Genomic DNA, 144,179 nt, shown 5'->3' with positions numbered 1-144,179 from the left:
AAAACTGTTTATTGCAGAAATGAGTGCCCCCGTCACTGATTAGTACTCTGGGGTTGCCAAATCTACTGAAAATATGTTTCTGGAGGAATTTCAGTACGGTCTTAGTATCATTAGTGGGTGTGGCAATTGCTTCTACCCATTTAGATACATAGTCTACTGCCACCAGAATGTAAGTGTTTGAGTATGATGGTGGGAAGGGACCCATGAAGTCAATACCCCATACATCAAATAACTCAATCTCTAAGATCCCTTGTTGAGGCATGGCATAACCATGTGGCAAGTTGCCAGCTCTTTGGCAACTGTCACAGTTACGCACAAACTCTCGGGCATCCCTATAGAGAGTAGGCCAGTAGAAGCCACATTGGAGGACCTTAGTGGCTGTTCGCTCACCTCCGAAATGTCCTCCATACTGTGATCCGTGGCAGTGCCATAGGATCTTTTGTGCCTCTTCTCTGGGTACGCATCTGCGGATCATTCCGTCTGCACATCTCTTAAAGAGATATGGTTCATCCCATAAGTAGTACTTTGTATCGGAAATTAGTTTTCTCGTCTGCACCCTGCTGTACTCTTTGGGTACGAACCTCACAGCTTTATAATTCGCAATGTCTGCAAACCATGGTGCTTCCTAAATGGCGAAGAGTTGCTCATCCAGAAAGGTTTCAGAGATCTCAGTAGGAGGGAGGGATACCCCTGCTACTGGTTCTATCCGGGACAGGTGATCAGCTACCTGGTTCTCTGTCCCTTTTCTGTCTCTTATTTCTATATCAAACTCTTGCAGAAGCAACACCCATCTTATGAGCCTGGGTTTTGAATCCTACTTTGTGAGTAGGTATTTAAGAGCAGCATGGTCAGTATACACAATCATTTTTGAACCTACTAAATAGGATCTAAACTTGTCAATGGCATAAACCACTGCAAGTAACTCTTTTTCTGTGGTTGTGTAATTCTTCTGTGCATCATTTAAAATACGGCTAGCATAATAAATGACGTGCAAAAGTTTGTTATGCCTCTGTCCCAACACTGCACCAATGGCATGGTCACTGGCATCACACATGAGTTCGAATGGTAATGTCCAGTCTGGTGCAGAGATGACTGGTGCTGTGACCAGCTTAGCTTTCAGGGTTTCAAACGCTTGCCGACACTCTGTGTCAAACACAAATGGCGTGTCAGAAGCTAGTAGATTGCTCAGAGGTTTTGCAATTTTTGAAAAATTCTTTATAAACCTCCTGTAGAATCCAGCATGTCCCAGAAAGCTTCTGATTGCCTTTACATTAGCAGGTGGTGGTAATTTTTTAATTACCTCTACCTTAGCTTGATCCACCTCTATTCCTTTGTTCAAAATTTTATGCCCAAGAACAATTCCTTCAGTCACCATAAAGTGACATTTTTCCCAGTTTAAAACCAGGTTAGTCTCTTGGCACCTTTTCAGAACAAGTGCTAAATGATCAAGACAGGAGCTGAATGAGTCTCCAAATATTGAGAAGTCATCCATGAAGACTTCCAGAAATTTTTCCACCATATCAGAGAAAATAGAGAGCATGCATCTCTGAAAGGTTGCAGGTGCATTGCACAGACCAAAAGGCATCCTTCTGTATGCAAATACTCCAGATGGACATGTGAATGCTGTTTTCTCTTGATCCTGAGGATCTACTGCAATTTGGTTGTAGCCTGAATAGCCATCCAAAAAGCAGTAATAGTCATGACCTGCTAGTCTCTCTAGCATTTGGTCTATGAATGGTAAAGGAAAATGATCATTTCTGGTGGCTGTATTGAGCCTTCTGTAGTCAATACACATACGCCACCCTGTAACTTTTTTTGTAGGAACCAGTTCATTCTTTTCATTGTGAACTACTGTCATGCCTCCCTTTTTGGGTAAAACTTGGACAGGGCTTACCCAGGGGCTATCAGAAATAGGATAAATAATTCCAGCCTCTAGTAACTTAGTGACCTCTTTCTGCACCACCTCCTTCATGGCTGGATTTAGCCGCCTCTGTGGTTGAACCATTGGCTTAGCACCATCCTCTAATAGGATCTTGTGCATGCATCTTGCTGGGCTAATGCCCTTAAGATCCCATATGGACCACCCAAGAGCTGTCTTGTGTGTCCTTAGCACTTGAATTAGTACTTTCTCTTCCTGTGGATTTAAAGCAGAGTTTATGATCACTGGAAAAGTGTCACCTTCTCCCATAAATGCATATTTCAGGGATAGTGGTAGTGCTTTGAGCTCGGGTTTAGGAGGTTTCTCCTCTTCCTGAGGGATTTTCAGAGGTTCTTTTATTTCCTCTGATTCCTCCAGATCAGGCTAAACATTTTTAAAGATGTCCTCTAGCTCTGATTCGAGACTTTCAGTCATATTGATCTCTTCCACCAAAGAGTCAATGATATCAGCACTCATGCAGTCATTTGATGTGTCTGGATGCTGCATAGCTTTGACAGCATTTAACTTGAACTCATCCTCATTGACTCTCAAGGTCACTTCCCCTTTTTGTACATCAATAAGAGTTCGCCCAGTTGCTAGGAAAGGTCTTCCTAGAATGAGAGTTACACTCTTGTGCTCCTCCATCTCCAGCACTACAAAGTCAGTGGGAAAGGCAAATGGCCTAACCTTGCAATCATGTCCTCAATTATGCCTGATGGATATCTAATGGAGCTATCAGCAAGTTGAAGATATATCTGGGTTGGTTTGACTTCTTTAGTCTAGCCAAGCTTTCTGATAGTAGATGCAGGGATTAGATTGATACTTGCCCCAAGGTCACATAGAGCAGTCTTGGTACAAGCACTTTCTAATGTGCATGGTATCATAAAACTTCCTGGATCTTGAAGCTTCTCTGGTATGCTTTTCAGAATGGCTGCACTGCATTCTTCAGTGAGAAACACCTTTTCAGTTTCTCTCCAATCCTTCTTATGACTTAAGATCTCTTTCATGAACTTAGAATAAGAGCGTATTTGCTCAAGTGCCTCTGCAAACAGGATTTTTATCTCAAGAGTCCTGAGATAGTCTGCAAAGCTGGCAAATTGTTTATCCTGTTCCGCTTGGCGAAGTTTCTGAGGATAAGGCATCTTGGCTTTATATTCTTCAACCTTAGTTACTACAGGTTTATTCCCTACAGAGGTGGTTGGAGAAGCCTTCTTAGAGGGGTTACTATCAGCACTTGTAGGTGTCTGATCCCTCATTGGCGTTTTGAATGCCAAGATTGGGTGCCGGATGGGAGTTTAACGCCAGCTTCCCACCCTTTTCTGGCGTTTGAATGCCAGAACTGGGCAAGGAATGGGCGTTCAACGCCAACTTTTCTCCCTTTTCTGGCGTTTGAACGCCAGAAGTGGGCATCCATTGGGCGTTTGACGCCAATTTTTCACCCTTTTCTGGCGTTTGAATGCCAGAATTATTCCTCTCTGAGCTCTTGCTGTCCTCATAGGGATTTTGGCCAGTGGTTTGGTCATCCTCTGTGAGTTGTTCCTTTCTTGGCTTTCTGCTACTTTGAGCTGATTTATTCAATGTCTTCCCGCTCCTTAGTTGAACAGCTTGGCATTCTTCTATTATCTGTTTAGATAGCTATTGTCTTGTCTGATTCAATTGTGCTTCCATATTCTTGTTAGCATTTTTAGTGTCTTGGAGCATCTCTTTAAATTCTTCTAATTGTTTTGTCATAAGGAGTAATTGTTGATTAAGCTCAATAATCTGTTCTTGAGGATTAGGGTCAGTTGTTACTGCCCTAGCTTCTTCCTTTATGGAGGACTCACTGCTAGAGTACAAATGTTGATTTCTAGCAACGGTATCTATAAATTCTTGAGTCTCTTCAATCGTCTTCCACATGTGTATAGATCCACCAGGTGAGTGGTCTAGAGACATCTGAGCTTTTTCTGTAAGCTCATAGTAGAAGATGTCTAACTGTACCCACTCTGAAAAGATTTCAGAGGGGCATTTCCTTAGCATCCCTCTGTACCTCTCCCAGACATTATAAAGGGATTCATGATCCTCTTGTTTAAAGCCTTGGATGTCTAGCCTCAGCTGTGTCATCCTTTTTGGAGGGTAAAATTGATTTAGGAATTTGTCTGATAGCTGTCTCCATGTTTTTATGCTTGCTGTGGGTTGGTTATTTAACCACCTTTTAGCTTGATCTTTCACAGCAAATAGAAACAGTAATAATCTGTAGACATCCTGATCTACTTCTTTATCACGTACTGTGTCAGTAATTTGTAGGAACTGTGCCAGAAACTCAGTAGGTTCTTCCCGTGGAAGACCGGAATACTGGCAATTTTGCTGCACCATGATAATGAGCTGAGAATTTAGCTCAAAACTGCTTGCTTTGATGGGAGGTATACAGATGCTACTCTTATATGCAGCTGTAATGGGGTTAGCATATGACCCCAGAGTCCTTCTGGACTATTCATTTCTACTTATATCCATGATGGAGAAAAAAGAATTGATATGAATTGCAATTAAATTATATTTTTAATTTTTTTTATTTTATTTAATTAAAAGTAACCGAAAAAATAAAACAAAATAAGTGGAAGGTAAAATAAAACTTTCGAAAATTAGAAGAAAATGAAATAAAAGCAAATTGAAAACTAAATTAATTAATTAATTAAAAATATTTTGAAAGAAAATCCTTAGTTAATTTCGAAATATGAAAGAGGAAAGTAGTTAAGTGATTTTTTTGAAAAAGATTTTGAAATTAGCAATAAAAAAGATATGATTGAAAATTATTTTGAAAAATATATGATTGAAAATATATGATTGCAATTTATAAAAAAAAAGATATGATTGACAAGATATGATTGAAGAAATTAAAAAGATTTGATTTTTGGAAAAGATTTGAAAAGATCAATTTTTGAAATTAGAATTTTGACTTGACTAAAAAAAGATATGATTTTGAAAATCTTTGACTAATTTAATGCAAAATTTCGAAATTTATGAGTAAAATAAGGAAAAGATATTTTTTTAATTTTTGAATTTTAATGAGAAAAGAGAAAAACAACAAAATGACACTAAACTTAGTAATTTCAGATCAAAACAAAGAGAACAAACAATAAAACTTTGAATGTCAAGATGAACACCAAGAACACTTTGAAGATCAAGATGAACACCAAGAACAAATTTTTGAAAAAATTTTTTAAGTAAATAAAAGCACAAAACACACCAAACTTAAAATTTTTAGAAAATCAAACACAAATTTTCGAAATTTTAAAGGAAAACACAAAGAAGACACCAAACTTAGAAGTTTTAAAGATCAAGAAAGAACTAGGAACATGCAAATTCGAAAAATTAAAAGAAAATAAAAGCATGCAATTGACACCAAACTTAAAATATGAAACTAACTCAAATAAAGGACTCAAATTTAGTAACTCTAAACCAACAAAAATAAATTATTCCTAATCTAAGCAACAAGATAAACTGTCAGTTGTCCAAACTCGAACAATCCCTAGCAAAGGCGCCAAAAACTTGGTGCACAAAGTTACAATCACACTTTTGCAACTCCGCACAACTAACCAGCAAGTGCACTCGATCGTCCAAGTAATACCTTACGTGAGTAAGGGTCGATCCCACGGAGATTGTCGGCTTGAAGCAAGCTATGGTTATCTTGTAACTCTTAGTCAGGATATCAATAATTCTCATATTTAATTGTAAAAGTAAAAGAACATGAAATAAATACTTGTTTTGCAGTAATGGAGAACAGGTTGAGGTTTTGGAGATGCTCTATCTTCTGAATCTCTGCTTTCCTACTGTCTTCTTCTTCATGCACGCAAGGCTCCTTCCATGGCAAGCTGTATGTTGGTGGATCATCGTTGTCAATGGCTACCATCCGTCCTCTCAATGAAAATGGTCCAAATGCGCTGTCACCGCACGGCTAATCATCTGTCGGTTCTCACTCATGCTGGAATAGGATCCATTGATTCTTTTGCGTCTGTCACTACGCACAGCACTTGCGAGTTTGAAGCTCGTCACAGTCATCCCTTCCCAGATCCTACTCGGAATACCACAGACAAGGTTTAGACTTTCCGAATCTCAAGAATGGCTGCCAATAATTCTAGCTTATACCACGAAGACTCTTATCTGAATCAGGAGGCTAAGAGATATGCACTCAGTCTAAGGTAGAACGGACGTGGTTGTCAAGCACGCGTTCATAGGTGAGAATGATGATGAGTGTCACAGATCATCACATTCATCAGGTTGAAGTGCGAGTGAATATCTTAGAATAGAAAAAAGCGTGATAGAATGGAAAACAGTAGTAATTGCATTAATTCATCGAGACACAGCAGAGCTCCTCACCCCCAACCATGTGGTTAAGAGACTCAGGCCGTCAGAAATACAATATGAAATGTGTAAAGTGTCATGAGATACAAGATGAATCACTAAAAGTAGTTTTTATAATAAAACTAGTGACCTAGGTTTACAGAAAATGAGTAAGCTAGAATAGTTAGTGTAAAAATCTACTTCTGGGGCCCACTTGGTGTGTGATTGGGCTGAGGATTGAAGCTTTCACGTGTAGAGACCTTTCTTGGAGTTAAACGCCGGCTTTTGTGCTAGTTTGGGCGTTTAACTCCAGCTTTCATGCCAGTTTTGGCGTTTTGACGCCAGAATTTCTATGCTGACTTGGAACGCCAGTTTGGGCCATCAAATCTCGGGCAAAGTATGGACTATTATACATTGCTGGAAAGCCCAGGATGTCGACTTTTCAACGCATTTGATAGCGCACCAATTGGACTTCTGTAGCTCCAGAAAAGCCACTTTGAGCGCAGGGAGGTCAGAATCTAACAGCATCTACAGTCTTTTTTCATCCTCTGAATCAGATTTTTGCTCAGGTCCCTCAATTTCAGCCAGAAAATACCTGAAATCACAGAAAAATACACAAACTCATAGTAAAGTCCAGAAATATGATTTTTATTTAAAAACTAATAAAAACTAACTAAAATATACTAAAAACATACTAAAAACAATGCCAAAAAGCGTATAAATTATCCGCTCATCAATGCCACAGGCACTTATCTGGGTGAACCCGATTGGATTGTGATTCGGCTTTGCTAGAATCCCCAGACAGTGGTACCCAGAGTTCTTAGGCACACTCTTGCTTTTGGAATTATGACTTTAACTGCTCAGTCTCAAATTTTTTACTTGACACCTTCACACCACAAGCATTTAGTTAAGGGAAGCAGTTCATTTGAACTTTTTAGGCCAAGATTTTGTTTATTTAGATCCTCCTAACCACTAATACTCAAAGCCTTGGACCCCTTGCTCTTGCCTTTTGGTTTTAAGAGCTATTGACTTTTCCTTTTTTTCTCTTTTTTCTCTCTTTTTATTTCGCAATTCTTTCTCTTTTTCTTTCTTTTCTTTTTGCTGCTTTTTCTTGCTTCAAAAATCAATATTTGGATTCTTCAGATTACCAATAATACTTCACCTTTTCCATCATTCTTTCAAGAGCCAATACACTTAAATTCAACATCAAATATGCACTGTTAATTCATACATTCAGAAGGTAAAAGTAATGCCAGCACATTACATAATTGGACTATTCTTATTATATAACTCGAGTTCATGCATCTTACTTCTCTTTTTTAAATAAATTTTTTCTTTAAAGTATGGTGGGACATACATAGAATATTTCATAGCTTTAAGACATAAACAAAGATGATCATGCACTAGAAATAGGAAATAGAAAATGAAATACAAAGGAAAACAGAAAAATAACATAAAAATATCATAAGCAAGGGGGTAATGGAACGTGACACCTTAGTGACGGCGGCTACTGCTTCCTCTAGTGGATCCAATGGAGCGTTTAAGCTCCTCTATGTCTTGTCCTTGCCTCTGTTGCTCCTCCCTCATAGCTCTCTGATCTTCTCTTATTTCATGGAAGATGGTGGACTGTTCCTGGTGCTCCATCCTCAACTGATCTATGTTGGAGCTGAATTCTTCTAGAGAAGTATTCAGTTGATCCCAATAATTTTGGAGAGAAAAATGCATCTCTTGAGGCATCTCAGGGATTTCTAGAGGTGGCTATATAGGCTCTTGTGTAGGCTATCTTACATGCTCCATCCTTCTTTTAGTGATGGGCTTGTCCACCTCAATGGGGATGTCACTTTCTATGATAATTTCAGCTGAATTGCATAAGTGACAGATAAGATGTGGAAATGCCAACCTCACTTGGGTGGAGGGGTTTTCTGCCACCTTGTACAGCTCTTGAGGTATCACCTCATGTACCTCCACCTCATTCCCAAGCATGATGTAATGAATCATGATGGCTCGGTCAATAGTCACTTCGGACCTGTTACTAGTAGGGATGATAGAACGTTGGATGAATTCTAATCATCCTCTAGCTACGGGCTTGAGGTCAAGCCTTCTTGGTTGGATAGGCTTGCCTTGGGCATCCCACTTCCACTGAGCTCCTTCCACACAGATGTCTGAAAGGACTTGGTCCAGCCTCTGATCGAAATTGACACTTCTAGTGTAAGGGTGTAGGTATCCTTGCATTAATGGTAGTTGGAGCACCAACCTTACACTTTTCAGGTTGAAATCTAAGAGATGCTCTTGGACCATTGATGAACGAAAATTGTGTCGGTAAGGAATTTCTCTTATAGAAAGAAGAATTTCGTTGTAAGCATAGCTCCAAACCAACAAATAACTCTAACATCAAATTAAAATATGGTTTTGTCACATGTACAAACCCCAAATAAGAATTAACCGAAGTATTTAGACTCTGGGTTGCCTCACAAGGAATTGCAATGAAATGCTCAATTATTGGCTATGAAGGGGTAAAGGGGGGTTTGGTTGATAATTGGGCAATAAAATATAAAGGGGCAAGAATTTAAATGACAAGAAGAGTAAATCAAGCAAGTAAATAAGAGAAAGCAAGTAATAAGAGAGACATTCATGGCAAGTGTTGAGATCATAGGCTTTCTATCCTAGTCATGCAATGATTAATTCATCTTATTTAGTTAACTCCAACAAATAGGGAGAAAGTCAAACAAGATTAATCAATCATACCACAATAATAACAAGAATTTATCTTATTACGTCATCTCCAACATTGGAAGAAGGTATCATATTATCTTCCATGAGAGAAAGTCTAACAAGACTAGCTAATCTCAATCCAAAAGTCCTAATCAACTTATTGATTGAATTAGCAAAAGATTAGCGTCAATGGAAACAATATTAGCTAACAACTCTAGGTCACCAACATAGGTTGGGTTTTCATGACTCAAGATTGCCTAATTACTCTTTCCAAGCCAAGAATGCTCAAAATCTACTCTAACATCCAACTAAGCATTTTATCAAACACTTGGAAGGCATAAAAGGAAAGCATAATAAATGACAAGAAATAGTAAAATATAATAACTACCAATCGCAAGAAAAGTAAATCAACAATCCAAATCATCAATTAAAAGAACATCAACATTAAATTTCATTAAATGTAAACAAGATCCAACAAGTGTTCATCAACATTAAAGAGAGCAAAATAAGAAAATGACTAGAGAAAATAAGAAGATTAAGACAATAGAACACTAAAATATAAAGAGAATCGAAATCAAAACAAGAATTAAAAGAGAAATTTGAGAGTGATTAACCTAACTCTACCCTAATTTCTATCCTAAATCTAGAGAGAGGAGAGAGCCTCTCTCTCTAGAATTCTAGCCTAAAACATGATGAAAACTAAACTATGACTACTTGGTTCATTCCTCCTTCAATCCTTGGATTCAAAAGCATCAGAAATGGGTTAGATTGGGTCCAAAATACTGCAAAATCGCTGGGGGCGATTTTATTAAAGTGGACCCACGGGCAGAATTGGCGCGCACGTGTACATGGCGCGTGCGTGTCCCTGAGCGCAAAGTAACATATGGAAAATTTTATATCATTTCGAAGCCCCGGATGTTAGCTTTCCAACGCAACTTGAACCGCCTCATTTGGACCTCTGTAACTCATGTTATGATCGATTGAGTGCGAAGAGCTCAGGCTTGACAGCTTTACGGTTCCTTCATTTTTTTATGAGTTCTCCCACTTTGCATGCTTTTCTCCTCACTTCTTCCATCCAATACTTACCTTATGAACATGAAATCACTCAACAAACATATCAAGGCATCGAATGGAATTAAAGTGAATTAAAATCACCAATTTTAGGGCCTAAAAAGCATGTTTTCACATTTAAGCACAAATCAAGGGAGAATTGCAAAACCATGCTATTTCATTGAATAAATGTGAGAAAATTTGATAAAACCACCCAAATTAAGCACAAGATAAACCACAAAATCGGGGTTTATCAAATCTCTCCACACTTAAACCAAGCATGTCCTCATGCTAAGAATAAAGAAGGACAAGAAAAGGGGTATGAACATTTATTCAATGCAAAGAAACTATATAAACCTATCTACATGCATGCAACTAAATGCAAAATGCTTCTACCTACTTGGTCAAAAGCAAATCAATCTCCAAGAATATATATCAAGTAGGGCTATGTAGTATGAAGATTCTTGAATCCCACCAATTCAAATATCAAAATGAAGTTCAAATAGACTTGCAAGAAGAAAAACTCATGAAAGCCGGGAACAAGGAATTGAGTATCGAACCCTCACCGAAAGTGTATCCGCTCTAGTCGCTCTAGTGTATAGGGTCGATCACTCAATTCTCTTCTAATCATGCTTTCCATGATTTGTTTTTCATCTAACAATCAACAATTATTCAATGCATGCATACATTCATCATGAGGACTTATTCATAGGTTGTAATGGGGCTAAGGTCAAGGTAGGGATTTATTTGGTCAAGTGAGCTTAAAATTTGCATCTTTGATTAGCCTAAGCTCTCACCAAACACATATAACAACCTATAAAATTCTAATACATAACCTAGCTACCCATGATTCCCACTTTTTCACATACTCATGCATTCTTTTTAATCCACATCCCATATGCATTGATTTTTTTTTTTGAACTTTACTTTGGGGCATTTTTGTCCCTTTTGTATTTTTCTCTTTTTTTTCTTTTATATATATATATATATATATATATATATATATATATATATATATATATATATGTTTTTTTTCTTTGTCATTTTTTTTCTAAAGTATATACAAATGTATCAATGCATATGGTTTTACATATAGTGCATGAATATGTACCCAATTCCCAATATTTTCAACAAAAATAAAAATTACACTTTTACCTCAACCAATGTCCCAAGTTTCCCATACCCAAATGATACACACCCTCACTAGCCTAAGCTAATCAAAGATCCAGATTAAGGGATATTTATTGTTTTTCACTTAGGGGTAGTGATGTGCTAACATTAAGAACAAAAGGGATTAAATAGGCTCAAAGTTGGCTAACAATGGTTGATGAAGGGTAGGCTATTTGGGTAAGTGAGCTAAATGAAATAATGGCCTCAATCATATAAATGCATGTATACATGGAACAATGGACATAAAGAATCAAACAAATCAAAGATTACAATCATAGAAAAAGAATAATGCACACAAGAATGAAAATAAGTGGTTATAAGATGTAACCACACAATTGGGCTCAAAACACACATGCTTGTGTTCTTAACTCAAAAACCATGTTCCAAAATACATTCTTCAAGCAAGTTTGTCACAAAAATTTTTTCAAATTGGTAGGGTACCCTAAAAATAATTTTTCTTGGAAAGAAGTCATCACCCTAACCAAGTAGTCTTAACATTAAAAGAAATGGTGAAATATGATTAAATTCTATCTAACATGCAACCTATTATACAATACAACAACTAACTAACAAAGACAAAAATTAAAAACTGGTGTTGAAAAAGGAACTTGTTACCCATGGAGATCGGTCGGACGACCTCCCCACACTTAGAAATTTGCACCGTCCTCGGTGCATGCAAAGAAGAGCAAGTTGGACGGGTTGCTACAATTGATGAGCTCCTTCAAAAGATTGTGCGGAAGAACTTGTTTGTTGCCCCATTTAGAAGCTTTCTCATTTCTTTTCTTTCTTGGTGGCCAACCTAAAAGGAAAGAAAAAGAAAGAAAATTATGCCTACAACAAAGATATCAAAGCAAATAGAACATAGGCGGGGGCTAATGCCAAATAAGAGTAAGGTTCTCACTACATGTTAGCTACGCATCTAAGTGAGAAAGCAATTCAAGCAAAGGCATATTAACTAATACTTGATGCAAGAGGAAAGTCAAAGCATAAGCAAATGACATGAAGAGCATGTTGCATCAAGCTCAAACAAGAAAGAGTGGGTCATGAAAGATATGTAAGCTCATATCAATGCACAAAGGGTACAAGGATCATCAAAGGTTAAGCATTGAATTAGAAATTTCATTACCCATCAATATCAAACAAGTCAAGAAGCACCAAAATTAACCAAGAAATTCTCAACAATTGAGTAAGAGAATTCAACACCATTATTAAAATAAGAAACTTAGAAAAGAAAATAAGAATAAGCTATAAAAACAAAATTAAAATGCAATGAATGGAAATAGGCAAATGCAATAAAAGAAAATGGAAGAAAAGAAATTTTTTTTACCAGCGCGGACGCGTCATGCACGCTTCCGCGCTGATGCACAGTTTGGCTAAAGGACGCGTGCGCGCCAGGTGCGCGCACGCGTGAGTTGCAGGCACAAAATAGGCACAAACTGGGCATAACTCTCTGGAACAAGTACCAGGAGGGCAGGTGACGCTATCGGCGCGCTCGCGCACAGCGTGCATACGCGCGCATTGTGCAATTAGCTTCAAGGACACGTACGCGCCAGGTGCGCGCACACGCGGGTGGTTTGTGCTTCAGGCATGGTGCTGGCGCAGTATAGGTGCAACTCTCGGGTCAATGTATGAAGGGGTGAGATTTTTCAATCCACGCGTCCGCGCACATGGCGCGCCCGTGTGGATGGTCGAAAATGCTTGAGGCGCGCGTACGCGCCAGGTGCGCGCACGCGCGGGTTGATGCTCTGTTTTTCAAAATTTTTCCAAGTTCTTGCACCAAACCAAGCATTCCAAACCTCCAAATAGCTACCCAAAACACCTTAAAACCTTATTTAACATATCAAACTACCAATTATACTCAACAAACTCAACAAAACATGAAATTAAGCTAATTACCAATATGTACAAAAGGGAAAAATGAAAAGAATTTACCATGGTGGGGTGTCTCCCACCTAGCACTTTTGTTTATTGTCCTTAAGTTAGACTTATGGGGAGCTCCTCTTAAGGTGGCTTGTGCTTGAAGCTATCCTTGAACATCCACCAATGCTTGAGTCTCCAATAAGCTCCATTCTTCAATTTTAATATCTTCAAGTTTTGGTGGAGTTCTTCACAAACCATGAGCTCCCAAATTTGATTCTCCTTGTGCAATCCGGGATCCCACACTTTGTTTTGACACCCATCTTCAAATTGATCATCACAATTCCAATTGGGTGAGAAGTGATTCGAATTCTCATGTAAGCATCCAAACATTCTCCCAGACCCATGCAATTTGGTTCTACACCAACCATTGCTATTTAACTTTGAGCATGTAACCATCATGAACTTAGAGTGATGTGTCCAACCACTACACAACTCTCTCCTACTCTTAACTCCACAAAGAGCTCTAAGTTGCCCATCCGTCTCAAGCAAACCATATTCAAGTGAGAAATTAAAGCTTAAGGATAAGAATTTTACCCACTTGAATGTTGTATTGGATGGTGACTTAGGAAGGGGTGGTCCTAATGATCTTGCAAGTTCCACTCCCTTGTGCTCTTCTTTGACTACCTCCACCTCTTCACAAGCTTCTTCAAATTCAACCTCTTCCTCTTGGTAGCTCTCTTCCAATTCATTACTTACCAAGGGCATGGGAGGTTGTGCATCTTCTTCTTTGATCTCAATTTCAAGCCCAATGGGAGAGGATTCAATTGTAGATAGGAACTCCTCAATGATTGAATCCATCTCTTGATCAACCTCTTCAAAGTCTTCAATATGCTTTGGAGGTTGTACACCCTCCTCAACATCAACATCAAGCTTCTTGAAAGAGGATTCTATGATTCTACATTCCCATGGACTTCCAACATCTCCTAGGTCTTTAACCACTCCTTCCGGCTCAATTGTCTCATCTTCCTCCCCTAGTGGCAATTCTTTCTTCAACTCTTCATCTTCATCTTGAAGCTCTAAACTCACTCCCTCACTATGCTCCTTGGTTTCTTCTCCACATTCGTCAATGGGAGTGCCTTGGTCGCTTAGGCTTAGTCGGGAGGAGGCCATATTGCTAACGGCTTCCACTAAGATAGCCATCTTGGCTCCTAGCTCTTTAAACTTCTTTTCATCCTCCTCTTGTCGCCTTAAGATATGAGATTTAAGATCTCTCAATTCATGCGTGGGGGCTTCATCGGGAGGTGATGGTGAAAGAGAAGGTTCATTGTTTGGGAGGAAGGTATCATGTTTGGAAGTTGGTTCATCTTGGTAAGGGTATGGAGTTGGTGTATATGGAGGTGGTTCTTGAGAGTAGTTGTGTTGGGATTGTGGTGGTTCTATGTATGGTTCATAAGGTGGTTGATATGGTGGATAAGGATTAGGGTCATATGGGGGTGTTTGGTGGTATGGGGCTTGTGAGTAAGGTGATTCAAAGTCATGTTGAGGGGGTGGTTCATAGGCATATGGTGGTGGTTGTTGACAATCACAATAAGGGTCACCACATCTATTAGATTGATATGCATTAGGATGAGAGTTATACCCATAAGAATCCGGAGGTTGTGGTTGCCAAGAAGGGTGATCAATCCCTTGAGGCTCCTCCCATCTTTGATTGTTCCATCCTTGATGCATATTGTCATTGTAGCTCCCATTTCCTACAACATAATTTGAGCCAAACTCATAGCCAAAGTGATGAGAATTCATAATAGCAAATAAAAATAAAAGCTACAAAAATAAGCAATAAAGTACTAAGGCTAACAAAAACTAACAAATAAGCAAAAGGCAAACATATTCACAATATTCACAATAGCCAATAACATAACACCATTGCAACTCCCCGGCAACGGTGCCATTAATTTGATGAACGAAAATTGTGTCGGTAAGGAATTTCTCTTATAGAAAGAAGAATTTCGTTGTAAGCATAGCTCCAAACCAACAAACAACTCTCATATCAAATTAAAATATGGTTTTGTCACATGTACAAACCCCAAATAAGAATTAACCGAAGTATTTAGACTCCGGGTCGTCTCACAAGAAATTACAATGAAATGCTCAATTATTGGCTATGAAGGGGTAAAGGGGGGTTTGGTTGATAATTGGGCAATAAAATATAAAGGGGTAAGAATTTAAATGACAAGAAGAGTAAATCAAGCAAGTAAATAAGAGAAAGCAAGTAATAAGAGAGACATTCATGGCAAGTGTTGAGATCATAGGCTTTCTATCCTAGTCATGCAATGATTAATTCATCTTATTTAGTTAACTCCAACAAATAGGGAGAAAGTCAAACAAGATTAATCAATCATACCACAATAATAACAAGAATTTATCTTATTACGTCATCTCCAACATTGGAAGAAGGTATCATATTATCTTCCATGAGAGAAAGTCTAACAAGACTAGCTAATCTCAATCTAAAAGTCCTAATCAACTTACTAATTGAATTAGCAAAAGATTAGCGTCAATGGAAACAATATTAGCTAACAACTCTAGGTCACCAACATAGGTTGGGTTTTCATGACTCAAGATTGCCTAATTACTCTTTCTAAGCCAAAAATGCTCAAAATCTACTCTAACATCCAACTAAGCATTTTATCAAACACTTGGAAGGCATAAAAGGAAAGCATAATAAATGACAAGAAATAGTAAAATCTAACAACTACCAATTGCAAGAAAATTAAATCAACAATCCAAATCATCAATTTAAAGAACATCAACATTAAATTTCATTAAATGTAAACAAGATCCAACAAGTGTTCATCTACATTAAAGAGAGCAAAATAAGAAAATGACTAGAGAAAATAAGAAGATTAAGATAATAGAACACTAAAATATTAAGAAAATTGAAATCAAAACAAGAATTAAAAGAGAAATTTGAGAGTGATTAACCTAACTCTACCCTAATTTCTATCCTAAATCTAGAGAGAGGAGAGAGCCTCTCTCTCTAGAATTCTAGCCTAAAACATTATGAAAACTAAACTATGTGGTTCATTCCTCCCTTCAATCCTTGGGTTCAATAGCATCAGAAATAGGTTGGATTGGGCCCAAAATGCTGCAAAATCGCTGGGGGCGATTTCATTAAAGTGGACCCACGGGCAGAATCGGCGCACACGCGTACATGGCGCGTGCGCGCCCCTGAGCGCGAAGTAACATATGACAAATTTTATATCATTTCGAAGCCCCGGATGTTAGCTTTCCAACGCAACTTGAACCGCCTCATTTGGACCTCTGTAGCTCAAGTTATGGTCAATTGAGTGTGAAGAGGTCAGGCTTGACAGCTTTACGGTTCCTTCATTTCTTTATGAGTTCTCCCACTTTGCATGCTTTTCTCCTCACTTCTTCCATCCAATACTTGCCTTATGAACATGAAATCACTCAACAAACATATCAAGGCATCGAATGGAATTAAAGTGAATTAAAATCACCAATTTTAGGGCCTAAAAAGCATGTTTTCACATTTAAGCACAAATCAAGGGAGAATTGCAAAACCATGCTATTTCATTGAATAAATATGAGAAAAGTTGATAAAACCACCCAAATTAAGCACAAGATAAACCACAAAATCGGGGTTTATCAACCATGGTGCGCCAGTTTTTGGGATGTGGGATGACACCAGTGTCATGCTTTTTGGTGACCCAAGCATTGGCATAAAACTCTTGTACCATTAAGATCCCCACATCCGAGATTAGGTTGGTCAGAACTTCCTAACCTCTTTCTTGAGGTTTCACCAGACTTTGGTGCCATACTTAGGGATGATAGAAGTCAAAAATCAAAGCTTTTGCAACACCAAACTTAAGAACTTTTCTTGTTGATGAGTCATTTTTTCCGATATATTTTGGCTTGATTTGAATGGATTCTATCACATGAACTCACACTTAAACACCAAAATAGCATACTTTTGTGTTTGATCCCTAATTTGAACCTAAATGTGAAAACATGCATTTTTAATGCTTAGATTAGTAATTTTTAATTCCAATTTTATGCCATTCGATGTCGTGATATGTTTGTTGAGTGATTTCAGGTCATTTAGGAAAGAATGGATGGCCAAAAGTTGAAGGAAGCATGTACAAGGGAGAAAACATGAAGAAAACATGGAAAAGCACACACAGAGAAGTGTGTGTGCGCATAACCCCGCGTGCGCGCGCACAAGAATGAATTTTCTTGTGTGCGTACACACAAGCACCTGTGCGTCTGCACAGGTCCCTGCACGTGAGTGCATTAATGAAACACGTGCTTCATGATTTCTGAGGCCTCTTGGCCCATTTTGGAAGGTTGAAATGCTATTTTGGAGTGCTATATGAAGGAGAATTCAACACTTATCAAGAGGAAACATTTTGGAGACACATTGGGAGCTCACTTAGGATAGTTTTTCATAGTAATTAGGAGTAGGAGTAGTTTAGAGTAGTGATGAGTCCATATTTGATAATGTATTTTAGCTTGAATTGGCTGGATTTCATCATATAAACTCACACTTATTCACTAGAATAGCATACTTTTGTGTTCTCTCCCTTAATTGAGCCTAAATGTGAAAACATACTATTTTGTGCTTATTTTATTGATCACTTTTATCCCACTTTATGCCATTCGATGCCATGACATGTTTGTTGAGTGATCTTAGGTCCTAGAGGAAAATTTGGCAAGGCAAAAGTGGAAGAAAGTATGTACAAAGGGAGAAAGCATGAAGAAAACAAAGGAGAAGCACACATTGGAGTGTGCGTGCGCACAACCTAGTGTGCGTACGCACAAAAGCCACAAAATCAGCATGTGTGCGTACGCATCGCATCCTATGCGTCCGCACACATCCCAGCACGTGACTCACTTAATGGAAATCGCTGGGGGTGATTTCTTGGCCTCCAGAGGCCAGTTTTTGGACCTTCTGAAGCTGATTCTTCCTATATTAGACAAGGCCTCACTCCATGTAAAGGGGGGCAATTAGGTTTAGTTTTTATGATATTTTCTCTTGGTTTCTAGAGAGAGAAGCTCCCCCCCTCTATCCAGAATTAGGGTTAGTTAGTTTAATTTCTTGTAATTTCTACTTTTAATTCTTGTTTCTATTTACTTTTTCTTGTCATTTATTGTTATTACTTCTTTGTTCATCTTTATTTCTCTTGTATTTCCTTTATTTTACCACTTTCATGTTATGAACACTTTTGTTATTTTAATTCTAATTAATGCAAATTTATGTTTCTATGTCCTTTATTTCTTTCTTTAGTTGTTATTGTTATTTTCTTGCTTTGGTAGTTTTAGAATTTATTTTGTTGCATTTTAATATTATTTTATTTTCATAAACACCAAGTGTTTGATAAAATACTTGGCTTAGTCTTTACTTAGTTTTTCTCCACTCTTGGCTTGAAATTGTTGTCTTTGGTGATCCTTGAGTCATTGATATCCATTCTTGTTTGATATATTAGAGTGAGTTAGTTGATTTGGTTTCCCTTGACTCTATGTGACCCCTTAGTGTTGACATAGGACATGGGGATTGAAATTGACTATACCTATTTGACTTATCTTCGATGTAAGGTTGACTAAGTAGGATTAACTCTTCATAATCATCATATGTTTGTGGTTAATGACTAGGATACGTAGCCTTAGTCCTCAATTACTTGCCAAGAGGTTTCTTGCATTTTAAGTTTCCTTCCTTTGCACCTAATTACTTTGACTTTTATTGTTTTGATGTTTAAATTCATGCATGTTTAATTTTCACAATCTTGGTTGAGAAATTGGATGTTTAGGTGAAATTGAGTTGTGGATGTCCATTCTGCATTGTGTGAGAATGGTTAATTGATTTGGTTTCCATTGACGCTAGTCTTTCACTAAGTAATTAGTAAGTTGACTAGGACTTATGGATTGAGATCAATTATACCTTTTGACTAATTCTCAAGGAGGATTGACTAGTTTGTATTGCTTCCACACAATTGCCATGTTTGTGATCCACAACTAGGATAGGAAGCCTAGATTATCCAATTCTTGCCAAGAGTTGCCATTTACATTCCTTGCATGATTCATTTACTCTCTTGCTATTTACATTTCTTGCTCTCTTGCATTCACAACTCACAATCCCCATGCTCTCATGCTCTCTCATAGCCAATAATTGTATACTTAATTGCAACTCCTAGGGAGAACGACCCGAGGTTGAATTACTCTCGATCTCGGTTTATATTTGGTTTGAATTGTGATAACATTTGATTGATGATCAATAGTTGAGTTTGGACTATACTTGCAACGAACAAATTTTACTTTTAGTGTGAAAATCCAAGCCCGTGCAATTAGTCAATCGTCAAATTTGGCACTGTTGCCGGGGAGTTGCAATGGTGTTGTTGTTGGCTATTGTAAATATGTTAATATGTAAATAGCTTACTTTTTGGTTGTTTTTGTTGATAGTTAGGATTGGGATCCCGGAGGACATTGGACATTCAAGCATTTAGTGGGAAGGTTAAGCACAAGCCACCATAGCAAGGGCTCTCCCAATTGTCTAACATACAGACATAAAATAAAAGTGTTTGATAACATTGTTCTAACTCTTCTCTTTTTGTACATATTTTGACTTGTTTTCTTTTTGTTATGCTTGGTTAGCTTAGAATTAGTTTAATTTTGAATTTAGTAGGTTGATGTTGGTATGGATCATGATTTTGTGAAGTTTTGGATATTTTGGGGTTGATATACTGATATGCTAAGGGTAGGTACCTTAATTTTTGAAGAAAAATTTTTGTGAAATAGGGCATCTGTGCGTGCGCACCATGCTGTACATGCGCACAAAACTGCATTTTTTGCCACATGTGTGGCCGCACAAGCATGTGTGTTCGCACACCACTTGAATTCCCCTCTGTTGGGAGCGCTCGCACAATCTGTGCGCGCGCATCTCCCTCTACTTTGAGACCTGTGCGTGCACAATGCTGTGTGCGTACGCACGTGTCCCCCTTTGGCGCTACTTGTGCGGCTGCACAGACGTGTGCGTCCGCACGCCAACTTGCATCCCCTACACCTTTCACCCCCATGCGTGTGCACGGACCTGTGTGCTCACGCACACATTAAAAAAAAGAGAAAGAACCTTCTGTGCGCACGCACAGACTTATGCGTGCGCACACTTCTTACACCCCCTTCTGTCCATAGCGTTCGCACGACTTGTGCGGACGCGCACCCCTCTCTTTTTCACCTAGTGTACGTACTTTGGGCAAAATTTTTATTTCTTTTCCATTTAAGCCCTAACGCACTTCCACCCCCCTCCACTTTCGCTCTCTTAGACATTCCGCATATTCCTCTGGCTCGTGATGCTTACCCTCAGATAGTGAAGGAATTGTTATCGGGCAAGCTGTCATTGGATGTCAACCTGAAACTGATCAAAGAATTGTTGGGAACTTAAACTAATCAAGGATTCAATTGCATTAGTCCACTTATCCATATCTACCCCACCTTTACCCTAACCCCGTTTCAACCCCATGAAGTCCTCATGATAATTGCATTCATGCATCACTTGTTTGTTGATCGTTAGATGAAAAGCAAATCCTTGAAAGCATGATTGGAAGGAGATTTGAGTGAATTGACCCTAGAAACCTAGTGATTAGAGTGTATATATACCTAGTGAGAGTTCAATTACTCAACTCTATGTTTTCACACCTCTTATCATGCATTCTTGCAAGTTGCTTCATTTTGATGAGCGGAATCAATTCTTTAGATTTTGGTTGCATTGGATTAATTCTCTGCTTAGCCCTATATGTCTCTACTCCTGCTTGGGAATTTGATTGTTTGTTTTCACCAAATCAATAGGACATTATAGATAGATAGATATATAGTATATACATACTTGCATGCATATAGATAGTTGCATTTAATAAGTTGATTACCCTTTGGATCATTCTCCTTGTTGGGTTTAGCATGAGGACATGCTATTGCTTAAGTGTGGGAGAATTGATGAGTCCATATTTTCCAATATATTTTGGCTTGATTTGAATGGATTCTATCACATGAACTCACACTTAAGCACCAAAATAGCATACATTTGTGTTTGATCCCTAATTTGAACCTAAATGTGAAAACATGTGTTTTTAATGCTTAGATTAGTAATTTTCAATTTCACTTTTATGCCATTCGATGTCGTGATATGTTTGTTGAGTGATTTCAGGTCATTTAGGCAAGAATGGATAGCCAAAAGTAGAAGGAAGCATGTACAAGGGAGAAAACATGAAGAAAACATGGAAAAGCACACACAGAGAAGTGCGCGTGCGCACAACCCCGCGTGCGCATGCACAAGAATGAATTTCTATGTGTGCGTCCGCACATGTCCTTGCACGTGATTGCATTAATGAAGCACGTGCTTCGCGATTTCTGAGGCCTTTTGGCCCATTTTGGAAGGCTGGAATGCTATTTGGAGTGCTATATAAAGGAGAATTCAACACTTATCAAGAGGAGACATTTTGGAGACACATTGGGAGCTCACTTAGGATAGTTTTTCATAGTAATTAGGAGTAGGAGTAGTGTAGAGTAGATTGCTCTCTTAGGGTTTTATTTTCCAATTCTATTGTAGCGTTTTATAGTAAGCTAATTTGATCGTTGATTTTGCTTCTTTAATTGCAAGTACTCTCAATTTCTCTTTAATTAAAGCACTTTCATTTTCCTTGGTTCAAGTTACTTTGTTCATATTTGCAATTTTGTGTTTCTTGAAGTTTTGATCAATGAATTTTATGTTTCAAGCTTCCTTTATGCTTAATTGCTTGCTTATGTTCGGTTTTGTTGATAGTTGGTTATAGTTTTCTAATTTTCCTTGCAATTTTCTATGCTTTACTTTTATGCACACAAGGTGTTTGTGAAAATGTCAACTTTAGATTTTGAGTAGATTTTCACACCTTAGCTTGAGATTTCAGCTCCTAGGATACTAGAGTCATAATGTCCGACATTTTGTAGTAATTCTTGGGGAGTTAGTTGACTCTTGTTTCCATTAAAGCTAGCCTTTTATCAACTAGTTTGGTAAGTCGGTTAGAACCTATGGATTAAGGCCAATTATGCTTGCTTGACTTACTCCTCGATGTTTGGGGTTAACTAGGTGAGACTAACTCATGATAATTACCATAGTTATGGGTATGGCAATGATAGGATTCCTTGGATTCTCATTCTCAAGTTAAGGCTCTTTATGCATTTATAGCATTTTCACTAGTTTTAATCTTGTTCCCTTTTACTTGCATTAATTACCGATTTTGATCATTGCTTAGTTCTTTTAATCTTTTGTTCTTTGATTTTGCAAACCCCCCACCCCTTTTCCTCACAACCGAAAGCGTAGCACTCTATATTGCGTTCCTAGGGAGATGACCCGAGGTTGAATTACTCTCAGTTTATATTTGATTTGAATTTTGATATTTGATTTGAGCACTACTTGTTGGCTTAGAACTATACTTACAACGCCAATCTTATCTTGAGATAAGATTCCTAGCCGACTGAGAAACCCATATTTTATGATATATATTGTGCTCAATTCAAGAGATTTATTCAATCATTCACCCACTTATTCATGAAAATTGCATGGTTTTACTTTCCCTTCCTTATTATGTGATATATGTGAAATACATGCTTCCTATGCTTTGAAATTATTTATTTTAATTACCTTTTTATTACCATTCGATGTCGTGATTTGTGTGTTGAGTAGTTTCAGATCTTCTAAGGCAGGAATGACTTAAAGGATGGAAATGAAACATACAAAAATGGAAGGAAAGCACAAAATGGAGTTTTTGAAGAAACTGGTAGCGACGCGAATGCATGGATGACGCGGCCGCATACCTAGCGTAAAAAGGCAGCGACGCGAACGCGTGACTGACGCGGACGCGCGCCTTAAGCAGAACACAGATGACGCGGACGCATGACCGAAGCGAACGCGTGACAAGGAAAACTCCAGATGACGCGATCGCGTGACCCACGCGGACGCGTGACAGACGCCACGCACCAGAAATTACAGAAAACGCTCCCAGCGATTTCTGAATCCCTTTTTGGCCCAGATCCAAGTCCAGAAGGCACAGATTAGAGGTTATAAAGTGGGAGAATGCATCCATTCAAAGGGAGCTCTCCAATTATTCATTTTTCATAGTTTAGATGTAGTTTTTAGAGAGAGAGGTTCTCTTCTCTCTCTTAGGTTTTAGGATTAGGATTTCTTATTATTTCAATTTAGTATTCCAACTCCTTATCAGGTTCAATATTCCTTTTACTCTATATTTCTCTCTTGCTTCCAAATATTTAATGCTTTCCTTTAATTACTTTTGTTGCCAAACTGGCTTATGAACCATTCATGTTTAGATTTGATTCTCTATTTAATATAATTTGAGGTATTTCAGAATGATGATTGCTCTCCTTTATTTATATTAATAATTTAGATTTCCCCTTTTGGCTTTGGTAAAGTAATTGGCAACTCTTGAGTTATCAAACTCAACGTGATTGATAATTGTTGTCTTTGCTAATTAAATTGAACTTCAATAATTCCAGTCCTTTCTTAGGAATTGACTAGGACCTGAGGATCAAACTGATTAGTCACTTGACCTTCCTTTGCTTTAGTAAAGGCTAACTAAGTGGGATTAAAACTCAATTCTCATCACCATTGATAAGGATAATTAGGATAGGACTTCCAAATTCTCATACCTTGCCAAGAGTTTATTTTACAGTTATTTAAATACTTTATTTGTCATTTAAACTACTTGTTCCTCACCTTTAAAACCCCAATTTACAAAACTCATAACCAATAATAAGAACATACCCCTCCTGCAGTTCCTTGAGAAGACGACCCGAGGTTTAAATACTTCGATTATCAATTTTAAAGGGGTTTGTTACTTGTGACAACCAAAACGTTTGTAAGAAAGGACTTTTGTTGGTTTAGAAGCTATACTTGCAACGGGAATTTATTCTGAATTCTAGACCACGCAAAAGTTCTCTCTTCAAAAATAGCGCCGTTGCCGGGGAACTGCAAATGTGTGCCTTATTATTGGTTAATGTAAATATTTTTCTTTTACTTGTTTATTTGTTTTTGTTTTTCCCTTTTTTTAATTTTTTTATTAGCTACTATGAATTCTCACCCCTCTCGCTTTGAGTTTGGTTCTAATATCATTGAAGGGAACGGAAGTTATAGCAGGAACATGTATCAAGGTCAGAGAACTCAAAGATGGATGGAGCCAAGAGTATTTGATCAACCCTTTAGGCAACAACACCCTCCAAGATATCATGGACAAAGACCATTCTACAATGTATACCAAGCTTATAGATATGGTGGACAACCTTGTAACTACCAATAAGCCCCACCATGTGCCTTTAGACCATCCTCTCAATATAACTTTGAACTACCACACTCACAAGCTCCTTTTCACCATTCACCACCATATGATCCTTATTTACCCCAATTCCAATCCAATTACTCCCAAACACCACCACTTCCCTATGTACCATGTCCAAATCCATCACCTCGAGAATCACAGGCTCGCTTCAAGGAAACAGTAGATCAACTTCATACAATCCTTCATCAGCTGGAGCAAGCAATACATCAATTATCCTCCAGACGTTTAGACCCTCAAGGAACTCCAATAGTTTTATGTGGAGAATCTAATGACGAACGTAGCATGAAGGAGACACTAGAAACCCCAGTGGGCAGTAATGAGCATAACTTTGTTCTGGAACAATTGGAGGAAGCTCAAATTATCCAAGAAGAAGAAGTACTGATTGAAGATTTAGGAGATGCTGAACCTCTATGGGAATCCAGAGTTGTGAAAAATTCCGTCAAGGACGTTACAATTAATGCTAAGGAGGGTAGTGCACAACCCCCAAAGCAAGTATTTCATGAAGAACTAGACGGAATAACCCAAGACGCACGTTTCCTTGATGATGATAGTCTCAAGTCAAGTTCTCCTAGTAATGAACTTGCATCCGCAAGTGCATTATCTGAGATTGAAGAACCTTATCCAAGTGAATACGAAGATGATGTCGAGGTAGATTTTTCTCAACCTCCAACTTATGACTTGAGTGATGCGGAAGATGTCGAAGACTTTGATCAAGACGTGGTTGTATTTGAAGAAGTTTGCAAGGAAGTGGAGGAATTCGCAGAAGATTACAAGGGAGTAGAACTTACAAAACCAATGGAAACACCTATCCCAAGGTCATTTCCACCTAATACAAGCTTCAAGTGGGTACAATCCTGAACCTTTATCTTTATTTTTTCACTTGAATATGGTTTGCTTGAAACAGATGACCAGCTTAGAGCTCTCTACGGCTTTAAGAGTAAGAGGGAAATGGCTCGTACTCAGAGCTGGTGCACAAGGTTCAATAAGGTTCCACGCTTCAATTCGAAGTGCACGGATTGGTATCATGTTCAATCGAATGGATCTTGGAAAACGTATGGTCACCTTGGTGAGAATCTAATTTCTAAACCGCCCGGATGGGAAAATATAGATCAAGATGAAGGCGAATTTAAAAGCAAGGTTTGGGATCCTGGAAAATATTCTGATATTCGTCACCCCGGGAGCTTGAGAATCTGTTTGAAGCTGCTTAGAAGCTTTACATGCCTAGTTTGGGACCCCGGAGGCTGTTGGCATTCCAAATATTGGTGGAGATTTTTGGATGAATTTAAGCATAAGCCACCATAACAGGAAGCTCATCTAATGTCCAACTTAAGGACTTTAACTAAAAGTGCTAGGTGGGAGACAACCCACCATGGTATGATCGTTCCTGTTTCCATTTTATTCCGTTTTGTTTATTTTTATATTGTTTTATTTTCATTGAACCTGGATAGTATTCATAAGCATTTGCATTAGCATTACATACTGAATAACTGCATAATTGCATATAAAAAAAAAGGAAGGCGCGCGACGCGATCGCATCGCTAAAGCGTTCGGGTCAGTTGCGAAAAACACCTCCCACGCGTCCGCGTCAATCACGCGAACGCGTGATCTGGAAATCGGCGTAAATATCCACTTGCAAAACACCCATCCCATGCGAAAGCGTGAGCGACGCGTTCACGTCGCATGGATTACACAACACCCCAAGGGAGACAGAGAGTTGCGCTGAAACGACGCTGGAATTGTGCGTTTAGCACAATTTCCAGCAACGCGGTCGCATGCCTCACGCGACCGCGTCATTCATCCTTTTTCCTCTTCCATGCGATCGTGTCAACCCCATTTCACCCTAGCCACGCGATCGCATGCTCCACGCATTCGCGTGGATTCAAATTCACTAACCCCAGTGATGCGAAACCCTACACCCCCCCCCCCCCGTGCGTCCCATTCTTCTTCCCCAACCCCCTCTGCTCTCTCTCCCTCCTTCCTCTGCACCAACCTCCACCCCAACCACCTCCAACCGCCGCACCTCCCTCGCCCACCCAGCCCCAACCGCAACGCCACCCTCTTTCTTCTCTCTTTCTTTTCTTCTTCCCTCCACCACCGCTGCCCCCTCGCGGCCACCACCACCACCGTGCCATCACCGCCGCCCCTCCCACCACCACCAACCTTACCCACATTCCTCTTCAACCACCCCCCTCCACCAGTCACCCAACCCGAAACCCCCCTGCCACCACAAACAGCCGCCCACCACCACTACTGCGCCACCGTGCCTCTCCCAGCACCACCACAACCACACCCCCGCCATTTCTCAGTTCTCTAGTTTAGTTTATACGCCTACCAAGTTCCGCCGAACGCCACCTTTCTTTCATTCATACTTATTTGCATATTTTTTCAGTTTATGTTTAAATTTAGGATAGTTAGAGATGTATGTTGTAGTGGATTCTAGGTGGTTAGGTAGCTAGGATGTGGTTAGTAGATTTAGGCCTGTTTAATTGCGCTGTTCGTGCTACTTGTTTTATAATTTTCGCAATTCTGCTGTTGCTGTGATGTTAGTATTGTTCATATGATGTTCTTACTGTTCATGCTGCTATTGCGACTGCTCTTTCATATTCATATTATTTATGTCTATTTGCAGTTTGTTGTACTCTATATGAACTATTCTGCTTGCTGTTTATTACCCGGGAACATCTAATTTTAGCCGGAATGCTGCCCAATTTTCTATAAATTGTTTTGATATTCATTCATGTTTTGGTTTTGGCAATTTGAATTCGGCACTCCTCAGCCTTTACCAAACCATTTCATGAATGCACGGGCCAGCATTCTTATTCCTCTGTTTTTCCCGGTTAATAAATCACATTATTGATGATTAGATTTCTCTTTTCGCTCTTTCTATATTTATATGAATCATCAACAACTTGATTTCCTTGCTTGAATATGAGTTGACTATTGCTTAAAATTGTGAAATTCTTGCTACTTAGAAACCGATCATCATGCCATTTACTCTGATTTTCTTTTCACTAAATCACTGATTTTCACTTTCTAAACCTCTTTTTCAAGTCTAACCACTTTTAACTTTCTAACTTCCCCCTCTACTTTTTGACTAACTCCTTCAACTTTTTAACTCATGGCATGATTATTATTGTTCCTAATTAACAAGTATTCTCCTTATAATACATTTTGGATTGTAATTTCTCATCTCCGCTCTTTAACTCCGAAACAATCCAATACGCACAATTATTCAACTCATTTCATCATTCTACTGCTCATTTGCCACTTTGTGCTTATCTTGTTATTTGCCTACTTGTTTTCCTACTTTTATTATATCCTAGATTTCTGTTTTTCAGGATGTCTGACCCTCAAAGAAAGGGAAAAGGAAAGGCAACAACTGGCAAATGGAAAAGAGGTGAATCCTCTATGTCTCTCCTGGAGATTATGCATGATGACTTCTGGCGGGAAAAGCACTTTACTCCGCAGGAGAAGGTTGACCAGTTCCTCCCTGCCAATGATCCCATTAAGTTTGCAAACTGATACTGTGAGCTGAAGTATCCCGTGTTTTCCACCTCCAGAAATCTATACCTGGAGAGGACTCTGAAAATTCCAGAAGAACTACAGCAGTACACCTCCATCAGATCAAACAAAGAGGCTGGTTCTTCTTGGAGAGAAATTTGACTGAGGTCAATGCTTCCTGGGTAAGAGAGTTTTACTGCAATTATTTCAAGACTTCTCTGGATATAGTGCACCTTAGAGGGAAACAGATATTGGTAACTGAGAAAGCCATTGAGGATATTCTGCACCTTCAGCCTAAGTCCGATCAGCCGGACGGTTACCAAAAGGCTGAAGAGGACATGCGCTTTATGCGATTTGACTGGGATGCTGTCAAGGAGAGGATAGCCCTTGACCCTACTGTCCCATGGGTCATGGGTAAGAACACCACCATGCCTAAAGGAATCAAGTGAATATACTTAAATGATGAGGCTCGGCTCTGGCACTAGATCCTGAGTAACTTTATTATGCCGAGCACTCATGAGACAGAGCTGCCTGCCACTATGATCACCCTTCTATGGTGTGTGCTAGAGGGTAAGGACCTGTATCTGCCTCGTTTCATCTGGCACTATATGGCCAGGGTCCATATCAGAGGCACCATCCCTTTCCCTTACCTGGTCACCCAGCTAGGCCGTCGAGCTGACCTGCCTTGGGAGGATGCTAATGAGAAGCCACCTGCTGCGAACTGCAAGAAGATCATTCTTCACAGCAAGAACTTTCTGGCTTTAGGCTACAGACCTCCATTCCTTACTGCTTCTGATGAGACAGCCACACCTTCAGCTGCCCCCTCTTCTTCCACTGCTGTACCAACCTCACCCACTACACCCCCAGCTGCTCCTGAGCCTATTTACCATTTGGTGCATCACCTCTTCGCCCGCTTCGACCATATGGAGCGTCGCAACAAACGACGCTATAAGCACGTCAAATTGATGACAAGATCCGGTGGAGACATCCCCTCTGAGCTTGACACCCCTTCTGATACATCTGAGATGGAGGAGGACGATCACGAGGAGGAGACACCCACCCAGGCTGCACAGGCAGGACCGGAGCAAGCTGCACCACAGCAGGAGGCGCCACAGCAGATTCAAGCTGCAGATGCAGAGATTCCTATCCAGTCAGAGCCTCCTCTACAGCAGACATATCTTCCTACGCTCATCCAGTCTGCAGATGCTCAGGCCACCACCGAGCCTCCAGCAGCCCATCCTTCCAGTGATGACACTCCTTCACACCCAGCTTGAGTGAGCATCGAGGACGATGCTTTATTTTAAGTGTGGGGAGGTCGCCATCTCTGGCATTTTTTTTTGTGAACCACTACAGACTCTTTTATTTTATTTTGGTTACTTTTCTGTATTTTTATCTTTATTTTTATCTTTCAGTACTTATACATTGTTCTTTTCATGTGTTTTTACTCTATTTTCTGCATTTTGCACTTTAGTTCATATTTTAGCCATTTAGTTTAGTTTGCAATTCTAAACTTATTAGTTATAGAATATGTGGATTAATTGGTATAGTTTACCCTTTTAGCATATGATAGTTTGGTTTAAATTGAAAATAAAAAGGAAGTAAACTAGAGACTTTAACATAATCAAAAACAATCCACACACCTTGTATATAGAACATAACATGTTAGTTAGTTAACAACATTTCATCAAGGAGAAACACTAAAACTTTAAAGCCACCCAAGAAATTTTACATTGAAAATAATGGGAACTCTTAATTTTTACTTGCATGACATATATAACTGATATATGATTTTTGAGCTAGAGAACACACAGCCTGTGAGTTTTGAACTTAATTGTATGGTTACATTCAAACCATAATTTTTTTCCTGTGTGTTTCGCCCTTCTTTTTATTCTGATGTTCTTTACTTTGTTTTAGTCTATATGTCCAATTATAGAGTATAGATACATACTAAGAGATGATTGAGGCCATTACTTGTTTAGCTCACTTATCCTAAATAAGCCTATCTTTTACATCACCCTTGTTAGCCTCCTTGAGCTTTTAAACCTCTCTTGTTATATAAACCACATTACTAGCCTTAAGCAGAAAAACAAAATAAAAATCCCAAGTTGAATCCTTAGTTAGCTTAAGATAGAAATTGTGTATTGTTTAAGTGTGGGGAACTTTATGGAAACATGGATGATAGAAACAAAGGTGGAAAGTTAAAAAGAATAAAGATGTTTCAAAATAAAAAAAAATGGGAAGCATGCTCATGTGAAGTCAAAACAATTGAATTACCATGTGCATTAAAAAAAATTTAATTTCGGTATTTAATTAAGGGGATACAAAAAATCTCAAATTGCAAAATAAAAAGAATCAATGCACATGGGATAAAATTTAAGTTAATGCATGAGCTTGCAATACAAAGTGAGAAAGTTGGGCAAATAGGTACTTTGAATTACAAAATATGTATGTTAGGTGAGATCTTAGACTAATCAAGGATTCACTTATTAACTCACTTAGCCTTATACATATACCCTTACCTTTACCTTGGCCCCATTACAACCTTGAAAAAGACCTCATGATTTTTGTATGTCTGTATTCTATAATTGTTGATTGGTTAGATGAAGAGCAAAGTTATAGAAAGTAAGGATAAAAAGAAGAATAGAGTGATTAACCCAATAAACACTGAGTGACGAGAGAGTGAACACAAAATCCAGTGAGGGTTCAATAGCTCATCTCCATGTATCTCTGCTTGAATTGTTAATTGTCTTGCAAGTTTGAAAAATATTTTTACCCATCTCAATTGTAAAAGTGCTTTAACATATATGATTCCTTGAGAATGTGAATTAATTTAACTACATGTAAGTTTTATATACAAGTGAATAACAATTAGAATTGCATGATTCATTTAGGTAGTTGCATTTAGAATAGATTGCATTGCATGAGATTCCACCACTTTAACCTTACCTTATTCTTTATCTTGGACTTAGCATGAGGACATGCTATTGTTTAAGTGTGGGGAGGTTGATAAACCATATTTTATGATATATATTGTGCTCAATTCAAGAGATTTATTCAATCCTTCACCCACTTATTCATGAAAATTGCATGGTTTTACTTTCCCTTCCTTATTATGTGATATATGTGAAATACATGTTTCCTATGCTTTGAAATTATTTATTTTAATTACCTTTTTATTACCATTCGATGCCGTGATTTGTGTGTTGAGTAGTTTCAGATCTTCTAAGGCAGGAATGACTTAAAGGATGGAAATGAAACATACAAAAATGGAAGGAAAGCACAAAATAGAGTTTTTGAAGAAACTGGTAGCGACGCGAACGCATGGATGACGCGGCCGCATACCTAGCGTAAAAAGGCAGCGACGCGAACGCGTGACTAACGCGGACGCGCGCCTTAAGCAGAACACAGATGACGCGGACGCATGACCGAAGCGAACGCGTGACAAGGGAAACTCCAGATGACGCGATCGCGTGACCCACGCGGACGCGTGACAGATGCCACGCACCAGAAATTACAGAAAACGCTCCCAGTGATTTCTGAATCCCTTTTTGGCCCAGATCCAAGTCCAGAAGGCACAGATTAGAGGTTATAAAGTGGGAGAATGCATCCATTCAAAGAGAGCTCTCCAATTATTCATTTTTCATAGTTTAGATGTAGTTTTTAGAGAGAGAGGTTCTCTTCTCTCTCTCTTAGGTTTTAGGATTAGGATTTCTTATTATTTCAATTTAGTATTCCAACTCCTTATCAGGTTCAATATTCCTTTTACTCTATATTTCTCTCTTGCTTCCAAATATTTAATGCTTTCCTTTAATTACTTTTGTTGCCAAACTGGCTTATGAACCATTCTTGTTTAGATTTGATTCTCTATTTAATATAATTTGAGGTATTTCAGAATGATGATTGCTCTCCTTTATTTATATTAATAATTTAGATTTCCCCTTTTGGCTTTGGTAAAGAAATTGGCAACTCTTGAGTTATCAAGCTCAACGTGATTGATAATTGTTGTCTTTGCTAATTAAATTGAACTTCAATAATTCTAGTCCTTTCTTAGGAATTGACTAGGACCTGAGGATCAAACTAATTAGTCACTTGACCTTCCTTTGCTTTAGTAAAGGTTAACTAAGTAGGATTAAAACTCAATTCTCATCACCATTGATAAGGATAATTAGAATAGAACTTCCAAATTCTCATACCTTGCCAAGAGTTTATTTTACAGTTATTTAAATACTTTATTTGTCATTTAAACTACTTGTTCCTCACCTTCAAAACCTCAATTTACAAAACTCATAACCAATAATAAGAACATACCCCCTGCAGTTTCTTGAGAAGACGACCCGAGGTTTAAATACTTCGGTTATCAATTTAAAGGGGTTTGTTATTTGTGACAACCAAAATATTTGTAAGAAAGTAGTTTTGTTGGTTTAGAAGCTATACTTGCAATAGGAATTTATTCTGAATTCTAGACCATGCAAAAGTTCTCTCTTCACCGATGGTTTTATTTTCTCATCATCACTTGTCCTCGAGTAAATATGAACAAAAAGGAAGAGAGGGATTCGAACAGTGTAGGGGTTATTGTGTATGAGGTGTGTGTTTGAAGGGTTATATGATGGGTTATTTATAGGGGTGGGTGATGATTATCCTAAAGCGGGTTAGAAATTTTTCTCAAAATGGAATTGGTGTGCAAGTATAGTCCCAACCCAACAATCGACTAACATCAAAGTTTAATTTTTTTCAAATACAAAACATAAACCGAGAGTAATGAAACCTCAGGTCGTTCTCCCTCGGAGAATACAATTGAAATGTCAAACTTTCGGTTGTGAGGAAAAGGGGTTTTGAAATCAAAGAATGAAATATTAAAAAAACTAAGAAATAAAAGAACAAAGAGATGATCAAAATTGAAATCAATGCAATAAAAAGGGAAACAAGATCAAAACTAGTGAAAATGCAAAGATATGTATAAAAGAGCCTTGACTTGGGAATGAGGATCCAAGGAATCTTATCATCTCCATAACCACAACTATGGCAACTATGATGAGTCAATCTCGCTTAGTCAACCCCTAACATCGAGGAGTGAGTCAAGCAAGCATAATTGACCTTAATCCATAAGTCATAGCTAACTTACCAAATTAATTGGTAAAAAACTAGCGTCAATGGAAACAAGAGTCAACTAACTACCCAAGAATTACCACTAAATGTCGGACATTATGACTCTAGTATCCTAGGAACTCAAATCCCAAGCTATGGTGTGAAAATCTACTCAAAATTACCAAGTGGCATTTTCACAAACACTTGGTGGGCATATAACCAAAACATAAGAAATTGTAAAGGAAAAATAAAAATTATAACCAAACTATTCACAATATCAACAATAGAAACTCAATCAAGCATATGAAAATCATAAAACATCAAATTCATAAACAAAAGATCCAGAAACCAAAATTGCATATATTGACAAGTAACATGAACTAAGAGAAAAATGTGACAAGAGTAGTAAAATTAAAGAGGATATTTAAGAGTACTTACAATTAGATAAGCAAAATCCAAGATCAAAACTTACTATAAAATGCTACAATGGAAATTAACAAAACCCTAGGAGAGAAATTCTATCTACACTACTCCTACTCCTAATGCATAGTTGGAGGCCTCTTAAACTAATGAAAACTAAACTAAAACCTAATGAAAACCTAATGTAAGCTCCTCCTTCATATGTGATCATTTCTCCTTCATATAGCACTCCCATTCAGCATCAAGCCTTTCAAAATTGGGCCAAAATCCCACAAAATTCGCGGATCACGTGTTTCATTAATGAATCCACGTGCAGGGACCTGTGCATATGCACAGAGGGTTGTGCACACGCACACCAGCCGATTTTCTTCTTGTGTGTACGCACCCTTACTTGTGCACACGCACACTTGACTTTGTGTGCTTTTCCTTGTTTTCTTCATGTATTCTCCCTTGTACATACTTTCTTCCACTTTTGCCTAGCCAATCTTGCCCCTAGGGCCTGAAATCACTCAACAAACAAGTCATGGCATTGAATGGCATAAAAGTGGAATTAAAATGATTAATTTAAGCACAAAAATACATGTTTTCACATTTAGGTTCAATCTAGGGAGAAATCACAAAAGTGTGCTATTTTGGGGATTAAGTGTAGGTTTATGTGATGAAATCCATTTAAATCAAGTCATAATATCTCATCAAATATGGACTCATCAATTTTCCCACACTTAAATAATAGCATGTCCTCATGCTAAACACAAACAAGGAGAATGATCAAAAGGGTAATGACTTATTGAATGCAACTATCTATATGCATGCAAATATGCTATATGCTATCTATATCTATCTATCTATCTATAGTTTCCTATTGAGTTGGTGAAAACAAACAATCAAATTCCCAAGCAAGAGTATAGACATATAGGGCTAAGCAAAGAAATAATTCAATGCAATCAAAATTCAAAGAATTGATTCAATTTTCAAAATAAAGCAACTTGCAAGAATACGTGCTAAGAAAGGTGGAGACATAGAATTGAGTGATCGAACCTCACTAGGTGAGTATACACTCTAATCGCTCGGTGTCTAGGGTTCATTCACTCAAGTCTCCTCTAATCATGCTTTCAAGGATTTGCTTTTCATCTAATAATCAACAACCATGTGATGCATGAATGCAATTATCATGAGAACTTCATACGATTGTAATGGGGCTAAGGTTAAGGTAGGATAGATATGGCTAAGTGGACTAAATTGAATCCTTGATTAGTTTAGATATCCAATTTAACCTATATCAATCCAATTACAAAAATGCATTCTAACCACCCATACTTTTTCCACACACATTCATGTATGCTTTCTTTTCATTCACATCACATGCATTCCTTATTCATTTCTTTTCTCTTTGGGGTAACTTTTGTCCCCTTTTGAATATATATATATATATATATATATATATATATATATATATATATATATATATATATATATATTCAATCAAGATAAATGCATATGGTTTAATAAGTTATACATGAATGCACCCATTTTCAAAAATTTTCAACATACCAGAATACTTCTATTCTTTCTACCAAAGTTCCTCCAAAATTCTCCCACACTTAAATGTAACACACTCCTCAACTTAAGCTAATCAAGGATACAATTGAAGGTAAATTATGGTTTTTTGCTTAAGGTTGTGTTGTGGCAATATAGAAAATAATGGGGTAAATAAGGCTCAAAGGTATTAACAATGGTAGATGCAAGGGTAAGGCTATATGAGTGAGTAAATTTAATTCAAAAATGGCCTCAATTATGCTCAATACATTCAAACATCAATTGTTAGAAATAAAGAATCAAGCAAAACCAAGATCACAATCATAGAAGAGATATAGCACACAATGAACAAAAATTTGTGGTTATAAATTCTAACCACTCATTATAGGCTCAAATCTCACAAGGTATTTTGTTCTTTCCTCTTTTATGTTTCACAAAAATCATTCAAACAAGTTTAGAAAACAATTTTTCAAATCAATTCAACAAAACACCGTAAAAACAAAATTCTTGGAAATCTTTGTTGTTTTTCACCAAAATTATTTCCTATATGTATGTATGTATGTTGTGATGGATGCAATTTTCAAAATTTCCTAGTTCTTTCCTAATTTTCAACATCCAAAAACTAACATGAACAATTAGGATCAAAATTGAGCTAGGCACTATGCTATTCACATCATCCAATCACAACCAATATCTATAATATACCAAGCAATATAAGGTGCAATATATATATATATATATATATAATGAAAATGCAATACTAAAGATAAACTAGAAGCAACTGACATGTATACAAATGATCAAAATAAAAGTATGTAGCATAAGACAAAATACTAAAAATATCAACAAAAAGCATAACAAAAACTAAAAATAAACTAGATAACAAGTGTTTAGGAGAGAATTTTACACCCAATAAGTGGCAGATCCTCCCCCACACTTTAAATGATGCACGGTCCTCCGTGCCAAAAATCAGACCGGGGGTGGCTAACTCTAAGAAGCTCCACCGTCTGGCGGTGGTGGGTGATGAAGTGGCTGATATATGATGATATCCTGGGTTGGCTCTCTGGTGGTCTCAGCTGCCAGCTCCGGAACTACTGGCTTGTCAGCTGCCTCTTCAACTACTGCCTCTGCTGCCTGCTCAGCTCTTTCCTCAGCTCTCTCAACCCCTTGCTCTGCCTCAGCTGCTGCATCCTCTATCTCAGCCTCTGGCTCGTGCTCTAGTGTATGCTCAGGAGGTGGTCCAGGGTCTCGACCATCTACTCTAGCTGCCAACCATTGAAAACGGCGCTCATTGCGACGTTCGTTTTGGTGGAGTGCCTGAAGTATATCTGGGGCCAACTCATAAGGGGTTCGAGGTGTAGGTGCAGGTGCGGAAGGCGCTGATGGTGCTGATGATGATGGTGGCTCGATGGTCTTCGTCTTCTTCTGCGGTGGTCCATCATACTCTTCGTATGGCAGATATGGATGGGTACTGATATAGACAGACGTCCAGTCTATTGGTCGCCTCTCTACCCTAGATAAGGTGGCCAGTCTGGTGATCATCGATGGGAAGGAAATGTTGTATTTCTGTTGTTGGTTCATCTTTCACATCGACTCTCTGATAAGGGGCAGAACAGAAATCCTCTTGCCCTCCAAAATGGCCCAAAGAAGAAATGCCACTCTGACTCAGATGTGTGTAGCACGCGTGCTAGGCAGAATGTAATCGGCAATGATTTGCTGTCAAATCCTTTCCTCAAGGTTTAAGTCGGTGCATGCAATGCTCTATGGAACCGTGTTTTCTCCTCGGCTGTATTCCTAACGAGTCTCAGGTCGGCCAATTCTTTTCAGAACTGTGTCCAAGGATAACTTGCCTGAAGTCAACTTTGCCACTATCTTCGGATAAGCGTCCCGGTTCGAGAGAACATTCGGAATCTGCAAGAGAGCCTCTAAAGCGCGATCGGAGGTGTCTAAGGTCACCCCCCTCAGAAAAACAGTGTCAGCATCTTTCTTCAGTAGATTCTTTGACCATGTGTTCATTAATTTTCACTGGGTCAAATTCTACGAATTTCCACTGGTTAATATCAAGTCTGTTGTGGATTGTTTCTGCATGTTTCTCCGGTACGCTAAGCTTTCGCTCATAGTGGAAAGCTTTTTGTTCCAATTTCTTGTATTGTTCTTGGGCTTCCTCATTAGTAAAGGTGCCCGACTGAGTGCTTGGATGAACAGGAGGAGGAGCCAATGGATTGGCTTTCTCCTATCTTTACGGTGCATCTTGAAAAAGAACAAAAATGGAATACAACTCAGGAGAAGCAGATAAAAGGCACAAAAGCAAAGAGGAGATAATCAAACAATGCAAATTAGAGCCAAAAAGGTAAACAGATACTTAATTGAGGAAAACATATTCAAAAGAAGTGATATGCTCAAAAGAGAATGTAGTTTTCCATAATCAAGAAACCTAAGTGAATAACAAAGGAATAAATGATAATCAAAGCATAAACAACTTAGGTAGAAACAGGTGGAGTGAATGGAATCAAAACTTGGTTATTGCCTAATTTTTCCTTGATAGTGTAAGATTCAATCGAAATTTAGCACCAAGGGAATAACCAATTTAATCATGAGAAGAGCATACTTATTCATGTCAAGAAGTAGGAAAAGATCACAAAACTAAAACACTTGTTCAAAAGCAATACTTGATAAAAAAAATCAGATTGTATTGCTCAAAAAGAATTTCAAAGAACAGGTTATTGTATATGATCATTTATGTTCAAGAACACATGAGTAAGCAAATCAGTCAATTCACTAATGTAACACTTTATGCACTTAACATATAACACCAAACAAATAATAAAAGCTAAAATTTCAGTTCAATTTGGTGTTTTAAGCAAAATTAGCAACTAAGTGCATAAGCAAAATTCAATCTCAATCATTATCAAAGATTACAGAAACTGCACAATTATTAATATAATGCCTAAGGAAAATGAAATTCAAAATAGATGTTGGCCAAACATAGGAATTGAACAAAAAATTGTCACTCAGGCAATCTATCGAGCATATGGTGTGCATGTTCTGTAAACAGGGATTGCAATTCAATCATAGCAGCATTCAACCCAAAAATTTTAACCAGCCAACATATATTTAGTCCATAACACAAAAATCAACTAACCTAAGCAAATTCTAATACTAAAAATCATGATTAAAATCAGTTTAAAAATAGATAAAATAGCTTGAACAGGGGGCAGGAAGAGGGGTGGTACCTGCGTTGATGAAGAAAGAAGAAGAATGGGGTAGCGGAGGGGTGGTGGTGATGTCGCGGTAGCACAGAACTTCGCCGCTGCTGGTGGTTGCTTGCCAGAAACAGAAGGACGCAGAGCAGATGCTGTCGCAGAGGCAGGGGCGACGCACACAAAGAAAAAGAAATGGAGAAAAAAGGGAAAGAAAAGGAAGAAGGAAGAGAGAGAGGGTAGGCGACGGTGGTCGCCAGTGGTGGTAGCGTCGGATGGACAGATTGGCATGGTGGTCTGGGTTTTGGGGGTGGGTTGTTGGGTTTTAGAGAAGAAGAAGAAGAAAAGGGTTGGGGGTAACTCTGAAGCACGATACAGTTCCCTTTATCGAATTAACGTTCGAAAAGTGCCTTGTGCGTATGCACAAGGCAGTTTGCCCACGCACACTAGAGAAAAGAAGGGGTATGCGCACGCACAGCAGCGTGCGAGTGTTGCAAACAGAAAAGGTATCAAGGTCTGTGCGTGCGCACACACGAAAAAAGAAAGGTTGTTCCCACGCACACTGGGTGCGTGTGCTACGAACAGAATGGGTGCCAAATGTTGTGCGTGCGCACATGGATTATGAGCACGTACAAGTAGCTCTTTTTTCAAGAAATCAGGTGAAGTGTGCGTGCGCACAAGGAATGTGCATACGCACAGGAAGAAAAGAGGGTAGGGTGCACACGAACAAGACGTGCGAGCGCTACGAACATACTGGGTGATAAGAAGTGTGCGTATGCACAAGGCTGTGGGTGTGCACAGATGACAAAAAATAGGTGAAATGTGCGTGCGCAAAGGTGCATGCGTACGCACAGAACTCTGTTTTTGCAAAAAAAAAATTTAGCGCCTTAAGGGCACCAACATGACTTCCAAAACAAGTTTTCGAGCCCTAAAACATGTTAAAACTCCAAAAACACGTTATTCCACTAAGATTACCTAACTAACATCAAAATGCAACTAAACTAAACTAAGCAACATAACCAATTATTCAAGAAATAAAAGCTAAAAGAGAGAAGGGGATAGAAAGATATTACCATGGTGGAGTGTCTCCCACCTAGCACTTTGGTTTAAAGTCCTTAATTTGGACTTTTTGGAGTGAAGCTTGTGTTATGGTGGCTTGTGCTTCCGCTCTTCCTTGAATTGCCAAGGTAAGGTCAAATTAAGGACAAAATTAGGTAGCAATTTCAAACTAGCCTTAAGGATCCATAAGTGTTGAGTGTTGAAATTAATGCCCGGATCCCATACTCTAGTCTCTTGTTCATCTTCTTGTTGATCTTCACTTTTGCACTTAGATGAACAACTCCTTGAATCACCATTGATACACTTGTACACTCTCTGGAATCCACTCAATTGACTCTTGCACCATAGTTGAACTTCAAATGTTGAATTGTCTTCTTTGATGAACTTTCTATTTCCTTGCCAATTGACATTCCTCTCTCCACCATCTAACACTCTAAGAAGGGTTTGAAGTTGATGATCCGTCTCCAAGATAGCAAATTGATGTGGGCCTAGAAAGCTTGTTGGTGAAATCTTCACCCACTCAATTTTCTCTTGTACAGGTACCTTCACTTCTTGGTAGCAACAATCTTCCTCAACCTCCTTTAAATCTTCATCATCATCACTCAAGTCAAAGATTGGAGGTTGTGTGAAGTCCACATCAACATCTCCTTCAAATTCAACGGAGGGAGGCTCATGAAGGACATTGAAGGGATTAACCAAGTTGGACAAAAATTTATGAATGATGGAATCCACTTGATCAATTTCCATCAACTCTTCATTTGCCTCTTGCACTTCATATTGTAACTTCTCATCTTCTACTTGATTTTGCAATTTTTCATTCACTCCACACTCTTCGCTTGAGCTTGGTTCCGCACATTCATCCAATAGAGTTTCTTGGTTGTGGCATGAACGCAATGAAGCTAGCCGATCCAAGGTTTCTGCTAAGGTAGACATGACTTGCTCTTGCTTCTTCTGGAAATCCTTTTGTTCTTGAATAAGTACTTGAAGTGCTTCTTGTATGGATTGATCCATATATGAAGATGAGATTTGAGATGATGAAGGTTGACAATCAAACTCATGAGGGTAAGGATTTTGGTTTTGTAAGTAGTGGGGTGATAGTGTGTAGAATTGGTGACTAGAAAGGTAAGTGTTTGGGTTCCATTCAGGTGAATTGTGGTAATGGTGTGAAAAAGTCATAAAGAAAGTATAAACAAAACTTACTAATAAAAGCAAACAAACAACAAAAAGTGATATTTACACTATTAACATATTCACAACAACAAAAAATATTACACCGATTGCGTCCCCGGCAACGGCGTTAAAAAATTGATGATTAGCCTAAAGCGGGTTAGGAATTTTTCTCAAAATAGAATTGGCGTTGCAAGTATAGTCCCAACCCAACAATCGACCAACATCAAAGTTTAATTTTTTTCAAATACAAAACATAAATCGAGAGTAATGAAACCTCGGGTCGTTCTCCCTCAGAATGCAATTGAAATGTCACACTTTCGGTTGTGAGGGAAAGGGTTTTAAAATCAAAAAATAAAATATTAAAAGAACTAAGAAATAAAAGAACAAAGAGATTATCAAAATTGAAATCAATGCAATAAAAAAGGAAACAAGATCAAAACTAGTGAAAATGCAAAGATATGTATAAAAGAGCCTTGACTTGGGAATGAGGATCCAAGGAATCCTATCATCGCCATAACCACAACTATGGCAACTATGATGAGTCAATCTCGCTTAGTCAACCCCTAACATCGAGGAGTGAGTCAAGCAAGCATAATTGATCTTAATCCATAAGCCATAGCTAACTTACCAAATTAATTGGTAAAAAGTTAGCGTCAATGGAAACAAGAGTCAACTAACTACCCAAGAATTACCACTAAATGTCGGACATTATGACTCTAGTATCCTAGGAACTCAAATCCCAAGCCATGGTGTGAAAATCTACTTAAAATTACCAAGTGGCATTTTCACAAACACTTGGTGGGCATATAACCAAAACATAAGAAATTGTAAAGGAAAAATAAAAACTATAACCAAACTATATTCACAATATCAACAATAGAAACTCAATCAAGCATATGGAAATCATAAAATATCAAATTCATGAACAAAAGATCCAAGAAACCAAAATTGCATATATTAACAAGTAACATGAACTAAGAGCAAAATGTGACAAGAGTAGTAAAATTAAAGAGGATATTTAAGAGTACTTACAATAAGATAAGCAAAATCCAAGATCAAAACTTACTATAAAATGCTACAATGGAAATTAACAAAACCCTAGGAGAGAAATTCTATCTACACTACTCCTACTCCTAATGCATAGTTGAAGGCCTCTTAAACTAATGAAAACTAAACTAAAACCTAATGAAAACCTAATGTAAGCTCCTCCTTCATATGTGATCATTTCTCCTTCATATAGCACTCCCATTCAGCATCAAGCCTTTAAAAATTGGGCCAAAAGCCCACAAAATTCGCGGATCACGTGTTTCATTAATGAATCCACGTGCAGGGACCTGTGTGTATGCACAGATGTGTGTGCACGCACACTTCACTGAATGTTCACTTGTGCATATGCACAGAGGGTTATACACACGCACACCAGCCAATTTCCTTCTTGTGCGTACGCACCCTTACTTGTGCGCACGCACACTTGACTGTGTGTGCTTTTCCTTGTTTTCTTCATGTATTCTCTCTTGTACATGCTTTCTTCCACTTTTCCTAGCCAATCTTGCCTCTAGGGCCTGAAATCACTCAACAAACAAGTCATGGCATCGAATGGCATAAAAGTGGAATTAAAATGATTAATTTAAGCACAAAAACGTGTGTTTTCATATTTAGGTTCAATCTAGGGAGAAATCACAAAAGTGTGCTATTTTAGTGATTAAGTGTAGGTTTATGTGATGAAATCCACTCAAATCAAGTCAAAATATCTCATCAAATATGGACTCATCAGTGGGTTAGGGTTGGATTTCGGTCATGAGAGGGGATATGGGTGGGAAAGATTTGAATTTGAAATGGGTTGGTGGGAATTGATGGATGGGAGTGATGAAGGGTTTTTGGAAGAGAAAAAGGTGATGTGGATATAATTGGTTGAAAGTGTATGGGGAAGAGTGTATGTGGGAAAGAGGGAAAAGTAAGAGAGAGAAGAAGGTGGGGTAAGTAGAGATTCTGTGGGACCCACTGATCCTAAGAGGCTAGGGAATTCGAATTCCTTGCCCTTTGTGGGCGTTGAACGCCCAGCCTTTGCTCCCTTGCTGGCATTCAACGCCATCTTTCTGCTCTAAGTAGGGCGTTGGATGCCCTTTAGGGTCTCGCTTCCTGGCGTTCAACGCCAGGCCTCTGCTCTTTGTATTGAACGCCCAGAATGGTCCCATTCTGGCGTTCAACACCAGCAAGCTGCTCCCTCTTGGGCATTGGACACCCACACTTCTCCTTGTGTAGCATTCAACGCCAGCTTTCTTACCCATATGGGGCATTGAACGCCCCTCCTGCCTCCTTGTCTGGCGTTCAACGCCAGCAAGAGGTCTACTCCAGGGTGTTCTGTTTCCATCTCGGAATGTCTCTGTCTCTGTTTTACTGCACATGACCACAAACTCTAAAAAGGAATTAATTCTAAAAATAACTTAATATAACTCAAATAAAAATAACTAAAAATAGGAATACTATAATTATGGTTGGGTTGCCTCCCAATAAGCGCTGTTTTAACGTCACTAGCGTGACGGTCAACTCCTTTACGGAGATAGACAGGGGCTCAGAATTTCACCCCTTACAGTGAACTTCCTTCCTGTGCTCTCATGGATGAGCTCCACGTGTTCTAGAGACAGGATCTTGTTCACAGTATGCGGAATGACTGTGCTGTCTGTGAAGACAACTCTCATGCCAGGTGAGAGGCCTTCAGTGGGGATTTTCTTATCCCTCCAGCCCTTAGGTATCTTTTTCTTAGTACCTTCATTCTCATTGTTTGATAATGGTTTTTCAACACCAAACTTAGATTTGGTGTCTGTGGGCTCTTTAAAGCTCTGCACAGAGAGAGATGGTTGGAACACTAAGTGTTTTACAGTTGTCTCTCCTTTAGGGAGGGAGTTAGGTTTAGGCATCTTGAACAAGATATGATCTTTCCATAACTACAGAATGAGCTCTCCCTTTTCCACATCAATTATGGCATTGGTAGTGGCTGAGAAAGGTCTTCCAAGGATAATAGATTCATCCTTGTCCTCTCCAGTACCTAAGATTATAAAATCTGCAGGGATGTAAAAGTTTTCAACCTTTACTAAGACATTCTCTACCAGACCATCTGCCTTTTTCAGTGATTTGTCTGCTATCTCTAATGAGATCTTGGCAACTTGCACCTCAAAGATTCCCAGCCTCTCTATTACAGAGAGAGGCATGAGGTTTATGCTTGACCCTAGATCGCATAAAGCCTTTTCAAAGGTAATTGTCCTTATGGTGCAAGGGATTAGGAATTGTCTGAGATCCGGCAGCTTTTGAGGTAGTTTCTGCTAAACCAAGGCATTGAGTTTCTTGGTGAGTACTGGAGGTTCATCCTCCAATATCTCTGTGCTAAATAATTTGGCATTAAGTTTCATTAGAATTCCTAAGTACCTAGCAACTTGCTCTTCCCTAGTTTTCTCTTCTTCATCAGAGGAGGAGTATTCTTCAGAGTCCATAATCTGCAACCAAGCATTCAAGGGAACCTCTGTGGCCTCCTCATGAGTTCTGGTTTCTTTTAGTTCTTCAACAAGGGAGTCCTTAGTGGACGTAGAACACTTATCCTCCCCCATTGTGGCATTTAATGCCAAGACTTGTTCCTTTTTGGGCGTTGAATGCTCAGCCTCTACTCCCTGGCTGGTGTTCAACACCAAGACTTGTCCTTTTTTTGGCGTTGAATGCCCAACCTCTACTCACTGGCTGGCGTTCAACGTCGGAAGGTCCTCTTTAGATTTGGCCTCAGTTTTCATACTGAGGGATTTGCATTCTTCTATTGGATTTACTTTAGTATTACTTGGAAGAGTGTTAGAAGGGATCTCAGGATCCTTTTACTCAGCTGACCAATCTGTACCTCCAGATTTCTAATGGAGGATCTTGTTTCAGTAATGAAACTGTGAGTGGTCTTAGAGAGATCAGAGACTATAGTAGCTAAGTCAAAGAGGCTCTGCTTAGACGTCTCTATCTATTGTTGAGAAGGTGGAAATGGTCTATTATTGAACCTATTCTGGTTCATTCCACCTTGATTGCTATTGAAGCCTTGCTGAGGCTTCTGTTGATCCCTCCATGAAAAGTTAGGATGATTCCTCTATGATGAATTGTCGGTATTTCCATAAGGCTCAGTGTGGGGATTCCCTGAGGGATTTCCCAAATAGTTAACCTCATCCATCATGGATTGATCTGGATCATAGGCATCTTTTTTATAGGAGGCTTCTTGAGTGCTGCCAGCTACAGCTTGTAATCCAGTCAAATACTGAGAGATCATGTTGACCTGTTGGGTTAGGATCTTGTTCTGAGTCAATATGGCATTTAGAGTATCAATCTCCAGGACTCCTCTCTTCTGAGTTACCCCATTGTTCACAGGGTTCATCTCAGAATTGGTTGTTTACAACCATGTCAATGAGTTCTTATGCCTCTTCAGGTGTTTTCTTCAAGTGGAGTAAACCACCAGCAGAGTGGTCCAATGCCATATTGGACATCTCAGAAAGGCCATCATAGAAGATATCTAGCATGGTCTAGTCTGAAATCATGTTAGGAGGGCACCTTTTGATTAGTTGCTTGTACCTCTCCCATACTTCATAGAGGGATTCACCCTCTTTCTATCTGAAGGTTTGAACTTCCACCCTAAGCTTGCTCTGCTTCTGAGATGGAAAGAACTTGGTCAAAAATGCATTGACCATCTTCTCCTAAGAGTCTAGGCTTTCCTTAGGCTGAGAATCCAGCCATAATCTAGCTCTGTCCCTTACAGCAAAGGGGAAAAGCATAAGCTTGTAAATTTCTGGATCTACTCCATTAGTCTTGACAATATCACAGATCTGCAAGAAATCAGAGATGAATCTGTTGGGATCTTCCTGTGAAAGTCCATGAAACTGGCAATTCTGTTGAAGTAAAGTGACCAACTGAGGTTTCAGCTCAAAATTATTTGCACCAATGACAGGTATAGAGATGCTATGTCCATAGAAGTCAGAAGTGGGTAAAGTGAATTCCCCGAGGACCTTTCTTGCGTCTCCTCTGTCATTAGGGTTGGCTGCCATGTCTGTATTCTCAGCTTCTTGTTTGAAAAGCTCTGCAAGGTTTCCTTCGGAGTGTTGCTCTCTAGCTTATTATAGACGTCTCCTAAGAGTCCTCTCTGGTTCAGGATCAGGATTAAAGAGAGATTCTTTATCCCTGTTCCTGCTCATAAACAAAAAGAAAGAATGTAAGAAGAGAAGAAGAAAGGATTCTCTATGTCAGAGTATAGAGGTCCTTTGTTAGAAAGATAGGTCAAGAGAAAAAGAAAAGAAGATGTCCTTTAATAAGGATAGTTTTTGAAAATCAAGAGAGAAAAGAGGAGATATTTTCAAAAATAGAGAGGGGAAAGAGAGATGAAGTTTTCGAAAAAGAAGAAAGAGAAAGTAGTTAGGAAGTTTTGAAAAAGAGAAAAGAGAAAAGAGAATAAAAGATAAAACAAGTAACTAACTAATTAGCCAGATTTGAAAACAAAATAAAAGATTTTATTTTGAAATTAAAAAGAGAAAGTTTCAAAGAAGATTTTGAAATTTAAAAGTTGAAAGAAAGAGTTAAATAAAGAAAGATAAGATAAGTAAGTTTTAAAATTTAAAAAGAAGGATAAGAGAAAGATTTAGAAAAGATTAAGAAAGATAAGATTGAAAATTTAAAAATTTTGAAGAGCAAACTTTAAAAGATAGTAAAGATTTGAAAAGATAAGAATTTAAAGTTTAAAATTTTTAAAAGAAGATAGGATAGGAAGGTTTTAAGGTAAAAAGATATGATAAATATTTGAAAAAGATTTGGAAAGATAAGATTTGAAATTTGAATTTTGGAAAAAATTTGATTTTGAAATTTGAAAATTGAATTTTAAATTTTAAAATTGAATTTTAAAATTTGAATTTAACATAAGATAAGGTAGGATTTTTGAAATTTAAAGAAAGAAAGAAAGATAAGATAAAGAATTGAAAAAGATTTGAAAAGATAAAATTTGAAATTCAAAATTTAAACTTTACTAACAAGGAAACACTGAACTTAGAATTTTTATATAAAGATAAGGAATGATAGTAAAGATTTCAAAAATTTAAACAAAGATATTTAAATTATTATTTTTTTTAATTTTTTGAATTTTAAAGAAAAAAGAAAAACAACTAAGAGACACCAAACTTAAAATTTTAAGATCAAATGACACTAATTTTCAAAAATTAAAGGACAAACAACTAAAAGACACCAAACTTAAAATTTTTAAAATCAAACAAGAAAAATTACCAAGAACAATTCGAATATCAAGATGAACACTCAAGAACAATTTCGAAAATTCAAAGAAAAAGATGAAAATATACAGGACACCAAACTTAAAATCTGACACAAGACTCAAACAAAAGATAAAGATTGCTAAAGAAAAGAAAGGGTTCTAAAAAAATTTTGAAAAAGAAAATAAAAGACACAATTAAAAGAGCAACTAAACCTTAAAGAATACATAATCTAAGCAACAAGATAGTCCGGTAGTTTGTCAAACTCGAACAATCCCCGGCAACGGCGTCAAAAACTTGGTGCGGGAAATTGAACTCTGCACAACTAAACTGGCAAGTGCACCGGGTCGTCCAAGTAATACCTCAGGTGAGTGAGGGTCGAATCCCACGGAGATTGTCGGATTGAGCAAGCAATGGCTATCTTGTAAATTTTAGTCAGGCGATTAGAAAAGATGGTTGTTTTTTTTTTTTTGAAAGCATAAACAAAATAGTAAATACGAAATACCAGATTGATTGTGAAAACAGTGATAGAGATAGAATTAAGGCTTCAGTGATGCGTATTCTTTTCAGATTAACTTTTCTTACTGTCTATTTCAATAACGAATGATTCATTCAATGGCAGCCGTAATTGACTAACTCATGTAGCATCCTCATCAATTTAGCCTCTTCTAAACCATAGCAGTCCACCATATCCGAGCAACGCATATCCTCTCATCAAGTTAACTCATGGCTTTCCACTATAGCCGAAGGTGAAGGCCTAAGCAATCCACTCCCCTTCGAATCCTACTCAAAACGTGATGCCAAGGCATCATTACCTGTTTTTCTATTCTTTTTCACTAGATTTTTGATTAATTTTCATACAAATTTGGTGGATAAAGGAACAAAAGCATGAAAAATCTCTGCATTAAGAAAATTTTGAGCATAAGTGATTTTAGTTAATATACAGGGTAAATATGATGGAATAGATCACACTAAGTGAAGTCATGATTTTTGAGCATTATTAGCACACTTAGTATAGTAGATATTATCTTGTATATTACTTTGATACACCTATTTATTTGATGATAGGCAAAACAGAAGCAGAGAATCAGAGGAAAGCAGAGTTGGAGAGCCAACATTGGTGGCAACGTTGGCAATGAACCAATGCTGTAAGAAAAAATTGAAGAAGCAACGTTGGAGAGAACGTTGGTTTAGCAACGTTACCCCCAACGTGCGCGACAAAGGAGCCTGGAAAAAATTGCAGCCACGCGTACACGTCCCTCACGTGTACGCGTGAATGATGAAGAAGTGGCAAACCACGCGTACGCGTGAAAAGGCCAACGTTGGAAGTAACGTTGGTGATCAAACGCTGGCTCCAACGTCCACGATGACATCCCTGGGAAAAATTTCATATGACGTGTACGCGTGGGTTACGCGTACGCGTCGATTGGCAAAAAGCAGCATGCACACGTACGCGTGGGAGACGCGTACGCGTGGATTGAAAAACGTTGAAGTGGACGTTTGCATGCCAACGTTGACGCAAACGCTGAAGACAGGCCTGGGAGCAGAATTTTAATGCTGGCAACACTGCTAAAGGCCTGGTACACCCCTGAATCATGCAAGCAAGCTGAGCCCATCAAACATCACTCAATCCAAGGCACAAGAAGCATTTAGATTAGGAATTTTAATTCATTTTGTAATTTGTAATTTCATCTTTGTAAGCCTATATATAGGCAGTAGCTGGATTGGAGGAATCACTCTGGATTGGAGGGGAGTCCAAGGTCATGCATCCACATCCCTTGACACACACCATTCATCACTCTTCTTTCTTTTTTTTTTCTTTTCTGCTTTCTAGTAGTTTAGCTTTACTTTGTAATTTTTATTTATGAATTTAAAGTTTCCATTTCTGTTTGAATTCTAATTCTTCTTCTTCAATTTTCTGTATTTTATTTCTTCTCTGTTAGAATAGAGCAATGAAATAAACTAACTCTTTTTATTGGGTTAGAGAGCTCTATTGTTATTTAATGGATCAATTGTAATTTTCATCATTCTTTCTCTGTCTTTTCTCTTGGTCTTACTAGAAAGCTTTCGATCTTCATTCAATTGAACAATTGTCTCGACGGAGAAATTGTTCATAATTGGATTTCCTCGGAACCTTGACAGAGGAATGAGGAAATCATGCTCGAAATGCTTTCTCACATTGGATTAGGTTGGGGGTTAGATGGATATTGTGACATTTAATCCTACCAATACTTTGATCTATGAATGTGTGTGGTATAATCAGTGACCAAGCTTTATCTCTTCCCATGAACAATTAAACCAAGACATTGGAAACTTGTTCAAGCTTAGAGAGATTGGTGAACCAAGACATTGGGATCCAATCACTTAAGATTGCCAAGAAGATCAATGAATGCATTGATTGAGGAAGAGATGAAGATGAACCTGATCCAGAGAATTGCAATATCTCTTGATCCCAATGTTCATTTTATTTTTCTTCTTTCTGTCATTTACTTTTCTGCACTTTATTGCTTTTATTTACTTTGATGCAATTTACTTTTCTGCTGCTTATCACTCCAATCTGCTCGTCTAACTAGGAAAATCAATTAACTGTTGATTGCTTAATCCGTTAATCCTCGTGGGATCGACCTCACTCTTTTGTGAGTTTTATTACTTGATACGACCCGGTGCACTTGCCGGTTAGTTATTAATGAAGGAACTTATTTTTTTCGTTATCAAGTTTATGGCGCTGTTGCCTGGGATTAATTGTGATTAACAAACTACCGATTGGTTGATTACCTAGATTAGACATTTTTCTTTCTATTCATTTAATTGTTTTTTTCTTTATTTTCTCTTGCTCCTTAACTGTTTGTGTTAATGCCTCACCAAGAAGCCCTATTCGTGACACCTTTGGCTCTTGGTGATTGTGTTATTAATATATAACAGTTTCTTTTACTAAGCTTTCTTTCAAAATGGCATACAGTTACATTCTAAATTTGGTGTTGCCATGCAACAACTTGTTTCAATCTTTCTGGATACTTGCATCAATTTCAAGAAAAAGTGTCACACTAAGTTTGGTGTGCAACTTAATTTTCTATGCATTGTATCTAACAACACCCTTTTGGTTATGCAATCATATTGCCTCTGTTTGTACTTCTTTTGCTTTTGTTGTATCTTTAATTGTGCTTGCTTAACCACATACATCACTCACATTTCATTGTGAGACATTTATGACCCATCATAAACCCCATCACCACTATTTTGATTGTTGCTTCAGGATAGGCAATCATCCTAAGTTGGTATGGGAAGGGAGAAAAATATGAGGAAAAGGACAACAACAATGAAGATGAACTATAAGGAGGTAAAGTTTCTTTCTCTTCTTATTTATTTCCAGTACTCTAAATTGCATAATTTTCTTCTATTTTCTTTGTATGTATGTGTGATTGCTCCTTTTGAATAAGCATAGTTTGATGTTGTGAATTGTAACATGCTGCATGATATCATGACTGCCATCTTGAATTTTGTGAGTCCAAAGCAATTTAGTTTCATTATCATAAACAAACAAGGTCATTAAAGAAGAAGTTAGCATAAGCATATAAGTATTGGGAAGCTAGCATGATTATTTTGTTACTCAATTACATTTGAATTTGTTAATTAAAGTTTTCATCTAGGACATTTTATGAAATTTTTGAAATCATGAAAACCTTGAAGAAGCAAATGCAATTAAGGCAAGAAAATGAAAAGGGAAAGAATGAGAAAGCTGAAGGCTCTGAGTACCAATGACAATTCAATTGTTAAGTACTTGTGGTGTTTATGTATCAAGCAAAAAGCTTGAAAACAAAACACTTAGAGTCAAGGTTAGGCTCAAGTGCAAAAGCACTCCCCCAAAGCTCAAGGCTCTGAGCATCAATGATTAGAGAGTCCAGTAGATAAGAAACAAAATGAGCTAAAAGAGTCCTCTAATTAAATGCTTGTGGTGCTTATGTATCAAGTCGTAATACTTGAAAACAAAGCATTTAGAGTCGTAGCTTGCTTGTAACTCATGGTGCAAAGCACCCGAAAAGAATAAGCCATAAACAGAATGAAAAGTTTGTTCAAGGAAGAAACTTAAGGAAAAAAGATTTCATAAAATGAGCTAGATAGAGGCATCAATTATGTGAATCTCTTTGTGATTGTTGCATACATAGAAAACTAGCTAACCATGAACATTATACTGCTACTCTTCTCACCTTGATTTGTCAAATTTTATTGCATGATTCTCTTTTTGCTTGGGGATAAGCAAGATTTAAGTTTAGTGTTGTGATGCCAAGGCATCATTACCTATTTTTCTAAGCTTTTTCACTAGATTTTGGTTTAGTTTTCATACAAATTTTGTGGATAAAGGAGCAAAAGCATGAAAAATCTCTGCATTAAAAAAATTTCGAGCATAGGTGAATTTTAGTTAATATACAGGGTAAATATGATCGAATAGATCACACTAAGTGAAGTCATGATTTTTGAGCATTATTAGCACACTTAGTATAGTAGATATTATCTTGTATATTACTTTGATACACCTATTTATTTGATGATAGGCAAAACAGAAGCAGAGAAGCAGAGAAAAGTAGAGTTGGAGAGCCAACATTGGTGGCAACATTGGCAATGAACCAACGCTGTAAGGAAAAATTGAAGAAGCAACATTGGAGAGAACGTTGGTTTGGCAACGTTACCCCAACGTGCGCGACAAAGGAGCCTGGAAAAAATTGCAGCCACGCGTACGCGTCCCTCACGCGTACGCGTGAATGATGAAGAAGTGGCAAACCACGTGTACGCGTGAGTAGTGAAAAATGACAAGCCACGCATGCGCGTCACCTGCGCGCACGCGTGAAAAGGCCAACGTTGGAAGTAACGTTGGTGATCAAACGCTGAGTCTAACGTCCGCGATGACATCCCTGGGAAAAATTCCATATGACGCGTACGCTTGGGAGACGCGGACGCGTGGATTGAAAAACATTGGAGCGGACGTTTGCATGCCAACGTCGACGCAAATGCTGAAGACCGGCCTGGGAGCAGAATTTTAATGCTGGCAACACTACTAAAGGCCCGATACACCCCTGAATCATGCAAGCAAGCTGAGCCCATCAAACATCACTCAATCCAAGGCACAAGAAGCATTTAGATTAGGAATTTTAATTCATTTTGTAATTTGTAATTTCATCTTTGTAAGCCTATATATAGGCAGTAGCTGGATTGGAGGAATCACTCTGGATTGGAGGGGAGTCCAGGGTCATGCATCCACATCCCCTGACACACACCATTCTTCACTCTTCTTTCTTTTCTTTTCTTTTCTGCTTTCTAGTAGTTTAGCTTTACTTTGTAATTTTCATTTATGAATTTAAAGTTTCCATTTCTGTTTGAATTCTAATTCTTCTTCTTCAATTTTCTACATTTTATTTCTTCTCTGTTAGAATAGAGCAATGAACTAAACTAACTCTTTTTATTATGTTAGAGAGCTCTATTGTTATTTAATGGATCAATTGTAATTTTCATCATCCTTTCTCTATCTTTTCTCTTGGTCTTACTAGAAAGCTTTCGATCTTCATTCAATTGAACAATTGTCTCGACAGAGAAATTATTCATAATTGGATTTCCTCAGAACCTTGACAGAGGAATGAGAAAATCATGCTAGAAATGCTTTCTCACATTGGATTAGGTTGGGGGTTGGATGGATATTGTGACATTTAATCCTACCAATACTTTGATCTATGAATGTGTGTGGTATAATCAGTGACCAAACTTCATCTCTTTCCATGAATAATTAAACCAAGACATTGGAAAATTGTTCAAGCTTAGAGAGATTGGTGAGCCAAGACATTGGGATCCAATCACTTAAGATTGCCAAGAAGATCAATGAATGCATTGATTGAGGAAGAGATGAGGATGAACCTGATCCGGAGAATTGCAATATCTCTTGATCCCAATGTTCATTTTATTTTTCTTCTTTCTGTCATTTACTTTTCTGCACTTTACTGCTTTTATTTACTTTGATGCAATTTACTTTTCTGCTGCTTATCACTCCAATCTGCTCGTCTAACTAGGAAAATCAATTAACTGTTGATTGCTTAATCTGTTAATTCTCGTGGGATCGACCTCACTCTTTTGTGAGTTTTATTACTTGATACAACCCGGTGCACTTGCCGGTTAGTTATTGCGCGGAATTTATTTTTTCGCGTTATCAAAATGCCACAGACAAGGTCAGATCTTCCGGATCAGGGAATCTTGCTTCTCAGACTCTGGCCTTAATGCCACAGAGACCTCAGCAACGCACGATAAACGGAATTTTATGTCACCTATCCAAAATCGCCCAGGCACTCTCTTGGAATCTGTTGTGCATTCTCTAGTTGTGGTTCAATGCTATCCGGGTCAGGACTTACACGGAACCCATGTAGAACAAGAATGAATGTCACGGTTCATCCTCAATTCATGAGATAAAGAACGAAAATGCACAAGAGAATAGAATCAAACGTGTATTGAAATAGAAACAGTAGTATTATTAATCCATGAGAATCAACAGAGCTCCTAACCCTAACTTAGGAGGTTTTAGTAGCTCATAATTTACAGAAAGTAATATGAATGCAAAAAGTGGTGGAAGAAGATCTTAAACAAGGGTGATCTTCTCCTATATATAATAACCTAATACTAAGAAGTAAAAAAGTATGATAGACTAGACTAAAGGTGCGAAAGTCCACTCTTGGGCCCACTTTAGTTGAGTACTTGAGCTGAGCTTGGCGTTCGACTTGAGGGATGGGCGTTGAACGCCCATTAGAGGGGTGATCCATGCTGCCTTGTGCTTCTTGGTGGGCGTTGAACACCCCAAAGGGGGTGATTGGGCGTTCAACGTTGGCTTGGGTTCCTTTGAGGGCGTTGAACGCCAGAAAGGGGTAGGCCTTGGGCGTTCAACACCCAATAGCAGGCTCCTTCGAAGAAAAGTATATACCATTGTATATTGCTGGAAAGCTCTGGAAGTTAGCTTTCCAACTCCGTTGAGAGCGCATCATTTAGACCTCTATAGCTCTAAAAATGCTTGTTTGAGTGCATGGAGGTCAGAATCTGACAGCATCTACTACACTTTCCTTGCCTCTGAATCGGACTTTGCCAAAACTCCTCAATTTCAGCCAGAAATTACCTGAAATCATCAGAAAACACAACAACTCAAAGTAGAATCCAAAAATGTGAATTTAACACTAAAATCTATAAAAATATAATAAAACTTAAACAGAACATAACTAATACAATATATGAAAATGATGCCAAAAAACGTATAAAATATCCACTGATCATTGGCATCATTGAATTTTGTAATAATATGTGTTCTATATAGAAAGGATATTGAAACTATAGAACACTTGTTTGTTACTTGTAAGTTTTCTTGACAAGTGTGGTGTGCATAAATTTTTTATGTTAGGTGTGATTGGACCATTTCAGATACCATTAAAAAATACTTTGAGAGTTGAAATACCATACCATTGAGAAAATACATGCGTAAGAAGTGGTTAATTGGATTCTTTTCTGTTATAAAAAATATTTGGCTACTCAAAAATGGTGTGATATTTAAGAACAAGACAACAAATTTGGTGGACTGTGCTACTATATTATTTTGTTACTCTAAAAAATGATGTGGTAGTTAATTCAATGTTGTTGATAATTATATCGAAGATGACATAAAAGTTATTGTAGCATGTAGATTTTATGTTATTGTCTTTATTTATCTTTTGTTGGTTGTACTCTTTACCAAGTGTATTAAACATTTTCTTAAAAAAAAACATTAAAAATTATTTTATATATTTTAAAACCTAAAAATTAAAATATCCGATATTAACAATTTTTTAAACTAATTTAAAGTGTCCAATATATTAAAATTTTAGTATTTTTAAATAACGACAAATATTATAAAAGTTAAAAACACTACTAATAGTAATAAAATCCAAATACAAAAAACAAAAAAGAAAAAAGGTTTTGAAAAACTCAGAAAGGTTTTGAATTATGGAGGAAAGCGACAAAAGAAGACTAGTACTGACTAGTTGGATTTCCAAGAGTTCCTCTTCCCCTTATGTTTTGTTTACAGTTTACACAATGCAAAAACAACATTAATTATTGGGAATCAATTTTCCCAAAATGACCCTCTTTTTGTTTTTGTACTCTTCTGAGTAACTCATAAATAAGCCACTACCTTGTGCCACAGTTTCATAACAGCTTTAATTCAAACTTTCAAATACTCCATTCTTTCTCTCTTCTTCCCTGCTTCTTCTTCTGGGTATGCATTTTTTTGTTATTATTTTTTATTTTTTTATATTTGCATTTGACGAGAAAGTTCTCTTAATATCATTCTTTGGTTGCTTTCAGATCCTTCCAACAACAGTGTTAGCTGATTTAACTCCTTCAATATATAGCCATTGGTGAGTGCTTCTTCAACCTAAATTTTCTTTAATTTTCTTCAATATATGTTTGTATTTCCTCAATGATATTTTTCGCAGATTTTTTTTTACTCATTTTTTCTTAGGAAGAAAATGAAATGAATAGTTCATGTTATTCCCCCCAAGTATCTAACTTTCTAGTACTTTTCTTCACTTCTGAGTTTGTTTTTGTTATTAAATTTTTTATTTTAAATTTTCTTGCCCATCAAACACATAAATACACACACATTCATAGGATCATTATGATTACTATTATGTGATGAAGATCTTATTCTTTTGAGTGCCTTTTTGTTTATAGCATTTTCTTTTCTTTTTTACTGGTCAAATCATTTCAATATTTGATTTATTCATCTTTTTTAGAAAGTTTTTACCACCTATAATAAATGTTGCTTTTAAAACCGTTTATTATTGCTTTCAAGTATTTATGAGTTATGACTGAAACTGATGAAATAAGTAACAATGATTTTACATCCATGACAATTATTATAAATTGATTAAAATTATGAAATCTTCAAATATTCATTTATGTTAGAAATTTCCGTTTTTGGCTGTGCAATTTGTTCAAATGGTAAGGATGTTTTTTCCCCCTTTATATTAAAAATGTGATACTTTTATATTTCATTTCAAAGCATTTGGCATTATTACTGTTCTGTAAGTATTTAATGAATTAAATTGATATAAATTGATTGATATATAGAATAAAATAATTTTATCACTCTCGTTGATGCTTGTATATGTCAGGCATAATTAAATATTTATATAAAAATATATTGATAGTGCATAAATTAAATGGTATTCTTTTGAAAAAACTTTTGAGTTCTTGACATGCATGCGCATTGCAGAATCTTTCTGTTCCACTTCTTTGTCTTACGTTATGTTTGGTTTCATGAATTTGTTTTCTTGTTGGATTTTTTCTACCAAACATGGCACTAGAGAATATTGTTTACCATGTTTATGTTTGGAGGGACTTGAGAAAGAAAATAAATGTAAATGTCCAAATTATTATTAAGAGCATTGGAAAACTTGTTCTTGTTAGATAGCTACACTTTCAACCGTTTTTATTTTATCATGTTACTTCTTTTTATGTTCATATTTAACTAACTATTTCTTATTTCCATGAATTTTTGAAAAAGCTGTTTTCTACCCACACATATTATTATGCTAGATTCTCAAGATTTTTTTTAACAAAATGTTACTTTACGTCTTTTATAACTTGTGTGTAACTAAGGGTAAAGACTAATATTATAGTGATAAAAAAAAGTTATATTTATACATACTTTTTAGTTTAATTATAAGCTTTGTTGGGATTTTTTATACATTTTATCTAATTGAAAAATTTGAAAATTAAACTAACCTTTTTCAATCGTGTATTTTGTCTTTTTTTTTCTTTTTTATTGGTTGAAAAAAAATTATATTTGAATATGGAGTACAGAATATCTAAATCAATATGACAATGTAACATTCAAAGAATTAGGAACAATTTTTTTAAAGTAGTTTCTATTTAGTTTTTTTTTTTTTTTTTTTAGACGTTTTTAGCCCCGCTGTCTATAAAAAAATTATTTGTATTATTTGCACATTGCATGATCCTTTTACATCTAATGTGAAGGAATAATTTGCAACTTCACTTTCTCAACTTTAGGGTAAAACTATTTGAATCGATCTCTCTCTCGGAGTGGTACCCCTCCATTTGATTTATGATGTGGGGTCTTTGATGCCTTTGGTTTCCTATATGGGAGAGACAATTTCAGAAGAAAATGGATTTTCTACCAACTCATGATCTTTTTCACTTCATCCGAGTGTAACTTTAATCATATCAATTTACAAAAAAAAAAAAATCAATATAGAAAGATATTTACTTAATCAATGTGAGATTCATCCAAACATTACATCCGCTAATCTCTACTATAAAAGAATATTATTCATGCTTGTAAAACATATTTAATAAATGTTATAAGATACTAATAAATTACCAGTAAATTTTCTTTAAACGTTAGAAATATACAAGTATTTCTCATGAAAGTCACACCCCACAATTTCAAGGTGACACAAAATCTTGACACTTGATCCCTCACAATAATTGAGTTACCAACTCCAATCCCACTTGCAGTCCACGACACTTATATTAATTTTATTTCATGCCTTTTTCTTATGATGTTGGCTACTAGAACTAACACCTTGATATGCTTCTATTAGGTGCTTCAAATCAATGTTAATAATAGTACACGTGAACCAAAGACTACTTTAGAATACCAAGCAGAAGCCAAGGTAAAAAAAAAAAAAAAAAAGAGCAACAAAATGTGACTCTACTATTGAAGTTTGTTCCTCAGTGTGCACTCCATTATATACAACCACTTTGGGGTATGGTGGGGTCTACTTGCATTTAATGGGAAAGTGAGGGAGTTTAACTTCTTTTTTTGTTATCGGTATCATGTTTGCTCATTTACAATGGGGTCAGATAAATTCATTTTACCCTAAGGGTTTAATTTTGATATTTTCAACTGAAAAATATTTTACACAATCGCTGAATGGCAGCTGTTCTTTTAAATAATTATTTACAGGATGAATATAAAAAATAGTTATTTTTACTAATATAGTATTATATAATTAAATATATATATATAAAATTATTTTATATTAAGAGTTTATTAAAATTAAATTTTATATATATGAATATAATTGAACTTGAATTTATTGACTTGTGTATTTATCAAATTCTATTATTACTTTTTTCGCTTTTAAAATTTGGTAGAATATTATTTAGTTTATTATTAACAAATTAAGAATGTGTTAGGATTAAATATCTTTGTGATGCAAATTCAAACATAATGAGATAGTTAAGACTAAATATTTTTGGTGATAATTTTGATAATTAGAGATGGGAAAGAAATTCTTTTTCATTGTCTAGTTTTTACTATTTCTACATTTTGAAAGGATAAAAGAAATGTTATATTTCTCCAAATCTATCTTTACCACTAAATAGATTTATTTACTCAATCCCTCCATATTTTTATCATAAAAACAATTTTCAAACAATACCACTTTTTTAAAGTGACAGAGATACTGAGATCAAAGAGTAGTTGGTAATTCAATTCCTTATAGTAAGAAGGCTTCATACATGTAACAAAAAATTCAACTTTTACCGCACTTTTTACAAAGCTTTTATAAACAAAGCAAAAAGTACTGAATAAAGTAGGCTCTGAGAACTCTGCATGCTTTTGCTCTTTGGGGTGATATTAAAGGCACACTTTCATTGCATGTCAATGTTTTGAAACACAGGACCATTGTGATTGTGGGGGCTACTTTCTTCACATTCAATTTTTTTTAGAGTGGATCATATGCCCCTTTCTATAGTTTCTGCTGATATTAATTTAATTTTTGATATCTTCTTGTTTAAATAATTAAATCAAAATTGATATATTTTAGTTTGGTTGTCATAGTTGTAGTGAGTTGGCTTCTTTATGACAATGTAGGTTGAATTCAATTCAAGGGGCCATAAATTGTTTCATAGCAATTGATGTTTATCCTTTATCTATTCTCTTACCTAATTTTGGTTTGGGAATAATAAAGCCTAACCTCCATTAACCATGAAAATTTGTCCTTTTTGTATTAGTTGCATAACTTGATTGGCTTTAAAGATGTTTATTTAGTTAAATCTTGAAGAATGTTTTTCTCATAGTCATAGTCCTTTCTCTCGTGTCACAAAAAAAAAAAGAGGGCCACTACAAAAACAGCAACAACAAAGCCTTATCTCACTAGGTGGAGTCGGTTACATAAATCAAACGATGCCAGTCCTATCATGTATTATGTCTAGAGTGAAACTGTTTACGCGTAGAAAAAAAAATCATATTAATTTCAAAGCATAAATCTACTCTTTCCCTTTGATTATAAATAAATGGGGACATTGTGCCTGTTGTGCTATTTATTATGTTACTCATTTGAAACTGCACTGTTGTTACTCTTAGTAGGTGTGACACTGTTAGCTAAAAGATCCTTCAAAGTGCTGCCGTGGGACTTGCCATAATCAAGGATATAAAATGCCAAGATCAAGGTATGATATATCCTCTTATTCCTATTACTGTTTAATTTTACATGTTATTTATGTAATTTCGTTTTTTTCTTCTTCAACAACTGATCAAGGAATGTTGTTGAATTCAGCCTATCCAATATTACTGACCAATCCACACTACTGCTCTAACATACCATATTCTTTGATGAGTGAAGTCATTATGACATCATACATCATATCTGTTAATGATGAAAAATGCCTTTTAGGCAGCAGCATATATCTGATTTTAGTTCAACTTAGATACTCAGTGCTTATTGTAACCTCCTTGATCAAACTGTTGAAATTTCAACAGATGAATTCTTTACAAGTTATTTTTATTCGTTTAATCTCTAAGCCATTAATCATGTATTCATGTTATGAAATATTTTTTCAAATTTAATCTTATTAAAGTAACATAATTTAAATGTGAAAACTGTGAAGTTACTAACAATCATGTATGTGTGTTCTTTTATGCAGGGGATCAGATTTGCCTCAAAGGCATTCACCTCGAGGTCCACATCAACTTCGGACATCGAGTTCCGACTCGGATCCATTGCATCACCGGCCAATCGCAGACCGCAGTCCAAAGCTAGGAGACCGGCGTTCGCCAAGAGGTGCTCAGTCTGAGGCACTGAATCAGAAGAAGCTAGGAACACGCATTGCAGATTTGGAATCGCAGCTAGGTCAAGCACAAGAAGAGTTGAAGATGTTGAAGGACCAGCTTGCTTTGGCAGAAGCTGCGAAAAGAGAAGCTCAAGATGAACTAGTCAAGAAAGCCGAGAAATTAGAAGTGCCGGCCGTGACAGAGAAGTTCCAAGAAAAATGCACATCAAAGAATCCTCTTCAAGAATCTAACAACAAAACTGAAGCAACTAAGCTTCAGGATGGTGTTATACCAGATGAAAATCAAGAAGAGACTGATGTTTTCGAAGTCCTCATCGAAAAGGTAGCAATTGAAGTTGCCAAACCTGATCAAGTGCAAGTAGAAAAGGAAACTAAATCACTTGAACAGGACTTAACTGCACCCGAAATTTCGGAGCTGAACAAGCCTTCAGTGGATGAACTGATGAAACTAAAAGATGATGAGATAGCATTACTAAAGTCCAGTTTGGAGGAGAAAGTGAAGCAATTGGAGACAGTGAATAGTGAGAATGAGAATTTAAAAAACCAATTGAACGAAACGGATTCAAAAGTTTCGGCTGCTGCAACAAAGGAAGAAGAAATGAAGCTTCAGCTGAACAAATTGGGAGAAGAATTGGAGGCTGGAAAGTCCAATGCAGACAAGCTGAATGAGAAGTTGACAACTACAGAAGCCGAGAAGGAGGTGTTGGAATCAGAGATGAAGAAGCTGAGGGTGCAAACAGAACAGTGGAGAAAAGCTGCAGATGCGGCAGCTGCAGTGCTCGCAGGCGGCATGGATATAAATGGCAGGATCCCTGAGAGGTGTGGCTCCATGGACAAGCACTTTGGTGGCAATTTTGAGACACCAGCCGGAAGGTACAATGGATATGTTGGTTCTCCAGGTATGGCTGATGAATTGGATGATGGTTTTGGAAGTGTAAAGAGGAAGGGTTCTGGGATCAGAATGTTTGGAGATTTATGGAAGAAAAAGGGCCAAAAGTGAAGTAGTGTTACTCTAAAGGCAGAAGCTGCAAAAACAGTTGCTTACTGTTTTGTGCATATATTTCTGGTATCTTGTTTATTTGTGGAATTATTAAGGGATGAGACTATTGCATAAGGATATGCAAGCAGTTATTTAGTTATGTGAACTTCTGAGATGGGTTAGATATTTTCCTTGTTTTGTAAGCAGATTCTCTAATCTGCACTACTGCTAGTAGGTAGTATCTTGTATAACATTCAACCGTTTTCAGTTCTCACTTCAGTGTGATTCTTCTGAAGTCTCAGCCTTCCAGTGTAATGTTTGGCACTAATCAAGTTTGTATTGAGGTGTAGGGAATAAGCATATCAGATAATCTACCCTAAGAATTATTGGCATAAAATTATGTTAACATTGATAAATCAATTACGATATAAAGCAATATGTTTGGATATCATTAAAATGGATGATGCCACAACTTAATTTATATTTTGGTTGGAAAAACTACAGGAGAAAACCAATACAGCCCACTTTATGTCCACTAATTCCTATTAAAGTTTTCATTTAACTCTTAAACCTACATTCATAGATCATTTCCATACAGATAATAAACATTCATAAAATGGAATTCATAATAAGCTTCTATAGGCCATTTTCATACTAAAAACAAAGTCATGCTCATTTTTTTTCCTCCCCCCTTTTTTTCCTGCTACATTGATTTTACCAAGCAATAACATTTTGGCAAAAGCTTTAAAAGCTAAAACCATGTATTTCTATTCCACAACAAAAATGCATGTTATGGGAGCAATTGCACACCCATTCCCATCACATATTCAATTTACAATCTTATGGGAGCAATCTCAAAATGAAATAGAGCAGCAATATTAATAACTACTGATCCGAATCATCACCATCACTTCCATAGCTTTGACACAAGGATTGTAGTCCCCCAGCAGAATTTGCATTGCTATCCACAGTTTTCTTTTGCTCTGGTTCTGCGGCACCTTTTGGATCTGAAGCCACTGGTTTCTTAATAACGGAAATCCTCACCAAAGGATTAGGCTTTGCACTGCCACCATGGGAATTTCCTGCAAATAACCAACAGATTGCAAAATTGTGTAAGATTTCCATGTTGATAGTATTATCAAACATGTCTCGGAAAAGTATATCACACATAGATAGAGCATGCTTTGATAATGATACATATTCAATAGTTGGGACATACCTTGTTTGCCAGATTCATCCAAACTAACTTTTGTTAGCGCGTCGGTTGCTTTGCCAGGAGGTTCTTTGGAAGGCTTTTGTCTCTGTAGACAGGCACATCAAACATTAGCTATATTAATCCCATAATTACATCTCATTTTTCTCTTTTTTTTTTTTTTTTTTTTTTTTTTGATAAAAGAAAATTTTATCAAGATGAAGAAAATGATATTACAAGATTCGGGGATAAGAGTTTCCCCATACAAAATTTCAACATCTTAAACCACAGATTTACCGAGACATTTGATAGTTCCCTTCCAAATTTCAAGTTTCAAAGGCCAGGAAAAAAATGGACAGTTCCCTTTAAGCTTTCACTAGCAAACAAAGGAGTATGTCATTAGTTCATTCAATTCAACTTGGTCCCCAATTCTAAATCAATTCAAGCAAAAGGAGCTCATGCTAGCCACGGATTACTCTTCCCTTTCGCTCATAAAATTTTATGTTCTGTAAGGAAAATGTTTTGCACTTCTGCCATCCATAAATTTTAGGTTTGAAAAAGAGTAAAACAAAGGAACAATAGCAGTAGAGCGCCCAGTGAATGTGGGATATAAGACTTAAGTTCAAAGTGTATTTCTGAACCTTCAGGTCGATTTCAAATCTGACATGAGATGCTGAAGAGTGATTAAGCTATACTTTACTAGGTCCACAAAACATAAAGAAAACTCCACTACAGATGTTACTAGACATACCTTTGGACTAGAACTGGAAGTTCCAACATGCCCATTTGAAAGCTGAGCCACCTCTTCTTCCTCTTCAATATCTTCATCACGAACTCTTCTAACATAATCATTTGAATTCTGTTGAGGATAGTACAAGGCAAACAATATGGATTAGTTTCAAACAACAGGGATGCAAACTTGAAGTGTAGCATAGCAGTACTTACATGGAAGACAACTGATTTTATTAATGCTTCATCTTCTTCTTCCAGTCTTTTTTCCTAAGAACATAAAATAGTAACAGTCAACTTGAAGTCCCAACTATAAATTAAAAGGATAACATTAGACAATCAGAATTAGGATGCTTAAAAATTACACAACCAGGATTCGACAATAATATTAGACAATCAGGATTTCCATCAATACTAAATTTCAGGATTGGCAATTCATTGGAATTTGTAGCCAAGTTCCCATCAAGTAAGCAGGTATTGTGCTCCAAAAACACTAACAATTTCAGACTGATTTTGTGATCATTCAGAAGAATATGAGAATAAGCATAGTTAAACAAGCATTCAGAAGGACTTTAGATTTCCTTACTGACATGGTACTTTTCAAATAGGTTCATGCCTAGGCATAACTTTCTTCCATTCCATGACAAACATTTCGTTTTCCTATTCAAGTATTACAAAACCAAGGAATGGTTTTACAAGTTGTTTCTGACAGTTGGATTCAGGCCATCTCTCAAATCTCATGGAAAATAAATGGCCTGAATAAAACCGGCATTGAATGTATCATTACATTGAAGAGTTATGCAAATTGTAACCACAAATCTTTGAAAATCATTTGACATGATTTGTCAGCATTATCTATATTATCCATTAGCTAAAAGAAGATAATAGCAACCAAAAATCTATAAAGCAAAAAAGAGCACATAGAAAGACATAAAAAACCTTGGGAAATGAGGTTTCACAATCAAATGCTTCATATTAAAATGTGAAGCAATTGCAGTTAGTATAGTGATGATGTGAATGTATAAATTTTCCCTTTTTCCTAATAGGAAATTTCTCACTGCTGAATGTAGATCAAAATCCATATTGCACAATGTTAAAGTTTTAATTCATAGACAAATAGTCATTGTGTACTTATTTTCTTTTCTAATCCTCTAGACATCTAATCAACAATAAATACTTATAAAAGGAAATCTCCAGTACAAGGTTAATCTGCTGCACAGCAAGGGTGTTCGTACCTTATCATCTGATGTACGTTGCAAGGCCGCCAGCATTTCATCAACAGTGACAGTCGCATGCCTAGACTGGAAAATGAAAGAGACTTGAGTCGGTAATCACCAATTCACTGAAGGGAAACCATGCACAATGCAGTTTGTACATTGAAGCAAATGACCAAAAACTATAAATGTCAAATTTCAATGCCTCAAGTAGGCATGTATTCTACTAGACAATCATTTTTAAGTACAAGGTCCCAATTTTATACATCATTATAAATTTATAATGCAGTTTACAGAGGCAAGTACCTTCATTGACTTCATCTCATCCAATGCGGCAAGGATGTCCATCTCTCTTTTAGAATCTAGGGTTCTATTCTCCAAAGACTTCATTGCATCTCCCATCTCCTCAGATTCCCTCTTCCGTTTCAGGCCATCAGCTTCCTCGTCCTCAGCACGCCAAGGTTCAAAATTCCTGGTCGCACCAGATTCAACCACATAATCTGAGTTCTGAGGATCAGTTTTCATAGTAAGTTCCGCCGAGCACTTAGTGCACTTAAAGTAGAACCTAAAAATTTGAATCCCCAAATATGTCTGCACAGTGATCAAACAGACATACACCAAACGTCAACCAAAGGTCAAGAAATTACAAACAAAGACCAAAGCAAAGTAAGGCAAATAAGAGCATGCTGAATGCCAATACCCTCTGAGTATCATGAAGGTTCACATCAAACAGCAACATACACATATATCACCAGAAGTCACAGCGAGTCAAACAAAAATGAAGTTAATAAATAAACAACAAAAAATTGAAATTCAACAAAAGACGCGAACTTTACCTTGCCCATCAACCAACCCCTACCAGAATTAATCTGTATACACCACAAGTTTTAAAAAATTTAACCCAATAACATTACAAAAACCCTTAGCTAACGGACCTGTCATTGCATAGGAATTAATTAATCGCATCCCTAAACGATACAAACCAAATTAATCTCATCCCTAAAAGATACAACTTTAGCATCACCATCTAAGACACATTTCAAAATTGCAAAATCAAATAAACCTAAGAAACAAGAAACACTGAAATTGAAGAAGAGTGTTTGTTAGTAAGGGTACCTCGCCAATGACATCTTCCTTGCGGGAGTTGAACTTGGTGCCCTTGTAGATGTAATTGCCGCAAGTGTTGCATCTGATGCTCATGGGAAGCATCATGCGGACCTTGATCTGCTGGTTCTTCGGCCTCCGAGCCCTCGGAAGCTTCGCCGGATCGAAGTCCGGTGGGTAGTACTTGTTCAACACCTTCCTCTCTCCCATCTTCTCTCTTCTCCCTCTTCTTTTGCTTCTGCTTCTGTTTTTTCAGTCACTAAAACAACCACAAAGATTCAGACTTGAAATTAATAATTTAGTTAAATAAGGAAAAGGGAAGAGGGAAGAATAGAATCCTCAATGGTTTGCACTGCACTTACCAGGGAGAGGGTTAGGGTTTACCGAAACACCAACACTGGCGCCAAACAAATTCAGAGGAAAATATGAAGAAGAATCGAATTCGACGAATTGCGGGAAAAGTAATCTGAAATAATTGACGGTGGCGGAGGAGGCCTACGAGATTGCAGGGAGAATGAGGTGAGAATATTGATACCAACTTTGTAAACTAATCAAATCAAAATTCAATATCTATTGTTTTATTCTTTGGGGGTGCGGTTTGGATAAACTATTTCCTGTTTAGTTTTCGGTCAAGAATTATTTGTTGACTTTGGATATGAAGCTACAAACACATGACTGGGCTTTTTAACAACTTTTAAGTTTTAACGAATTCTCTTGGAGCACAGGCCTAAAAGAATCTTTTCAGAGCCCAAAACACTTAGGAATTGTTTGTTTTTAGAAACTTTTAATGCTGTGTTTGATGGTTAGATATGGAACAAAAATGTCAGTACGAGAATATAAAATTTTAGCCTATTCAATATTTTTAAGAAGTGAGATATAAGGGATTAAAATTTTAATAATATTTTTTTAATAATTAAAGATATTTTAGTAAATGTTTTTATTTTATATTTAGATTTAAATTTTTTAAATTTTAAATTTTACTTTAGAGAATAAAATGTGATCTATTACTATTTATTTTATAAGTGAAGCTAAAAAAAATGAAAAATAAAATATTTAAGAATAAAAAATCACACTTTATCCTCTCAAATAAAAATTTAAAATTTAAAAGATTCAAATTCTTTATATTTATATTTATCTTACAAATAAAATACTAAAATATAACTCAATCTTATATACTTTACATCAAATATAATACAAAAATTTAATTTAATTTAATTTAATTTAATTTTAATCTTTTAATTTCTATCTCTTAATTTTAGTCTATTTTTCAAATGCACACTAAAGATACAAGAGTTTCTTGAACCAAAAACAAGTCAAGAGCTTGGGATAGCTATTATCTAATCAGTATAACTAATAATCAATTTACCTAATTTTGTTTTTGGTGACTCATCAATTTACCTAGTTAGCATCAAGTCATCAACTTAACATAAATAATTTATCTAAACCTAAATTAAAACTGGAAAAACTACTCATGAATAATTATTAATTAATAAAAAATGTTAAAAAATTATCAAAAATTATTATTTTAATCTAATAGTTAATTATTAATATTTAAAAAATAAATTAAAATATATTATTAAATTACTAAACTAAAAAAATTAAATTAATAATTAAAAATAAAAAAATAATAACTAAAAATAATTAATTTTGATGATTATCTAATATTTTTTATTAATAAATAACAATGAAAACTAATAAAAAAACACTCACCTACAAAGACAAAAACGGAGTAAGCCATGGAGCAATTTCGAAACAGAGTTAACAAATCCGACTCAACCCGCCCATTTCGACGGAAATCCGGTCCTCGATCACTTGGCCGGATCGAACCATTTGTTGAAATGTTCCTACACTAGACTCAGAGAAACCTGGGTTGAACCCCAGTTTTGTTAGGAACCGGTGACCTGGACGGTTTATAAAACCCAGACCAGGTCATGTGTTTTTTTATTTCTTTTGTTGAAGGAAAAAAAAACAGTGGACGACTTGGTTTCAGTGACTGCTGGAATCCTAATCTATAATCACATATCCCTCTCATCCATAGTCTATAGGCTCGCACTCAACATCTCTGTCACTCTCAATCTCTCTCTCTCTCTCTCTCTGGAATGTCTCTCAGTCTCTCGAACTCTCTCTTCTTCAATCACACTCGCCGGCGTCTCGTCGTGGTTCGTGTGTCGCTTCCTTCTCTTGGCTCGTCGTCGCCGGCGCAGAAGCAACGCAACCAGCAGCTGGCGCTCGCCGTCTTCTTCCTTCGGCGCCTTCCCTGGGCTCGTCCTCGCTCATCATCTTTTGGCTTCGGGGCCTCGCCGTCGCTTCCTTCTTGCCGGTCTCGTAGCCGAGTCTCCGTGGATCCTGGTGGTTGGTGAATCCTCTTAACCCCTGTTCTCTCTTTTTCGAGTTTTTCCTATTCTAATTGGATCAGTAAAATACATTTTTTCTTTTTCTAAATCCTGTGTTTATTTTTTTGCTTTGAAGGGAGTTAGATTTTGTCATATATGAGGCTAGGATTCTAGGAAGTATGGTATAAAGTTGATACTGAATTTAGGAAGTATGGTATAAAGCTGATATTGAGTTTAGGAAGTATAGTATACAGCTGATATTGAGTATGTATGGACTGATTTCTAAATTCAACAAATTAGTTGAATTGTGAATTACTCATGGTGTAGAGTTTTTGACTTGGATGTCTAAATCTGAGTCTTAGTCGCCCTTTAAAAAGAGCCAAGCTGTAGTCTTAATTATGAACAATTTTTTTGCCTTTTAATCATGTATGGAATATTGCCTCCATCTTGACCACATAATCACATTCGAAGAAATTTATAAATTTCATGTATGTGAAACATGTCCCCAGGCAGCAAAAGACAACAGAAAATATAATGGATAATGACTTGGGATTAAAAAGATCAGAACAGATAAGGTTAATATAGCATATATAACGAGATTTATAAATTAGTTGAATTTATGTTTTGCTAAGTTGATTTTAGTATTGGATTGTTTTAGTTAGTTTATTGGCCTCAAAGAGAGCTCCAGAGCTTCCAAAAATATTTAAAAAATTACCCCAGTTTATTTTGTTGTATTCACCAATGAGCAACAATAGTTTTTAAAATTATTTTTAAATCCCATACTTAATTAAATCAGTTAATTGCACCGAAATCGTTGTGTGAATCACGACGTCAAAAACACGGACATCTTTTGCCCTCATCCTTGCCCCCAATCCAAAAACGAACATTTTTTTTGCTTATTTTTATGATTCTATGAATGGAACAATGCTTTGGCTATTAGAGTGTCTTAGTTTCTTTAATTATATCCAAATTGTTAGTGTTGCAAGTGTGAGGAGTGTTGAAGTTAGTCCCACATCAGAGAAAGCATGGAAGAGTGAGGAGTTTATAAGATGAGAGACCCATTAACTTGACACCTTAAGGTTTTGAGTTGGATGTGGTGTCTTCTCATCTTATGTTCTCTCACTTGATTCCTCCCCGAATTCTCCCCGGTTGTTGAGAGCTCCCCACGGTTGGCCCAACAAGTGGTATCAGAGCCGATGGTTTAATCGGTCTGGTTTTAAAGGGTATTCAAGGTGAAGCATCGAAAGTCTTCCCGGCAAAGGTGGTCCGGGCGGCGTGTCCCGCGGTGTTTTGCGGCGGTGTGATGGACGAATACTCGTGGTGGTGGAGGAGCTAGAAAGAGGGGGAGTTGGTGCTTGATGTGGAGGCTCACACTTGAGGGGGAGATTGTTAGTGTTGCAAGTGTGAGGAGTGTTGAAGTTAGTCCCACATCAGAGAAAGCATGGAAGAGTGAGGAGTTTATAAGATGAGAGACCCATTAACTTGACACCTTAAGGTTTTGAGTTGGATGGGGTGTCTTCTCATCTTGTGTTCTCTCACTTGATTCCTCCCCGAATTCTCCCCGGTTGTCGAGAGCTCCTCACTTGAGATGATATTTTGATTGTGGGCAAGAATGCTTTGAGGATTAATGAGTTGAAGAAACAGTTGAGTAAGTTCTTTGCTATGAAGGACTTGGGTCCTGCCAAACAAATTTTGGACATGACTATTACTCGTTATAGATATTCCAAGAAGCTTTATTTGTCACAGGAGAAGTACATAAAGAAGGTGCTTCAAAGGTTTGGCATGAATGATGCCAAATGTGTTGCTAGTTCTTTTGCTCCTCATTTTAAGTTGAGTACCAAGCAGTGTCCAACCACTGATGAGGATAAACAAGCAATGGATGAAATTCCTTATGCCTCAGCTGTTGGAAGCTTGATGTATGCTATGGTGTGTACTAGACCAGACATTGCTCATGCAGTTGGTACTGTGAGTCGTTTTCTCTCTAATCCAGGTAAAGAACATTGGAATGCTGTTAAATGGATTATGAGATATCTCAAAGGTACAACTAACTTGAGTTTGAGTTTTGGTGGTGAGAAACTTTTGCTAGTTGGCTTTACTGATGCAGACATGGCAGGAGATATTGATTCTCGAAAGTCTACTTCAGGTTATTTGGTCAAGTTTGCAGGGGGAGCTATTTCATGCCAGTCAAGGCTACAAAAGTGTGTTGCACTTTCTACCACAGAGGCAGAGTTTATTGCAACAACTGAAGCATGTAAAGAGTTGTTGTGGATGAAGAAGTTTCTTGCAGCACTTGGTTTTAAGCAAGACCGTTATGTGTTGTTGTGTGATAGCCAAAGTGCTATTCATCTTGCCAAGAATTCTACTTTTCATCCAAGATCTAAACATATTGATATTAGGTATCACTGGATACGAGATGTGTTAGATTCAAAGTTGTTGGAACTTGAGAAAGTTCACACTGATGACAATGGTGCTGATATGATGACAAAAGCATTGTCAAGAGAAAAGTTTGAAACATGTTGTTTGATCGCCGGAATGGCGAGAGCCTCCACCTAGTCGAGAAGGGGGAGATTTGTTGGGTTTTTCTCTCCTTTGTGAGGCCCAAGCCCAACATTTTAGGGGTGTATTCTTGCACCCTAGTTTCACAACCCTAGTTCAGATTTTGGGGGTCATTGAGTGTGAGAGAGAGTAGCCACCAAGTGAGAGAGAAGGGGAAAAACAGAATTTCCATTTTTGTCCAAAGCAGTAAATTTCAAATGGAAGTTTCTCAGTTGTTCCCCGTTGGATCGGCTGAAAATTTAAACTGCATGTTTCTATCATCTTGTTCTTCATTCTGGTCGGTGGAGATGTTGATTGGAGACTTGCAGTGAGAGAAATTGGCTTCGCAAGAGAGAAATTAGGTTTTCCTTTTTTACTAAGAGCAGCAATTTTGGAATGGCAGTTTCTCATTCTTTCACTGTTGGATCGACGTGAAATTTGAACTGTAGATTCTTCACATCTTGTTCTTCATTCTGGACGGTGGAGAAATTAATTGGAGGTCTGCAGAGGGAGAAATTGGCTTCGACAGCAGCTCTATTTTTTTTGGGTATATTTCATCTTCTTGCTTTTCATTTGTGAGCTTTGGTGCTTTGATATTTTGGCTGGTTATATGCACATTTTGTGCTTTGTTTGAGACTCTCTTGTACCTCATTTGATTATAGTGGAGCTATTTCATTGGTCTGGACGACTCGTGGTTTTTACCTCTCACATTGAGGGGGTTTTCCACGTTAAAATCTCAGTATGTTCTTATTATTGCTTTACTTGCTATATTTGCTTGTTATAGTTGCTGCCATATTGTGTTGTGAGTGCTTCCATATTGTTCTTGTGTTGGACATTTGTGTCGTTTCCGCTGCTAGACTCTTTCATACTAGCATCAGAGCTTGTTGGTATTTTTCTGGGCTTGTGATTTTGTGAACAATGGAAGCTAATACTAATACTAGTAGGATGATCACTCTTAATGGTCCTAATTATGATTTGTGGAAGTCAAAAATGAAAAATTTGCTTTATGTCAAGAATTTTCATCAACCAGTTTTTGGTACAGAGAAGTCTAATGATAAATCTGATGATGATTGGACTTTGTTGCATAGACAAGTCTGTGGATATATTAGGCAGTGGATTGACGATAATGTGTTGAACCATATTATTGGAGAGACACATGCTCGGACTCTTTGGATTAAGCTTGAACAGTTGTATACTCGAAAAACTGGGAATAACAAGATGTTTTTGATCAAGCAGTTGTTGGCTTTGAAGTATACAGATGGGACATCAATGACAGATCACTTGAATAATTTCCAAGGAATTATGAATCAGTTATCTTCCATGGGTATCAATTTTGATGAAGAGGTTCAAGGATTGTTACTTCTTGGCTCCTTACCAGACTCGTGGGAAATTCTCAGAATGTCATTGTCCAATTCTGCTCCTGATGGTGTAATCTCTATGGATCTTGCCAAGAGCAGTATTTTGAATGAAGAGATGAGAAGAAAGTCACAAGGTACATCGACTACACATTCAGATGTTCTTGTTTCTGAGTCTAGGGGGAGAAGCAAAAGTCGAGGTCCTAAAGGTAGAGATCAAAGCAGAAGCAAGTCTCGAGGAAAGTATAAGAATATTGAGTGTCATCATTGTGGTCAAAAGGGACATGTGAAGAAATTTTGTTGGCAGCTAAAGAAGGAGAAAGCCAAGGCAAGTAAAAACAAGAGCACAAATAAAGATGATGGTAGCAAGGAAGACAAGGTTAATGTAACTCATGATGATTTTCTTGTTGTTGAGGAATTTGAATCTGTTAACCTTGTTGATAATAGCACTAGTTGGGTGATTGATAGCGGTGCTTCTATTCATGTTACATCTAGGAGGGATTTTTTTACGTCCTATACTCCTAGTGATTTTGGTGATGTAAAAATGGCTCATCAAGGTGTTGCAAAATGTGCCGGTGTTGGACAGGTTTGCTTGGAAACCTCCAACGGTACCAAGTTGACTTTGAAGCGTGTGAAGCATGTTCCAGATATTCGGTTGAACTTACTTTCTGTTGGTAAGTTATGTGATGAAGACTTGGATAGCTCATTCTCTCGTGATAGTTGGAAGCTCACCAAGGGTTCCATGGTTGTTGCTAGAGGTACTCGACACTCTACTCTTTATTTAACTCAAGCAAAGATTGTGAAAGATTTTGTTAATGCTGTTGAGTTTGTTGATGAAACTGATTTATGACATAAGAGATTATGTCATATGAGTGAGAAGGGCATGAATATGTTATCCAAGAGGAATCTTTTATCTGGTTGTAAGGTTGCTTTGCAAAAGTGCAACCATTGTTTTGCTGGGAAATAAAACAGGGTTTCTTTCAAGAGCCACCCACCTTCAAGGAAGTCAGAGATACTTGACTTGGTACATTCTGATGTATGTGGGCCGATGAAGACAAGAACACTTTGAGGGTCTATCTATTTTGTAACCTTTATTGATGATCATTCTAGGAAATTATGGGTTTACACTTTGAAGACCAAAGATCAAGTTTTGAATGTGTTCAAGCAATTTCAAGCTTCTGTTGAAAGAGAAACTGGGAAGAAGTTGAAATGCATTCGTACTGACAATGGTGGTGAGTACTCAGGTCCATTTGATGCTTATTGTAAAGAGCATGGTATAAGACATCAGAAGACTCCTCTGAAGACTCCTCAGTTGAATGGCTTGGCTGAAAGGATGAACAGAACATTGGTTGAAAGAGTTAGGTGCTTATTGTCACAGTTTGGATTGGCAAAATCCTTTTGGGGTGAAGCTTTGAGCACTGTTGTTCATGTCTTGAACCGAACACCATGTGTTCCCTTGCAATTTGAAGTGCCAGAGAAGGTATGGTTAGGTAAAGATGTTTCTTATGATCATTTAAGAGTCTTTGGATATAAAGCTTTTGTTCATATTCCTAAAGATGAGAGATCTAAGCTTGATGTAAAGACTAGGCAATGTATTTTTATTGGCTATGGCATGGATGAGTTTGGTTACAGGTTTTATGATCCTGTTAACAAAAAGGTGATTCGGAGTAGAGATGTTGTCTTTGTTGAGGACCAAACATTGAAGGATGTTGATAATGCTGAGAAGCCAATGGTTCAGCCTAGTGATGATTTTTCTGACTTGGATATTACTCCCTTTATGCCTATGGTAGAAGATGGTAGAGTTGAAGCTCAAAATAATGAGCATGATACAAGTGCAGGTGAAGATGGAACAGTTGATCCAATACTTGATGAAGTTGGTGATGATGATCAAGATGAAGAACCAGCTTTAGAAATTCCTGCAAATGCACTTAGAAGGTCTACAAGAGAGAGAAAGCGTTCGTCTAGGTATTCTCCACATGAGTTTGTTTTGTTGACTGATGGGGGAGAACCTGAATGCTTTGGAGAGTTGAAGATGAAAGCAAAGCTCAATGGCTTGAAGCTATGCAAGAAGAAATGAAGTTCTTGCTTGAGAATAATACCTATGAGTTAGTGAAGCTACCGAAAGGTATGCGAGTTTTGAAAAATAAATGAGTATTCAGAATCAAGAATGAAGAACACAATTCTAAGCCTCGGTATAAGGCTAGATTGGTTGTTAGAGGTTTTAGCCAGAGAAAAGGTGTTGATTATGAGGAGATCTTTTCTCCTGTTGTGAGGATGTCATCCATTCGTGCTGTGCTTGGATTAGCAGCGTCTCTTGATTTGGAGATTGAGCAAATGGATGTGAAGACAGCTTTTCTTCATGGTGATTTAGATAAGGAGATCTACATGGAGCAACCGGAGGGCTTTGTTGTTAAAGGAAAGGAAGATTTTGTGTGCAAGCTTAAGAAGAGTCTTTATGGGTTGAAGAAAGCTCCAAGACAGTGGTACAAGAAGTTTGAATCTGTTATGGGGAAGCATGGTTACTGTAAGACAACTTCAGATCATTGTGTATTTGTGCAAAAATTTTTTGATGATGATTTTATCATTCTTTTGCTTTATGTGGATGATATTTTGATTGTGGGCAAGAATGCTTTGAGGATTAATGAGTTGAAGAAACAGTTGAGTAAGTTCTTTGCTACGAAGGACTTGGGTCCTGCCAAACAAATTTTGGGCATGACTATTACTCGTTATAGAGATTCCAAGAAGCTTTATTTGTCACAGGAGAAGTACATAAAGAAGGTGCTTCAAAGGTTTGGCATGAATGATGCCAAATGTGTTGCTAGTTCTTTTACTCCTCATTTTAAGTTGAGTACCAAGCAGTGTCCAACCACTGATGAGGATAAACAAGCAATGGATGAAATTCCTTATGCCTCAGCTGTTGGAAGCTTGATGTATGCTATGGTGTGTACTAGACCAGACATTGCTCATGCAGTTGGTACTGTGAGTCGTTTTCTCTCTAATCCAGGTAAAGAACATTGGAATGCTGTTAAATGGATTATGAGATATCTCAAAGGTACAACTAACTTGAGTTTGAGTTTTGGTGGTGAGAAACCTTTTCTAGTTGGCTTTACTGATGCAGACATGGCATGAGATATTGATTCTCGAAAGTCTACTTCAGGTTATTTGGTCAAGTTTGCAGGGGGAGCTATTTCATGGCAGTCAAGGCTACAAAAATGTGTTGCACTTTCTACCACAGAGGCAGAGTTTATTGCAGCAACTGAATCATGTAAAGAGTTGTTGTGGATGAAGAAGTTTCTTGCAGTACTTGGTTTTAAGCAAGACCGTTATGTGTTGTTGTGTGATAGCCAAAGTGCTATTCATCTTGCCAAGAATTCTACTTTTCATCCAAGATCTAAACATATTGATGTTAGGTATCACTGGATACGGGATGTGTTAGATTTAAAGTTGTTGAAACTTGAGAAAGTTCACACTGATGACAATGGTGCTGATATGATGACAAAAGCATTGTGAAGAGAAAAGTTTGAAACATGTTGTTTGATCGCCGGAATGGCGAGAGCCTCCACCTAGTCGAGAAGGGGGAGATTTGTTGGATTTTTCTCTCCTTTGTGAGGCCCAAGCCCAATATTTTAGGAGTTTATTCTTGCACCCTAGTGTCACAACCCTAATTTAGATTTTGGGGGTCATTGAGTGTGAGAGAGAGTAGCCACCAAGTGAGAGAGAAGGGGAAAAACAGAATTTCCGTTTTTGTCCAAAGCAGTAAATTTCAAATGGCAGTTTCTCAGTTGTTCCCCGTTGGATCGGCTTGAAATTTAAACTGCGTGTGCCTATCATCTTGTTCTTCATTCTGGTCGGTGGAGATGTTGATTGGAGACTTGCAGTGAGAGAAATTGGCTTTGTAAGAGAGAAATTAGGTTTCCCGTTTTTACTAAGAGCAGCAATTTTGGAATGGCAGTTTCTCATTCTTTCACCGTTGGATCGACGTGAAATTTGAACTGTAGATTCTTTACATCTTGTTCTTCATTCTGGACGGTGGAGATATTAATTGGAGTTCTGCAGAGGGAGAAATTGCTTCGACAGCAGCTCTATTTTTTTTGGTATATTTCATCTTCTTGCTTTTCATTTGTGAGCTTTGGTGCTTTGATGTTTTGGCTGGTTATATGCACATTTTGTGCTTTGTTTGAGACTCTCGTACCTCATTTAATTATAGTGGAGCTATTTCATTGGTCTGGACGACTCGTGGTTTTTACCTCTCACATTGAGGGGGTTTTCCACGTTAAAATCTCGGTGTGTTCTTATTATTGCTTTACTTGCTATATTTGCTTGTTATAGTTGCTGTCATATTGTGTTGTGAGTGCTTTCATATTGTTCTTGTGTTGGACATTTGTGTCGTTTCCGCTACTAGGCTCTTTCACAAATATGAGAGCCATCACCCCACTCTTCTGTCTAAGACGGCTTCCACCCTAGCAGCGGTAGGTGGCAATATTACACTGGCGAAGAAGAATCGGATGAATCAAGGTAGGTACTTTCCTTTTATCACGTATTTTCTTATTCTCCTCTAATTTCCTTGCACGCATAGGGAGGTTTCTAATTTCCCTCTATGGACATGATTCTATTGACTTTCATGTTGAATCTAACAAAGGGAAAGCAACTTTGTTTTTCCTTCTGCTCATTTTTGTGCATATAAGTTGCTGATTTCATTTTATGGATGATTTTTGTTTTCTTTTTCTTCTAAGAAAAAAAAAACATATTCTCTAATAATATTCATGATTGCTCTTTTAATTTCAAATACTAATATTTTTCTATTTTTTAAAAAAATCATTTTGTATTGTGATTGATTTGGTTTAATGTGATGTTGCTTCCCTTATAACCATAAAGTGCTATATATTTATTTTGCAATTGAAACTTTTATTTAAATTATGGATTTTTTTTTTTTGGGTCTTTATGGTACTCTAATGATAATGGATTTGTTTGTGCTGGATATTCTCTGGGTCAACCATCAATTTCAACCTCTAGTGATATGCCCCTTATTTGCTATCAGGTTTTTTATACATTATACATGGATAATAGTGAGGATCTCAGCTGTGAAGAAGAAAAAGAGGTTTTATTTTGGGATGATGTAATTCTTGAAGATGACAATGTTGACAAGGAAGATTATGAGTTTGAAGACAAAGATGAACATGCATTAGAAGAAATTGTGTGCAACGAAATAGTGTATGACATTGAGCAGGTTGAAGAGTAAGAGTTGTTCTTAAATGAAGTCATTGAAGGCTCATATACATATACGGATGATGCCTATGAAAATGAACCTGGTTTGATGGAAAGGGAAATTTCTATATAGGGTGATTTTGTTGACGTAACAGTGTTAGAGCAAGAAGTAAATTTAGATGAATGCCTCTGCATTATGTTGAAGCAGCAAATCCTGGACACTAGTTTCGATAACTTGACAACACATGATTTTGTGAAGCACACATTCTTTGATTTGGATTTGGCTTTCGAGTTTTATAACAAATATGCAAAGTCTCAGGGTTTTATGCTAGGAAAAGCAAAAGTAGATGGTTAAAGAGCGACCAACTCGTGATGAAAACGTTTGTCACCGAGAGGGAGTCGGAGAGAAAAAATATTATAGTAGGGAGAATCATAAGCAAGAGGGCGGCTGCAACGCCCGTGTGTAGTTACGATTCTATGTTGATAGTTCCAGATGGGTTGTTACCTATTTTTGTGATCAACATAACCACAAATGTCTTGATCCTCGGATTACTAGAATGCTGCGTAGCCATAGGAAAGTTTCTATCGTAGATATGGCTCATATCAACAACTTCAAAGATGGCAGTTTAGGACCTAAAATTTTTGGACTACTGGCAAGTCAATCAAAAGGTTATGAAAATATTGGGTATGGGTTACAAGACATCCACAATAAAATTTCTAAACAGAGGCAACAATGTCTTGGTGATGCTGCCACACAGTTCTTGCGATGTTTGAAAAAATGAAAGACCCAACTCTTTTCTATAGGTACTTGAAGGATAATAAAAACCAATTGACAAGACAAATCTATCTTGGTGTGATGGGCGAAGTAGGAAAGAGTAAAAGATTTTTTGAGATGTTATTGCATTTGATACAACATATAAAAATAATCGCTACTATTGCCCTTGTCGTTATATTTTTCGGGGTAAACCATCACAACCAGTCGATTGTGACACTAGATACCACTAATCTTATTGGACAGTATTTTGGAAGAGTTCAATATATTTGGTAATATTTGATTGGATCATTTTCCTTCACAAACTCATTTTAATTTGCACTTCTTGTCCTAGGATGGTTTAATGTATTGTTTTATAATTTTTGACTGAAGTGCTTGTTCGTATAGAAAATTTTGAGGCAAACAGGAAAGACCTATCAAACCTGTGTCCAAAAGAACCAATCAGCTACACAATATATGAATATAATATTAAATGGAACCTTTAATTTGTATTTCTTAGTAAGAAAGTTTTTTCAAGGACCCTTAGTTGCATGGTAATAAGACTATGGGTACAAACCAGATATTACAGCTTATGGCTTTAGCAAATACGACTAAAATGGTTTGGTACCTACCATTATTTTTTGCACTACGTCATTCTTCCATTTAAAATTATGTATTTTAATCTCAAAATGTTAGCTTAATTCCTAAAGCCCAAAGTGCACGCTGATGTTGAAAATGGAGAGTAATATCAGTAACTAGAGTTGTTATGCAGATAGTCAGATACATACATGAAGTTGTTGACAGAGCTTAACTTTGTGAGTGGAACATAGTTTTACCTAATTCATGCCTCATTACATTTACATGAGAAAAAGACAAATAGGTCCCTGACCTTTTGTCCTGCGGACATTTTCGTCCCTGACCATTGAAAAATACTTTTAAGTCCCTGACCTTCACAAAATCTGACAGAGGCATTTGGACGGATCAGTCCCTGACGGAGGCATTTGGACAGAGGGACTGATCCGTCCAAATTTTGTGAAGGTCAGGGACTTAAAAGTATTTTTCAATGGTCAGGGACGAAAATGTCCGCAGGACAAAAGGTTAGGGACCTATTTATCCTTTTCTCCATTTACATTTATGGTTATCTTATTTGTATATTGAACAATGACTTCGATGCAGATCTATGTTTCAATATATCAAGAAAAACACAAGCATTGGTTCCTTATGGTGGCGAACATTCATGAAAAGACACTTTATCACTTAGACACAAAGATAGACTCGCAGCATGAACTTGCAAGAAGAGTGAATCTAGAAATCATGGTAAAAGTTCTGTCTAGTAATATTTGATGAGATTATCTTTTGGCATAAATACATAACATTGAGCATTTTTTCATGATGTTAATTGTAGACCTTGTGGGGGCATGGTTTCAAATTTTACCTCAATAGTGCTTAACAAGGCATGTGAAACTCAAATTACAGATGATACGAGGAGAAGAAATATTTCGTTGCAAACAAATATTTTTTTTTTGTTCTTGGAGTTTGCCTCTACTTTAAACTAGACTATTAATGCTAAATCGTTTTTCCGTTTTTCAATAGTAACAAAGTTAAATCCTACCAACGCAAGTTGGCACAGATGGATGAGGGTCTGTGTCCCTTAACCATCTCTCCCGGTTTCAATACTCATTGGAGGATAGGAATGGAGCTTGCTTGCTTAGGAGGGTCGCCCACTTTGTGTGCCTCTGTAGTACTCGAGGGATTAGTCATTGGGGGCTTCCGGCCTGATGGATACCCTGGTGCAAACTAAAAAAAGTTAAATCCAACAGCGTCCTTGTTTGAAATCTAATTCTACAACAAACTGTTAATAACAAGTGTATTAACCCGTGCTATGCACGTGATAAGATTAAAATTATAATTTTAAATTATTTTGTTAAAATTAATTTAAATTATAATAATTTGATTAATAAAAATATAATATGTTATGTATTATTTGTTTTTTCTTAATCCAATGTTAAATATATTAACTCTAAAATAGTTATTAATTGGTTTTAGTAATCTACTTTCTTCAATAAATCAAACATATATACTCAATGTGACCATAAATAACTTAATAATACTTAGACCCACCAACAAATTTTTATATATTGTTTTACTGTAAGGACATATCAAAATTAGCTCAAAATAAATAATAAATTATTAGAAAATTTTAATGCACAAAATTCTCTAATAAACAATAAATAATTTAAATATACTAAAAAATAACTCAACACTTTTCTTTGATGCCTGCAAAATATATACCTGAAATAATATTATATCAATATTAGTATACAGTTTTACAATCATCGAGCGCATTTACTATACATGACTCCTTCTTAAAAGTTATTCTACACACGTGTGCAGTCGGAAGATAAATTACTGGACTTTATTTTATTTTTCTAAATTATTATAATTATGCATTATTCATTAAATGCTAATTGTAATATTGTAATATAATTATTAATAAAGATATTTTTCTAAAATAAATTTAGAAGAGAGAATAGTGTTTTTATTTTGGAGGAAAAATAAATTCATGAGAAATAGACACCTCACTTTTATTAGTTGATAATGTATTAAATATTAATTTTATATAATTATAATAAAAATATTTATCTAAATTAGTATAATCATGCATTATTCGTTAAATGTTAATTGTAATATAATTATAATAAATATATTTTTCTAAAATAAATTTAGAAAAAAAATAGTGATTTCATTTTAGAGAAAAATGAATTCATGAGGAATTAACACCTCACTTTTATTAGTTGGAGAAAAAATCCAATTTTAGTATATTTTGTCATTATTATACATTTTTTTTAATCATATATCCATTGTTTTCTTTTTTTGTTTCAATATTTTGAACCTGGGTTTAACTTCTCGTAGTTCTCACTTCTCAGTCATTCTATTAGATGTAGTTGATAACTATTGAAATTCTTCGATTAATATAGGAAAAAAATATATTATTATATGATAGTATTAATATGAGTATATTTTATTATTAGATAAACAAAGTTAATATAAAATAAAGTTATACATAAAAAAAGCAAAGAAAATAAAATTAAAATAACAAAAGTGATAAAAAGATTATTTTTATAATTTTGTTTTGTCATTTTTATGTATAGAAGATTATAAAATAGTAAATTTTTAACTAAATTAATTTATATTTGTTGTATTCAATTTAAATAAGTAATAAATTATCTTATTTTAATTTATTCCTTAAATTTATATATCATAAAAATTAAATGAAATAATTAATATACATAATTTTAAATTGTGTGATACTTAAATATCTATTCAAATCAATTAGTTGATATATTTAATTCATCATAATGAATTGTCTTTAATGAGTTAAACAAAATAAAGCAGAAGCATACTACGTTGATTCTATCATTAAAGGTAAAAATTCGATTTTTATATAATAGAATAGATAGAATAGATAATATAATAGACGGCGAGAAAGAGAAAGATAAACATTTTAGATCCTAAGTTGTTTCATTTGGATGTTGCAATGTGGGTATCATATTATTTTACTTATTCTACCCTATGGACCCTTTTGTAATTTTATTTCAGTATCAATGGAATTTCACTACCTTTGAGTACTAAATTAAAATTCAAAATGAAACTGAAAAAAAAGTAAGGAGTATAAAATTATTGATTGAAAAATACTATAAATAATAAAAAGCCAAACTAATTTTAATATTAAATTCATTAATACGATTTTAATTTTATATAATAGTTAGATAATAGATTAGTAAAAGCAAAGGGAAGAATGACTTTAATTAGTATTTGATAAAATATTCATTTAGAATAATTAAAAAATATAAAATTATGATATTATTAAAAATAATACATTTTTATGTTAAAAAATTATATTTAAATAAAATATTTATAAAATATAAAATTTAGAGTAACATAGCTTCATGAACATTAATCATTAATCAATTATGAACTAACATAAAATTATAATATAATTTATTTATGAAAAAATAATCAATAAATAATATTAATAAATATAAAAATCATTCAAATACTTTGATTAAAAGTATGAGTGGTTAATTATTATTCATTATTAATAATATTTTGTTTATAACAAAAACTGAAAATATAATTATTCAGATTTAGATTTTAGAAAAATAAACGTATAAGTAACAAATGATCTATTTTATCATGTATATTATAAATTAATGAATTAAACTAACTGATATAATTAATTATAATTAATTAATTAGTATAAATTGTAATAAATTATATGATATTTAAAAATAAAATAAAATGAATAAAAAAAATAAAAAGAAATAGAAGAATAGAAGACTACAATAAAATAAATTGAATGTGAGTTTTTTTTTTTTACAAATTTTATATTACATCCGTTTCAATAATAATAAATAAAAATACATCAACTTAATATCTAAGAGAAAATTATGAGATAAAATTATAACACAATTCTAAAATAAAAGCTTAAATTAAACTGTAACACCCTAATATTCAAATCCTTATGCTCGAGTCATAAGTCAATGATATTACGGTGGTACGACTCTCAGGTGGATTTTTAATAAATAAATATAGGTAATTTCGAAAGGAGTATTAATCGAGAAGCCTGAAAAGAGTAGAAATAAAATCGCGAAGATGTATCTTTCACGTTTCGACAACAAAAGATAAACCGTGAAGCCGAAAACGATATATGGACAAGGCGTAGAGGAGATTAAGAGATAGATAACAGATAGATATATATAACATAAGTAAATAGCCACTAGTCGCGACCCGCGAAGTTTAGGTCGGCTAGGGTACATTATGAAATTAGTTGACAACAGTATATCCTAATCTCTCCCGAAGGAAATATGAGAGCCTCTATAGGCAAATTCAAAGAGTTCAATACATAATATAAACTTTTCAAAACAAAGGTGGAGAGATTCTAATTAAAACACAAAGTAGAGGAAATAAATATCTTTGCCGTCTCTCAGACGACCCACAACTCACTTCTGAGCACCTGGACCTGTATCTGAAAAACAAGAGATATATACGGAATGAGAACCCCAGGCCCATGGGTTCCCAGTACGGTAAAAGTGCCAAATAAATTCAATGTACTGCAACAAAAACTCACTAAGCATCCTAAACTTCTTCACCAATTATTCATCCTAGGTTCTCGCTAATCCATGAATAGGCAACTGTCATAAGGGAGTGCTAAATTCAATTCATGTTTTACATGTTTTCCAATTCGCTGACTCTTCCACGAATCCGACTCAGAATCATAAGCAAAACCATCACCAGTTGTTCTGCCTCAGCAGTTCTATATCAATACATCATCATGCAATCGCATCATCAATTCATCCCATCAAGAACAGCCCTCACACCCACCGACACCAGCATGAGGGGCCTCTCAGTTGTACAAACACAAGCAATACAGGCAAGTAATACACAAACATGATACAAGTAGAACAAGTAGCATATAGTCGGGTAACATGGCATATATGATGTAGAAATCCAAGACAAATGGCAAACCCAAACAATTCAAACATATGCAAATGATGAATGCCTTCCCTATGGCTGATGATATCATCTGTCGGTTATATAGCCAACCCGACATGTCCTAGTAGCTAACCATTGGACAGAAACACCCATTGCGGAGCAAGTAGGTTTGAGCTACAACCCCCTTGCTACTACCCGCTCAACCCAGAGCCAGTGGAATAACCACTACTGCGGCTACTACCCAGGCGGGTGTTTAAAAGCTCAACCTGGAGCGAGTGGATTCACCACTACTGCCGCTACTACCCAAGCATCACAATCTTTGACCTGGAGCAAGTGGGACGAACCACAACCCTTGCTACTACCCAGGTATCTCAAGCATTGGCCCGGAGCAAGTGGGACGAACCACAACCCTTGCTACTGCCCAGGTATCTCAAACATATATTCATTCAATCTCAATTCATATTATCAACAATCATTGTTACCAAATCTCAAACATTAACTTGAAGCAAGTGGGACGAACCACAACCCTTACTACTACCCAAGTATCACAAATAAACATTTATTCATAATCACCCTTCATCATTATCAATTCTCAGACAATGACCCGGAGCAAGCGGGACGAACCACGACCCTTGCTACTACCCAAGTATCACAAATACACATTTATTCAAAACTCCATGATTAAACTCGTTTATCATAATCTTCCTTTCCTGTCTCATACCCGGAGCAAGTTGACAACGCCACTGCCTACTACCCGGGGTCGCACATCACATTTCAATATTTTTTCATTATTATCCATTTAACATATTCATTCATTAATCATATATACATTTATACTCAGCCATAAACAATAATGGCTTTGCCGTAACCCGGCAATAACTCAGCCATCCGGCTCATGGTCCAATCAAGAACAGGCCATTTATCAATAAATATAGCCCTCTGGCTCATGGCATACACAGTACTTCCACCGTCATCCTCCATATCTCATATAATCATCTTTGATCATAACTTTTCCCCTTGCTTCACTCGCAAGTTACCATATCCCCTAGCTCCTTTCTCATTGCTAGGCATATCATAATGATTTAATACATAAGAGGTGAGATCGGAGGTTTAGAAGTATGAGATTTGGCTTTAAAAACTCAAAAATCAACTTTGGCATAAAAACAGGGCCACGCGTACGTGCACTCCACGCGCACGCGTGGATGGCCAAAAACTCATCGACACGCAAGCGCCATATGCACGAACGCGCGGGTTGAAAAATATCCAAACGGCGCGCAAGCGTCAGCCACGCGTACGCGTGGGTGCTCTTGCGCCCAGGCACAAAACTGGCACAATCCTGGCACAACTCTCTGGAAAATGGCTGGGCAATTGGTGCAGCGCATCGACGCGCCCGTGCACACCATGCGCACGCGTGGATGGTGCTTTCTGGAAGAACGGCGCGCACGCGCCAAGTGCGCATATGCGCGTAGGGTCGTTCTGCTAAAAATTTTCTAAGTTAAAAGCTGCAGAATTTACAGATTCAACCCTCAATCTTCCGACGGTCATAACTTTCTCATTTTAAATCATTTTTCACCCGTTCTTCGAACGGCATGGACATCCCGGATCCAATTTCATTTCTAAATAGATTTTGCAGAAAAAAGAGATCCGTAGTCCAGGTTATGTCCCGTAAAAGTATGCCCAAAAAAAATCATGTTTTCATACAAAACCACAAAGTGCCATTTTCAAAACAAGCCATTTTCAACTCTTTCCAAAGTCAATTAAAACATGCCAATTTCAACCCTTTTTGAAATCAATCAAAATGTACCAAAATTAACATCAAGCCATCCTCAACTCACACATTGACACTTTCTCAAACTCAAACACATTTACATATCATATACTCTTCCTCATGCCAAATTTCAACAACACTATTTCCAATCAACCATCATTATACATAATCAATATCATACTCACTATCACGTGGTTTCACCCACAAATCAACCTTAATCACTCCTCAAGTATATATCACAACATACATATCTCTAATGCATCATAATACCACCAAGGCATCAATAATCATAATCACATATATGACCACATAATATATCTCAACCAAAACCAAACATGCCTCATCTATATAATTTCACCCAAATTTACCAAATTTCACACTTCAACTCCTCAAACCTTATTGTTCAATAACCAACCCAATCATTCATATATTCATTATACAATGCACACATCAACTTACCTTTCTTACCTTTCCCCGGCCTCCGGCCCAAAATTCACGGCCTCTGGCCCAATTTCACAATTTAAATGGATAAACCACAAATCAATACTCATTACCCAGTACATCAAATTCTCAATACACCAAGCATACAAGGCTACACAATCCTCAACCCAATCATTAATTCACATTACATACCAACTATGCATATTAGCACCAACCATTTACGCAATCTAATCTTAATCCTAGGGGCATCTAGCCTAGGAATTCTCATCACAATACACGGTACTTAAATGAAACTTAAACCGTACCTCTTGTAGCCAAACCAATTGAGCCTCTTCTTTGGAAGTCTTCACCAACCTTAGCTCCAAGCCTTACCAAAGCTCCTCAAGCAATACCAATCTCCCAATTGTGCACCAACATCACCAAATACACTAACATAACCAATATCACATACATACATCAACCTAGGGCTCATAAAAAAGACAAATCACAAGGGTTTGAGCACTTCTTACCTCAGCCCATATGAAGTAGGGATAGAACCCACTTAGAATCCATGTTGGAGTATCCCTAAACACCCAAAATCACAAGATTTCAACACTAACTACCCAAAAACGTGTAACAGTGGGGAATTTCGAAAACTGGGCAGAGATGAATGAAATACTCACCACCAAACTTAGATAGAATTGTAGAGGATGAGAAGAGCAACGCGTGGCCGTAAATGGCTCGTCAATCGGAGCTCCGTAGCTCAAGTTATGGTGGTTTGAAGATCAAAGAGAGTTAAGTTTTCTCTCTTCTCTTCTCTCTTCTCAATTTCAGCGCCCCAACCCTTCTTTTTAGGGTAAAATGAGCTGAAATGCTCATAACTAATGTTTATATATGTTGGTTCTTGGGCTCACTTAGGCCAGGTTCACTTATTTTTGTCCGTTGGCCCAATTTTGGGCCAAAACCTTTAAGATTAGCGCTCTAAATCGCACTTTAAATATTTCTACCTTCCCTAATTATAATTCCTCATTTCTTAATCTCATTTACTCATAATCAATTTCCTTAGCTGTAGTACCAGACAGATCTTAGCCGGTACTGCTGGTCAAAATTCCACTGCGCGCTTTTACGCAGAAAACTATGTTTTCCGACTCAGAAAAATTCACTGAATCTAAATATCATATTTTTAGATGATCAAATTCTAATTGCCGAATCTTCCAACCATATTCTCTCCCATTTAACTTATTATTTAATTAATTTTGGCTAGACCGGGTATTACATTCTACCCCCCTAACAGAAATTTTCGCCCTCGAAAATTTCATCCATCACTATCCTCTCTCTCTGCCAAGCCAATTACCACTAATCACAGCTCAACTCCAAGCATAACCTCCAAACTTACTTTCTTATTCTCAAACCCTCGAATTTCTACATGACTTGCTGTTATAAAGTCTCTGACTCATCGATCAAAAACCCCTTTCATTTCTAGAAAGCAAATGAGTTTGAAATAACAATTTAACAAAAATCATAAGAATCCGCTTTCCTTTAATAATCTATAAAAGCATTCGAGACACATCTCTTTTGTTAAAGTTACTCATATCAAAAATCATCTTCAAAACCATAACCAACGATCTTTCAAATTCTTGGGGAAAAATTTTCAACAGTACCTCCCCAAAAATTGGAGTTTACCACCCGTCACGGGTTCCCTTAAACCAATCTCCGTACTGCATCAGCATTTCAATTTAGTGGTTTTCACATTCGTCTTTTAAAACCATTCATTATAAATCTCAATCTAATTCCATGGTCACTATGACCAAACATCATGGTACTCATCTCTCAAACACGATAACTCGCACTCTCTCATCATCTAAATCCAATTATGCATCAATGATAATTTTCTCATCCGCTTTAGAACCATCAAAGCTCGCAGCCGCAATCAATTCCAACTATTTGGGGATCATTACTTGCAGTAACCCACTTAACCCTTCTAGTATTCAAACTTAAGATATTATAGTAAACTTTTACAGCTCCTATTTGTTACTATCCTGTGTTACTGCTTTCGCAAGTTTCTGCTGCTTTATTCTGATCTCTCGTCTAGTACGAGCTCTATTACTTACTTCCTCAAGTACTCAACCACAACTTAGCATAACTGGCATTTCAAATCAACGTTTCCAAATCCCTCATTTAGGACCATTCCTTATCTATTTGAATCAAAGGAACTAAAAGTCACGGGTTCAATCCGTTTCACCAAAAATCCAGAAATCAACCAACTACATAACAAACACAACACATCATTCTCAACAAAAATCATTTACATCACAGGAATTTATCCATTTGTATTAAGGCAAATCCTTACTCGGATCATCCGATTTGCTCCTCAGTCTAATATTAAACTCGACATTCCCAGTTTTACTGTACAGGCGGTATTATAAAATCACGCACTGTCCTTTAAGCCTGATTATTGCAATTACCTCAATCTTACTGTCGCAATTAGCCCGCATCCTGACTCTCTCCTTGTTGGCAATTTCTTGATACATGCCCTGATAACCCGCACTTGTAACATACCCCTAGCCCCAATCGGCACGGCCTATTTGGGTGATGACTCCCACATCTCTGACAGCTCGAAACATCAGAAGCAGCCGCTGCCCGTTTTCCCTTACCATTCCTTTGGGACTCCTTACTCGTCGCAAAGTTATTCTGTCCTTGGGAAAAGTGTTGTACGTATCCTCTCTCCTTAAACTCTCGACCCCTTGGTGCGAATCCTTGGTTGTGCTCTCTATGACTTCCTTTCTCTGCAACCCTCCTTTTCACACACTCTTCAGTAATTCTGCTCTTATTCACCAACTCTGAAAAAGTTCGGATCTCCATTGGTCCCACTGAACTTAAGATGTCGCTCCGGAGCCCTCCTTCATACTTAATGCATTTCCATTCCTCGAAGTCTCCCAGAGCTCCCTGACACATGTGGGAAAACCTGAATAGCTCCTCAAATTTGTCTGTATACTCAGATATGGACATAGCACCTTGCTTCAGCTGCAGTAACTCCAATTCCTTGGCTGTCCTAGCAGAATTCGGAAAGTACTTCTTATAGAATTCCACCTGGAAGGCATCCCAAGTGATATGATCATTCCCCTGTTGCAGGAGACGTCGAGCCCCTTGCCACCAATGCGATGCTTCTCCCGTGAGTAGATAGGTAGCGAATTCAACACACTGCTCTTCAGGCACCAACTGCGCTTGCAGTGCTCGCTCCATGGCCTGAAACCAAGTATCAGCTTCAGTCGGATTGGTGGTTCCCTTGAACTTAGGTGGATTAACCTTTAAGAAGGTTGCCAGTGTCATCGGGCCCTGAACTTCCCTTCGGCCATAGCCATTATTGTTCATCTGTTGCCCAAGAGCCTCCGCAGTGGCCTGCATAGCAGCAGCCATATTCTCCAATGCCGCCATAAGGTTTATCGGGTTATTCGGGTTGATTTCCGGTTCCTGCGCATTAGTACGATCTCTTTCACGTCCCCGACCGGGTCCACGAGGTGCCATCTGGTTCCTATACACACCAAACAATCGATATCAAGTTGATCAGTCTCAATATTGGAAGTATCGTGCTTCAAAGTACCAAAGGTACACTCATGGACTTCATGCTAGATGTATCGATTAGATACCCTAACTAGCACAGGCACAAACTCAGAGTATGCATTGAAGCATAAGCAGTTCCATCCCTCAGGCTCACTAGGATGAACTGCTCTGATACCATAATATAACACCCTAATATTCAAATCCTTATGCTCGAGTCATAAGTCAATGATATTACGGTGGTACGACTCTCAGGTGGATTTTTAATAAATAAATATAGGTAATTTCGAAAGGAGTATTAATCGAGAAGCCTGAAAAGAGTAGAAATAAAATTGCGAAGACGTATCTTTCACGTTTCGACAACAAAAGATAAACCGTGAAGCCGAAAATGATATACGGACAAGCCGTAGAGGAGATTAAGAGATAGATAACAGATAGATATATATAACATAAGTAAATAGCCACTAGTCGCGACCCGCGAAGTTTAGGTCGGCTAGGGTACATTATGAAATTAGTTGACAATAGTATATCCTAATCTCTCCCGAAGGAAATATGAGAGCCTCTATAGGCAAATTCAAAGAGTTCAATACATAATATAAACTTTCCAAAACAAAGGTGGAGAGATTCTAATCAAAACACAAAGTAGAAGAAATAAAGATCTTCGCCGTCTCTCAGACGACCCACAACTCACTTCTGAGCACCTGGACCTGTATCTGAAAAATAAGAGATATATACGGAATGAGAACCCCGGGCCCATGGGTTCCCAGTACGGTAAAAGTGCCAAATAAATTCAATGTACTGCAACAAAAACTCACTAAGCATCCTAAACTTCTTCACCAATTATTCATCCTAGGTTCTCGCTAATCCATGAATAGGCAACTGTCATAAGGGAGTGCTAAATTCAATTCATGTTTTACATGTTTTCCAACTCGCTGACTCTTCTACGAATCAGACTCAGAATCATAAGCAAAACCATCACCAGTTGTTCTGCCTCAGCAGTTCTATATCAATACATCATCATGCAATCGCATCATCAATTCATCCCATCAAGAACAGCCCTCACACCCACCGACACCAGCATGAGGGGCCTCTCAGTTGTACAAACACAAGCAATACAGGCAAGTAATACACAAACATGATACAAGTAGAACAAGTAGCATATAGTCAGGTAACATGGCATATATGATGTAGAAATCCAAGACAAATGGCAAATCCAAACAATTCAAACATATGCAAATGATGAATGCCTGCCCTATGGCTGATGATATCATCTGTCGGTTATATAGCCAACCCGACATGTCCTAGTAGCTAACCATTGGACAGAAACACCCATTGCGGAGCAAGTAGGTTTGAGCTACAACCCCCTTGCTACTACCCGCTCAACCCAGAGCCAGTGGAATAACCACTACTGCGGCTACTACCCAGGCGGGTGTTTAAAAGCTCAACCTGGAGCGAGTGGATTCACCACTACTGCCGCTACTACCCAAGCATCACAATCTCTGACCTGGAGCAAGTGGGACGAACCACAACCCTTGCTACTACCCAGGTATCTCAAGCATTGGCCCGGAGCAAGTGGGACGAACCACAACCCTTGCTACTGCCCAGGTATCTCAAACATATATTCATTCAATCTCAATTCATATTATCAACATTCATTGTTACCAGATCTCAAACATTAACTTGGAGCAAGTGGGACGAACCACAACCCTTACTACCACCCAAGTATCACAAATAAACATTTATTCATAATCACCCTTCATTATTATCAATTCTCAGACAATGACCCGGAGCAAGCGGGACGAACCACGACCCTTGCTACTACCCAGGTATCACAAATACACATTTATTCAAAACTCCATGATTAAACTCGTTTATCATAATCCTCCTTTTCCGTCTCATACCCGGAGCAAGTGGACAACGCCACTGCCTACTACCTGGGGTCGCACATCACATTTCAATATTTTTTCATTATTATCCATTTAACATATTCATTCATTAATCATATATGCATTTATACTCATCCATAAACAATAATGGCTTTGCCGTAACCGGCAATAACTCAGCCATCCGGCTCATGGTCCAATCAAGAACGGGCCATTTATCAATAAATATAGCCCTCCGGCTCATGGCATACACAGTACTTCCACCGTCATCCTCCATATCTCATATAATCATCTTTGATCATAACTTTTCCCCTTGCTTCACTCGCAAGTTACCATATCCCCTAGCTCCTTTCTCATTGCTAGGCATATCATAATGATTTAATACATAAGAGGTGAGATCGGAGGCTTAGAAGTATGAGATTTGGCTTTAAAAACTCAAAAATCAACTTTGGCATAAAAACAGGGCCACGCGTACGCGCACTCCACGCGCACGCATGGATGGCCAAAAATTCATCGACACGCTAGTGCCATATGCACGAACGCGCGGGTTGAAAAATATCCAAACGGCGCGCAAGCGTCAGCCACACGTACGCGTGGGTGCTCTTGCGCCCAGGCACAAAACTGGCACAATCCTGGCACAACTCTCTGGAAAATGGCTGGGCAATTGGTGCAGCACATCGACGCGCCCGCGCACACCATGCGTACGCGTGGATGGTGCTTTCTGGAAGAACGGCGCGCACGTGCCAAGTGCGCCTACGCGCATAGGGTCGTTCTGCTAAAAATTTTCTAAGTTAAAAGCTGCAGAATTTACAGATTCAACCCCCAATCTTCCGACGGTCATAACTTTCTCATTTTAAATCATTTTTCACCCGTTCTTCGAACGGCATGGACATTCCGGATCCAATTTCATTTCTAAACAGATTTGGCAAAAAACAGAGATCCGTAGTCCAGGTTATGTCCCGTCAAAGTATGCCCAAAAAAAACTATGTTTTCATACAAAACCACAAAGTGCCATTTTCAAAACAAGCCATTTTCAACTCTTTCCAAAGTCAATCAAAACATGCCAATTTCAACCCTTTTTGAAATCAATCAAAATGTACCAAAATCAACATCAAGCCATCCTCAACTCACACATTGACACTTTCTCAAACTCAAACACATTTACATATCATATACTCTTCCTCATGCCAAATTTCAACAACACTATTTTCAATCAACCATCATTATACATAATCAATATCATACTCACTATTACGTGGTTTCATCCACAAATCAACCTTAATCACTCCTCAAGTATATATCACAACATACATATCTCTAATGCATCATAATACCACCAAGGCATCAATAATCATAATCACATATATGACCACATAATATATCTCAACTAAAACCAAACATGCCTCATCTATATAATTTCACCTAAATTTACCAAATTCCACACTTCAACTCCTCAAACCTTATTGTTCAATAACCAACCCAATCATTCATATATTCATTATCTGAAATTCATCCAATCACTTGTGTCATCATACAATGCACACATCAACTTACCTTTCTTACCTTTTCCCGGCCTCCGGCCCAAAATTCACGGCCTCTGGCCCAATTTCACAATTTAAATGGATAAACCACAAATCAATACTCATTATCCAGTACATCAAATTCTCAATACACCAAGCATACAAGGCTACACAATCCTCAACCCAATCATTAATTTACATTACATACCAACTATGCATATTAGCACCAACCATTTACGCAATCCAATCTTAATCCTAGGGGCATCTAGCCTAGGAATTCTCATCACAATACACGGTACTTAAATGAAACTTAAATCGTACCTCTTGTAGCCAAACCAATTGAGCCTCTTCTTTGGAAGTCTTCACCAACCTTAGCTCCAAGCCTTACCAAAGCTCCTCAAGCAATACCAATCTCCCAATTGTGCACCAACATCACCAAATACACTAACATAACCAATATCACATACATACATCAATCTAGGGCTCATAAAAAAGACAAATCACAAGGGTTTGAGCACTTCTTACCTCAGCCCATATGAAGTAGGGATAGAACCCACTTAGAATCCATGTTAGAGTATCCCTAAACACCCAAAATCACAAGATTTCAACACTAACTACCCAAAAACGTGTAACAGTGGGGAATTTCGAAAACTGGGCAGAGATGAATGAAATACTCACCACCAAATTTTGATAGAATTGTAGATGATGAGAAGAGCAACGCGTGGCCACAAACAGCTCGTCAATCGGAGCTCCGTAGCTCAAGTTATGGTGGTTTGAAGATCAAAGAGAGTTAAGTTTTCTCTCTTCTCTTCTCTCTTGTCAATTTCAGCGCCCCAACCCTTCTTTTTAGGGTAAAATGAGCTGAAATGCTCATAACTAATGTTTATATATGTTGGGTCTTGGGCCCACTTAGGCCCGGTTCACTTATTTTTGTCCGTTGGCCCAATTTTGGGCCAAAACCTTTAAGATTAGCGCTCTAAATCGCACTTTAAATATTTCTACCTTCCCTAATTATAATTCCTCATTTCTTAATCTCATTTACTCATAATCAATTTTATTAGCTGTAGTACCAGACAGATCTCAGCCGGTACTGCCGGTCAAAATTCCACTGCGCGCTTTTACGCAGAAAACTATGTTTTCCGACTCAGAAAAATTTACTGAATCTAAATATCATATTTAGATGATCAAATTCCAATTGCCGAATCTTCCAACCATATTTGCTCCCATTTAACTTATTATTTAATTAATTTTGGCTAGACCGGGTATTACATAAACCATAATATTATTGTTCAATACAAATTGAAAGTAATTTCACACTATAATATACCACATAAATTGATAAATGACTTAAGCTTAATTATGAATTTTTTTTTTATTTATGCATACATGATAACACCATGGTCTATAAATGCTTAATGGATAACATATCATATATTGCTCTGAATGATGAGCACGGGAATTGAAGAGTGTGTGCTGATTTGTGTCCATGATAGTTGCCTTCTTGTGACAACGCCTCATAGGAAGAAAAAGAATTGTTGTAAAAGCTACTCAATGAAAGAGTAATTGGTAAATAAATGATATTTTCTTCTAGCATATATGGTCTTTTATAGTGGTAAAATAAAAATGGAAGGAATAAAATTTTGTATTTTTATATTAGAAATAGAATTTGATATTTATCCTAATAAAATTAAATAACTAATTAGTTATATTTAAATAAATAAAATAAATTAAATAAAAATATTTTGAAGAATTAATCAAATCAATTAGTCAATACAAATAATTAGTATAATTAATTTTATTTGATTTATTGAATTCAAAAAATAAATTAAAAAAAATTGATTGAATTATTGGATTTAATGAATTAAAAAAATAAATAGAAAAACATAGGAGACAATTATTTTTTTAACTAAATTAATATGTATTTATTGTATTTAATTAGTATAAGTAACAAATTATCTATGTTATTATGTACCTTATAAATTAATGAATTAAAATAATTGATATAATAAATTATAATTATTTGATTGATATAAATTATAATAAATCGTGTGATATTTAAATACCTAATCAAATCAATTAGTTGATATAATTAATTTACTGTAATAAATTGTATTCAATGAGTTATAAAAAATAAATTAAAAAACATGCTAAGAAGTATGCCATGTCCATCATGAAGTGTAGAAATTCAATTTTTATATAATAAAAATATACATTCTTATTCTTATATATGTTATAGAAATATGATTTCATTCTATTAACTTGCTTAATTTTTTTAACTTGCCACCTATATTCAGCATGGAATTTTAATTTTTCTAAAATAAATTTAGAAGAGAGAATATTACTTTAATTTTATATAATTATAATAAATATATTTTTCTAAATTAGTATAATCATACATTATTCATTAAATGTTAACTGTAATATAAAAAATACAATTTATGAAAAATTGACACCTCACTTCAATTAGTTAGAAAAAAATACAATTTTAGTATATTAAGTAGAAGTATATTATTATTATTATTATTATTATTATTATTAAAATAATTAAAAATATTTCTGATTAATAATTGATAAGTAGTTTAATAATGTATTAAATATGAATTTTATATAATTATAATAAAGATATTTTTCTAAATTAGTATAATTATGCATTATTCATTAAATACATTTATTTTTGAGGAAAATTGAATTCACGAGGAATTCACACCTTACTCTCATTAGTTGAGAAAAAACCTAATTTTAATATAATAAGTAGATTATATAAATAGAAATACTTGCTAAGTATATATAAAAGAGGAGATATATAATTATATATAACATAATTGCTATATATGTAACAGATATAAATTGTTATAATTATAGAGACTTACTATAATTATATTAAATTTAATTATGAATGTAAATAAATAAAAGTGATAATAATTAATATTATTTTTTCTTTTTTACATTTAATATTTTTCGTAAATATAAAAATATTGAGAAAAAAGTAGATACTGACTTTATTTTATTTTATTTTATGTCATGGATTTCTTTACTAAAATTAATGGAGGAAAAAAAATCTTTATGATTATATATCAATTTTAATCATAATAAATAAGATGAATCGGTTGAGCAACTAATAAATTTAACGGGTAAATGTTATTTTCCATTTATGGAAACAATGAGGTAACATGCATACGTATATTAATATAGGAATAATATATACTCACAGCTTTAAAATCTTTAAGAATATTTGATTGTATTATCCTTCAAGCCAAAAAATCTATCTTTTATTTTTATTAAATATTTATATTAATTCAATTAGACGAGTGTTTTAACAAAAAGAAAGATTATTATTATTATTATTATTATTATTATTATTATTATTATTATTATTGAATAATAACGATAATTATCGTTATTAATATTAAATTAGTTATATATATATATATATATTGTTGCTTCTACAATCGTGCAATAATATTTTCTTTCATTTGTTAACTAATTAAATTTGGTTATTTATATTAAATATATTTAATAATTACTAAAAATTAATCATGTAATTATCATTATTAATAACCAATTATTAATAATCAATTTATATTTCTCTAAAATATAATTTTCTATCTTATTATTATTATTATTATTATTATTATTATTATTATTATTATTATAAGGCGACAGCCATTTACTCAACGGAAAGCCATTGCATACGTATACATATATATAATATCTAGTTATGAGTATCATTAGTCTTATTATATCATTAGCTATATATATAATAGTATCAACGGAAGAAATTAAGTAACATCCACTTTATTATCATTATTATACTTGCGTCGCCATATATATATATATATATATATATATATATATATATATATATATATATATATATATATATATATATATATATATATATATATATATATATATATATATATATATATAGGAATGAGAGGCGAGAGAAGAGTAACCGAGAGAGAGGAGCGAGAGAACGTAAACCTCACTAAACTTTCGGCTTCGATTTCTTACAATCCGTAACTCCAATAAAAAATTTAATTCGGTAAGAGTATTCGTAACCTCCTCCTCTACACGTTGGCACTATTTTTGATTAGTGAAATTTGATAGTGACGTAGCTCCTTTATCTCTTGAGTTTGGCCAACTGGAGTTTTAGGAGGCATAAACGATTCTGGACATTTTCTTCTTCGATAGCTCAGTCAAAAAATTTCTCCGGAGCTTCGAATATTTTGATTCCATACGAAGGTATGGTTTCGGTTTCTCGTAGTTAATGTTTAATGTCACGTGAAAACTTAGGCTAGAAGACCTTAAGATAGGAATGGACTGAATGTATAATTGATGGATTGTGTATATGGATTAGAATGTGTGGTTTAGCTGTTGTTAATAATTTACTGTTGAAGTTGGTTGGTTTTCAAAAAAGATTTAATATTGGTATTTGTTTGATTTTGAAATAAATTGTTACTGGAAATGATTTGAAGGACTGAGAGGTGTTTGATTTGATAGTTGGGATCCTTGAAGGGTGGCAGAAATTTGAGTTTTAGAGGAGATACTGCCAAAGTTTCTATAAGAATTGAAGTTTTGATTTGAGGTGTTGTTTTTAAAAGGAAAGAGATTATTATGTGGTTTGTATATTTGAGACTATTTATTGACCCTCTGTCGCAAGATGTGACTGGGCACTTTAACTCCCGGATTCCCCCATGGGCATGCATATATATGAATATTGAATATTATATTTGAGCTTGGAGTTCGACTCCATGGAATACTATATTATTGAGCTTGGAGTGTGACTCCATGGAATATAATATTTGAGCTTGGAGTTTAACTCCATGGAATATTATTGAGCTTGGGGATGCGCGCACAGAGTGACTCTCCAATGGTTAATGATGAGCGGATAATTTATACGCTTTTTGGCATTGTTTTTAGTATGTTTTTAGTAGGATCTAGTTACTTTTAGGGATGTTTTCATAAGTTTTTATGTTAAATTCACATTTCTGGACTTTACTATGAGTTTGTGTGTTTTTCTGTGATTTCAGGTATTTTCTGGCTGAAATCGAGGGACTTGAGCAGAAATCAGATTCAGAGGTTGAAAAAGGACTGCTGATGCTGTTGGATTCTGACCTCCCTGCACTCAAAGTGGATTTTTTTTGGAGCTACAGAACTCGAAATGGCGCGCTTCCAACTGCGTTAGAAAGTAGACATCCAGGGCTTTCCAGCAATATATAATAGTCCATACTTTGGCCAAGAATTGACGACGTAAACTGGCGTTCAATGCCAGCCTTCTGCCCAAATCTGGCGTCCAGCGCCAGAAAAGGATCCAAAACCAGAGTTGAACGCCCAAACTGGCACAAATACTGGCGTTCAACTCCACCAATAGCCTCTGCACGTGCAACACTCAGGCTCAGCCCAAACACACACCAAGTGGGCCCCGGAAGTGGATTTATTCATCAATTACTTACTCATGTAAACCCTAGTGACTAGTTTATTATAAATAGGACCTCTTACTATTGTATTAGGCGTCTTTTTGACCATCTTTGAACGCATTGTTCTTAGATCATGGGGGCTGGCCACATGGCCATGCCTGGACCTATCACTTATGTATTTTCAACGGTAGAGTTTCTGCACTCCATAGATTAAGGTGTGGAGCTCTGCTGTTCCTCAAAGATTAATGCAAAGTACTACTGTTTTCTATTCAATTCTTCTTATTTCACTTCTAAGATATCCATTCGCACCCAAGAACGTGATGAAGGTGATGATTATGTGTGACGCTCATCATCCTTCTCCCTTATGAACGCGTGACTGACAAACACTTCTGTTCTACATGAATTAAGCTAGAATGAGTATCTCTTAGATCTCCTAACCAGAATCTTCGTGGCGTAAGCTAGAATGATGGCGGCATTCAAGAGAATCCGGAAGGTCTAGACCTTGTCTGTGGTATTCCGAGTAGGATTCAATGATTGAATGACTGTGACGAGCTTCAAACTCGCGATTGTTGGGCGTTAGTGACAGACGCAAAAGGAGGGTGAATCCTATTCCAGCATGATCGAGAACCGACAGATGAATAGCCGTGCCGTGACAGGGTGCGTGAGCATATTATTCACTGAGAGGAGGGGATGTAGCCACTGACAACGGTGATGCCCTTGCATAAAGCCAGCCATGGAAAGGAGTAAGACTGATTGGATGAAGATAGCAGGAAAGCAGAGGTTCAGAGGAACGAAAAGCATCTCCGTTCGCTTATCTGAAATTCCTACCAATGATTTACATAAGTATCTCTATCCCTATTTTATTATATAATATTCGAAAACACCATTATCACTTTATATCCGCCTGACTGAGATTTACAAGGTGACCATAGCTTGCTTCATACCAACAATCTCCGTGGGATTCGACCCTTACTCACGTAAGGTATTACTTGGACGACCCAGTGCACTTGCTGGTTAGTTGTATCGAAGTTGTGACAATTATGAATTAAGATCAAAGCACCAAGCTTTGGAGCCATTACCAGGGATTGTTCGAGCCTGGACATCACAATTTCGTGCACCAAGTTTTTGGCGCCGTTGCCGGGGATTGTTCGAGTTTGGACAACTGACGGCTCATCTTGTTGCTCAGATTAGGTAATTTTCTTTTCGTTTTGTTTTCAAAAAAAAAAAATCTTTCAAAAATATTTTCAAAAATCTCTCATCTATTTTCGAAAAATAAATAAATAAATAAATAAAAATGTTTTCAAAAATTTATTCAAAATTTTTAAGAATGAATTCTAGTGTTTCATGAAGCCTGTGAAGCCTGGTTGGCTGTAAAGCCATGTCTAAATTCATTTGGACTGAGGCTTGCAATTTGTTATCAAGAGCAACTTAGTTGTTGCTCATCCACCTGCTGCTGATCCATGATCACCTGCTGAAGCTTGGCTGGCCATTGGCCATGTCTAGTGTTTAGGACTGGAGCTTTCTTTGAAGGCTTGGCTGGCTAGTGAGCCATGTCTAATTCCTGGACTGAAGCTTTAGACTAACATGGCAAGATTCCTGGAATTCATATTAAAAATTTTGGAATCCTTATTTTCCCTCTTCATATAATTTTCGAAAAAAAAATCCAAAAAAATTAGAAAATCATAAAAATAAAAAATATTTTGTGTTTCTTTTTTGAGTCTTGAGTCGTATCATAAGTTTGGTGTCAATTGCATGTGCATCTTGCATTTTTCGAAAATTTCATGCATTCATGGTGTTCTTCATGATCTTCAAGTTGTTCTTGGTAAGTCTTCTTGTTTGATCTTGATGATTTTTTGTTTTGTGTCTTTTCATGTTTATCATATGCATTCTTGAATTCTTAGTGTCTAAGCATTAAAGAATTCTAACGTTTGGTGTCTTGCATGTTTTCTTTGCATTAAAATTTTTCAAAATTGTGTCTATGATGTTCATCTTGACATTCATAGTGTTCTTGGTGTTCATCTTGACATTCATAGCATTCTTGCATGCATTCATTGTTTTGATCTAAAAATTTCATGCATTGCATAATTTTCATGTTTTCATAAAAATTTCAAAAATAAAAAAAATATCTTTCCCTTTTTCTCTCATCAAATTCGAAAATTTGAGTTGACTTTTTCAAAAATTTTAAAAAAAATCAAGTTGTTTCTTATGAGTCAAATCAAATTTTCAATTTGAAAATCTTATCTTTTTCAAAATCTTTTTCAAAAATCAAATCTTTTTCAAAAATTCTTAGTTATTTTCGAAAATTTCAAAAATATTTTTCAAAAATCTTTTTCTTATTTTTATACCAAATTTTCGAAAATAACATAATCAATTAATGTTTTGATTCAAAAATTTGAAGTTTGTTACTTGCTTGTTAAGAAAGATTCAAACTTTAAGTTCTAGAATCATATCTTGTGATTTCTTGTGAATCAAGTCATTAATTGAGATTTTAAAAAATCAAATCTTTTTCAAAAACTAATTTCTATCATATCTTTTCAAAAATATCTTCTCATCTTATCTTTTTCAAAAATATCTTTTCAAAATATCTTTCCTAACCTCCTAACTTCCTATCTTTTCAAAATTTGTTTCAACTAACTAAATAACTTGTTGTTTGTTTCTTAACTTTTTCAAAACCACCTAACTAACTCTCTCTCTCTCATTTTCGAAAATATCTCCCCCCTTTTTCAAAATTTCTTTTTAATTTATTAATTATTTTAATTTTTAAAACTTAATTTTCGAAAATTACTAACAATTTTTCAAAAACCATTTTCAAAAATCACTAACTCTTTTTCAAAATAATTTTCGAAAATTATCCCTCCCCCATCTCATTCTATTTATTCATATCCTAACATCTCATCTCACATCTCTTCCATCCGTACAGTTGTGTTTCTTCCTTTACATCACATCCTTTATCTCCCCCTCTTCTTCTACTCACAAAGGGATCCCTATACTGTGGTATAAAGGATCTCTATTATTATTATTATTTTTCTGTGCCTTCTTCTTTGTCATATGAGCAGGAGCAAGGATAAGAACATTCTTGTGGAAGCAGATCCAGAACCTGAAAGGACTCTGAAGAGAAAATTAAGAGAAGCCAAAATACAACAATCCAGAGATAACCTTTCAGAAATTTTCGAACAAGAAAAGGAGATGGCAGCCGAAAATAATAATAATGAAAGGAGGATGCTTGGTGACTTTACTGCACCTAATTCCAATTTACATGGAAGAAGCATCTCCATTCCTGCCATTGGAGCAAACAACTTTGAGCTGAAACCTCAATTAGTTTCTCTGATGCAGCAGAACTGCAAGTTTCATGGACTTCCATCTGAAGATCCTTTTCAGTTCTTAACTGAATTCTTGCAGATATGTGATACTGTTAAGACTAATGGAGTAGATCCTGAAGTCTACAGGCTCATGCTTTTCCCTTTTGCTGTAAGAGTCAGAGCTAGATTATGGTTGGATTCTCAACCCAAAGACAGCCTGAACTCTTGGGATAAGCTGGTCACGGCTTTCTTAGCCAAGTACTTTCCTCCTCAAAAGCTGAGCAAGCTTAGAGCTGATGTTCAAACCTTCAGACAGAAAGAAGGTGAATCCCTCTATGAAGCTTGGGAAAGATACAAATAGTTGACCAAAAAGTGTCCTTCTGACATGCTCTCAGAATGGACCATCCTGGATATATTCTATGATGGTCTGTCTGAGTTATCTAAGATGTCATTGGATACTTCTGCAGGTGGATCCATTCACCTAAAGAAAACGCCTGCAGAAGCTCAAGAACTCATTGACATGGTTGCTAATAACCAGTTCATGTACACTTCTGAAAGGAATCCTGTGAATAATGGGACGCCTATGAAGAAGGGAGTTCTTGAAGTTGATGCTCTGAATGCCATATTGGCTCAGAATAAAATATTGATTCAGCAAGTCAATATGATCTCTCAGAGTCTGCATGGAATGCAAGCTGCATCCAACAGTACTCAAGAGGCATCTTCTGAAGAAGAAGCCTATGATCCTGAGAACCCTGCAATAGCAGAGGTGAACTACTTAGGTGAACCTTATGGAAACACCTATAACTCAACATGGAGAAATCATCCAAATTTCTCATGGAAGGATCAAAAGCCCCAACAAGGCTTTAATAATGGTGGAAGAAACAGGTTTAGCAATAGCAAGCCTTTTCCATCATCAACTCAGCAACAGACAGAGAACTCTGAACAAAATGCTTCTAATTTAGCAAATATAGTCTCTGATCTATCGAAGGCCACTGTAAGTTTCATGAATAAAACAAGGTCTTCCATTAGAAATTTGGAAGCACAAGTGGGCCAGCTGAGTAAAAGGATCACTGAAATCCCTCCTAGTACTCTCCCAAGCAATACAGAAGAGAACCCAAAAGGAGAGTGCAAGGCCATTGACATAAGCGCCATGGCCGAACCTGTGAGGAGAGGAGAGGACGTGAATCCCAAGGAGGAAGACCTCCTGAGACGTCCAGTGGTCAATAAGGAGCTTCCCTCTGAGGAACCAAAGGAATCTGAGACTCATCTAGAGACCATAGAGATTCCATTGAACCTCCTTATGCCCTTCATGAGCTCTGATGAGTATTCCTCTTCTGAAGAGAATGAGGATGTTACTGAAGAGCAAACTGCCAAGTTTCTTGGTGCAATCATGAAGCTGAATGCCAAATTATTTGGCATTGATACTTGGGAAGTTGAACCTATCTTGTTCATCAATGAACTAAGTGATCTGGATCAACTGACATTGCCTCAGAAGAGACAGGATCCTGGAAAGTTCATAATACCCTGCACCATAGGCACCATGATCTTTAAGGCTCTGTGTGACCTTGGTTAAGGAATAAACCTCATGCCCCTCTCTGTAATAGAGAAACTGGGAATCTATGGGGTGCAAGCTGCTAAAATCTCACTAGAGATGGCAGACAGCTCAAGAAAACAGGCTTATGGACAAGTAGAAGATGTATTAGTAAAGGTTGAGGGCCTTTACATCCCTGCTGATTTCATAGTCCTGGATACTGGAAAGGAAGAGGATGAATCCATCATCCTAGGAAGACCTTTCCTGGCCACAGCAAGAGCTGTGATTGATGTTGACAGAGGTGAAATAGTCCTTCAATGGAATGAGAACTCCCTTGCATTCAAAACTCAAGGATCTCCCTCTGCAACCATGGAGAGGAAGCTTGAAAAGCTTCTCTCAAAGCAGAGTCAACCAGAGCCCCCACAGTCAAACTCTAAGTTTGGTGTTGGGAGGCCACAACCAAACTCTAAGTTTGGTGTTGAACTCCCATATCCAAACTCTAAGTTTGGTGTTGGAGAGTCTCAACAAAGCTCTGCACATCTGTGAGGCTCCATGAGAGCCCACTGTCAAGCTATTGACATTAAAGAAGCGCTTGTTGGGAGGCAACCCAATGTTTATCTAATTCTTATTTTTATTGTTTGTCATGTTTTCTTAGGTTCATGATCATGTGGAGTCACAAAATAAATAGAAAAATTGAAAATGGAATCAAAAACAGCAGAAGAAAAATCACACCCTGGAGGAGCATCTGTCTGGCGTTCAGCGCCAGAACAGAGCATGGTTCTGGCGCTGAACGCCCAAAATGGGCAGCTTCTGGGCGCTGAACGCCAGAACAGGCATGGTTTTGGCGTTCAACGCCAGAAATGGCACACAAATGGGCGTTGAACGCCCAAAATGGCCACCAACCTGGCGCTGAACGCCCAGAGTTGGGTACAAAGGTATTTTTACATGCCTAATGGGTGCAGGGATGTAAATCCTTGAACACCTCAGGATCTGTGGACCCCACAGGATCCACTCAGGATCTGTGGACCCCACAGGATCCCCACAAACCTCCACTCACTCCTTCTCACCACTCTCTTTCACACAACCCCACAAACACTCTTCCCTAAAAACCCCTCACCAATCACCTCAATCTCTCTTCCCCACTAAACCTTCACCACTCACATCCATCTCCTCTTCCCCATAAACCTACCTCATAAACTCCACCTACCTTCAAAATTCAAAACCAATTTCCCACCCAAACCCACCCATATGGCCGAACCTTAACCCCCCTCCCTTCCCTATATAAAGACCTCCATTCTTCATCAAATTCACACAACACACCCCTCTACACTCTCCTTGGCCGAAACCACATCTCCCTCTCCCTCTCCATATTTCTTCTTCTTCTTCTTCTATTCTTTTGTTTATTGCTCGAGGGCGAGCAATATTCTAAGTTTGATGTGGTAAAAGCATAGCTTTTTTGTTTTTCCATTACCATTGATGGCATCAAAGACCGGAGAATCCTCTAGAAGAGGGAAAGCGAAGATAAAAGCTTCCACATCCGAGTCATGGGAGATGGAAAGGTTCATCTCCAAAGCACATCAAGACCACTTCTATGATGTTGTGGCCAAGAAGAAGATGATCCCTGAGGTCCCTTTTAAACTCAAAAGAAATGAGTATCCGGAGATCCGACATGAAATTCAAAGAAGAGGTTGGGAAGTTCTAACAAATCCCATCCAACAAGTCGGCATCCTAATGGTTCAAGAGTTCTATGCCAATGCATGGATCACCAAGAACCATGATCAAAGTAAGAACCCGGATCCAAAGAACTATGTTACAATGGTTCGGGGGAAATACTTAGATTTTAGTCCGGAGAATGTGAGGTTGGCGTTCAACTTGCCATACATGGAAGAGAACGCACGCCCCTACACAAGGAGAGTCAACTTTGATCAAAGGTTGGACCAAGTCCTTATGGACATATGTGTAGAAGGAGCTCAATGGAAGATTGACTCCAAAGGCAAGCCGGTTCAACTAAGAAGATTGGACCTCAAGCCTATAGCTAGAGGATGGTTAGAGTTTATTCAATGCTCAATCATTCCCACTAGCAACCGGTCTGAAGTTACTATAGACTGGGCCATCATGATCCATAGCATCATGATTGGAGAAGAGGTGGAAGTTCATGAGATTATACCTCAAGAACTCTACAAGGTGGCTGACAAGTCCTCCACTATGGCAAGGTTAGCCTTTCCTCACCTCATCTGCCACCTATGCAATTCAGCTGGGATTGACATAGAGGGAGATATCCTCATCAAAGAGGACAAGCCCATCACTAAGAAAAAGATGGAGCAAGCAAGAGAGCCCAGTCATGGAGCTCAAGAGGCGCAAGAAGCTCACTTCCATGAGATCCCTGAGATGCCTCAAATGCACTTTCCTCCACAAAATTATTGGGAGCAAATTAACACCTCCCTAGGAGAATTGAGTTCCAATATGGGACAACTAAGGGTGGAACATCAAGAGCACTCCATCATGCTCCATGAAATAAGAGAAGATCAAAGAGCAATGAGGGAGGAGCAACAAAGACAAGGAAGAGACATAGAAGAGCTCAAGGACATCATTGGTTCCTCAAGAAGGAAACGCCACCATCACTAAGGTGGATTCATTCCTTGTTCTTATTTCCTCTGTTTTTCGTTTTCTATGTTATGTGCTTATCTATGTTTGTGCCTTTATTACATGATCATTAGTAGTTAGTAACTTTGTCTTAAAGATATGAATGTCCTATGAATCCATCACCTCTCTTAAATGAAAAATGTTTTAATTCAAAAGAACAAGAAGTACATGAGTTTCGAATTTATCCTTGAACTTAGTTTAATTATATTGATGTGGTGACAATGCTTCTTGTTTTCTGAATGTATGCTTGAACAGTGCATATGTCTTTTGAAGTAGTTGTTTAAGAATGTTAAATATGTTGGCTCTTGAAAGAATGATGACTAGGAGACATGTTATTTGATAATCTGAAAAATCATAAAAATGATTCTTGAAGCAAGAAAAAGCAGCAAAGAACAAAGCTTGCAGAAAAAAAAATAGAAAAAAATAGAAAGAAAAAGAAAAAGCAAGCAGAAAAAGCCAATAACCCTTAAAACCAAAAGGCAAGGGCAAATAAAAAGGATCCCAAGGCTTTGAGCATCAGTGGATAGGAGGGCCTAAAGGAATAAAATCCTGGTCTAAGCGGCTAAACCAAGCTGTCCCTAACCATGTGCTTGTGGCGTGTAGGTGTCAAGTGAAAACTTGAGACTGAGCGGTTAAAGTCAAGGTCCAAAGCTAAAGAAGAGTGTGCTTAAGAACCCTGGACACCTCTAATTGGGGACTTTAGCAAAGCTGAGTCACAATCTGAAAAGGTTCACCCAATTATGTGTCTGTGGCATTTATGTATCTGGTGATAACACTGGAAAACAAAGTGCTTAGGGCCACGGCCAAGACTCATAAAGAAGCTGTGTTCAAGAATCATCATACTAAACTAGGAGAGTCAATAACACTATTCAAAATCTGAAGTTCCTATAGATGCCAATCATTCTAAACCTCAATGGATAAAGTGAGATGCCAAAACTATTCAAGAAGCAAAAAGCTATAAGTCCCGCTCATATGATTACAGCTATGTTTCATTGATAGTTTGGAATTTATAGTATATTCTCTTCTTTTTATCCTATTTGATTTTCAGTTGCTTGGGGACAAGCAACAATTTAAGTTTGGTGTTGTGATGAGCGGATAATTTATACGCTTTTTGGCATTGTTTTTAGTATGTTTTTAGTAGGATCTAGTTACTTTTAGGGATGTTTTCATAAGTTTTTATGTTAAATTCACATTTCTGGACTTTACTATGAGTTTGTGTGTTTTTCTGTGATTTCAGGTATTTTCTGGCTGAAATCGAGGGACTTGAGCAGAAATCAGATTCAGAGGTTGAAAAAGGACTGCTGATGCTGTTGGATTCTGACCTCCCTGCACTCAAAGTGGATTTTCTGGAGCTACAGAACTCGAAATGGCGCGCTTCCAACTGCGTTAGAAAGTAGACATCCAGGGCTTTCCAGAAATATATAATAGTCTATACTTTGGCCAAGAATTGACGACGTAAACTGGCGTTCAATGCCAGCCTTCTGCCCAAATCTGGCGTCCAGCGCCAGAAAAGGATCCAAAACCAGAGTTGAACGCCCAAACTGGCACAAATACTGGCGTTCAACTCCACCAATAGCCTCTGCACGTGCAACACTCAGGCTCAGCCCAAACACACACCAAGTGGGCCCCGGAAGTGGATTTATTCATCAATTACTTACTCATGTAAACCCTAGTGACTAGTTTATTATAAATAGGACCTCTTACTATTGTATTAGGCGTCTTTTTGACCATCTTTGAACGCATTGTTCTTAGATCATGGGGGCTGGCCACATGGCCATGCCTGGACCTATCACTTATGTATTTTCAACGGTAGAGTTTCTGCACTCCATAGATTAAGGTGTGGAGCTCTGCTGTTCCTCAAAGATTAATGCAAAGTACTACTGTTTTCTATTCAATTCTTCTTATTTCGCTTCTAAGATATCCATTCGCACCTAAGAACGTGATGAAGGTGATGATTATGTGTGACGCTCATCATCCTTCTCCCTTATGAACGCGTGACTGACAAACACTTCTGTTCTACATGAATTAAGCTAGAATGAGTATCTCTTAGATCTCCTAACCAGAATCTTCGTGGCGTAAGCTAGAATGATGGCGGCATTCAAGAGAATCCGGAAGGTCTAGACCTTGTCTGTGGTATTCCGAGTAGGATTCAATGATTGAATGACTGTGACGAGCTTCAAACTCGCGATTGTTGGGCGTTAGTGACAGACGCAAAAGGAGGGTGAATCCTATTCCAGCATGATCGAGAACCGACAGATGAATAGCCGTGCCGTGACAGGGTGCGTGAGCATATTATTCACTGAGAGGAGGGGATGTAGCCACTGACAACGGTGATGCCCTTGCATAAAGCCAGCCATGGAAAGGAGTAAGACTGATTGGATGAAGATAGCAGGAAAGCAGAGGTTCAGAGGAACGAAAAGCATCTCCGTTCGCTTATCTGAAATTCCTACCAATGATTTACATAAGTATCTCTATCCCTATTTTATTATATAATATTCGAAAACACCATTATCACTTTATATCCGCCTGACTGAGATTTACAAGGTGACCATAGCTTGCTTCATACCAACAATCTCCGTGGGATTCGACCCTTACTCACGTAAGGTATTACTTGGACGACCCAGTGCACTTGCTGGTTAGTTGTATCGAAGTTGTGACAATTATGAATTAAGATCAAAGCACCAAGCTTTGGAGCCATTACCAGGGATTGTTCGAGCCTGGACATCACAATTTCGTGCACCAGTTAACTACTAGGATATGTCGGGTTGGCTGTATAACCGACAGATGAGACTCATCAGCCATAGGACAGGCATACATCATATGCATTTTTTTGCTTTGTTTGAGTATGCATTGTTTTAGTTTGCTTAGCTGTTTAATTTTGCTTAACTGCTACTTGTTCTACTTGCTGTAAATGCTTCTCTATCTGTGTTTTCCTTGCTTGAATTGTATGTGTATGTTTTCTGAGAAACTCCTCTTGGCAGAGGAGTGGAGGGGGTTGTTCCACCAGTGATTTAGAGGATTTGAGGAGACAGAGCGTGAAGTATTAGGTTAAAGTTAGATTCAAAACTAGAATACTTTAGACAACTTACCTAATTTCTGGCTTAGTTGAATTCTTAAGCTAAAATCTGAGTGTCGAAGTTCTAGGAATGCCTCTGGCTCTCCCGAGACCTTTTATATCAACTATGCGGGCACCTTTACCATACTGAGAACCTCCGGTTCTCATTCCATACTATGTTGTTGTTTTTCAGATGCAGGTCGAAAGGTATCTCATTAGGCGTCTGGACACCTGAAACGAAGTGGTTACTGTGTTATTTTGTTATGCAGTGATGTATATACACGTACTTAGCTTTCTCTCCACATAATTTATTCTTTTTGATCCTCTTAGAGGTTTTTGGAGAGGCAGGATTTTGTTTATGTACGTCTTGGGTTTTGGATATATATATATGTAAATATTCTCCGGCCAGCTTTGACTTCGCGGACTGAGTTAGGAGCTTGTTATTTTGTACCTTTGGCTTTCTATTCCTACTTTTATTACCTTACGTTTGATAGTTATAGTTTTCCTCACACGCAAGTTGTTCCGTTTTCGGAGCGTGGCGCTTCTCATTTTGCGATTTTGTTTTACCCATTTTTCAAGGCTCCTAGTCTATTATATTCTTTCTACTATTATAAGTATGTGTTTTAATTTTTAGAAGTCATAATACCTCGCCACCTCTATTTTACGACTTAAGCGTAAAGTTTTGGGTGGTAGGGTGTTATACGTTACACAACACATATTGAAAGTAATTTCACACTACAATATACCACAAACAGGTAAATGACTTAAATTTAAATACGAAACATTGTTTATTTATGCATACATGATAACACCATGGTCTATAAATACTTCATAGATAACATATCTTATATAGCTCCAAATGATGAGCACGAAAGTTGGAGAGTGTGGTAGTTTGTGTCCACGATAGTTGCCTTCTTGCAATAACGCCTCATAGGAAGAAAAAGAATTGTTGTAAAAGCTATCAAATGAAAGAGTAATTAGTAAACGAATGATATTTTCTTCTAGCATACATGGTCTTTTATAGAGGTAAAATAAAAATGGAAGGAATTAAATTTTATATTTCTATATTAGGAATAGAATTTGATATTTATCCTAATAAAATTATTATTATTATCAATATAAATGGGTTAACAACTTGCCACTAATAAAATCATTGGATAATGAATAAGAATTAGAAGGATATCAATATAATTAAAATGAATATAATTAAAATGTTTAAAAATATTTTTGATTGATAATTAGTTTAATAATGCATTAAATATTGATTTTATATAATTATAATAAAGATATTTTTCTAAATTAGTATAATTATGTATTATTCATTAAAATAATTAAAAATATTTTTGATTAATAATTGGTAAGTAGTTTAATAATGCATTAAATATTGATTTTATATAATTATAATAAAGATATTTTCCTAAATTAGTATAATTATGCATTATTCATTAAATACATTCATTTTGGAGGGAAAATAGGTTCACGAGAAAGTGACACCTCACTTTCATTAGTTGGGAAAAAACCCAATTTTAGTATATTAAATAGATAACAATAACAATATAAAAATACCAACACAATGCACAATCTCATATATAAGGAAAAGAAATAAAAAAGTAGAAGATGAAGAAAGAAAACTGAACACTCTTGAGTATATAAGAGTACAAAAAAGACACACACAAAAAATTCATTAAATTAAATGAAATTTAAATTACAAATTAAAATATATAGTATCTAAAATGAAAAGATGTAGTTCCTCACATGATAAAAGAATTAAGTTAAATTAAACACATCACAAAATATCATTTTTTAAAAAATAAAAAAATATTAATATCTAAAGTTTAAGAAACAACTGTCAGAATATGTTTTGATTTTTCCTTTTCTTTTGTTAAAAAAAATATCCATAAAATAAAATTAGTCACTTATGTACACACAAAAATTAGCAGTAGGAAAGACAAAGTTATTTCCTTTTTGTTAATTCAACATGAAATTAATAGAATCATGTCCAGAAAAATTAGGAATCTCCATATGCGTGCAAAGAAATTAGAGAAGAATAAGAAAATGTATGATAAAAGGAAAGTACTTATCTTGATTTGTCAGATTCCTCTTCACCGATGTAATATCGCCACGGACTGCTGCTACCTAGGGTGGAAGCCGTCATAGATAAAAGAACACGATGATGGCTCTTGTATTTGGGTATAATAAAAAAAACCTGAGAAACACTCTAAAAGTCAAAGTATCTTTACATTCAGAGAATCATAAAAATAAGTAAAAGAATTGATAATTTTGGATTGAGGGCAAGGATGGGAGCTAAAAATGTCTATGTTTTTGACGTCGTGATTCACACCATGATTTCAGTGCAATTAATTGATTTAATTGAGTTTGAAATTTAAAATTAATTCTAAAAACTATTGCTGCTCATTGAAAGTTACAACAAAATAAATTGAGGTAATTTTTAAAATATTTTTAGAAGCTCCATCAAATAGAATTCTCTTTAACAGTTCCATAAAATATTTTGTCTTGTCTATTAACTTTTTTTAGAGTTGTAATCAAAATGAAAACAATGTTGGCCAGGCTTTAAATTTATCCTATAATAATATAAATATTGACCTTGAGGTTATTTTTAATTTTTAGATTTAATTTATTCATTGTGTTATCTTTTGCTTAATCATTCATTTAAGTTAAAAAATATTTTATATTAGTAAATTAATAATTAATTTATTATCTATTTTTAATCATTAATTATATCTAAAAATTAATATTTAATTATATTTCTAAAGATATATATTTTAATTTTTAATTTTAGTTTTATTTTTTTTAATTTAATATTTTTATTTAATTGTGATCAGATCAACTAATTTAGACTTGTGATTCTCCGATTGAACTAGTAACATGCTGATCCAGTTGTATGATTGGTCAATTTTCGGTTCCTTCTGATAATTATGTTTCGGAGCTTCAACCTGTAACAGGGCAGAGACAGACAACGTAATTGGAGGCTGCAGAGACGAGCGAAACACACGGTATAAAGGAGCCAAGACAGAGGAAGGAGAAGCGACCTCCGTTGGTGGAAGGCCTTACCAATTGAGGGCAGTCTCAAATCCAAGCAGAGGAGATGGATAGAGGGCGGATAAAGGGGTGTCTGGCAGCGGCGTCAATGGAGTTAGAGGCTGGATCGGAGGTTACCGTTGCGTCGTCGATAGAGATAGAAGTTGAAGGGGAGTCTAATGGCGGCGACGTCGATGGAGCTTGCAGCTGGAGCAGAAACTCACGTCGTCATCGGAGAAGGCTCGGAGTGGAGGCTTGGCTGGCGCGCTTCATGGCTGAGGAAGTGAGGATGGCAACCAGAATTCAAGAATTTAGATCCTCTCCATTTTAAATCTATCTATCTATCTATCTATCTTTCTATCTATTCTTAATATATAAAAGTAAATGAATAAGTTTACCCACGTTACTTTTAAGACATTTCTCTCCTTCTACTAATGCCATGTCAGCAACATTGCTTACTTGGCAAAATTTTAGAATCAACCATTCAAATTTTGCCAAATTAACTATTATTTCCAAATCAGCAAATTACCAATGACAATAATTAGAAATTAATAGTGTCTAACCGAATTTGTAATCTACAAAGACACTGAATTCATATCCCTATATTTATTATATCTTACCATTATAAACGATACAATAAATTTATAACCCCAATAATTAATTTATTAATTTTTATAAATAACTCATTAAATATAATAAACATCCATATTACAAATGTCATAATAGTATTATTAATTATAATAAATTTTACGTTACAAATATTCAAATTCCATACTATTTGAATTACTTATATAAGTTTCTTATCACTATTCCTTCAAATAACATCAAATTTAGCAAAAAAAATTTATTTTTGAACTACACAACATCTCAAACTTACTCAGTAGAGCATCATTCTTTGGACAATATCACCAAACAAACAAACAATTGGTTTATCAAAGTTCGCATGGTTCGTCTATGAAAAACATTAACACCCACAAATGAAGATGAGTCTCTTTGCTTAGAAATAATTATATTAGATGAAAATGTACAAAGCAAACATATTTATTGTATTTTTAAATTGAATTTACGAAAAAATACTTTAATTGTTTTTGCTTTTTATACTTTTTATATTATTTTATAATACTTTATATCTAATTGTATTTTAATATTGATGAGTTTGAAAAACTCTAAATTAACATATGTGATGACTGAACATTATTAATTTAATTAATTGCAAAGATATTAATTCATATATAGTGATTAAATTAATTTTTGCTATGCAGATTTAACATTGGGCGGAAAATAAAAGAAAATGTTGCAAGCCCAAGTGTTTTATAAATACATTCAGCATTGATGCAAAAATGCTTTGATTATTGTGGCTGAATTATTATTCTTGTTATTGGGCCAGAATTGATCCTAATTAGCCCAAATCAACTTTGATGGAAAAAGATCTAATGCTTGGTCCGAAACCTATTGAAAGAAAGCAATTTGGCTTCATGCTTCCAACGGATTCCATTTTTTATTGTGGGATGGATTTCAAAATTTAATTTGTTAGCATTGGAAATATAAATGAGAGAGAAAGTATGATTGACATGATTGATTGGTTTAATGCAACATGCTACTCAGCAAGGGAAGTAAAAGCAATCCCATTTCAATTAATTTGTTCTATTTCAATTAATTGCTTTTCTTCTAACTCTATCTTCTCTCTCATCTTTCCTTCTTCTCTTTCGGTCATTACCCAGCAACCATGGAAGCTACACCTAGCCACCGAAAAGAAGATGGAGCAAGCAACAAGACCATCACAATGATGGCAAGAAAAAGAAAACACAAAGTATGCTGTGGCTAAGATTCTCATTCACTTTGTGGTAAGATTTTGTGAAGAGATCTTGGCTCCTCCATACCAAAAATAGAAGATTTGGGTCAGAGAAGAAGATCCTTGGAGAGGATGGCTTGTCTCTGGTTCTGTTCAACCATCCCAGGAGGTAGCAACAGTGGCTACGTGATGGAGGAAGCAGAGATTAGAGCAGATGAAGCTACCATCATCATGAAGCATCTTGGGCCAGAAGTTCATCTTGGAGAGCAAGGCAAGGATGAAGGGCTCGGATTGATGAAGAATGGTGACCAAGTAAGGACTAGAGGTAATTGCATGTTGGGTTTTGCATGAGTTATCTCTTCTCTCTCTCTGGCCGAGTCGGTTCAAGTTGAAGAAGAAGAAGATTGGCTTGGTTTGTTTGGTTTCAACCTTGAAGGCTTCTCCCTATAAGTAAGGGTGAACAGTCAGGGTTTGATTCAAGGAAAGAAAAAAAGTGAGCACAGAGTTCCTATAGCTTCCCAAGCTAACAGACGTTCTTCTCCTTCAATGTTTTCTGTTTTGTAATTTTCTGTTTAATTTTGTCATGTCTTGAGTCTCATGGAAAAAAGGCAAACAGTAAGGTTTGTAAGAAAAAGCCATAGAGCGAAAAAAGGCAAAGAGTGCAAAATTAAAAGAAAAAGCCATAGATGTCCTTAGAGGTCCTTTGTACATCTGTGTTGTGTTTCATGATTCTATGGGAATCCCCTTGCAAGTTGGGTTAGCCCTTAGCTATTGAAAGCTTGGCAGTGACCAAATCAAGTTCAATTTGGGTTTAGATTCTGGACTTGTTCCGGATAGGAAGGGTAGTTCCTAGGGAGAATTGGTGTTTGTAATCAAGGATGATTATAGTGAAATTCCATCATTGTTGTGATGGAGACTGGATGTAGCCTGCCTTGCACTTAGCACCTGAACCAGGATATATCTTGGTGTAATTCTCTCTTTCTTCTACTCCATCTCTATTTCTGCTGCCCAGGAGATAAAACTGAAAATATCTCATGATTACTGACGAGACAAGAAAAAAGTCTCGTGGCTGGGGACGAGACAAAAGAAAAAGTCTCGTGGCTAGTTACGAGATAAAAAGACAAAAAGTTTCCAGAAGTGGTTTCAAAGGCCAGCAAGTATTATCAAGCAAAAAGAGGGCTAAGATTCAACTCCCCATTCTCTTAGCCACTGATAACCATCAATTGGTATCAGAGCTTGGTCTCAAAGAGATCAAGCTTTGCAGGTTGGAGAAAAGATCCAGATGGTAGAAAATAGTGACTCAAATCTGGTGTCCTACAATTTGACTGAAGGACAATCAAGCAACAGACCTCCTCTTTTGAATGGAAAAAATTACACCTATTGGAAGGAAAGAATGAAGATCTTTGTGCAAGTAGTAGACTACAGACTTTGGAAGATTATCCTTGAAGGTCCTCAATATCCAACTGTCACAAGCGCCGAAGGAGTTGTCACTCCTAAACCAGAAGCAAGCTGGACCGAAGAAGACATAAAGAAGGTTGAGCTCAACGCCAAGGCTATCAACTTGCTCAACTGTGCTATCAGCTTCGAGGAGTACTGACGGGTATCACGATGTACAACAGCAAAGGAAATCTGGGACAAACTCCTAGTTACTCATGAAGGAACCACCATTATAAAAAAGACCAGGATATATATGTTAAACAGAGAGTATGAAATGTTTGTAATGAAGGAAGGAGAATCCATTGATGAGCTGTTTGAGCGCTTCAACACCATTATTGTCGGCTTGGATGCTATGGGAATCAAGTATCGTGAATCTGTGCTAGTGAGAAGAGTGTTGAAATGTCTCACAAAAGAGTGGGAAACAAAAGCATTAATAATTTCTGAGAGTAGTGGTCTTGATTCCATGACATTTGATGACTTGAGAGAAAATCTTCTTGCTTTTGAAAACACATATTTAAAAAAGGATTCAAAAAAGAAAGGAATTACTTTTACATCTGTGACTAACCCCCTGGATGATGAATCCAGTGATTCTGAAAATGAATTTGTGTTGTTTGCCAAAAAATTCAGGAAAATGGTAAAGCTCAGGGAGAGAGGCAAAGGAGGCAGCTCAAGAAAATAGAAGAAAGATTTCAGCAAGGTGACTTGCTACAACTGTAAAGAAACGGGGCACTTCAAATCTAACTTCCCTAAGTTGAAGAAGGAAGAAAAGCCGAAGAAAAGAAAGAAAAAAGGACTGATGGCATCATGGGAAGAACTTGAAAATGACTCTGAAGATGATGAAGAATCTGAAACAAAGTCTCAACCATGCCTTATGGCTGACCACGTTGAGCAAGTATGCCTAGTATCCAAACAGAAGGAAAATATGTGGTATATGGACAGCGGGTGCTTTAGGCATATGACCGGAAAGACAACCTTCTTCATAAAGTTTGATGAATATGATGGAGGATTTGTCATTTTTGGTGATGATGCTAAAGGAAAGATAGTAGCTGTTGGGAAAGTTGGTAAAAACTTTTCATCTTGTATAAATGATGTTCTTCTTGTAAATGGTTTGAAACATAATTTAATTAGTGTTAGCTAATTGTGTGATTTAGGTTTTGAAGTTATTTTTAGAAAGTTTGTGTGTTTGGTTGTGTGTGAAAAATCTGGGGATATTTTATTTGAAGCTAAAAGGTGCAATAATGTGTATGGATTGACTCTTGAGGACTTGAAAGAACAAAATGTAACATGTTTTACTTTTCTTGAATCTGAAAAATGGCTATGGCATAGAAAGTTAGGTCATGCTAGCATGTACCAAATTTCTAAGCTAGTTAAGAAAAATCTGGTTAGAGGAATTCCAAATATCAACTTTGATAAGAATCTTACTTGTGATGCTTTCCAATTGGGCAAATAAGTAAAATCCTCTTTTAAACCAAAAGATGAAATTTCAACTAAAAGGCCATTAGAGATGTTACACATTGATCTTTTTGGACCAACAAGAACACAAAGTTTAGGAGGTAAACACTATGGTCTTGTGGTGGTAGATGATTACTCTAGATTTGGTTGGGTACTTTTTTTTGCTCATAAAAATGATGCTTTTCATGATTTTTTAAATCTTTGCAAGAAAATTCAAAATGAAAAAGATTTAAAAATTGCCCATTTGAGAAGTGATCACGGAAGAGAATTTGAAAACCAAGACTTTGAAAAATTCTGTGATGACTTTGGAATTGCTCATAACTTTTCATGCCCTAGAACCCCTCAACAAAATGGGGTTGTTGAGAGAAGGAATAGAAGCCTTCAAGAGATGACTAGGGCCATGCTTTGTGAGAATGAGATTCCTAAATTTCTATTGGCTGAAGCTGTAAATACAGCTTGTTATATTTTGAATAGGACAATTATTAGAAAAGGGTTGAAGAAAACTCATTATGAGCTATGGAAAGGAACCTCTCCAAATCTTAAGTATTTTCATGTTTTTGGATGCAAATGCTTTGTACTTAACAATAAAGAAAACCTTGGTAAATTTGATCCAAAATCCTATGAAGGGATGTTTGTTGGATACTCCACCACTAGCAAGGCCTATAGGATTTATCTCAAAGAACATAGGACCATAGAGGAATCCATACATGTTACTTTTTGTGATTCTAATTCAATTTCCAGTGCTGTGTTAGATGATGACACAGATTGTGAAGATGTTGTCAATAAAGGAACCAATGAAGAAAATTCCAAATCTGCTCAAAATGAAGAATCTGCCAGTCCAGTTTTGTCTCGTCAGATTGGAGGAGACATTTCCATTTTGTCTCCTGAGCAGGCACGAGAAACTAAAACAGTGAGACCACCAGAAGCTCATCAAAGCTCAACACCACTCTAGAAGCCTAGAGAATGGAAGTATATGAGGGGTTATCCTCATGACTTTATCATTGGTGATCCCTCTCAAGGTGTAACAACAAGATCCTCAACCAAAAGGTAATCCGAACCAAGCAATTTTGCCCTCTTGTCACAAATGGAGCCCAACAATGTCAAAAAAGCTCTTGAAGATCCATCATGGGTCAAAGCAATGCAAGAAGAGCTTGCTCAATTCGACAAGAATGAGGTTTGGACACTAGTACCTCATCCGGATGGTAAAAAAGTTACGGGTACTAAGTGGGTGTTTAAAAATAAACTTGGTGAGGATGGACAAGTTGTTCGTAACAAGGCTAGATTAGTGGCCCAAGGTTACGATCAAGAAGAGGGTATAGATTTTGATGAGTCTTTTGCTCCGATAGCTAGAATGGAAGTAATTAGGTTGCTTCTTGCCTATGCTGCCCATAAGGGTTTCAAAATGTTTCAAATGGATGTTAAATGCGCTTTCCTTAATGGCTTTATTGATAGAGAAGTGTATGTGGTACAACCCCCCGGTTTCGAACATAAAGATTTCCCAAATCATGTTTTTAAACTATCTAAGGCTCTTTATGGTCTTAGACAAGCTCCAAGAGCTTGGTAGGAAAGGCTTAGTACTTTCTTGTTGGAAAATCAATTTCAAAGGGGTACTACCGACACTACTTTATTTATTAAAGCATCTAATGATGATATTCTCCTAGTTCAAGTGTATGTGGATGACATTGTATTTGGTTCAGCCAATGAGTCCTTGTGTGAAGAGTTTGGAAAACTCATGACTAGTGAGTTTGAGATGAGTTTAATGGGAGAGCTTACTTTCTTTCTTGGCCTCCAAATTAAACAAACTCCTAGTGGTACCTTTATTCACCAAGGAAAGTATGCAAAAGAACTTATCAAAAAATTTGGCCTAGAAAGTTCCAAACCAATGGGAACACCAATGCATCCTAACACAAAACTTGAAAAAGATGATGATGGCAAAGATGTGGATGAAACAAGGTATAGAGGAATGATAGGTTCACTCATGTACCTTACTTCTTCTAGACCGGACATTATTCAAAGTGTGGGTGTACGTTCAAGGTTTCAATCTCACCCAAAAGAATCCCATCTTTCAGCCGTTAAGCGCATCATTAGATACATTAAGGGAACTAGTGATTATGCCTTGTGGTATCCTAAATCTGATGACTTTTGTGCAGTAGGGTTTTGTGATGCAGATTATGCGGGAGATAGGGTGGATAGACGGAGTACATCCGGCATGTGTTGCTTCCTTGGAAGCTCACTCAATATGTGATCAAACAAAAAGCAAGCCACGGTGGCTCTATCCACGACTGAAGCTGAATATATTTCCGCATCTGCATGTTGTTCACAATTAATTTGGTTAAAAACGCAGTTGGAAGATTACAAATTAAAAATCAATAGTATACCCTTATTTTGTGATAATATGAGTGCTATAAACATTTCAAAAAATCCTATTTTGCACTCAAAAACCAAGCACATTGAGATAAAATATTATTTCATTAGAGAACATGTGCAAAATGGTACTATTGATATTCAATTTGTGAAATCTGAAGACCAACTTACTGACATTTTTACAAAACCTCTCTGTGAAGATAGATTCTGCACTTTGAGAAAAAGTTTGGGAATGATTGATTTAAGTTCTATTGATAATTTGTGAAATTTTGATTCTGCTCAGTTTTGTCTCGTAGGAATGGACGAGATAAAAATAAGAGTGTGTTGGAAGGGCTGTGATCTAGGGAGAGACAGCGCCAAAAATTAATTCTCATGGGCCCCACCAAATTTCCTTGACCCCACTCTGACTGTTTTGTTAGTTTCCTTATTGTGCACATCAAAATCTTTTTGTTGTCTCATCAAATCTTGATTGGAAGTAGTTATTGTCAAATCAAATCCTTCTCCTCAACTAATCCCTTGATTCTAGGAAACCACTTTTCAGTTTATTTCAAATAAAAGAGAAACTCCCTTGGGTATTAACCGCCACTTAATGGTCATTTAATTCCCTCTAATTCTCTCTCCACTCCACATTGAATGCTTCCCTAACCTCCCTCCTCCCTCACTCCATTCGGTTTCTATTCAACCCCCTCATCTTCCACTTCTCCATTTTTCCTACCATGAAAAAGAAAACTGCCCCTAGGAAAAGCGAACGGATTCTCTTCTCTCAAAAACCGTCCACACCACAATCTCATACCCACATCCATATTCACTCTACATCATCATCATCTCCCTCACCTCCCTCAAAGCAAACTGAAACCATGAGAAGGAAGGTCATAGCCACGAAAACCTCTTCAAGGAAGAAGAAAGAGAGAGTTTCTGTGGAGGAAGAGGAAGAATCTCACACATCTCCCATTCCATCTCCACCACCATCTCCACCGAAGAAAGCCACACCTGGGAAGAGTGCTCAGAAATCAAAAGAATTCGCTCTGCACAACACCAAGGAACCATCAAACCTGAAATCCTTGGATTTCAAGAACAAATTCAGCAAAACACACTCTCACTATGACCCTACCAGATTCAACTCCTGTACTTCATATGAATTCCTCAAAGAGGTTCTGGAAAAGCGTCATCTCTGTGCAACCTATCTTGTCAACCTTGACTCTCTCACCAAAAAAGGGATAAATGTATCTTCTCTTTTTGAACTGCTTCAATGGACTCCATTACTCCACATCCAAAAACTAGTTTATCCCGGTTTAGTTCGTAAATTCTATACCAACATGAGATTGATTGATGGCACCATTCACTCATATGTGAAGAGGGTTCATATCACTCTTGACACTGGAACCATTGGGATGGCCTTGGGCTACAAAGAAGAAGGGCCGAGAGCATACATGGCCGAAAAATGGGACTCACAGGTCGGCGTCACCTATAAAGTTGTTCTTCAACACATTTGTGAGAATCTCTCTGGCTTGGATGGCACTACTCCTACCCACAAAGCCCTCGGACCAACCAACTCTCTGCTTCACAGAATTATCACCCACATCCTGACTCCTCAAAATGGCTCCCATAATAGAGTAACACTTTCTGACTCTCTCATCATTTTTGCACTTGTTACATCTACTCCTATATCTTTTAGTTATCTTATGATCCGACACATGTAGGAATCGGTAAAGAGCACCAAAAAGGTAAATCTGCCCTATGGTATGTTCTTAACCAGCATCTTTGAATATTTTAAAATTGATCCCCTGAATGAGGCTGTAGAAAACAAAGTGTCTATGATCAAAGGAGGTGGAGCTGTTAAGGGAACCAAGGGCAAGAAATCTGTGGCTTCGGAGAGTGACTATGAGAGTCGGCCCGAATCTTCCAAGGAGACCGAATCTACCAAAGAAATTCTCACAGAATTTTCAAATATGTCCGAGCTCATGATACAATTCCATAAAGCGGGACGCAAGTTAGCATATGAAAATGAGAAGGCTTGGATAAGATGTAAGGATAAAATCAGTTTGATGCTGGAGAGTCTTGAGGACGATCTGGGAGATGCTAGTGAGGAAGGAGCTCAGTTATCTGATCTTCATTTATCTGATGATTAATCTGTTTCTTTTAGTATTTGATATTGGCATGTTTAGGCTCAATTTGATACTCTGTTCTGTTTGGTTGGTTATTATTAGTACTATAACTCTGTGATACTCAGTGGATACTTTTGGAAAATATTTTGGATATTCTGGTTGCTATGTCATTTCTTTTTGCAGGTGCCCCTTGATGCCAAAAGGGGGAGGAATGGTTCTGAAAATTGAAACTAGAAAACAAGGGATCAAATTCTTTTGAGAGTTCATGATCACCCTTGTTGATGCTTGATAATGCATGTTGATAATGCATTTATTTTATCTTGATTGCTGCTGTTGCTTGATGTTTATCTTGGTAAAATACTTGGTTGATTACAATTGTGATGCATTTGTCTTACCTCGATATAATGATTGCTATTTTGGATTTATTTTTGGCAGTTCCTTTAAGTTAAGACATATGAAGTTTGATAGTTGCTAAGGATTGAGATGATCATGCTTGATTAGAAAAATTTTCCTTTGCTATGATCAATTTGTATTGATTTGATTGAAAAATATTCAGAAAATATCAACCTTGTTGTTTTGTGTGTGATTGAGCAGAAAATTAAATTATTGATAACAAATGAGTTTTGATTATCATTCATTTCTGCTCATAAATCAAGCCATTCAACATTGCATATTGAATATGTTGAATAACATTGTTGCCTTAGGCTTGATAAAAATTGTTACAGGTATGAAGCTTCCCTTGGTATAATAAGCATACATTAAGGGAGAGCCATGTGACAATTGTAAAGGGGGAGAAATTCAAATATTCAAAGGGAGTATTCTATACTTCAATCTTTAATTTCTTTCCATTTCAATTTTCATAATGTTTGTCATCAAGGGAGAGATTGATGAGTTTGAAAAACTCTAAATTAACATATGTGATGACTAAACATTATTAATTTAATTAATTGCAAAGATATTAATTCATATATAGTGATTAAATTAATTTTTGCTATGCAGATTTAACATTGGGCCAAAAATAAAAGAAAATGTTGCAAGCCCAAGTGTTTTATAAATACATTCAGCATTGATGCAAAAATGCTTTGATTATTGTGGCTGAATTATTATTCTTGTTATTGGGCCAGAATTGATCCTAATTATCCCAAATCAACTTTGATGGAAAAAGATCCAATGCTTGGTCCGAAACCTATTGAAAGAAAGCAATTTGGCTTCATGCTTCCAACGGATTTCATTTCTTATTGTGGGATGGATTTCAAAATTTAATTTGTTAGCATTGGAAATATAAATGAGAGAGAAAGTATGATTGACATGATTGATTGGTTTAATGCAACATGCTACTCAGCAAGGGAAGTAAAAGCAATCCCATTTCAATTAATTTGTTCTATTTCAATTAATTGCTTTTCTTCTAACTCTATCTTCTCTTTCATCTTTCCTTCTTCTCTTTCGGTCATTACCCAGCAACCATGGAAGCTACACCTAGCCACCGAAAAGAAGATGGTGCAAGCAACAAGACCATCACAATGATGGCAAGAAAAAGAAAACATAAAGTATGCTGTGGCTAAGATTCTCATTCACTTGTGGTAAGATTTTGTGAAGAGATCTTGGCTCCTCCATACCAAAAATAGAAGTGAAGATCTCGGTCAGAGAAGAAGATCCTTGGAGAAGATGGCTTGTCTCTGGTTCTGTTCAACCATCATAGGAGGTAGCTACAGTGGCTACGTGATGGAGGAGGCAGAGATTGGAGCAGATGAAGCTACCATCATCATGAAGCATCAAGGGCCAGAAGTTCATCTTGGAGAGCAAGGCAAGGATGAAGGGCTCGGATTGATGAAGAATGGTGACCAAGAAAGGACTAGAGGTAATTGCATGTTGGGTTTTGCATGAGTTATCTCTTCTCTCTCTCTGGCCGAACCGGTTCAAGTTGAAGAAGAAGAAGATTGGCTTGGTTTGTTTGGTTTCAACCTTAAAGGCTTCTTCCTATAAGTAAGGGTGAACAGTCAGGGTTTGATTCAAGGAAAGAAAAAGAGTGAGCACAGAGTTCCTATAGCTTCCCAAGCTAACAGAAGTTCTTCTCCTTCAATGTTTTCTGTTTTGTAATTTTTTGTTTAATTTTGTCATGTCTTGAGTCTCATGGAAAAAAGGCAAACAGTGAGGTTTGTAAGAAAAAGCCATAGAGCAAAAAAAGGCAGAGAGTACAAAATTAAAAGAAAAAGCCATATATGTCCTTAGAGGTCCTTTGTACATCTGTGTTGTGTTTCATGATTCTATGGAAATCTCTTTGCAAGTTGGGTTAGCACTTAGCAGTTGAAAGTTTGGCAGTGACCAAGTCAAGTTCAGTTTGGGTTTAGATTCTGGACTTGTCTCGGATAAGAAAGATAGTTTCTAGAGAGAATTGGTGTTTGTAATCAAGGATGATTATAGTGAAATTCCATCATTGTTGTGATGGAGACTGGATATAGGCTGCCTTGCACTTAGCAGCTGAACCAGGATATATCTTGGTATAATTCTCTCTTTCTTCTACTCCATCTCTGTTTCTGCTGCCTAGGAGATAAAACTGAAAATATCTCGTGCTGACTGACGAGACAAAAAGAAAAGTCTCGTGGCTGGGAACGAGACAAAAGAAAAAGTCTTGTGGCTAGTTACGAGATAAAAAGACAAAAAGTTTCCAAAAGTGGTTTCAAAGGCCAGCAAGTATTATCAAGCAAAAAAGGGGCTAAGATTCAACTCCCCCTTCTCTTAGCCACTGATAACCATCAAATATCATTAAAATTATACTTCTTCCAATATGTTATTCATTGTTCCTTTTTTAATAACTTAAAAAATATAAATATAATCAATTTTTTTAACTAATTATTAACTATGATTTACTAACACTACAGAAAACATCTCTTCATATAGTTGTGAAGAAAAATATGATGAACAAATTCAAACATTTGTTACAAGAAGAAAAGTCTATACTATAAAAATTTTGAAAATAGAAGATACAAATGATTTGTATAGACCAATTAAACGTACAATGAAAACAAATTTTTTACTCACAACTATTGTGAAAGAAATTAAAGATTCAGTTTTGAACATTTTCCAACACTATTTTGAATTTGTATCACTTGAGACATTATTTGACAGAGTGAGTCAAAAAAATATTAATAAGTAATTTTACTTTATACTATTTCAATTATTCTTATTAAAAATAACTTATTCAAAAAAAGTTTACACATTTTTGTTCTTTTTATTGTAGATGTCATTAAAAAATTGCATGCACTAGGAGAAGAAGAACAAATAGATGTTAAAAAAAACCACAAAAATACAAAGAATGGAATTGATACTTAAAAGAGTAAAAAAATATACAAGCAATTCATTTTTCATTTACATATATAGTTATTAACAAAATACTAATAATTTTAGGAATATCGTGTTAAAAGTCATGTAGAGAAATCTCTCACGTCAGATAAACAAAGAAATTACAATACAAACAAAGGGCCAAAAAATTGTTGTACTCACATCAACATTGGTTAGTGAATACAAAGGTACGATCTTTTTCAAAAAAATTCAAATCTATTATTTTTCTTAGTTCAAAGAATTATATTTTATATAATACATTCAAGACATCATTTTTATTTCTAATTTAAATTATTCATTGACTATAGGAACCAACTTCGCCAACACTAATATTATCAGACGAAGATTACATATTCATCAAGAGATTTAGGAGAAAGAAAATCATACAAATTCAAGACACATCTTCGAAAGAAGAACATACATATAAAGATGGAACAAACAACACAATAGAAAGTGTATACAACTCAATAATTCATAAAGAATATACCTTCACAAGAACCTACGACAAAAAGAAAAAAGCAACAACTCTAACAACAACCAATAAAAAAAAAGGAAGATGAGTACCACATAAGAAGACTAAGTCCATTAACTAAAACAAATGCAAAAATCAAACTATCAAATAAAATTGTCACTTTGTATAATTCTAACATCCAAATCTTTTATACTACAAATTATTTTAAATAAAACATCTTTCAAATTTAACTTTAGCTTACATATATTTAATTTAATTCTACAAAACATAGCAATTTTTAATATTTATTACATACTATCATCATTAATTTGCCGTCCCGTGCATCGCGCGGGTCTCATTCTAGTTTTTATTTTAGAGAGTAAAACGTAATTTCTCACCCTTGAATAATTTTTTTCATATTTTTCTTTTGATCTTATTTATAAAATAAATAATAATAGATCATATTTTACCCTCTAAAATAAAATTTAAAATAAAAAAAAATTAAATTCAAAATTCAAAACCTAATTCAATATCAATTGTTTTATTCTGTTGGGGAAGTTTTCAGTCAATTTCTTTGTGTGTGTTTTTGGTTAAGAATTAAGTTGTTGATTTGATTTTTTTGGTCATTGTGTTTTTTTATTGCATTTTTTTTGTCAGATAGATTAAATAATTTTTAATGTTAAATATTACTGTCACGAGCAAAGTAAGAAAAATGGAATTAGAGGCTGACCAAGCAATGAGGGGCAAACTTGGCACTGAATACAAGATAAATTCTATTATACAAAAGGGACACTTGGCAGCAGATGCAGGTGAGCAGCTGAGGAGAGGCAATAGAAAGAAATGCTTTAATACTCGGCTGCGTGACTATGTTTGTTAGGCAACTTTTGGTAATGCAAATTCTCTCTCCTTCTGTCATCTCTGTTCCTCCTCTGGCAACATTCTTTCTTCTTCCCTTACCTGCATTCTCTAATCCTATCTTCCTTACTCAGGTACAAATTGCAAACGGTTGAAGGCACTGATTCCAGCATCATCACTCCCCTTTATTATTCTTGCTCCTTACTTACTATACTTCCCTTTCATAGAATTTTGTACTTGGTCTGCACTGTTTCATTGGTTTTTATTCCTGTTCTGCACTCATATATATATCAATATTCAAAGAGGAAATTCTACCTCTTTCATTTGGTGCTTTCATTGAGAGACATGGCAGAAGGCACGAGGTTTAAAAAGGTAGAAGCTAATATTAAAACGCTGTATGAGCTTGTTGAGAAAAATGCAGAAGCTCATCGGGCTGAGGTTGTGAGGAACAATGAGGAGATGCGCTTGAAAATGGAGACGATGCATAACTCCATTATGCAGGTGCTGCAAAAGCAGCCTGTTAATACAAGCCAAGAAACTGACCTTCACACAGAGTTTAGCCATGGCTCTCATTTTGGTCATGGGGGTGGTTTTCACAATCACCAACCTCACTTCAGAAAATCAAAATTCGATCTACCCAAATTTGATGGTTCAGATGCGTTGGGATGGATCTTCTCTATGGACCAGTATTTTGACTTCTATTGGGTGCCTGAGGAAGATCAAGTTGCAATTGCAGGAATGCACATGGTGGGTCCTACCATCCCTTGGTTTCAAATGGCTCAACGTTCATTACCATTCCACTCTTGGAATGAGTTGCATCAAGCAATCGAACAACAGTTTGGCCCGTCTTTGTTCGATTCTCCACGAGAATCATTGTTCAAACTGATGCAGAAAGGCTCGGTAGCAGAATACTACGCAGAATTTGTGTCCCTGGCTAATCGGACCAATCTTGAGCCTCCGGATGCTCTAAGAGACTGTTTCATCGGTGGCTTACGTATGGACATTAAACGTGAGGTAAAATCTCAGTGCCCTCCCTCATTAATTAGAGCTGTGAGCTTAGCTAGATTATATGAGGACAAATTTTCATCATCTTTCCGAAACTCACAAGGCCCAAACACTTACCGTAACCAAACAATCCATTCAAATCAAAACCTTCAAACAAGCCCTGGACAACAAAATAAGCCTGCCCTTCCCCGCCAAATATTACCACCCTTACTACCCACTCTAGCCACTAAACCTGTCATAAATCCCAATAGAAACCAAGTTAAACGCCTCACGGCAGCTGAGCAACAAATGAGAAGAGAAAAAGGTTTATGCTACTGGTGTGATGAACGTTTTTCCCCAACATATAAGTGCCCCAACAGACACTTTATGTTGTTTCAATTAGAGGAAATAGCAGAGGAAGAGGCTGAAGAACAGCAAATGACTAATATTGAACAACCTGCCCAAGAGGATGTGATGCAGCAGTTAGAACAGCAGGTTACGTATCATCATTTGTCTTATAATGCAATGAATGGAGCTGAAGGGTTGGCTACAATCTGACTAACCGCAAGGATTCTTGGTCATGAAATCCAAGTGTTAATTGATGGTGGAAGTTCTGATCGTTTTATCCAACCAAGGATTGCAAAATTTCTTAACCTTCCAGTAGAGCTAGCACCTGGATTCAATGTCATGGTTGGCAACTTTGAATTGATGAAAGTAGAATGATGTATTAAGGCTCTTGAGGTTGATATGCAGGGCCACAAAATGATTGTTCCACAAGTATATGTCTTACATGTTGCAGGTGGAGATTTAGTACTTGGCACTACTTGGCTCAAGAGACTAAAAGCTCACATTGTTGATTATGATTCCTCATTTATAAAGTTATGGCAAAACGGTGGGTTTGTAACCATTTTTGGTGATGCTTACAATGGTCCTAGGCAGACTCAATACAACCACATCAAGAGGTTGTTTCACACTAATTCGGTTGCTGAAGCTTTTACTCTACAATTACAAGAAGGGAGGGAAGAGACTCTACCGCAGCAGCAAGGAAATACGAAGCAGCTGCAATTATCTCAGGAACTAGAACCTGAGTTGGCCTTGCTTTTACAGAATTATGCAGGGGTGTTTGATGCCCCTTCAGAACTGCCACCTGCTAGAAGCCATGACCATGCTATTCCATTGATTCCAGGAGCTCAACCCGTGAAGACAAGACCTTATAGATATCCTCATTCGCAAAAGGAGCATATTGAAGGAATGGTGCAACAGATGCTTGGGGAGGGAATAATTCAGCCAAGTAAGAGTCCTTTTTCATCTCCAATCTTGTTAGTTAAGAAGAAGGATGGTACTTGGAGGTTTTACACTGATTATAGAGCACTAAACAACATTACAATTAAAGATAACTTTCCTATTCCCACTGTTGATGAGTTGTTAGATGAACTGTTTGGGGCTACAATCTTTTCAAAGCTTGATTTAAGGTCAGGCTACCATCAAATTTTAGTAAAGAAGGAGGATAGAGAGAAGACTGCTTTTAAAACCCATCAAGGGCATTATGAATGGCTAGTCATGCCATTTGGTTTAACCAACGCTCCAACCACTTTTCAAGCATTGATGAATGATGTTTTTAAACCTTATTTGAGAAGGTTTGTGTTGGTATTTTTTAATGATATTTTGGTGTATAGTCCGCATTGGAATGCTCACTTGGGCCATTTGGAAACAGTGCTGAAGCTATTACAGCAAAACACACTCTATGCCAAATTGTCTAAATGCCTCTTTGGGGTCTCGGAAATCGACTATTTGGGCCACACAATCACTAAAGAAGGAGTGCACATGGAGAAGGAGAAGGTTAAAGCTATGGTAGAGTGGCAAGTACCTAAAAATCTGAAATAATTGCGAGGATTCTTAGGCTTGACAGGTTATTATCGAAGGTTCATCAAAGGTTATGCTTCTTTGGCAGCCCCATTGACCAATCTTTTAAAGAAGGATTCTTTTTTCTGGAATAATGATGCTGAGGAAGCCTTCTTGAAACTAAAGAAAGCTATTACTTCAGAGCCAGTTTTGGCTTTACCAAATTTTGAATTGCCTTTTGAGGTGGAGATAGATGCATCTGGGCTGCGAATAGGGGCTGTTCTAAGCCAAGGTAAACACCCTATTGCTTATTTCTCAAAGAAATTGTCCCCAACCATGCAATGTCAATCGGCTTATACCAGGGAATTATATGCAATCACTGAAGCCATTGCAAAATTTAGGCATTATTTGTTGGGTAAGAGATTTGTCATCAAAACGGACCAACAAAGTTTGAAGGCTCTACTAGAAAAGAGTCTGAGCACACCAGAACAGCAGAAATGGCTGCACAAGTTTGTGGGATTTGATTTTGAAATCCAATATTAACCGGGAATAGAGAATGTTACTGCTGATGCTTTATCTAGATGTTACTATGCCGCTTGGTCTTGCCCGGATCTGAATTGGCTACAGACACTAAAAAATGACTTAGAGAATGATGGCTCTCTCAAGAAACTCTTGCTGAAGTGTGGAGAGAAAACAGCAACTAATGGAAATTATTCTTATAAGAATGGGTTGCTGCTGTGGAAAAATAGGGTGGTTATTCCTCAACAAAGCTCTCTTATTCAATTAATTCTCAAGGAATATCATGATAGTGCCGTAGGGGGCATTCCGGTTTTGCTAAAACAATTGACAGAATATGCTCCAATTTCTATTGGCCAAATATGCAACAGCAGATCAAAGAATATGTGCGAAACTGTGTTATTTGTCAACAAGCTAAGGTGGAGAACAAATTTCCAATAGGATTATTGCAGCCCTTACCAGTGCCTTCCCAAGTTTGGGAAGAAATTTGTATGGATTTCATTACTGCTCTTCCACAATCTCATGGCTATTCAGTGATTATGGTGGTGATTGATAGATTAACCAAGTTTGCTCATTTCATTGCTTTAAAACATGATTTCAATAGCAAACAGGTAGCTGAAAACTTTGTGCAGCATGTGGTGAAATTGCATGGTTTTCCAAGAAAAATAATTTCTGATAGAGATAGAGTCTTTATCAGTAAGTTCTGGCAGCAATTGTTTAAATTGCAGGGCACGAAATTGGCCATGAGTTCAGCATACCACCCTCAATCGGATGGACAAAGTGAAGTTTTAAACAAAGCTCTTGAGATGTATCTGCGTTGCTATTGCTTTGACAATCCCAAGCGTTGGTTTTCTATGCTGCCTTGGTCACAGTATTGGTATAACACAACCTTTCACAGTTCTATTAAAATGACTCCCTATAAGGCCCTCTATGGCAGAGATCCCCCCTCTTTTGGTTAAGTATGAAATTACTTCTAATGATGATCATTCATTGCAAGAGATGCTGCTAGAAAGAGATCAGTTGTTGGCTCAACTTAAGGTTAATATGACTCGTGCTCAACAGTCTATGAAGGCTTTTGCAGATAGAAATCGCAGACAGGGTGAATTGGAAGTAGGTGATTTGGTTTTGGTAAAACTACAACCTTACCGACAACACTCAGTTGCCTTAAGAAAAAATCAGAAGTTGGGAATGCGATATTTTGGTCCCTTCAAAATTGTCCACAAGGTAAGCCCTGTAGCTTACAAATAACAGTTACCTAATGAGGCTAAAATACATGATGTGTTTCATATTTCGCTGCTCAAGAAGTTCAAGGGAGATGGCAAGCTTCCTTATCTTCCAATGCCTTTAAAGACTACTGAAGAAGGACCTGTTGTTTCCCCTACCAGCATTTTGGCTAAGAGGACTATTGTGCAAGGTGGTCGTGAGCTGCAACAACTCTTAGTCCAATGGGGAAAGGCTGATGATGCTCCTTCTACTTGGGAGTTTGAAGTGGAATTCTATGAGGCATACCCAACTTTCAACCTTGAGGACAAGGTTGCTGCTGATGGAGGAGGTAATGTCACGAGCAAAGTAAGAAAAATGGAATTAGAAGCTGACCAAGCAATGAGGGGCAAACTTGGCACTGAATACAAGATAAATTCTGTTATGCAAAAGGGACACTTGGCAGCAGATGCAGGTGAGCAGCTGAGGAGAGGCAACAGAAAGAAATGCTTTAATACTCGACTGCGTGACTATGTTTGTTAGGCAACTTTTAGTAATGCAAATTCTCTCTCCTTCTGTCATCTCTGTTCCTCCTCTGACAACATTCTTTCTTCTTTCCTTACCTGCATTCTCTAATCCTATCTTCCTCACTCAGGTACAAATTGCACACGATTGAAGGTACTGATTCCAGCATCATCACTCCCCTTTATTATTCTTGCTCCTTACTTACCATACTTCCCTTTCATAGAATTTTGTACTTGGTCTGTACTGTTTCATTAGTTTTTATTCCTGTTCTGCACTCATATATATATCAATATTCAAAGAGAAAATTCTACCTCTTTCAATTACACATTCACTTATACTATACCTACCAAATATTAAATACTTTATATTTAATATCATCTAAATTTTAAATCCGAGTGCCTTCATTACAAGGCATAGATAATAAATAAAAGAGATTGAGCAGTCATTGTCTTTGTGAAGGGAATGGCACCGTTTTACATGTGCCTGAATGCCAACGTTGGTCAAAGTAGAAGTCTTCAAAAAATGATCCAATAATGGGCCATCTATGCACGAGTTTAAATTTTAGTGTGTATTAAATGTTAAATATGAACCTTTAAATATTGTGTGAGTGAGTGTGTAGTATAAATGTGTTATGATACTTAATATTAAAGATTGTTCAATCTACTTGATTAAGAAAAAAAAATAATATTACGTATGTTTTAAACAAATTTTTACGATATTCAAATATTAAGTTAAATGCTTTTATGTAAAATTTTGTCACACTAATAATGTATATAAATTAAAACATTAGCTTTATCTTATATAATCTCTTACTGTTAATCTAAAAGGTGATGAGACTTAAATACAACACACATTATATAAAATGAAAATTCTTAGCTACATATATTTTTTCTTGTTTCTACTAAAAAGAAAAAGATTGCCACAGACATCGTGGTCTTCAGCCAACATACTTCCTGAATGTACGTATATATATAAAATATTATAATGAATAGAATTATTCACATTTGTTGTCATTTTATACTATTCCCACTGGGACACTTGTTCGATTGACTAAATAAATATTAATTGTTTTAATTGTTGATGTGAAATATTGAAGTTATCCACCAACAAAAAATAATGTGTATCAACAAAGGAAAAAACAACCAGCCCAAAGGATAAAGATGGAAAATTAGTATATATCGAAAGAACTAAAGATCAATGCCAGTAAACTACTCTTAGGATCAAGGTTGAGGTATAACATTATGGCGTCGGACTACAGAAGAAGAATGGAAGTAAATTGAAAACGTGTCAATTAGGTAAGCTTGCACATCAAGCAAAGAAGATACGGAGCGAGAATTCAGGGGATATAACAAGTACTTGGGGAACAAGGACAAGCTGTCTGTACTCAAGAGCACGCCCAAAAATAAGTTTGTAAATTCAATTTAAACAAATTTGAAAATCAATAGTATTTTCTATTAAAATAGTAAATAAAAATATCAATAATACAAATAAAAAGTATTTTAATACATACAAATAAAAGTGTCAATTATTTTAAAAATTAATCTCCACATACGAGTTTTTTTACTATACAAGTCTTACAAGTTCTGAAAATCTTTTACCCCCTAAAACGCGTCTCTTCTGGGACGTCTAGTCCACGCGTCTCCTTAACAGATCTTTCAATCAATCAACGCGCGAATATATAACTTCCTTTTTTGAAAGGATTTCGTTACCTTTTTCGAATTTGTTATGTGTTTTCGTGCTTTCTCTCTTTGATCTCTTTCGTATGTTTCTCTCTGCGTTTTCCGTCGTCGTTTACGTGCATTTCTCTCTCTATTCTCTTTCTTCATTTTTGTTCGATCCATTGTTTCTGAAATCAAGCTCTGAAATCATTTTGAAGATAATGGATGATTCAACTTCAGATTGTCAGCTGAACCAGAGCAAAGTCGATTTTGAATTTGAATCCAATGAAGTTCCTGAGGTGTGGTTTAATTCTAGTTAATACTTTTGTTAGTAGTTTATGATTGTGGAGCTGGATAATGTTGTGAACTTTGCCTGTGAAATTTGCTATTCATTGTTCGTTGTTTGAATTGAATGTAAGTTACTAGTTCTGAAGAATTTTCTGTATTTTATATCAGACATTAGGGTGTAAATCAAGAATATTTGGGTGTACTTTAGGAAAGTTTGGGTGTATTTACAGTTTATGACTTTTCATCTGACTGAGGGTGAATTGTTTTATTCTTTTAGTTGAATTGTTTTAGTTTCTATTTGATGATGATTCATGCATCTGATTTTTGTTATTTTTGATGATGGTTTTATAGTTGTATTTGTATTCTATAGTTTATGCTTGTTTTAATATAGTATATTTTGGAATTTTTTGGGTGTATTTTGCAGCCCCTCTGTAATGTTGATGAGCAGTTTGTTTCCAAGGTTGGGATGAATTTTAACACCCTTGAAGATGCTACAAAATTCTACAAGGATTATTTGAAAACTGCAGCTTTCTCTACAAGAGTTCGGAGCACAAATAAGAAGGGAAACGAAATTAAGAATAAATTGATTACATGTAATAGAAAGGGGAAATGGAAATCGAAAATATCTCCGACGGAGAAGACAAACCCCTCAGCAGGATTAAATTATCCCGTAAGAATTTATATATACATATTGAAGGACATTGGTGTTTGGATCATTTTCAAGGTTGTGTTGCATCATTCACATCCTTGCTGTGCAAATCAAACAAAGATGCTTAAACAACATAGGGAACTAAACATATCTGTGTGTCATACAATATAGAATAATAGAAAGCCGGTATCAGACCAAGCAAAACTTACCAATCCTTTGTGGCAGTAGCCGGGAGTCACCGCGAGTTAAATTTTATCGAAAAAGACATGAGAAATTAAATCACGAGAGAAGTGCGGAATGTTTCGAAAGTAGAGGATGCGAAAGAATTTGGGAAATACTTATTAAGAATGAAAGAGAAGAATCAGAATTTCTTTTTCGAACTCGAACTTGAGGATGATCAGTCGATTAAGCTTGCTGTTTAGGCGGACGCAAAGAGCGGGGATGCCTGTGTGTATTTTGGAGATGTTATTTCATTCGACACTACCTACAATACAAACAGGTAATATGCTGTTCTGGTTTATGGTTTTGAATTAATGTTTTTTATAAATCTGCTGCAGAGGTCTATATTGGATTTTTTGGGTGTAGAAGGTCATTATTTGGGTGTATTTAACGATTTTAATTTTGTTTTGTCGTAATCTGTTTTAGGTATAATATGATTTTTGGTTCTTTTGTCAGAGTGAATCACCACAGTCAGTCAACACTTCTAGGATGCACTTTGATGAAAAACAAAGATATTCAGTCATTCAAATGGTTATTTGAATGTTGGCTTTGTTGCATGGGACAACATGCTTTGAAAGGGATTCTCACCAATCAATGTGCATCGATGCGAGGCTTGCATGCCCACAACAATTCACCGTTGGTGTATTTGGCACATCATGAAGAAGATTCCAAGAAAATTAAATAGCTACAAGGGACACCTAAAAATCGAACAAGAAATGAGCCATGTTGTTTGAAACATTCATACCAAAGAATCATTTGATAAGAATTGGAATGATTTTCTGATGAAGTATGATCTTGTGAATAACAAGTGGCTTTCAGGTAATGTCTTTTAAAATCTGCAGCAAAGGTGTAAATTGCATGTTTTTGGGTGTATTATAGCCTGATTTAGGTATTTTTTGCAGAGCTTTATGAATATCGTCATATATGGATTCCAATTTATCTCGATCACCACTTTTGGGCCGGGATGAGAAGTACACAAAGGAGCGAGAGCATGCATCTATTTTTTAACAAGTTCATTACACGGAACAGCTCACTTATCTAATTTATCAAACAATATGATAATTGCCTCAGAAGTAGGGAGAAAAGAGAGAGAGAATTGGATGCTGCAGATTTTCACATCATCATACCATGTGCAACAAAATCCTTAATAGAAGCTTAGTTTCAACAGGTGTACACTCATCAAAAGTTTAGGAAAGTCCAAGCACAATTCAGATGGAAGGTGAATTGCATCACAAGATCAACCAACTCTGCTCTAGGCTATTTGGTATATGAAGTTGTAGAACAAGTTTCCAACTCAACATTCAACATGTTTGCCATTACATACAACTCGGTAGCAGCCCAAGTGAAATACCAGTGCTTATTATTCAAGTTAAGAGGGATATTGTGCCGTCACGCCCTAAGCGTGTTAAGCTTTGAACGAGTAAACAAAGTGTCACCGAGATACATATTAGAATGATGGAGCAAGAACATAAAGAGGAGACACATACACATCAAGAGCAGCCACGACGAGCCACAATTGAAGCCAAGAAGCAAGAGGTTTGACGAATTGGTGTTTTGTTTGTAAAATATATGCGAATTTGCATCAAAATCTAAGGAGCGCACTGTCATTCTGCACTGTGCCTACGATAACGTCGTGGTTGAGATGCAAGAACTGAAAGCTAAAAGGAAGGGGACATGTTCGTTATCTCACGAAGATGCTAACATGGAATCCGTTAACGAGCTTCAAAGCCCTCCAAGGGTGAGAACAAGAGGACGTCCCAAAAATAGACTAAGTTCAAAGCTGGACAAACAAATTGCAAATGCCTCAAAAGAAAAAGAAAACGAAAGCTCTAAGCGAGATAAAAGTGATGTTTTTTAAATAGGGGATAATTGAGTTTATTTGTTTTATTAATAGCTTTGCTAATATCTGAGTTTATTTTTTTCAGTTGAATCTTTTTAATGGCGCATCAGTGGTGCAACCAAATTCCAGCCAATATCATGGATGTGTTATGAATTATCAGTTCAGAGATCCAACAGCAGGGAATAGGGTTTTGGGTGTATTTCTGCATTCTCTTGTTTTTGACATTTTTTATTTTTTTATATTTTTTAGACGCTACTATTTGTGTTGGAAATTAGTGTCTTTTTTATATTTGTTTGTTTTAAATTTACAATATGTATACAATTTGATTCCTAAAGAGGTTATCAATTTAAATTTCTGAATTCCTACAACTCTTGGTTGGTTTTTCCATGGAAATATGTATACACTCAATTTGGGTGTATACTGGTTATTTTAGGGTGTATTATGAAAGTAATTCGGCGTAATAGTATGTTTGGTATTGTTTTCCTTGATTTTTTTAACCTGTAATTGACAGCTTTTGAATGCAGCACAAACAGTTTATTTATGCAAAAACAATTTATAACAAAATTAGATTAAATATACATAAACTTTACAAAAGGTGTTCAAACTATTCTAAGCCTATACACCATTCAAACTAATCATTGTTAATATCATCTGAATCTATTTGATAATATGGACTCAATAATACTGCAGATGGCTTAAACAATCTTATTACTTTGCTTTCCTTGATCGCTGTATCTCTATCTTGATTCATCTCATAAAACAAAATCCGTGAAGCATATTCAACTCTAAAGTGGTCCACCTCCGCCTACAGTATAAAAGAATATTATTTTACTGAACTCCGTTAATTTAGTAAACTAATAGATAGTTATATACTTTTAAACACAATTACCTGTGTCTAATTCTCCTAGTTATATCTCCTCTTTTTAATGTTTTGAGGCTCGATTATTTCAAGCCATTTCATTACATAAATTGCACAATCATAATTGAAAACCAAAAATAAATTAGCAAATTAAAATAGGACAGCAAGAGAAAACACAATTTTCAAAGAGAAAGATTTATACTGCATTTTTTGGCCTGCAATGTTGATGTATGACGGTTCAATTTTACGATCGTCTTTCATGAGAAGTGTCCCCCCGGCATATACCCTCATTCTAGAAATCACATACCCCTAAAAACAAAAAACAAAGCAAAATATAAGAAAGAATAAATTTAATACCTGAATACACCCAAAGGATCACATACTACACCTTATTTTGAACAAAAATACACCCAAATATTAAAATCCAAACAACAAAATCAACTTACAACAAATTTATTAAGCTTCATTCTGGATTTGGAGGGACACGTCTTGTGATACGGGTCAAGGATACAAAATGTTTTCTTTCTAACATCAGCCATCCATAACCACCAATGCTCCGCGAAGCAAGCAAGTGCAAAATCTGAAGTATGGCCACATTGAAAAGTGTTTTAGTTTAATTGGCACATAACCAAATAATTGTGATAAGAAGTTTTAGAAACGAAAACTTACATATGGATGGGATACCAAATTTTGCAGATCCAAAAAAGGTATGAACATTTGGTAGTTTTCAATGTTAAATGGCTTTTTTATTTTTGGCTGTAAGAACTCGCCGCCTTCATGATTTTCAATAGTTATGTTCTGCAGCATTTGTGTAATATTTAATACACCCAATACATTATATAAATACACCCAAAATTGAGTTTAATACACCTTACCACAATAGTAGGGGGAAGATAGTAAATTTCTTCTTCAAATCTTCTAATATTTTGTTTGTTTAGAATCAGACACATAGCAGTTACAATCTTGAAAAACAAAAAATCCAAATTAATTACATCAATCAATATTGCAGTCACAGCTCATAATAAAATCATTAAACTTATTCTAATATTACCTCGGCTTCAATATATGTACTAGATTTTAGAGATGCAAAGTGGTTTTTTGACAATTGCATAGACTGTTGGGGATTAAGGATGCACATTGGCTCCCACTCATTAGTACCTCCATCCCCGTAGGTCTTTACGTGTGTGGCCCAAAGGTAGCACTTTTACTTCATGTAGGCCGATGATTCCTTCCTCCTTGCAGGAGTTTCAAACTTTTCAAAGATTTGGTCGGCAGACTGCTTTTCGACTGGGGGACTTTTATCCTCTGCAAAATTCAATGTTGCTTTAACCCTAGTGTTTGCAATTTGCTCCACCAGCTCCTCTAATTCTTCAATTAGTATTGGTGTCTCAGGACTTTTTCCCTTCTCAGATCCTGGTCACCCCTCTTGAGTCAGCATTTCTTCCTGACTCGAATAAGTGAAGCCGGGGCTGAATGATGGCACCGGAAATTGTTTAAGTACATAGGATGCTGTGTTGGCGATCATGATCAGTGCAGCAGTGGCTTCAGGGGGTGGATTACTACGTGTTGACATATAAGATACTACAAGAAGAAGAATAGCCTAATGATATCAAAAGAAAGTTATATTGTGTAGAACTTACATTTTAGATGGAGCTAGTGGCAATGTGGGTGTGCTTTCAGCTGGTTGCTGGGGTTGTGGAGTGCTGTAGGGTTAGAGAAAAGGATTCAAATTATAAAACAATCAATTACAGTTGAATTCAGATGAGATACACCAAAAAAAAAATAATATACCCAAATAATAACCAAATACACCCAAATATTTATTACCCCTTAATTGTTTCTTCGTTAATTTTCTTGCTCGAAGACTTTGGAGGGGGGGATGATTCAATTTGCATAAGGTTGCTACTTTTGTCTGCAATAGAGGCATGCATACTTGAATCGGAACTCTAAACAAGACAAAAATAAAAAGTTAAAAAACTCCCTTAAAATAGATGATTAGAAGGTTGAAATTTAGTTGTAAAACTCACATATCAACCGATTCAGATTATGAATGTGTCTCCATCCGAACAAATCATCTTCTATTGAGCTGGGTCACTGATCGATTCTTCCACTAGATCCAACTTGAAATCCAACTAAATAATGTCAAAATACACCTGAAGCATTGAAAAGAAACACAGGCTCTGTATTTTGAAAACTTACGTAGTTGCAGATTTTTCTTTTTTTTTCCTGCCTTTTTTTTCTTGAATAAAACATTAAAGGGCTTTTTTTTTCTAAAAAAATATATACAGAATTAGAAGCAGATGGTAATGAAAGAATTAAACAAATGGTATTAGAAACAGAAATTACATGCTATCCATGGGTTTGTTTATGCTGCTTTGATCCATTTATGCTTAAAACAAAGGATCATTCTCGCTTCCTAAGTTCACCTTCGGCTTTCTAAGCACAGAATAAACATTATTCAGTAAAAATACTATTTAATTAAATCAAGATCTCAAAATTCTATCAAATAAAGGATCTTACATTTTGGATGAGTCATAGTGACGTTCCGTCGATGGGAGCCCAGCTTCCTTCATCTTGGAAAAGCAAAAACAATTATCATGAACAAAAACACCTTAAAATCCGGAATATACACCCAAATTCAGCATACCCTTGTGCAACCTTTTCATTGGTTTTTTTCTTTTTTGATTCTCTAAAGAATTCTTCTATTTCTTCAGTTCTTACATCAGTTCTAATAGTACATGCAAAAGAACATGTTAACGAATATTATTTTGATGATAAAGGGTAAGATAGCTTTACAAAGTATCTTACACATCATAGGATTCAGTTTGTTCTTCAGAAGACAAATTCTCAACAATGTGCTTTCTTTTTTTGGATTGCGTCCTGAAAATAAAAAAAGTATGAATCAGACAGACACAACAAAATTGATGATAAAATACTCTCAAAAGCAATGCATACTTTTTGGGTTGAGTCTGAATTTTTTCTTTGATTTTTTTTTTATTATTGGTGACGATTCTTCACTTCTGAAATTAAATGAGAAACACTCTATTAATACATCAAATTTTGATAATAAACAGAAAAGAAAGCAATTCAATGACAATATTAGAATCTTACTCATCGTCGGATTCACTTTCACTTTCTAAAGTGGAAACTTCCAAAATCTGTTTCCTTTTTCTGGATACCATTCTGGAGAGCAAACAATCATTGGCAAAAAACACCCTAAAATTAACAAAATACACCCAAAAATATTACTTACTTTTAGTTGTCCTGGTGGGTTGTTTTCTTCTTTTTGTTGCTTCTTCTGAGTCTTATTTAGACTCAGACTCAGAGGAAAAAGCAAGTTCACTCTTTGATGAATCACTTTCAGATGAACTTACTTTCTTCTTTTTTGTTTTTTTGTTTTTTTTCTTTCTTTTCTTTCTGTTTCATTTCCTTCAATTTCTTTTTCACTTCCGCCCTCTTGGCAATGCCCTGAAATATTAGAAATATTAGTTTACACCATCTATATAAATAAAATACACCCAAATTAGAGAAGGTATTCTGTTCAGTTACCATATGACCATCAATTTCTGCTCTGATCCTCGCAACTAGTAGCTCCCTATTCAATGGCTAACCCAGGGCAGTCTAGGGATTGCTTCTCCTTTCTTGTCTACGTGTGTTGTTAGATGAAAATAGACTATCATCAAGGCATAGAGGCAGCCATCAATCAAATTTTTCTTTTTCAAACGACAATTGGTTATGCCTTTGATGATGCAATTAAGGACATGACTTCCCCATTTGAACTCCGTTATGTTGTCCATCCAAAAAATTGGAGCTAGGTGGACAAGAGATACTTTATTTATCGTAGTTGGCAACAAGAATGCCATTTGAATATAGAGGATGAAAATCCTCTTGAACATTAGGTGACCTTGATCGTTGTCAACACTGATTCTTTAATGTTTTCCCCTGGAACCTTCTAAAATTCTCTGTTCTCCTCAGAAAGTTTCTTAAAACTCACTTTATTGGGAAATAGGTCTCCTATAAAAAAGAAAACAAATTACACTTCAAATCACTTGAAATACACCCAAATACCAGCCATATACACCTAAATTTATTTCTTGATTACATGAGATTAGAATAAGATATTACAAAGAATAGATTACAAAATGCAAGTATAAAGGTTTTTTGTAATTAGTTACCTGATGCATTAAGGCAAAGGGCAGCTCCTATTTTTTTTGGTTTAATTTTCAATGAACCGTGCCTTGTGTCCAATTTCTTTTTTTCCAAATTAAAAGAATTAGCTAACTCCTTCAATAGTTTATGTGGCACATTCATCGGCGGGATGTGCATGAGACCACCAAATCCTAATTCACGAACGATGGCCTTATTTGCCTCGCTCATCTTTCAAACTTTTCACTCAATAGTCGGGGCACATTTCAAATCTTTGGTTTGCCGTAAACAAAGCAAAATGAGAGTCATTTAAATAACCTATATTTATACTAGGAAAACTGACTTGTCCTAAGATATATATGTGCTTACATTGTATTTTTTCCACCTTGGCTCTTGCTTGTCATTTTTACTGTAAGGAATAAAAAATATTGTCAATTCTAGCCAAATAACAGTCACATACATCCAAATACCAGCTGCATACACCCAAATACCAGCAACATACACCCAAATAATTGCCAAATATACCCAAATACTAGTCCCATACACCCAAATCCAATCCTATACACATTTATTAATTTCTCGATTACATAACATTATATGAGTTAAAAATGATATTCAAGTCAACTAAATATGCATACAATGACACTACAAGCTCAAGCACAACTATAACAGCACCAATTACACTTGAATACTCTTGATATATATACCAGACACATACACCTGTATTTTTTTTAATTACATAACATTATATGAGTTCAAAATGATATTTAAGGTTAAAATTTCACTAGAAGCACCATTCAAATTTGAATTCGATGATATACACAAAAAAATTGGCCATATACACCCAAATATGAGTTCACTTGAAATACGGTATAAAGTTTATATGTATACAAGCTCAATTCCTAACATGGAAACATGCACAAAAATAGATGAAAAATACAAGTTAAACCATTCTCTAAAAGTATGTAAAACAGTATAAGAGACTTGAGCAGTTTCACCATAACCTTAGTATCTACTTTAAACCAAGAATATATAATGAATCTACTTAATAAAAGAGAAATACGATGATATAATGCTTTATTTTCAAAATCAGAAATAGAAATCTGAAAAACCTAGAAGATTAGTGAAATAGCTCGGAGGTTCTCAACATGGTAACAGTGTCCAAAATGTAAGGCTCTGGAATGCTAAAGGCAATCCTAGAACTTCACATCAAACTGGAGATTCAAGCTTAAAGCAATATCAAATGTGAAATCATAACTTAAAAACTATAGTGAAACAAGGGTAATCTATTTTAGGGAATTTCTAACTAATTCAACACCATGAACCCATACCCGTCACCATCCTAACCTCTACGTGACCCTGTCACCACCACCTACTGAACCTCCTCAATATTAAGGTCAAACACAAATAAATACAAACAGATAATTCACAGGTAATAAGACATATACAGCAAGAACAACAGGAAGCATATATACATGTTATACAATTAGACAAACAATGAAAGAAGGTAAAGCAATACAAACATATAGGAAATGAACATGATGAATGCATGTCCTATTGGCTGTGATATCATATTGTCGGTTCAACTGCCAAGCCGACACATTCCCATGGAAATGTAGCTTTCGGTCACATTTATAATTGGGAACCCCTTGGATATAGTGCCCGACCCACTTTTCCTGAGATATAGTGCTCGGCCACTCTTATGACCGAAAGTAAGTGAGCAGAACTTTAACCACAGCTCTCACACCTCAGCATAAGCGGGACGAACCCCACGCCATATGCCTACAACTCAGCATAAGCAGGACGAACCTCAGCCCTTAAGCTTACATATCATTGATGGTATTCAAAAGAAATGATCATTTCCAAAAACAATTTCCAATAAGTTCATCATTCATTACCGAGTCCCAGACTCGTCATAACCATCACGAATTCTTAAGTTTGCAATATCATCATCAATATAATACTCCCTCACATATACCCAGCTAGTTCATCCTCCGTCCATCAGAAGCTTAAGTTTCTGTTTTCTAATCTTATTACCATAATTAAACAAAGTAACTCATTTATTGTATTCTCCCATGTTTTAAAGCCTAAAATAAGCTAAAGGATCTTAAACAAGTGTTATGGAAGTTTACAAGCTTTCCAAAAAGGTAAAACGGTTAAAAACAGGATTTTTATTGAAAACCAGAACAATGTGTGTATGCACACAAAGTAAAATTTTCTATTTTGTGTGCACGCATGAATATGTGTGGACGCCCTCAACAGAAGGCACTTCCTATCTTGTGCGTACGCATGATGTTGTGCATATGCACAACTTGCAAAATTCGTAGGGTGTGCGTGCATGATGAGCGGATATTTTATACGCTTTTTGGCATCATTTTCATATAGTTTTTGTTATTTTTTGTTTAAGTTTTATTATACTTTCATAGGTTTTAGTGTAAAATTCATATTTTTGAATTCTACTTTGAGTTTTTGTGTTTTATGATGATTTCAAGCATTTTCTGGCTGAAATTGAGCAACTTTGGAAAAAGTCTGATTCAGAGACAGAGAAGGACTGCAGATGCTGTTGGATTCTGACCTCCATGCACTCGAAGGAGACTTTTTGGAGCTAAAAATATCCAAATAGTGCGCTTTCAATGGCGTTGAAATGCTAGCATCCAGGGCTTTTCAGCAATATATAATAGTCTATACTTTGCTCTGAATTGAAGTTCCAAAGCTGGCATTCAACGGTAGCTCTTCACCCTCTTCCTGTCGTTGGACGCCCAAAAGGGAGCAGCTGGCGTCCAACGCCCAAAAAGGAGACCAAAGCCAGCGTTCAATGCCTAAGAGGAGTCGTAGGTCGTGGAGACACCCTTAGCTCAGCCCAAACACTCACCAAGTGGGCCCTAGAAGTGGATTTTCACACTACAAGACATTCTATCATAATTTTGTACTTCTTAATTACTAGGTTATTATATATAGGAGGAGATCACCCTTGTTTAGGATCTTCTTCCCCCACTTTTAAATTCGAACACTATTCTATGTTCAGTATGAGTCACTAACCTCCTAGGTTAAGGTTAGGAGCTCTACTGATTCTTATGGATTAATGATATCACTATTCTATTTCAATCTATGCTTGATTCTATTCTAAGATGTATCTTCGTTCTTCATCCTATTGAATTGGGAGTGTAACTTGACCGTCATCCCTATTCAACTGGGTTCTTGAGAGTCCTTGACGGGATAGTTGATGAGCGGATAATTTATACGCTTTTTGGCATTGTTTTTACATAGTTTTCAATATAATTTAGTTAGTTTTTAGTATATTTTTATTATTTTTAATTAAAATTCACATTTCTGGACTTTACTATGAGTTTGTGTGTTTTTCTATGATTTCAGATATTTTCTGGCTGAAATTGAGGGACTTGAGCAAAAATCAGATTCAGAGGTTGAAGAAGGACTGCAGATGCTGCTGGATTCTGACCTCCCTGCAATCAAAGTGGATTTTCTGGAGCTAAAAAACTCCAAATGGCGCTCTCTCAATTGTGTTGGAAAGTAGACATCCAGGGCTTTCCAGCAATATATAATAATCCATACTTTGCCTGAGTTTAGATGACGCAAACTGGCGTTCAACACCAGTTTCATGCTACATTCTGGAGTTAAACGCCAAAAACAGGTTGCAAAGTGGAGTTAAACGCCAGAAACAGGTTACAAACTGGCGTTCAACTCCACGAAAAGCCTCTACATGTGTAAATCTCAATGCTCAGCCCAAGCACACACCAAGTGGGTCCCAGAAGTGGATTTCTGCATCATTTACTTATTTCTGTAAACCCTAGTAACTAGTTTAGTATAAATAGAATTTTTTACTATTGTCTTTACATCTTTGGATCACTTTTTGTTCATCTTGGGATTATCTCTTGATCCTCTGATCACGTTTGGGGGCTAGCCATTCGGCCATGCCTGAACCTTCATCACTTATGTATTTTCAACGGTAGAGTTTCTGCTGTTCCTCATGAATTAATACAAAGTACTATTGTTTTTCTATTCAATTCAAGCTTATTCCACTTCTAAGATATTCATTCGCACCCAAGAACATGATGAATGTGATGATTATGTGACGCTCATCATCATTCTCACTTACGAATGCGTGCCTGACAAACACTTCCGTTCTACATGCAAACAAGATAGAATGAGTATCTCTTAGATATCTAATACAAGGGACCGAGTCCGAGATATTAGAATCTTTGTGGTATAACTTAGATATCTAATACAAGGGACCGAGTCTGAGATATTAGAATCTTCGTGGTATAAGTTAGAACTCATGGATGGCCATTCTTGAGATCCGGAAAGTCTAAACCTTGTCTGTGGTATTCCGAGTAGGATCTGGGAAGGGATGGATGTGACGAGCTTCAAACTCGCGAGTGCTGGGCGTAGTGACAGACGCAAAAGGATCAATGGATCCTATTCCAGTATGATCCAGAACTGACAGATGATTAGCCATGCAGTGACAGCGCATTGGACCATTTTCACAGAGAGGATGGGATGTAGCCATTGACAACGATGATGCCCTACATAAAGCTTGCTATGGAAAGGAGTAGAAATGGTTGGATGAAGACAGCAGGAAAGCAGAGGTTCAGAGGAACGAAAGCATCTCTATATGCTTATCTGAAATTCTCACCAATGAATTACATAAGTATCTCTATCCTAGTTTATTTTTTATTTAGATTTTAATTATTAAATATCCATAACCAATTGAACTCGCCTGACTGAGATTTACAAGGTGACCATAGCTTGCTTCAAGCCGACAATCTCCGTGGGATCGACCCTTACTCACGTAAGGTTTATTACTTGGACGACCCAGTGCACTAGCTGGTTAGTTGTATTGAAATTGTGAAAGAGAA

The 144,179-nt window shown here is 36.4% G+C and overlaps 2 protein-coding genes and 2 non-coding genes across 7 annotated transcripts; 2 read left to right on the top strand and 2 right to left on the bottom strand.

Annotated features, from left to right (window-relative positions):
* Positions 1 to 44,940: 44,940 nt before the first annotated feature.
* On the top strand, positions 44,941 to 45,049 carry LOC112773913 (small nucleolar RNA R71). Its single transcript, XR_003188435.1, has one exon. It is a non-coding gene; the product is annotated as a small nucleolar RNA R71 (small nucleolar RNA).
* Positions 45,050 to 54,657: 9,608 nt separating this feature from the next.
* On the top strand, positions 54,658 to 61,131 carry LOC112773074 (interactor of constitutive active ROPs 4). Of its 4 annotated transcripts, none has more exons than XM_025818112.3 (5): positions 54,664 to 54,926; positions 55,016 to 55,068; positions 57,280 to 57,351; positions 59,049 to 59,134; positions 59,609 to 61,131. In XM_025818112.3, the coding sequence occupies exons 4-5, from the start codon at positions 59,121 to 59,123 to the stop codon at positions 60,753 to 60,755; spliced, it is 1,161 nt and encodes a 386-aa protein (XP_025673897.1). In that variant the 5' UTR covers positions 54,664 to 54,926; positions 55,016 to 55,068; positions 57,280 to 57,351; positions 59,049 to 59,120; the 3' UTR covers positions 60,756 to 61,131. The 4 variants fall into 4 exon arrangements, with proteins under 4 accessions (XP_025673899.1, XP_025673897.1, XP_025673900.1 ...); XM_025818113.3 differs by having other exon boundaries at positions 54,798 to 54,926; positions 59,052 to 59,134; XM_025818114.3 differs by lacking the exon at positions 57,280 to 57,351 and having other exon boundaries at positions 54,658 to 54,926.
* Positions 61,132 to 61,356: 225 nt separating this feature from the next.
* LOC112773075 (uncharacterized) lies at positions 61,357 to 65,642 on the bottom strand. Its single transcript, XM_025818116.3, has 8 exons — positions 65,336 to 65,642; positions 64,986 to 65,232; positions 64,176 to 64,460; positions 63,891 to 63,956; positions 62,872 to 62,925; positions 62,678 to 62,785; positions 61,954 to 62,035; positions 61,357 to 61,816 (listed from the first exon to the last, which is right to left on the bottom strand). The coding sequence occupies exons 2-8, from the start codon at positions 65,181 to 65,183 to the stop codon at positions 61,620 to 61,622; spliced, it is 990 nt and encodes a 329-aa protein (XP_025673901.1). The 5' UTR covers positions 65,184 to 65,232; positions 65,336 to 65,642; the 3' UTR covers positions 61,357 to 61,619.
* Positions 65,643 to 100,799: 35,157 nt separating this feature from the next.
* LOC112773798 (small nucleolar RNA R71) lies at positions 100,800 to 100,903 on the bottom strand. Its single transcript, XR_003188327.1, has one exon. It is a non-coding gene; the product is annotated as a small nucleolar RNA R71 (small nucleolar RNA).
* Positions 100,904 to 144,179: the final 43,276 nt, after the last annotated feature.

Source organism: Arachis hypogaea, chromosome 18 (assembly GCF_003086295.3).
Source record: "Arachis hypogaea cultivar Tifrunner chromosome 18, arahy.Tifrunner.gnm2.J5K5, whole genome shotgun sequence".
In the NCBI taxonomy this organism is placed as follows: domain Eukaryota; kingdom Viridiplantae; phylum Streptophyta; class Magnoliopsida; order Fabales; family Fabaceae; genus Arachis; species Arachis hypogaea.
The sequence above is the reverse complement of the archived record's forward strand: the minus strand, read 5'-3'. Positions and strand labels throughout refer to the sequence as shown.

Coding starts and splice junctions, on each gene's coding strand:
- LOC112773075 (XM_025818116.3), bottom strand. CDS start 65,183: ATGGGAGAGAGGAAGGTGTTGAACAAGTACTACCCACCGGACTTCGAT. Junction 62,786..62,871: donor TAAAATCAGTTGTCTTCCAT/GTAAGTACTGCT, acceptor TATCCTCAACAG/AATTCAAATGATTATGTTAG. Junction 62,036..62,677: donor CTTCCAGTTCTAGTCCAAAG/GTATGTCTAGTA, acceptor GCCTGTCTACAG/AGACAAAAGCCTTCCAAAGA.